The sequence below is a fragment of the Cervus elaphus genome, chromosome 23 (genome assembly GCF_910594005.1).
Source record: "Cervus elaphus chromosome 23, mCerEla1.1, whole genome shotgun sequence".
NCBI classification, from domain to species: Eukaryota; Metazoa; Chordata; class Mammalia; order Artiodactyla; family Cervidae; genus Cervus; species Cervus elaphus.
Genome location: NC_057837.1, coordinates 3,522,357 through 3,627,602, shown reverse-complemented (window position 1 = coordinate 3,627,602; position 105,246 = coordinate 3,522,357). Strand labels below are relative to the sequence as shown.

The 105,246-nt window shown below is 42.0% G+C and overlaps 1 protein-coding gene and 1 non-coding gene across 3 annotated transcripts; both read right to left on the bottom strand.

Moving 5' to 3' along the window:
• Positions 1–3,661: 3,661 nt before the first annotated feature.
• Positions 3,662–84,972, bottom strand: SNAP25 (synaptosome associated protein 25). 2 transcript variants are annotated; one of them, XM_043885161.1, is made up of 8 exons: positions 84,822–84,972; positions 35,581–35,715; positions 33,632–33,673; positions 26,629–26,677; positions 16,549–16,666; positions 12,530–12,655; positions 10,008–10,152; positions 3,662–4,947 (listed from the first exon to the last, which is right to left on the bottom strand). In XM_043885161.1, the coding sequence occupies exons 2-8, from the start codon at positions 35,650–35,652 to the stop codon at positions 4,879–4,881; spliced, it is 621 nt and encodes a 206-aa protein (XP_043741096.1). In that variant the 5' UTR covers positions 35,653–35,715; positions 84,822–84,972; the 3' UTR covers positions 3,662–4,878. The 2 variants fall into 2 exon arrangements, with proteins under 2 accessions (XP_043741096.1, XP_043741095.1); XM_043885160.1 differs by lacking the exon at positions 16,549–16,666 and adding an exon at positions 16,268–16,385.
• TRNAW-CCA lies at positions 74,677–74,748 on the bottom strand. Its single transcript has one exon. It is a non-coding gene; the product is annotated as a tRNA-Trp (tRNA).
• Positions 84,973–105,246: the final 20,274 nt, after the last annotated feature.

Below are 105,246 nucleotides of genomic sequence, written 5' to 3'. Positions count from 1 at the left end.
AATAGATGGGGAAAGAATGGAAACAGTGACAGACTATAATTTTTTGGGCTCCAAAATCATTGCAGATGGTGACTGCAGCCATGAAATTAAAAGATGCTTGCTCCTTGGAAGAAAAGTTATGACCAACCTAGACAGCATATTAAAAAGCAGAGGCATTACTTTGCCAATGAAGGTCCGTGTAGTCAAAGATATGGTTTCTCCAGTAGTCATGTATGGATGTGAGAGTTGGACTATAAAGAAAGCTGAGCACTGAAGAATTGATGCTTTTGAACTGTGGTGTTGGAGAAGACTCTTGAGAGTCCCTTGGACTGCAAGGAGATCCAACCAGTCCATCCTAAAGGAGATCAGTCCTGGGTGTTCATTGGAAGGACTGATGCTGAACCTCCAGTACTTTGGCCACCTGATATGAAGAGCTGACTCATTGCAAAAAGACCCTGATGGTGGGAAAGATTGAAGGCAGGAGGAGAAGGCGATGACAGAGGATGAGATGGTTGGATATCCTACTGACTCAATGGACATGAGTTTGAGTAAACTCTGGGAGTTGGTGATGGACAGGGAGGCCTGGTGTGCTGCAGTCCATAGGGTCGAAAAGAGTCGGACAGGACTGAGTGACTGAACTGAACTGTGTTTCTTGGGCTTATCTGATTTTGCCATGGGAGCCAATCCTGATTGATATGGAGAATGAGAGGCCACAGAGAGAAAAGGGGAGCAGCCTCAGCAGACAGCTGCCAATTCGCCCAGCTGACCTGCAGCTGACTATAGTTATGATAACTATAGTTATCATTTTTTTAAAAAATAGCATCTTCTCTCCCACCTCCTGCACTCTTTATCTCCTTCAGTGTTTTACACTTCTCTGGCACACTTACCATTGGATATACTTCATATTTAGCGGTTGACTTATCTGAGCAGATAAACCCTCCAGCTTGAATGTGTGTGTGTGTACTCAACCGCTTCAGTTGTGTCCCACTCTGTGTGACCCCAAGGACTGTAGCCCACCAGGCTCCTCTGTCCATGGGATTCTCCAGGCAAGAATACTGGAGTGGGCTGCCATACCCTCTTACAGGGGTTCTTCCCAACCCAGGGATCGAACCCACGTCTCCTATGTCTCTTGTATTGGTGGGTGGATTCTTTACCACTGAGCCACTTGGGAAGGATTATCTTCTAGGCCTGTCTACAGCTTTGGAGGCACACATCTGGCTAGAATCATACCTACATCACTTATTAGCTTTAACAAAGTAAATCTGGTTCAGGTAATGTATTAATTTCTTCTGTAAAATGGGGCTAACAGTGTCAAGGTTACAGAATTTTTAAGAGAGTTTAATGAGTCATCATAAACGAGGCACTTCACACAGCACCTAGCATGTATTAGCTGATCAGAAGTATGAATTTTCGTCCCTTTTTCTCAGTTTCTAGTGTGGCTGTCAACGGGCTGACAAATGAGTGCCACAAAGCCTGCAGTGAGGTGGTCAGAGCAGAGGCCTGTGTGGAAGGAGAACCAGGAGAAGAGAGAGGCAGGCAAGAGGAAAGGGCTCTGTTACTGGGACCAGGACCACCTTTATCCCTTCTAGTGTTTTTGTAGAGGATTTAGGTCTTGCGGTATTCTGCCTTGCCCCAATAATTGTATTTCTAGCGTACTTGCTGAGTTGGTGCATTACCCAGATCTGATTCATCCCTGGGGAATATGTCTTCCTTTAGCCAAAAGGAGCTGACTGCATTAGAGCTGAGGCTAGACAAGCTCAATTATCCAAGGAAATATGCTTCAGAATGAATTATGTGTTGGACCTTAAAGCAGGATGCCCATGTCCTACTCTTCATGTATCCCGTATGACATTTTAATTATTCAAACAATGTGGAAATGCACTCACTTCACTAAGAACAGATGGAGTTGGGAAAAGAATTTTCTAACACAGCCCATACATCAACCCCTTAGCTCCTTTGACATACATGGTATGTTTATTTTCTGCATCTTTGAGCATCCTCTCTACTACCTAATTTTAAGGCATAAATGTGTTGCTAGAGTTGGTCCTTAGAATAACTTCCCTGAGCATCTGGGTATCCCTAGAACCTGTTCTAAGACTTGGGGAGAAGCTAAAGAACTGCAAACATTTCCTGAGGATGATGAGTTTGTCATCACTGGTTTTACTTCTGAACTGCTCTCACTTAACCTCTGGAATTACTGGTGAAATGACCTGGCAGCCAACCAAGATGATCAGGACAAATTCACCGGCATCGTCTCTGCGGGGTAGGAGAGGGAAGCAGCGGAGGTGGCAGAAGTGAGGAGATGACGGTGCTGGTGACATCAGCGGAGGAGGAAGCAAGGGCAGCGGTGACTGGGGAGGGAGCGGTGGGAAGGGAGGTGCTAGCTAGGATGGTTCAGAGGCGGCAGAGGTAGCGTCGAGATCACGGTGCTGGTAGTCATAGCAGTGGTGGTGGCGGAGCTAGAAGGGTACAGGTTATGACGGAGGTGATGGTGGCAGAGACAGTAATGGGCGTAAAAGTGGTGACATCAAAAGAATTGAAAACACATGTTTGCGCAAAAACCTGAGCATGAATGTTCAGAGCCTCATACCTGATCAGAGTCCAAAAGTAAAAACAACGCAAATGTCCAGCAATGGATGAATGGATAAACAAAATGTTTTCCATACAATAGATATCATTTGGCCTTAAAAAGGAAAACTCTGATACATGCTACAGCATGGACGAAATCTTGAAAACATGATGCTGAATAAAAGAAGCCAGTCACAAAGGACCACATATTGTACCATTCCATTTATAGGAAATGTTCAGAATAGGCAAATCTATAGACAGAACTTAAATCAGGGGTTGCCTATGGCTGAGGGAAGTGAAACGGGAATGACTACTAATAGGTATGGAGTTTCTTTGGGGGATGATAAAAATTTTCTAAAATTAGATTGCACAACTGTGAATATACTAAACACTATTGGATTATACAAATATTGAATATATTGGCTTCCCTGATGGATCAGATGGTAAAGAATCTGTCTGCAATGTGGGAAACCCAAGTTTGATCCCTGGATTGGGGAGATCCCCTGGAGAAGGAAATGGCAAACTACTCCAGTATTCTTGTCTGGAGAATCCCATGGACAGAGGAGCCTGGCGGGCTACAGTCCATGGGGTGGCCAAGAGTCGGACACGACTGAGCAACTAACACTTTCACTTTCACACTAGATTATACGTTTTAAATGGGTGAATTTTATGACATACCAATAAAGCTGTTAAATAAAGTGGAGGCAGCAGTGGTGGTGGTCGTGGCGGGCTCAGTTTGGTGGGGTGATACTGGAGAGAAGGAAGATGAGAGTTGATTGACATCTAATATACCTCAATCCATGTACAGCCAAGTCTGAGTACTACAGATTTTTTCTATGGATTTTTTTTTCCTTTGTGCCTTCTGGTTGAATTACATTTCCCCCATGGCCAACACTGAATCTATGCATAAGAATTTGTGAAACAGATTATAAAAATCAAGCCATGTTTCAATTGCCATTGGATCATGTGTAGAAGGGACACTTTTGCTTTTCCCATACGGTGTCCTTAGCAGGCAAAACTGACTTCTTAGGAGTGATGGGACTGTAGCCAGACTTCTTCTTCTCATGTGAGTACAAACTCAGACAGGGTCCATGAAGAAATTAAAGCAGACATCTGGGGTCTATAAGTTTTAATAATTTTAAACTAGCTACAAAATGTCAATCACATCACAAACTGACAGAGGAGACAGAAGGAATTTAATATTACATGCCGTAATGATATTTATCTCATAGTTTATCTATATTTCATTCATTTACATTATTTTTTTTTAAAGGTTTCTTTATCAGCTACTAAATATCTCAGCAATTTGGTGTGCATAGCTCTAGATTAAGCAACAGAGAATTGTACTGATAACAAACCACAGGGGAAATAGTGATTAATAAGAGTCAGCCTTATAAAATTTACATCTCCACACTGTTTCACAGCAAGGTTGCTTTCTCCAAAACACAGTCTTCAAAAGCAGCAAACAAACTCTATATTACATCCATTGGACATAATTTCAGTCAAACGTGTGTTTTGCTGGAAATGATTAAATGGTGAGTATGTCAAACCCATCTTTTTTTAAAATTATTTTTTTTAAAAAAGGATGATCATGGTTGATAAGTTTAAATATTGACAGAAAGAAAGTGACACCACTGCAGTTTTGCTGGTATAACTTAATCTTGACAGTGCCTCAGTACTGAGCATGCTTTGTTGTTGTTTTCTGTTGTTGCTGTTGTGTGTGTGTTTTCTCATCAGTATGCTACTGTCATGGAAAGATTTTGTTTAAGTAGGAATCTAAAAATCTATTTAGTTCTCATGCATAAGTGCATAAATCACATCACTTTGAGTGCAATGCCTGTTATGTGATTCCACGTTGTCTAATCATGAAATCATAAAGACAGACACCAGCCATGAGGAGCAAAGACAGCGGGTTTTGAGTTTCAGAGCCTGATGCCCGAAGAAAGGACCGTGGCAGCAGCTCTGCGGAATGTCACAGTTTTACAAGAACAATACTGTGGATTGAAAGAATCAACAGCACATCGAGCATTCCTAAATTGTTGTCATTCAGCAAACACCACTGAAAAGAGAAAAGGTAAAATGAAACCCAAGACATCTTACATAAAGTGTTAGAGCCACCAAATGACCACTATATACAGCCTTTGGAAAGAAAGAGACCCAGGAAAAACAGAAGACACACAGTATCGTTGGGCTGATGGACGACACAAGACATTCACAATGGGGGCAGGGTGATGTGTGCACATGTGCAGACCTACTAGGTTATACCATGAGAAAAGCATGAAGGTGCTAATCTTGCCCAACAGCATTTGGAAGAAGACACAGATGGGCCATTTAACCACTCCCCAGCATCTTTGTTGCACGTTGGTTGGCCTCATCAATTCTGGTTTTGTTGGAATCAGCCTGGAAAAAGGGGAAAGAAAAACAACTCAGTTTACCCATTAAAATGCTATTGGACCCCTTCAGGGCCGAGTTCAAATGCCTCCTATTGGGTGAAGGCATCTTGAAACTTTCCTTCTCATCAGAATGACCCATCCCTTCTTCTGTGTTCCCAGAACCATTGGCTGGAGTTGAGCATGATCAGAGAAGTTTGATCTCATGACCTAGTTCTCATGACTGTTTCCCCTACCACAGACTGTTCTTTGGAGGACAGAGACATATCATTTATCTTTCTCTTCTGGAATGACACCCAATGACTTCTATGGCAGACACTCACATCTGTTAAACCGAGTTGAATTCCTGCTATTTGTACAGTTACTAGCGTCACTTTGGCCAGGTTACTTAACATTTTGGGGGCTCAGCTTTTTGCGCTGTAAGCTGGGGTCAGTAAAGAACACTGCTGGTGAGCACAGTTCCACTACTATGTTCCACTCATTCAACTTGGACAACATCAAGATAGATATCAACACTGAGGTATATACTGTTACTAGCTCCTTTTCCAAGTGAGGAAACTAAGCAGAGAGGATTTAGGCAATTTTGTCTAATGTCACAGCACTAATAAATGGGGAAACCAGGGTCAGAAGGCCTGGCGTCAGAGTCCACACTGTAATCACTGTTAGCATCTTACTACTTAGGTTTGCTATGAGGATGAAATGAGTTGCTGCACATAATGGTCTTGGAATAATGTTTTGCAAAAATGAAGTGATCAATATATCTTATCTTACAATTACAGCTGTTGGGTGAAAACGTGGTTTGCTTTTGCAATATTAAATATTTTTTAGTCCCATTTCTGAAGACTTACTCCTGTGAGCTTGATAACTGGCTTGTTTTAACAGAGACACACTTACTATCATTTTGTATTTTGACCGACTGCCTCACTGCGTGAGTTCTCTTTTGCTCTACATGCATCATGAAACCCAGGGCTGCTACCTGGATATACTTTTAACCTTCAGAAAATGAACTATTCCTAACATCACTGAGGAACATATGAGCCAGCAAGCAGAAGAAAAGACAAAAATTCCTTTCTGGCTGTTGTTTTTGCTCTACTGTGGTTGGCAGGGTTGTCTGTCTCTCTCCAGCCTGGGAAGAGGGGAAGGGAACTGAGAGGCAGTGTAGGGACACTGGGCTGTTTTTATATCAACCAGCACTTAGTCAGTGATTACTGATTTCACATCAACAACTATTCTTGGTGCTTTGTAATCTCCACCAAGTCGTGTCTTCTTTATCCAGTTTAGTTGTGAATTCCCAGGACACTAGAGTTATCGCTATTCAAATAGAAATTTGCCAAGTGAAAGAAAAATATTTCTAGACTGTTCATAACTTTGAATTATCTGGCAATAGCTCCTTACCATCTGTTTGGATAGTTAAGAGTTGACTTCAAAACAGATAAGGCAGAACAGTAATTTTCCTTGATGGCTTTGATCTATAGACTCATGGTTTTGACCTTTAGGTTTGTAATTTGGAAAATGGGTATTTCTCTCCAGTTTTCCCGAATGCTTTAGTATTCCCTCTTTAGCTACAAATCCTATCAGAAGTAATAACACTTTGATCTAAAGGAAAATTAGAAGCTCAGATCAATGTGAAATGTTCCTTAAGATTGGATTATGCTGATTATTTTTCCAGACTTAACTTTAAGAACTGCTCAAATAAGGAAAAAACATACATTTAAAAACAGACAGCATTTCTGAAGGCAAACATTCTAGGATTTCTTGCATTACGAAGGCACTGGTGAGTCTTCATGTGATGGTACAAGAGGATGTTTTGAAGTAGAGCATGAGGCTACTCTTTGGATACCCTCAAAGAATCTGGGAGGAGCTAGAACAGACGTATCTTCAATGAGCATCTGTGTTGTCCACCTCAATTCTTTCTGAAGTGTATCAAAATTCCAGTCCATACAATACCTGACACCAAAGGAGCCAAATCTTTATTATATTATATAACATATGTGCTTTTAGGAAAAAAATCCTGAGATAATCTTCTTTTAGTTGTCTTCCTGGTATTTGGAGAATGCATCTGTGTTTACTCTATTTATATCCTGTAGGACATATTTATGCAATATATCCCATCTCTGTTTTCACATTTCTATTTAGAGAATCCTAAACTCGCTAATACACTCAAGATACACTACATAACTTGCCTTTGTGAGGAAACCAGGATGCTGATGCAAAGAACCTGCGAAAGAGGTAGAAGGGCTGTTTAGGGGCTGTTCATGCTTCTGAACACTCTGAAATCTCAACTCCAGACCATGGCAAGTAAGCTCAGACTTCCAAAAGATGATATCTCTAACTTACATGACAGCCTGTTCTGATCCCAGATTTTAACTGTTCTCTTATTATTTTTCCCCTGGAAAAGGAAATAGCAATCCACTCCAGTATCAGATGAGGAACCAGGTCATGAAGCTGGTGGGCAGGAAAGCCTTGCTGGAACTCAAGATCTTAGTTTTCAAACACCATGCTTCCATACTGATGCGAGAATGTGAGCAATGCTCAATCTTCAGCTTTACTTTTAACCTATTTTAACATGTGCATCGCATCTTGCACTGACAATTTTAAATCCAAGTTTGAACATTATTGTTTCCTTAGCAACAGTTCCCATAAAGACATGACAGAAACTTGCCCCATTTTAATAGATTTCTAAAAGAATCATACAATTTCAACCTTAGAAGATTGCCTATTTATAAATACTCTAAATCAGAAAATAGGGTTTTTAAAGGGACAAAGTAATTTCTTGACAGTCCATAGGAATGTACTGAAGGCTGCATTATTTTGGATTCCCAAAACTTTACTACTAATTGAAGTGATGAGAAAGGATCATGATTGGTGGGGTTGGGTGAGGGTGGTTGTTTGGGTCATGAGAGAATATGGGAGAAATAGAAGATTCTCTTTAGTCCTACAGTATGATTTTAATCCTAGATATGCAGAAGATCTTTGCACACCATTTTCTATGATCAGAAGTAAGAACTTGCAAAAGAAGGTAGAAGTCTACTAATAATCATGTAACATGTATCATTTGGGGCAATGCTGAATTGAAATGGGCTTTATGTCAGTCATATCTGCATTGTTGTTTTGAGGAAAAAAAGGCTAGTTATTTGAAGGCAACTAGACCCTTGCCCTACTTCTTAAGCAATTCAGCATCCAAGGATGAGATAAACTGTAATGGCTATTTCCTATCCTCTTGCCTGACTTTTGATAAAACCCGATAGCTGCACAAGTCTTGGCTCTTGTAAACTAGGCCCAGAATGAAAACTTTTCCCCTAAAGAACAGACCTAGAAATGTGAAGTGGTAGATTAAGACATCACCTGCCTTTCCAGGAAAACTGCTTGCTTAAAGCCCAGCTCTGTCAATAAAGATTTGACCCCTCTTTCTTAGTAGAAGTTCTCTTTCTAGGACTCTAATTGAGTTAGAGATACATTATCTCCCTATATCTGTGAGTCAATTGGGTCCTTTGATAGAAAAATGGCTACTTTTCTTTTTTTTTCCCCCAAATCATTTTCCTATTGGAAGGTGGTTCAGCAATTATTTCTTAGTTCATTTTTCTGGGCCATAATGGGTTAGATCAATTTCTGTTGGCTCCAGTACTTTTGGAAAGTCTCAATATTGTTCTAAAAACCTATTGATCTACACAGCTTAAAAGCTTTAGCACATCAAAGGCTCTTATCAACAATAAGCATGTCATGACTTGTGAAGTAGGCAAAGCACAGGTATTTTGTCAACCACACTGACATATGTGTATCTCAATATTGATTAGGCAAAATATTATGCAGTCAAATATCTTTATAAAGTGCATAGAACACAATAGGGCAAAGCGTTCCCTTTATGTCTACTCATTCCTTTCTTAAGTCAGTGGAGGATGCTCAGATACCAAGAAACAGAGTATTTAGCCTTATGATTCAAGAGAGCACAAAAACCGTCCTTCTACCCCCAACCAAAGTGGAATGAGTTGTTGAAAAGAAACTCAGGGTTTCAGGCTCAAAATTTCAGTACCTTCCAAGGAATAAACTCACATCATATAAGATTAGCTAAGTAGAATTGATTATAGATGCACAATTACCATTAAACTCATAATTTGTCTATTTCTTCCTGTTGGTATTTGGATATCTTAAGAAATTATAAGTAATATTTAGGAGTCTATTGATTAGTGAGGGGATGGAATACAAAGACATAGAGACTGTATCAGATTTGCATAGTGTAGAATATCCGGTGTGGGTGCCCCAAATCTTGTTATAAAAGCTTTCCAGTGCTTCTTTCTGTTCCCTCCTAATCTGAAGCCCCCAACCCTACCTTTTACCACTTGATCGTCTCTCCTCTTTCTGACACTAGGCGGCTCAGTCTGAGTGTGACATCTGGTGTCCTTACATGAACTCAATTTCATTAGATTATGTTCCCTACTTTGAGATCTGGACGTGTGCACTCTTGAACTGAAAATGGAATCTGGGCCTTTTTAAACTATCATTTAAGCTTCCGCACTTATAAAATCAAAGCTTCTATTCATCTTACGGCTAACCTAAAATAACTGTCCTTCCCTCCATTTCCTGATTCTATCCCTACATCATCTCTGACAAACTCACCAACCTTCAAGACTCGATCCAATTTCAACTTTTTGGGTGAGATTTCCCCATCCCCTGACCCTTGAAATCTTTCCCCATCTAACCTGACTTAGCATTTGATGTGCAACTTTCTTGACAAATTATATTTTCATCTGGATTCTCACTGCCTCCCATAGGCTGTGAGTTTCTTGGAGTGGAGATGGTGTCTTTCTCATCTTAATATGTCTTTTGAGGCCTAGCACAATGCCTGTAGTAAAGGTGGCCCTGAGGAATATCTGCTAGAGTAAATTCTACCCTATTATTTACTTATCTGTTGCTGCATTTCTGACTCGGAAAATTAAGGGGAAGATGTCTATCTACCAGGACCTGAATCCAAAGTCACGGTTTGCGGGTCTTGTTGTGCCCTCCATGCTTCCTCGGTGGTTATTTCAGAGAAGGTGATGAGCAACAGAAACCTGCTGACTGCCCCGTGCTCACCTTCTCCATGATCCTGTCGATCTGGCGGTTCTGTGTATCAATCTCATTGCCCATATCCAGGGCCATATGACGGAGGTTTCCAATGATGCCGCTCACCTGCTCCAGGTTTTCATCCATTTCATTTTCTCGGGCATCATTTGTTACCCTGGGCATCAAAGAAGAGGATTTAGAAGATAAGAAAAACTCAAATGCCCAGGACCCAAAGCTTACTGAAAATCTATTGATCTCCAGGTATCAGTCTGATCCTTTTAAAATCTCTGTTCAATATGAGAACATTTTAGCTTTTGTAGATAGGAAAATAATTTGTAAATGCATTATTGAACACTTAAATTTCTACTTTTAAAGAAGGCACATTAAGCAGATTAATATATCTACTTCTCTCAATTCTACCAACACATCATTTCCTCCCTTTATGATTATCCCAATTTTCATGTTTTAAGGCTAAAATTATTTTAGTTGGGAGGATTCCAGGTCAGAGAATGAAGGTGGAACCAGTTAGAAACTGTATTTTTCTTTCTGAAATGTCAATGAAAATCTCCAAGACTCAAACTTATAAGAAAAGCTATTGCACTAAGTCAGAGAGTTTCTCCACTCATCTACTTCTCCGTTTGGGACCAACGTTAATGGGAAGAGTAATGAGAATAACAGTCTGCCCCTTAATCCTATTTGCTCCCAAAACCTCCAAAGGGAGCTACTTTTTCAAGATGACTTTTACTTGCTCAGGTTTCAATGCTATGTGGTTTTTAGTGACATTGTGAATAGGTGATTTCAAGGAAGAAACTGTGATAAAATATTGTTTCAGCCTAAGTAAGGAGGGAGGAATTGGCTCTCAAAATGCCTTACCCAAAGGGAGTTCCCATGTTTTTCATAACTCAGCTTAACAGTTAAGAAGGCACTTTTTTTTTCTTAAAAAAACTTTTTAATTGCAATTTAATTATATATCATATTTACTAATAGTTACTATATAGCCACAGTTCACCCCCTGCACTGTATGGATCCATGCACTGCTCAAACTGTCTTTAAGAAAGAACTCATTTTTTTAAAAAAGAAAGAAAGAACTCATCACCCAGTTGCAAGGAGTGTGGTCAGCTGACAGCTTCTCATTGTTCATTCCTTTAGGTCTGCCTTTGAGCTGAGGTCATGTTCTTCTCAAGGTGGCCCCAGCCAGTGACAAAGCAAGACTTTTTACAAAGACTTAGTCATTTCTACCTACCATGGAATTCCTCCAATGAGCAACTTTGCTGTGGAGCTCCCAATGAGTTGGTCGATTGTTTGCCAGCTCTGCTTGATGGTCTGACAGCTCTTCCCCAGTCTTACTTCCCCCCTTTCCCTTCCCAGTGTTACTCTCTAATAAACCTTTTGCATTCTCTCTCATTCTTGGCACCTGCTTTTGACCCAGCTGATGGACAAGGGCACATACAGCACTAACTCTTTATCGTAAATGGTAAATACTTATTTCAAAATGTCTGAGTTTTCCCCACCTCAGATGGCGACGGGCTAAAATTTGCTCACAGGGGTTAAAACCCATCCCTCATGGTAAATCCCAATGTAGACTGCTCCTGTAGGATTTTTAAAGCAATCTAGGCCAGACAAAGTTAAAGGAGAACTTCCCAGGTTTCATATGTAGAAAATAAATTTACATAAATGATTGTCAGCAGCTATGACTTACCTCTGGTTCCATAGTTCTCAGCCTTCTTTTCATATTAAAATTTGAGGGGCTCTAAAAACTACTGACACCTGGATCTCACTTCTAGAGATTCTGATTCTGATTCAGTTGGTATGGAGTAAGCCCAGGCATCTCAACCTCTGCCCACAGCCATAACTACTGTTGGGTTCTGGTGACAGTTCTCTCCTGTCCCTTTAGGATTCTTCCTGCCATTGCTAGTTCATAGATGTTTCACCATTCCTTATTATTGACCCTGCCCACATCTCTGTACATCTCATAAATTCTGTCCAATCAAAGTCATGGAGTGAAACATTTGTTGACTGCCACACTGGTGTTGGATATAGTCACGAGGCTGGCTTTGTCCAGTGAAATGTGGGCAAAGGCTTGATAAGTGCTTGCATATGGGAACCTGCCCCTTGGTGCTGCCAGCACCATGCAAGAACCATGGGCTTTCCTGGGGAGAGGTTGCATAGAAGAGAAGGGACGCCTCATACCCACGGCCCCAGCCAACCACCAGACAAGGAAGCACTGCTGTCTTAGATCATCTTGTGCCCACTGGCATGTAATGAGCGAGCCCAGGAGATGCTCAGAAGATCTGCTCGGACAACACAGAGATTCAGAAGTTAAAAAAAAAAAGAAATGGTGTTTTTTCTCTTTTTTTGGCGGCACCACTCGACTTGTGAGTTCTTAGTTCTCCGAGCAGGGATTGAACCCAGAGCATGATGGTGAAAGCACTGAGTCCTCACCATTGGCCTGCCAGGGAACTTCCCAGTGCTGTTTTAAGAACCACTCAGGTTGGAGGGGTTTGTCACTCAAAAGTAAGCAACTGCTACAGGGCCAGCTACACAAGGCTCACCTGCGGATGAAGCCACCACTGATGGCCATCTGCTCCCGTTCGTCAACCACCCGAGCAGGCTGGCTGGCCACAACTCCATCCTGATTATTGCCCCAGGCTTTTTTGTAAGCATCACTTGATTTAAGCCTATGCAAAAAAGAGGGTGAGTGACAAGCAAAAGGGGCGGCGCATCAAGCTCACAACAATCATTACCTCTTCAAGCTCAGAACCGAACCAAGCGAATGAGTTTTAATTCGAGGCATTAGAGAATACCGATATATCATAATCCAGACCCAAACAGTTGGCCACCACCAAGCCTCAGCTACTCAGGATTTCATTTTTGTTAGTTTAGTTGGATTTAAGACAAGGATTAACGTAGTTGGAGGACATTCAATTCTATTTCAATGACATGGTTATATTTTGAGACACAAAACACAGAAAAAAACATACTGGCAGACAGACACAAAACAAGACTGCCAAGTAGAGTGTGTATATCACACCACAGCAACACACTGTCATCAAGAAAAACATCCTGGACCAAGTTTTTACACACCATCATGCAAAGATTCCCGTTTTAATTGTTTTCCCCCAATGCATGTGCAGAACCAGGCATTCTCACTCTGCATGGAGAAAATATAGGATTGGTGGCTGGCCAAGGGTGATGGTCTTTGAGTTGCCTCTAGAGTGATTTGAATTAGATAATATATCGGTACTTCCAAACAGTCACCATACATCCAGAGTCGATGTACAAACCTTTGTCCACAGAGACAAAAAGTAAAAGAGGCATAGTGAAATGAATGCAGGAAAATAGAAGAGAGAACAAGCCATCTAGCACCAAAAAGGGAAACCCCTCTACATCTTCTTCATGCACCAGCTACAGGCATGAGTAGAAAGTGAAGCATTCTCATTTAAGCCAAACTACTCCAGAAGTTGACCATTCTCAAAAAAGGCACTAGCAGGACAGTAATAGCCTTCATGAGGATTTGAAACGCAGGTTCAATAGCTTCTTTGTTGGACTGAGGGGCAGGATGGGAGTGGTTACAGCCGCCTACTTCAAACTATCCTGGGATGTGGTAGGGGAAAGTGGTCTGGAACTGGTGTGGTCTCTGTGGGCCGTATTTCACTGAGCTGCCTTGGAGAGAGACTTAAAATCCAGGCATACCTACTGTGCCCAATAGACACGTATGCAGCATATTTTGGTGGGTGTGTTGTAACTGAGCAATCAAAGATGTTTTTATGTTCTTTGCATAGTAGAAACCACACGCTTTTTAGTCCAAGAACAGAACTTCTTTTGGTCCCCTTTTCACATTTTCTATTTTCTATTATATGACACCAGAATTTAACCTTTTTTTTTTCTTTCTTTCTTTTACTGGAGGACCATAGCCATCTATTAAAACTGGCACTAAGACTAATACTTGCAGATTAGGGACCAAGAAACCCTGGAGACAAATTGGAAAATTGTACAGATGGAATTTCAGCAACTCCCACATCTAATGTATAATGCCACAGCCTTCAAGCAGGCAGAATTCACTGCTCTAAAGAGCCAGGGCCACTTAGTGGGACAGGATCCAAAAATGAATTTAATAGAGTTGAGAGTATGGCTTTGTTTTTGTTATTTTCCAAATCCCCATCCCCTCCCTCCTCACATTAACAGAAGTTATATGGACCTTGTGATGCTTTCTGCTATGTAAAATGTCTGGTGTACCATCTTTGGCAGTCAAGGGAGTGGGAAAGTTTGCGTTTCTGAACGAAGGCGAATCACTGCACCCACAATGCTGCACATAGACTCACATAACTGCAGGACATCTACCATAGTCCCTTGAAACATGCCGAGACAGGGCGAAGCCCTCGGAGAGTGCAGGGCGCCACCAGCCACTGCGCTGTGACACATGGTTTTTAAAGCATTATTTACACACAATAGGGAACACTTCAGTCAAGCTTTGAAGCTCAGTTAGGGTCTCTTGTGTAATAAGGAATTAGCGCCAACTGGTAGGTGGAATTCCCAGGGGTCATGATTTTATCTGAGCATTAGAATCTGTCACAGGGAGGGAGGGGGCCTGCCTCCACCCTTTGTCCACACACAATTGGTGGACAGGAAAATATGTCTATGAAATTCATCACAAAATACGTAGACATGTCACCTGGGGGCAAGTGGCCACTGAAAATGATGAACAGTTAAATCCTGACTAACTGGAATGCTTAGGAATGCTATTTTGGTGAATTATAGGACTTTCTTAACACAGTGGGCCATGGAGGTAAATTTAGTTTCAAGAGTGATGGCTGACTATCTGTTAGATTCTTGAGCCACTTTCCTGCCTTAGAGTTTTAGGGCAGGGAACATGATCAAAGCATTCCTTGGTTTTGGTTTCTTTTGATATGTCTGATGGCCTTTCCCCTGCAGCTCAGCTTTCACTGCTTGGTCCACTTGGACGTGGAACTTACAGAACGAAGACAGTGAGAGAATGCAAACTGCCTAGACTGACCTTTAGAGAAAGGCTTTTAAGTCCTTGATGGGATTTTTCTCTTTGTTTATTTATCTCGTTTTGCTAAAAGTTGAAAGGAACAAAAATATACATATACTTGAAGGTTCCAGTTAGCTAGATTCCAGTTAGTCAGGTTTTACTGTAGATCATTCTTAAAAAAAAAAACCCCAAAAAAAACCACTTAAATTTATTTGCAAATTGAGCCCCTCCCCTCCTAAATAGGAAGTGGGATATTTTAAATCAGCCTCAAAGTTTAAAGGATGTGAATGGTCATATAATCAGCTAGAAATGACATTGATTTCTATTCTAAAAGCTAGGATCAGGAGAGCTTTTAGAAAAAGGCTTCTGTCCAAAGGGAAGTAGGAGGGGTGAGGGGGATTGGGTAATGGGTTTAATTTTTCAAATGCATGTTGGACAATCCGCTCATGCATTTTTTTTTTCCACTGCTAGTCAAATAAGACTACCTTCCAGAACACTTATTTTCAGGTTCCTTCTGTTGCAAACCTTTATAACCACATGTCACATTTCTGCTACATTCCAAAAAAGCGTTGCAGAACCTTAACAGTTGAATGTTTTGTGATGTCGTGCATGCAAAATCTACACATTTCAACATTTCGTCCAGTGTACGGGGGATCTTCCAAAAGGAAGAATTGGAGAGGGATGGGTCCAATTTGGCTAAGGCGTGAGAACTTCTTGCTGAAGGACTCATTGCCTCTGCGTTGGGTGCAGCTGCGGCATCTATGGTCTAACCGCTGACCAGATTTGGTAACTGGTGGGCAGTTGAAAGGGTGAATCTCTGTCTTACTCTCTAACTTATGGAATGCTTGTTTGGGCCAAATTACCTGTTACTTTTGCTTCTGAAAAATCAAACCTTGATACATATGTGTATCTCAACTTCCAAACTTACCCCCAGTCTTTTCTAAATCTGCAATTTTGGTTTTGGGGATTTAGAGAACATAAAATTCCCTGGGTGGTGCCTCTCTTTCTTGAGGTTAGTTTCTGTCTTGAGGTACACTTTCTGGAAAATGTTGAAACGTTCATCAATAAAAGTTGCTGACAGTGAAGCTTTCACTGTAGTATGCCTGATTTTTAATGCATCAACAGTTAACTCCCACTAATATCATCTATGCTATGAGATGAATGCATTAGATACGGTATTGATCTGTTCTGCATGCCACATACTCATCCTGCCTTTGCACCCAGCAGGAATGAGCTTGTCAAGGCTTGGAGATGGGCCTTGGGAAACCAAAGCTTCAGGCAGGCAGGCAGCACCTACTTGTTACAGGGACACACACAAAGCCCGCAGAATTTTCCTAGATCCGTCAAATTCTTTTCTGCTTCTTTCATGTCCTTATTGATTTGGTCCATCCCTTCCTCAATGCGTTCCAGTTGTTCTGATTAAACACAAGTATTTTATCCCCACAGAATGAAGCGGATGGAAAAGGACAAAGAAAAAAAAGACAAAACTTCAGACATTCACTTTGACATTAAAAAAAAAAAAAGAAAGAAAGAAAGAAAATTGGACGCCACAGATTAGAGCTGGTACCCAGTACCTACTTGTTACAAGGACATATGAAAAGGCCACAGCATTTCCCTAAATCTTTTAAATTTTTCTCAGCCTCCTTCATGTCTTGGTTGATATGGTTCATGCCTTCTTCGACACGATCGAGTTGTTCTGGTTAGGACAAAGGGATGACAGTGTGGAATGAATTTTTTGGGGGTTTTCAACAGAACATGAGAAATGAAACGGAATTTGAAAAAGAGGGAGAGCTATTACAATGCATTGTCTGAGGAGATGCATTGCTAGAATCGGCTGTCGATGCCCTATGCAGCCAGGGGTGGAAGGAAATGAACAAAAGTGATGCTCATATAGTTTATAGCTCAGACATGATTGGGATGGGGTAGGTAAGCCTGCTTGATTCTGAATGTCCAGGAAAACAGCACAGCATATTCACTTACTCAGACACCAGTGAAACCCAAGAGAAAGAAAATGGGGTGTTAGTTTATGTTTTAAGTGTTCAAACGCAATGGTACTAGAGAAAGTGTCTGCTTCAACTTTAAAACATCTCTCTCTTTTGGTTTTTAGCATCCTCAACCAGCTAAGGATAGAAAATAATCCACTTTCTCCTTTGGGAAAAATAACAACTATAGCGATAATTAGCAATAGGTACCATATCCTTTTTCCCCCTAGCAGTGGCTGTCTAGCCAAAGACAGGCCATAGGCAGTTTTCGGTTTTGAATACTCAATTCATAGAAGCTGTTAAGAAAAGCAATATCAGCATAGCAACATTACAGGTACTGGAACATTAAATTCCTGGAGAAAGGTGATGGATTGGAACATGAAACAGTACTAAGTCATCACTGCCAGGAAAGCTGACCTTAGACAGTATCTTAAGATATAGATTGATGGCCATAAAAAAAATCATACTTCTAACTTGCCAGGGTTAATTAATCAACTTGATTAATTTTTCAAAAGTGGTGTCATTAAATTGAGTAAACTATAAGTTCCATGAAGTGATTTTTAAAACAGCTTTTATGACAATTAGAGCTTTCCAGGTAGCTCAGTGGCAAAAAATCTGCCTGCCAATGCAGGAGATGAGGGTTCCATCTCTCGGTCGGGAAGATCCCATGGAGAAGGAAATGGCAACCCACTCCAGTATTCTTGCCTGAAAAATCCCATGGACAGAGGAGCCTGGTGGGCTACAGTCCATGGGGTCACAAAAAGTCAGACGCGGCATAGCGACTGAGCACATAAAACCATTAAGGCAGCAGTGGGATGTCTTGGCCGTCTATTTACAAAACCTAATTACATTTTTATTCCTCTTTTCAACTATATTTTCATACATGCATGCCTATGCCTCTGGGAAGAAAGGCATGATTAGAATAAAACTGGTAAATACTTTCCTGTATAAAAGGGCATAAATAGTTACTTAAAAACAATTTCACATTAAACTGTCATTCCAAACTGGAGAGACTGTCTGTCCATTTGTAAAATAAGAAGCTATTGTGTTGTCCTTTGTGGGGCTGAGGAACAGAATTCAGCTTATTAGGTAGGAATCTGCTGTCTCTGCTCTGCTTTTCAAGAGACAGGGGAAAACAAAATGTTTATCCAGTATCTGATAGCCACAGGAAATAACAGTGCAGTGCTGGCAAACCTTTGCTAAATAAATGTAGGTATAGTCATATTTTTCAGAAAATTTTTGAAGGGGCTTAAAAAAATGGATGACAACTCTTTACATTCCAGAGAATTTTGTACTTTTCCAAACACTTCATTCCAGTTTCCTTAAGGAATGCAATAAATTAGTCTGTAGATCAAAATAACTATCAAATGAGGGGTTGGTTTGGGGAAGAGAAGCCCAGTATCTTCAAAACACATTAAGAACAGACAGAATAGGGATGACAACGCCCAACTGAGGAACTGCTGGTCTGAGGTGGACTGAAGCACATATCTGCTTTCAGTTCAGTTCAGCCACTCAGTCGTGTCCGACTCTTTGCGACCCTATGGACTGCAGTACGCCAGACTTCCCTGTCCATCACCAACTTCCAGAGCTCACACAAACTCATGTCCATAGATGTGGTGATGCTATTCAACCATCTCATCCTCTGTTGTCCCCTTCTCCTCCTGCCTTCAATCTTTCCCAGCATCACGGTCTTTTCCACTGAGTCAGTTCTTCACATCAGGTGGCCAAAGTACTGGAGTTTCAGCTTCAGCATCAGTTCTTCCAATGAATATTCAGGACTGATTTTCTTTAGGAGCGACTGGTTGGATCTCCCTGCAGTCCAAGGGACTCTCAAGAGTCTTCTCCAACACCACAGTTCAAAAGCATCAATTCTTCAGTGCTCAGCTTTCTTTATAGTCCAACTCTCACATCCATACATGACTACTGGAAAAACCATAGTTTTGACTAGATGGACCTTTGTTGGCAAAGTAATGTTTCTGCTTTTTAATATGCTATCTAGGTTGGTCATAGCTTTTCTTCCAAGGAGCAAGCATCTTTTAATTTCATGACTGCAGTCACCATCTGCAGCCATTGTGGAGCCCCCCAAAATATAGTCTCTCACTGTTTCCACTGTTTCTATTTGGCATGAACTAATGGGACCAAATGCCGTATTCTTAGTTTTCTGAATGTTGAGTTTTAAGCCAAGTTTTTCACTCTCTTCTTTCACTTTCATCAAGAGGCTCTTTAGTTCTTCTTCGCTTTCTGCCATAAGGGTGGTGTCATCTGCATATCTGAGGTTACTGATATTTCTCCCGGCAATCTTGATTCTAGCTTGTGCTTCATTAAGTCCAACGTTTCTCATGATGTACTCTGCATATAAGTTAAATAAGCAGGGTGACAATATACAGCCTTGACATACTTTCCTGATTTGGAACCAGTCTGTTGTTCCATGTCCAGTTCTAACTGTTGCTTCTTGACCTGCATACAGGTTTCTCAAGAGGCAGGTCAGGTGGTCTGGTATTCTCATCTCTTGAAGAACTTTCCAGTTTGTTGTGATCCACACAGTCAAAGGCTTTGGCATAGTCAACAAAGCAGAAGTAGATGTTTTTCTGGTATTCTCTTGCTTTTTCCATGATCCAGCAGATGTTGGCAATTTGATCTCTGGTTCCTCTGCCTTTTCTAAATCCAGCTTGAACATCTGGAAGTTCACGGTTCATGTACTGTTGAAGCCTGGCTTGAAGAATTTTGAGCATTACTTTGCTAGAGTGTGAGATGAGTGCAATTGTGTGATAGTTTGAACATTCTATGGCATTGCCTTTCTTTGGGATTGGAATGAAAACTGACCTTTTTCAGTCCTGTGGCCACTGCCTAGTTTTCCAAATTTGCTGGCATATAGAGTGCAGCACTTTCACAGCATCATCTTTTAGTATTTAAAAGAGCTCAACTGGAATTCCATCACCTCCACTAGCTTTGTTTGTAGTAATGTTTCCTAAGGCCCACTTGACTTTGCATTCCAGGATGTCTGGCTCTATGTGAGTGATCACACCATTGTGGTTATCTGGGTCATGAAGATCATTTTTGTATAGTTCTGTGTATTCTTGTGCCCTCTTCTTAATATCTTCTGCTTCTATTAGGTCCATACCATTTCTGTCCTTTATTGTGCCCATCTTTGCATGAAATGTTCCCTTGGTATCTCTAATTTTCTTGAAGAACTCTCTAGTATTTCCCATTCTGTTGTTTTCCTCTATTTCTTTGCATTGATCACTGAGGAAGGCTTTCTTATTTCTCCTTGCTATTCTTTGGAACTCTGCATTCAAATGGGTGTATCTTTCCTTTTCTCCTTTGCCTTTTGCTTCTCTCCTTTTCTCAGCTATTTGCAAGGCCTCCTCAGACAGACATTTTGCCTTTTTGAATTTCTTTTCCTTGGGGATGGTCTTGATCACTACCTCCTGTACAATATCATGAACCTCTGTCCATAGTTCATCAGGCACTCTGTCTATCAGATCTAATCCCTTGAATCTATTTGTCGCTTCCACTGTATAATCGTAAGGGATTTGATTTAGGTCATACCTGAATGGTCTAGCGATTTTCCCTATTTTCTTCAATTTAAGTCTGAATTTGGCAATAAGGAGTTCATCATCTGAGCCACAGTCAGCTCCCAGTCTTCTTTTTGCTGACTGTATAGAGCTTCTCCATCTTTGGCTGCAAATCAATCTGATTTCAGTGTTGACCATTTGGTGATGTCCATGTGTAGAGTCTTCTCTTGTGTTGTTGGAAGAAGGTGTTTGCTATGACCAGTGCGTTCTCTTGGCAAAACTCTATTAGCCTTTGCCCTGCTTTGTTTTGTACTCCAAGGTCAAATTTGCCTGTTACTCCAGCTATCTCTTGACTCCCTACTTTTGCATTCCAGTCCCTTACAATGAAAAGGATATCTTTTTTGGGTGTTAGTTCTTGAAGGTCTTGTAGGTCTTCATAGTACCATTCAACTTCAGCTTCTTCAGCATTACTGGTCAGGGCTAGACTTGGATTACTGTGATACTGAATGGTTTGCCTTGGAAACTAACAGAGATCATTCTGTCATTTTTGAGATTGCATCCAAGTACTGCATTTTGGACTCTTTTGTTGACTATGATGGCTACTCCATTTCCTCTAAGGGATTCTTGCCCACAGTAGTAGATATAATGGTCATCTGAGTTAAATTCACCCATTCCAGTCTATTTTAGTTCACTGATTCCTAAAATGTCAATGTTCACACTGGCCATCTCCTGTTTGACCACTTTTAATTTCCCTTGCTTCATGGACCTAACATTCCAGGTTCCTATGCAATATTGCTCTTTACAGCACTGGAATTTACTTCCATCACCAGTCACATCCACAGTTGGGTATTGCTTTGGCTTTGGCTCCGTCTCTTCCTTCTTTCTGGAGTTATTTCTATACTGTAGCGTAATAGGCACCTACTGACCTGGGGAGTTCATCTTTCAGTGTCCTATCTTTTTGCCTTTTCATACTGTTCATGGGGTTCCCAAGGCAAGACTACTGGGGTGGTTTGCCACTCCCTTCTCCAGTGGGCCATGTTTTGTCAGAAGTCTTCATCATGACCCATCTGTTTTGGGTGGCCCTACATGGCATGGCTCATTATACATGCAGGTGTTTTGTGGAAGATGAAAGTGGTTTCTGTGGTGAGACTTCACCTCCTAGAATTATCAAAGTAAAGATTTCTCTTGATGTGTTCACTGTGGGTGGCATTAGCTGTAAAGAATGATTTGAAATACTGGTTTCTACATTGCTTCAAAAATCTGAAGTCTCTCAAGTTCACTTGAGTGATCTTGGCTGAATCTTAGTTGCTCTCATTGAACTTGTGAGAGACTAGCTGAGCATTCCTCCTCTGGGGGAGCTCCACTTCCACCAGCCTTCTGGGTTGCTCTGGAGCTCCACATTCTCCCCTTGTCCCTGAAAGTCTGCCCTCATCAGAGAGGAGCTGAAATGGTCCAGCAGAGTGCTTGAAACCAAGAGGACTGTGGGGAGGCAGGCCCACATTCCCGTATCTGGGTATAGAGGGCAAACATGCTGGGCTCAACTAATAAACTGACACATGCACAGGTTTTGGCATGCGACATACATTCAGGTGTTTGCCCTTCCTAAGGAATTTCTCAAGTTAATACTTTCAGCAAAATATTAACTTCCTGACATCTCAGGAGCCCCACTCACTGTGTCTCTAGGGATTAGAAAATAACATAAATAAAAGTAAATTGGTGCACAAGTGTTAGATTTCTGAGCCAGAGAATTCAAATTAAAATATACAAACAGGCACAGTCAAATCCCTATTTCTGAGAGTGGGCTTCTGCCATGGGTTCCAGCTTGGACAGCAAAGATCACAGCAAAGTGGAATTCTGGAGCTCTTTCAGAACAGCTGATTCTGAAAACCATTTTATATCTACCAATATTGGCTGAATGTATCATTATACACAATGTAAGTCAAATCCTGAAAAAACATCAAGGAACAATTTTGTCACAGATATTCTAATGATAACATTTTTTCCTTTTCTTGTCCCCTCTTAGATTGTGAATGCTATGAAGTCAGGGACTTTTGCCTGTTTTCTTCAGTGCCATGGCACATAGTGGGTACCCCAAATAATATCAATCTTTAGAGTGTGATTGAGTTATGTTTGTGAATATGTTTGGAGTATAGGGACTTAACAGCACTTCAATGATTTCTGTGAAGGTATTTCTCAGGAAATGCTTGAAAGCAATCAATATCCTCATTCCATTCTGACATGGACAACATTTCAGAGACTGATGCAATGCAGTATTCAGGCTTGACTGCTCCTTACCTCCTTAAACTTACTTTCTGACTGTTCTCTGTTTATTCTTGGAGACCGGGAGGGAAATAACATTTTGGATTGGGGAGGTGTTCCAGTACATCACACTATCTGTTGGGGCAAGAGATTGTTCTTTCCTGTTTCTGCCATGATATTTGGCGACTGGTTATTTGTGATGGATATACCAATGGCAGGATGCTTAGGGATCTAAGTTTAGATATCGTTTCTACTAATAGCTCAGTTGGTAATGAATCTGCCTGCAATGCAAGAGACCCCGGTTCAATTACTGGGTTGGGAAGACCTGCTGGAGAAGGGATAGGCTACCCATTCCAGTATTCTTGGGCTTTCCTTGTGGCTCAGGTGGTAAAGAATCCACCTGCAATGCAGAGACCTGGGTTCTATTCCTGGGTTGGGAAGATCCCCTGGAGAAGGGAAAGGCTACCCACTCCAATATTATGGCCTGGAGAATTCCATGGACTGTATAGTCCATGGGGTCGCAAAGAGTCACTCAGACACAACTGAGTGACTTTTGCTTTCTACTAATATTACTTATGTAAAGCAGCATGGGGCCATTAGAATCTTCAATCTAGTAAGAAAAAACCAACAAAGGGGACAAGAGATATGGAAGTGAAAGTTTAAGTCATCCCACATTAGAGGTAAGGGTATATCAGGGGGGTTTCTCTTGTAGAACAGAAAAATCCCAGGACGCAGTACATTTCCAGGGCCAGCTGTCATGCTCAGCGTTCCATGGCCTCCTGATACCTGAGTATAAAACAAGAATCCCATAAGGAATTTCTGAGTTCAAGCATTTAGCAGGGCAACCTGGAATGGCTCTTTAGGAGGATGACTGTTTCTTGAGACTTCTGTGCAGCTGAAGGGTAGAAGCAGTCAACACTTTTGGTGTTCAGGCAAAGATAAAATTAGTAGAGCATAAATTGGAGAGAAATTTTAAAGCAGTTATTGATCTACACAACTAAACACAGCATATACAGCATCCAAATACATGTACAATGGCAGAGAAGATAGTTGTTGACTCATTTAAAAAGCTCCTGACCTCTTCTTACAGTATAAATGGAACATATACCACTTAAGACCAGGCAGAAGCCACCTACTTTTGAAGGTTTACAGCTGTGTGTTTCTCATCAATATCAATTATCCATCATGCATCTGGTAAAACCCAGGTTATCCTAGGAAATATGTTCAACTGAGAACTTAGCTGTGTGGCCATAACTGAAATGTCTTAGCTGAGAACACTGACTGTCTTGCAGGGAATATCTGTACTTTTGCTTTGTTTCTCTGAGAATAATATAAAGATATTCTTGGGAATCATTTATGTTTAAGAATAATTTATTTTTGCATTTGTTTGGAGATTTTGGTAAATTTTGTCTCTAGATTTTCTTCATCAAAGTACAATGTAATTTGTAACTCAATATCTTACTTTTTTTTTTTTTTTACCTTCAGATTTATATGTATTATTTTTCATGTCTTTATGTCAAAGTTTTATAGTTAGGGGCAAAATGGCATTATCCTGAACCTTTTTCAAATCTTTCTTTCTATTGGAAGGCTTCTTTTCTACCCCCTTCATATGCAAATCATTAACTAAAGAGCATTAATAAGGTAGAACTCTATATTTCTTGAGTGTATATGTATCAATTTAGCACTGCAAATGAAGTACCACTCTTCTATATGGGCACATGTTGCCTAATTAAATACAATTTAAAAAAAAAAAGCAGTGATAGTGCAACCTGAGTTTCAAAGTCTGGGACATTGTTATACAGATCAAGTCAGCAAGTCTTAAAATGTATAGCAAATTCATTTGAGGAGTTCTGAAGACTGCTGTAGCTATTGTAATCCCTTCAAAATACAACTCTCCTAGACTTCATTATTTTTGTATTAATTTTGCAATTTATATCTTTTTAAATGGGGAGGGCAAGTGTTGGGATTGATGTTCATTGTTTTTTTAAAAAAACTTTTCTCTTGATTTTTAAAAACTGGTTAGTGTATGTGTATTTGAAAGTTTTAATACAAATCAATAGTATAGAGACAAATGTCTTTAATGACAGCCATGAGGGTATTACTGAGATCTCCTTCCAAGTGGGGCCCTTCAGTTAGCTGACACCTCCAGCTGTCTCTCTATGATCTCCCATATTTACATGGAGGCCACGCCCTCGCCGGGATGCTCCTAGCCAATGACTGGGCACGACTTACTAGCGAGGAGCAAATCTGCCCAGCATGGGGGTGCCTCGCTGGGTCGTCTTTGCTCCTGGGCTGCACATCAGTCTGGCTGAGACTTTCTCAGAGCAGCACTGCAGTATGAGATTCCTACCCAATCCTCCGTCCACCCCCTCCCCTCTCAAAAGTGTCAGGCTGACATCACAGAAGGCTCTCCCTGCCTGCTCCTGCTCTTCTCCTCTTCACCAATGTACTTCTAATTGATTCCTAGCAGTTGTTTCTCAGAGGACCCCTAAGAGTAGTTCAGTCCCTCCCAGCCTCTGCCCCAACCCCTCAGAGGTCAGTAAATAAAGATTTATATTATATATTGCAATGGTTGCAGACACTTTATGCAGAATTTCTTTCATGGCCATACCATAGTTGATGTGGTTGGCCAGACACTTAGGCTGTTTCCAGTTTTACACTATTATAGGTAAGGCATGTATATTTTTCTTCACAGATTCGTCAATGAATATCTGCAGCATCTAATTCTAGGAGTGAAATATCTTGGTCGAAAGATGGGTGCACATCAAAATGTGTGTATATTATCAAATTACTCTTAAACGTTTGTATCAATCAACAATGCCCACATGTAGGTTGAGGGTTTCTGTTTTCCTGACATATTCACAGTATTGATTATTATCAGTTGAAAAAAGTTGTGCCAATCAGCTAAACAGTGGCATCTTATTACTGTTGTTGGGTAAACCATCGTTTCATACGTCTACATGTAGGCTGATGATTTACATATTAAGGCAATTTTCCTCTCAATTTGAGGTTTATTCCTGGAGTTTGTTTATGATGTTCCATGTTTTAAATAAATGTTACCTTTTTATCTTTGACATTTAAAAATTTCTCATGATTGCTGAGAGTTTTCTAATGCCGACATTAACTACAAATAGAGAGAAAATATTTCGGCCAAATCTGTTTGTTATGATAAGAATTTAGAATGGAATCAGGTAACTAACTTCTAGCTAGAATTAAAGCATCACTGAATGACTAGACGAATAAGTCAAAGGGAAAAATGTTAGTACTCCCTTCTAGATTCCACTATAGACTATAAAGATGCTATACTAAAATGCTGGTACTCTGATTTTCACTGCCTCTATTTTTATAATTAAATGAAAAAGTTCAAATATTTTAAGTGGTTCAATTTTCCATTTTCCAATGATTCCCCTAGTTTATGTCCTGTTAAAAAAAGCTTCTAGTTATTTAAGGAACTCTCATAATGACTTATAAATCAAAACTGCCAGATGTTGAATTAGGATGGTCAAAATAAATGGGCAATGTGGTACACGATTCTCTCATTCTATCTAGGAATTATTAGAAGAACATCAAATTTATGGGAAAGATTGGGGCTAAGGGGGAGAATCCCTAAACTGTCCAAAATATTTAAAAAATCCAAACAAATGACTTTTGCCTTCAAAATTCTTTTACCCCAACACATATAACAGGGAGTGTAGTACCATTTATTCAACCATGAAGACATTTCTATACATATACCAATTTCTTTGAGAGAAAAAGGAACAAAAAAATAAGATGAAAACTAGAACTCTTACACTTATATATGTGCATAACACATGCAATGACCACCTGTGGATGCACAAATCATTTTTAAATGCATTTTATTCAGAGGAGGAATTGCTCTTACTGAAGAAATCTGAACTTACCTCCTTGTTCATCCAACATAACCAAAGTCCTGATACCAGCATCTTTACTCTACATTCCAATAATGGTAGCAAAGTGGAAAAAGAGTTAGAAAGAGAGAAAAGAGAGAAAGAGAAATCAGTAAGGGGACTATTGGCCCTAGAAATGGAAAACGAAGAAGGATCAAAGGGAAAAGAGGAAGGAAATATGGCGAAGAATATTAGGGGCTGGGGAGGGACTCAGAGGAGCGGGCCACTTATGGACTTGATCCATCAGTGATTCTCAGATAGAAGACGGGGATACAGCTCAGTCTCTAAGGGGCAGGACTGGGGCTGGGGCTTGACATGCACTTGGAATACACATGTATAATATCATACCGTGATTTTATGTCTGGAAAATAAAAAATGCCTATAGTTTTGGTAACACCAACCATAGAAAGAAAAGTCTTTCAAAATCTTTGAGACTAAAACTTCTCTGGCTTGATATATCAAAAAGTTTCCATCAGTGAACTGGGGAAGGGTGGTCCACTGGGAAGATGTGTGTGGGAGGTGGGGTGAGATTTTTCGGGTTATCAAAAAAGATGACTGCATCACAAAGGTTGAGAAATACAGCTCAAAAGGAAATTCAATCTTCCATTTATTTTTCTCTCTGGAGAGGTTTTCTACAAGATTTAGAAAAGGGATTGAAAGATGAGAGATAAGGGCTTTTTCTAATGAAATCTAAAATTCTGCACAACGTAGTGTGAGAAAATAATTCATCCACAAGTTTTACTGCAGTTTTTCGGGTCAGGGGAAGTCTATAAAAGGCACCCACACCTCACTCCTTATGATCTCAATATGTCCAACAGCCCTGAACTATTTGGTGGAGGGAAGTGTGAGCTGGTGGTGGGTGGGAAAAGGAGCAGAGATATTTGTATTGCTCATACTTAGGAATCATCACTTCCAGGAATTCTAACTAGTTAATAAAGACCTTCCATTTCACAGGGTGACTGTTGATAGGTATTAAATGGTACTGCTTACAGTTTGGATTAATTGGTTTTCCAAGGAACACTCATGACAGCCCTGAGAATAAATTCTAAAATAACACAACTCTCAGGGCTCCTTTTATTTTCTACTGGCTTACAGTAAACTAAGAGAGGGAGAGAGATGTTACTGGAGGTCAACAGAAGGTTTGGGTTGTTGTTGTTGTTTGAATAGTTCTTCAAAGATTCAATACCAAGAGTGCTTAAAAAAATTAAAACAATGAAAATTATTTCTGTGAGCTTTTATAAACTCACCATTTCAGCAAATGTGTGCAGTTAACTCTCCCAGACAGAAAAGTCTATTTTGCTTTTTTTTTAAAAAAAAAAAAAAATTGAATGAAAGATTCTTTAAAGTGCTATATAATTTTCACAAGGTTCACATACCTGATTTCATATATCTCATAATGGCCCCTTTTGCCCCCATCCTTATATGGCCCCTTCCCTTTTCTCACTGGCAACCACTAGTTTGTTCTCTGTATCTGTGAATCTGCTTCTTTTTTGTTCTAGTCACTAGCTTGTTGTGTTTTTTAGATTCCACATAAAAGTGATATCATACAGTATTTGTCTTTCTCTGTCTTATTTCACTCAGCATAATACTCTCCAAGTCCATTCATGTTGCTGCAAATGGCAAAATGTCATTCTTTTTTATGACGAATAGTATTCCATTATGTGTGTGTGTGTGTGTGTGTGTGTGTGTGTGTGTGTGTATATATATATATATATATATATATATATATATATATACCATAGCTTCTTTATCCATTTATCTGCTGATGGACACTTAGGTCATTTCCATACCTTGGCAACTGTAAATAATGCTGCTATGAACACTGGGGTGCATGCATCTTTCTGAATTAGTGTTTGAACACATTTTGATACACTTTAGCTGCAAATTCAGGCTATAGTTTTGACAGTGATATCTCAGCATGACTTCAAGAGTCATTGACAGCATAGATTCTGTAGCTAGACTCTGCCCTGGAGTCCTGGTGATTTTCTTTCCTCGCTACGAGTCCTTGGGCAAGGGTCTTAATTGTTCTGGGCCTCAGTTCTCTCATTTGTAATATAGTGATCATAATAGTTCATATCTTACTGAGTTGTTACTTGAATTCAATGAATTAATAGTCAGCACATGCTAGAACAGTGCCTGGCCTATAGTTAGCATTACAATCGGGTTACTAAAATAAACACCTTCACAAACTGCATCTATAGCAGGATATCTGGGCAAACTAAAATATCATCGTTACCAACTACTGTAAGAAACTTCTAGATCACTGCTTCTCAAACTCTGATGTGCATATGAATCCCCTGCATAGGAAACATCTTGTTAAAATACAGATCCTGATTCAGTAGGACTGGGCAAGAACATTTTGCATTTTGCATTTTGAATAAGCTCATTGATGCTGGCTGGTGCAAGTACGTACACCCTAGAAGATTCTAGACCCTAGAAGATACTTCAAAACCTTGTTCTTCAATGTGCTATAAATGGAAACTCATCTACACTAGCCTGAACTTTAACAGGGGTTTCCCTTGTAACTCAGTTGGTAAAGAATCTGCCTGCAGTGCAGGAGACCTGGGTTCAATTCCTGGGTTGGGAAGATCCCTTGTAGAAGGAAATGGCAACCCACTCCAGTACTCTTGCCCGGAGAATCTCATGGACAGAGGAGCCTGGTAGACTAATTTCTGTGCCCCTTTTCTGAAAATTTTAGCCATTGCTTATGAGAAGAAATTTTAAGAAAGAGAGACAGCTCATTCAGACATACAGATGTGATAATGCAAGTTCTGGTGAGGACAGGCTCATCGTAGGAAGCATCTTCTTTTGTGAGGACCCAACTCAAGGTCATATATGAGATCTCTGTTCCATTCTATTAGGAACAGAGGGTGGGCAACAGATGAGTGATTTCAGTTTAGTCAACCTAGCTCTCAGCTGCTGACCCTTTTTGCTCTACTCATTTATTTTATATGAAGCCCTGCAAGTATAATTTCCTCTTTGTTCAATTTGGTGCTCAATATTTCAGTGCTGGAATGATTCACTGAACAATCCAGATTTGCCCCAATTTGGGAGGACAGAAGTGGTGAGCACAGATCAGAAAGTCAAGAATGCTGGGCCGAGTTAGCTCAGCCGCCACCTGAGACTGGGGAACAGTCACTTGACCTTTCTAGACGCTTCCCCATGTTTTTCTTTAAAAAAGAAAATTAATTAACTTATTTTAATTGGAGGGTAATTACTTTACAATATTGTGGTGGTTTTTGCCATGCATCGACATGAGTCAGCCACGGCGCACATGTGTCCCCCGATCCTGAAGCCCCCTCCCACCTCCCACCCCACCCCATCCCTCTGGGTTGTCCCAGAGCATGGGCTTTGAGTGCCCTGCTTCATGCATGGAACTTGCACTGGTCTAGATGCTTCCCCATGTTTCAGACAAGGACAGAGATGCTAAATAAAACTGGGAAGTTCCTCGGTTGGTTCATTCACTCATTTGTTCATTTACTAAATGGTTATTAACCTTCTACTCTGCCCCTGGAACTAAGGTAAGGGCCAGACAAATACACGGCTGAGAAGACAAGTATTATGTTTTAATTCAAGGAGGGAGAAGAGGTGGTTCTCTATTTGTCTTAGTCCAATACTTGGTTCTTGTTTGAGATTCCTGGGAAACCTGTCTACCCAATAACAGGGGGAGTTGGAGATGTCAGGGACTTTTTTTTTCATTTCCTTTTATTTAACTTTAGTTTTGTCTTATTTTTTTCTTGCTGATGAACTAAGACAATGTTCATAGAACATTTTATAGTCTTTCTGTTGTCATCCTGAAGTGCTTTCTCCAAAGTCCAATATACCTGAGCTAAAACTAGGCCAGTCTGGGCATTCTCTCAACCACTAGAGTTCCAAAACACCCTCCCATCTGTCTACCTGAAAAGAATTGTGCAGCCTGATTTTCCCCCTTTGGTAGAAAGTATGGCATAATAAAGACATAGCTTTAGAATACTTACTTTCTTCTTGTGGCCAAAGTGTTTCAAAAGATAAGTTGGAATGAAAAGAAAAGATGCTAAAATACCCATCAACGTTTGGGAGCCCTCAGTAACCACCACTGCATGAAGCTCTGTGTGGGGCTTTAGGATCAGCCTGCCCTGTAGCAGCTTGGCTTTTCCTGGCTTAGTTTCATGGCCCAAGGCATCAACATGTAGACACCATTTCCTGCAGTTAGTATTATGACTGTCCCTCTAGAATTCACTGTCCTCTCCTTTGCGCTCCTAAGACAGGTGTAGTCTTGACTTTGGAGAACTATTTTCATAAGTTTTCCTGCATGATATCCATTTTTATCTTCTACCCCCAGAGTCAGGCATTCCGTAAATACTTGTTGAAATGCATCCATCAAAACAGCCAGTTCCCAACTCCAGCCTAAGAACCAAGTGCTATGTGATTTCCAATCTTTGTAAGTGTATACAGTATTCAGCTTTTCTGAACTTTCTCCACTGACCTCCATGTGACTTTACATTGTCCTAGATAGGCTCACGGTAGCTTCTATTAAAAAGTAAACCTCCATGCTTCCACTCTGTTACACCCTGAAGTCCACGAGGAATGGCACAAAGTCCTATATTCCACTGAAAGTGGAACTGCTTACCTTGGGGAGACTTCACAAGCTGTATAACCTTTCCTGTCTTTAAGATTGAATTTCAATAACCATTCAGCTCAGTTCAAATTATACGGCACTGATGTACTTTGGGATCATGGGCAAGATCCTGGTACTTCAATGCTCGAGTTTTCCTAATGATTTCTGCCCTTGATGAATATTTAATGATGATTCTCTTTAAGGAGAATTTCCTTCTTGATTGAAAAGCAGGGTATCATCTGACTAGCCAATGCCCTAGACATAAGGGGTGTCTGACCATCAATATAAAATAACCCAGGAGGATATAAGAGCAATCAATCTAGTCTCATTATGCCTTGCTCATAACTTCCTAAGGATCGAAAGTCTAATAGCCTCCTCTCTCTCATTAGAGGTAGGAGATAGCATCCATCTGCTTCATCCCCTGATCTAAGATGCAGCTTTATGCTTGATGCAGAGACACTTAGGAGAAACAAAAATGTATGATTTGAGAATCCTACTTCAATCAATAGAGCTTTTGAGATGTTTTCCTCCAGAATAAATTAGAGAATTAGAGCAGATGCTTCTTTTCCAAGACTGGCCAACACTGCCTGCAATTTAAGAAGACACACAAAAGAGAAGTGTGTGCAGCCCAAAGACTCAAGTTGGGGAGGGGCGGGGGGAAAGGTGTGTTGGATACATTTCTCTATCACTTGTCATGTTCTAGGCAGTGTTCCAACGTTGCACAGGTGGGCAAACTGGTGATAGTTTCTGTAGATTAGAAATTTGCTTCACACGTGCATACACACAAATGAAATGAAATATGAGCTTGGAGGCCACAGTTGAAGGTCATACAGATGTATCATTATACATCAAGCTAATGACATCAGCTGACTTCCAAGCTCCCTTCCTTCCAGTCACCGTGATAGCTCATGTGGGGATGTTACTCAGATTTATTCCTTTCACTTGTTCTCATGACAGGTTGAGGGGCAACACGTTTATTCAAGAAAGCCTTGCCAGCACTCTTAGTATATCTGCTTCCTTCTTGGTCCTCAAGTATTTCCACATGAGTGGTGTTCCCAGGATGGAGCAAAGAAAACATTTCTCTTCATTAAGAGAGCGAAGGTTGCCTCCTTGTGTGCCTGCCGGGGGCCCTTGGCTGGCCTGCCTTCCTGTGGGACCAATTTTTGTTACACTGCAGGCTCACACTATCATTTCTCATGACAGCAGACTTCGTTGGGCAGCCCGCCCCCACCCTCCCGGGGGTTGTCCGAGCTCTTGGTTGCTACCTTCTCCTTCCCCTTCCCGTGACAATTCACATTTAGCTTTATTTCATTCTTAGCTGAGAAGCTGAAACTGCAGAAATAAGGGAAAGGATGGCTTCTATAGTGTGAGAGATGGCTGCCCTTCCCTTTCGCCTTATGAAATTTATCTTTTCCTTCTTTCATGTCATTGCAGAAGCAATTAACAGCAGCAAGAGGCCAGTAGGCTCATTTAATCATTCTGCTAGAAAACCCCCAAGATCTCTGAAGATGATGACCACACATGAATTCATACGTTGATAAGCATTTTCAAAGCATAGCTGAAACAGCAACTCACTGAATAAAAACGATTAGACTTGTTTTATTCAGTTAAGATAAATATAGCTCATCCCATTCTTTTTCCACTTCGTCTCTCCCAGTGGACAAGTTCAATTAATCCATTTATTCTTCCTGGTTGACTGCTGCTCTCCCAAATTGGAATAAGTGGAGTTTATTGCAAATGCCCTTTTGATTCCATTATTGCTATCTGCCCTATTTTCCCCATTTAAAAATAGGCAAGGATTCATTAACCATGCCTTGCAAATGAATGTTCAGTCCAGAGTCAGGAATGAAAAAAGAGCTTCTATATTTACATGACTAGACTTAATGCTTCCTTTTATTAAGGAATTCTCCTATTATTTCATGAATTTTAGTGCCTGACTCTAAATCTAACAATTTTTGAAAATATGATGTCTCTATGGAGACATATTTTTAAAAGTCATACGTGTGGCTAAAGTCAGAACAGAAAACCAAGATTAGATGCAATTTAGAGGCATCAAAATCAGTACAAATGAAGATTTTTACGTGGATAATTCTTTTGTATATTAAAAAAATATCACTCTGATATGTTTTTGAGATTTCTTGGAAATCTCAAAATCTCAAAAATTTACTTGGAAATACTATTTTCCTCTGCTTTCCAGACTTAGCTTGGGCTGGAGGGAGAGGGAATACTTTGATGTCTACTTGGCAGCTTAAATACAGCATCTCCTTCATTATGTGGCTTTCTGGTACCTACGTTCACACTGAAATCAAAGGGACAGTGGCCAAGGGAAAGACAAAGGGCTTAGGCAAAGAATACGTCAGCCAAAGGGAATGTTCATCTTAAAATATGGTCACTCCTTACCTCTTCAACCAGTTGTAGCATACGACGGGTGCTTTCCAGAGACTAAGACAAAAAAAAAACATAAATATTATGAGTGCAGGATCCAGAGGTCAAGGAAAATCAGAAAACTTTCTTCACTTGGGAAACACATAGGGCCATTATCACATGTTCTTTGAAGTTTGTAACAGAAACACAGTTTCAATCTCTTTCGTATCAGGCCTTCTACATAATAAGATTCCTTAAAGCAATTACATTAAAGCTGATTGTCATAAAATCAGAACCATATGAAGCTGATCTTGATATCAAAGACAAAGTAATCTGGAAAAGATAATTCTGTATGTGGAGGAGTCATGAAAAATTATCTCAAACACTCAGAAGACTAATTTGGTTTCCCTGGATGAAGAATATTGAATTTTAAAGACATTGTTTTTCATGAATTAAGATGAATCTAACATCAAGTTTCTTATAAAGCTCCTAGAAACACAATTGGAAGTTCTTATCAGTACAAATTAAGTTGTTGCCCTAGGGTGGAAAAAAAATCAAGCGTGTTTGAAATGACTAGCCTACAGGAGACAGCTATAATTATCTCCGTCCTGAGATAAGAAAAAATGAATTCTGCACTGGTCCCTTGGGCATAGTGTGGTCACTTTTTTCTCAGTTCTTTTGAAATTATTAGAATTCAGCAACGAGTGTGATTTCTCAAAAGCTGTGCTTTTAAGTGACAAACTTATTTGGAAGAGTTTTCAGGAACATGAAGCATGTTCGTTTTCTGGGAAGAACTGTCAGCAGGCTGCTTTTTGAAATAGAAGAGCTGTAAGCAGTGGTGTGCTGGTAAATGCCTAACAGTAGGCTCACCAGAAAACAAAAAAAAGTGTGTTATTTTAATGATATAAAGGGTGGATATAAATGATATAAAGATGCTATTTATATAATAGCATAAAACTTACCACTAATAATAAAATACATAATACTCTTCATTGAAAATTCCATATAGCCAATGGATTTTCCCAGAAAGCTTTGTTTATTTTGCTGAACTCTTATGTCCATAGCTAAGCAGACAACAAGCACAGCTCTGGCATGAACACTGGTTGATATTTTCATTTACATTAATGAATAAAAGCAAAGTGAAGGAAGATGTATGTTGCAATTCTATTCATTTGTCAATGATGCAAGTGGCTTCTCTGCTGAAGACAATCATAGTTTTCAAATACTGGAAGATTTTCTCAGTTCTTTTGTGTGTGTGTGTGTGTGTGTGTATTTTACAGTGTAATGGCTGTGGATGTTCATACTTCAAAATTTAATCTGTTATTAATGTTTTTCCACTTTCTGAAGTCTAGAGGATCAGTAAAACAACAGGTCAAGTCCTGATTTGCAGTGTTTGCAGATTCCATGGTCTAAATATCTTTTCCCTCTCTGATTTCTAAGTTCCCCACGGTGTCGCTTGGGAAGCGACACTTGTGAACTTGGGAAGGTTCAACGATCACATGCGGGTAGACCATATCCGCAGACTACAGATACTGCACATGGCAGGAACTTTGAAAGCATAGATCATGGTAAAATCATTAGGATGCGATGAGATTTAAGTATTTATTAACTTTGATTTTAACAGAATCTATTTAATTTCAGTTTCTATAATTCAATTTTAATACAAGCTTGCAAAGTTCTGGACAATGTAACAACCAGCTTTCAGAAGTAAGCCATCTCCTGCACAACGCTGGCTGTAAGACATCCCCAGGCGTTGCTTTTCTCAGAGGATCTAAGATCCAAGTTGGGAGTTTGGGCTCAGTCACTGATCTGCATGTAAGTTTTATAACCAACCCACTCCTGTCTGCAGAGGCCTTAGGTATATAGGAAATCAACGTTTCTTCTTCTGAAACACGAGAAGCAGCTCTTTCCCCACCTCAGCCTCACTAAAACAGACTACGTGGCCGCCCATCTCTTGCTTGCTTCCCGGGGCTGGGTTCTGTCACCTCATCGGCCAGCTGGTCAGCTCTCCGCTGCATCTCCTCCAGCTCATTGCGCATGTCCGCGTCCTCAGCCATGGTAGCGGTGTGGGCTGGCGGGGCGCCTGGGTCGGGGCGTCAGGGACGGGTTGGCCACGGAACCTGCAAAGAAGCAGGTTTGACCATATGAGTGTTTGCACGTATACACGCTGTTGTGCCCAACTAGGGGAAGCTCTAAATGGTCCACACTCTGTCTCCACGCCTCAGCAATCTTCTGAGTTGGAAGCGGTACTCAGACAGGAGGGCAGAGAATTACGCTGCTTCTCCAAAAGCCACGTGAGAGCCTCGCTGCCTACTTACAGCGGAGCTAGATACTTGACTACCCATGAAGCATCCTGAAAGATACACACCACCCACGTTTGGAAGGGAGGGATGTGGCTCTGGGTTAGAATTCATTTAACCTTGCATTTGTTTATTTTTATTTTATTCTTATCAGTTCTATTGAGGCATAATTGGCATACAATAAATCCCACATCTTTGAAGTATACAATTTGAGACATCTTGATACATACTCCCAAGGAAACCATGATCGCAATTAAGAATATAAACATATCCATCACCCCCAGAAGTTTCCTCTCAGGCCTTTTGTAATCCTACCCACCCACTCACTCCATCACACTGTACCCCGCGTCCCCCCCTCCCTCCCGGTGCTAAGACAACGGCTTATCTGCCTTCTGTCACTATAAATTAGTTTGCATTTCCTAGAATTTTATATAAATGGAATGATACAGCATGGACTTTTATTTGAGTAGTATTCTATTGTATTTAGAAGCAAAAGGCAGAAAATCTTTAGTCTCTTTCAGTTATTATCACAGATTGTTGGGAGGGCTTATGTGGGGGGTGCATAGAAATTTTTCCGAAGAAGAATGGGTCCTTGGTGGTGAAACGTGACCTGTGCATTTTCCTGGCTATGCTCTTGAAATCCTGTATGGTGCAAATTACAGGAACCAGACTGCTCCCTCCAGCCAATCGGCCCCTTCTTTCCCCTTCCCACCACTTCCTCCCTGTTAGTCACCAGGGTAAGTTCTCATGATACCATGCAGAGTTGTAAATGCTTTGCGTTTTAGCATAAGTCACCATTTTAGAAATTAGGGATCTAGGAAACAGAAATCGGAAGCAATTTTTATACCAAACCACTCCTGAACCTTGAGATGAGCAGAAACAAAATTCCCATGATCCCCTGTGGCTGGGATCTGCTCTCCAGGATAAAGTGGTGACCTAGTGGCAACACCGAGTACATCGTAGGTTGTAGCTGTGATGTCGGAAAGGCCTAGGTGGACTGTTGGCTCTGGCACTCAGCTGCTGGGTAACTCTGGGCAAGTGTATCAATGTCTCTGAGCCCCAGCTTTCTCAACAGGGCACATAATACCAGTCTCCTTGGCTTCCGGGGAGGGGCATATATATTATAGAAAGTTCTGATCAACCTCATTTGTAAGGATGTGGGAGCTTAATAATCAGAAAGGCTTGCACCTTCAGGATAAACCTGCAGCCTTTGCCAAAAGTAGAACCAATCTAGTGTTTCTTAATTAGCTTTCCTTTACTGATAGGAGGCATGTTGCTGCAGTGCTGAGCACCCATGGAAGCCTGAAACCCGGGAACCAGCAGAGGGCCTGAGTCTCCAGTCTCCAAGCAGCACCTCTCAAAGGATTTCCATGTGGAGACAAACACGAGCGCCCTCACCCCTGCTCTCATCTTGGTATTTCTGCTACCTTGGTGGAACTTCTTCCAGCCTACGCAAGAAACCTACCTTTCCTTTGAATAGGCCAGTTTGTTAGAAGGCAGAGGTCTGTGTGCTTGCAGATCTGTAGCATTGCTGCTGTTTCCCACTCCTCTAATCTGCTTGCTTATGGATGAGCCCTGTCTCTCTCAGTTACACACACACACGTCTCATGTGTTTCCTTGGCAATCTCCTCTTAAAGCTGCTATTCTCAGCACTTGAAGAACAGCTGCAGGGACCACTATGCTCAAGCTCATGGTCACCTTTAGGGATACGGCGAATGGGCAGTTGGCACAGTGGCAGCAAAACCATGATAGACACCTTTTCTTTTTTTTTAAATCATTTTCACAATCCCCCCTCCCTAGGTGCTCCCAGCCCTTGTCTCACTCTAAAGAGTGTGGCTTTGTCTGTGATTGGGGGGTTGGGGCATCTGACAGACCTTGGATGCACAGTATTTCAAAGCTGAGATAGCAGTATCCACTCTCCTGGTAAGAATAGGGGGGACGAAAGCATGGCATGAACCTCCAGATCTTCTGTTGGGATGTTTATTGTTGGTATTTGATAAATTGCCCCCCCCTACACCCCAAACCCATGCATATTAGATTCTAAGAGATAGCACCAGAAGAAGCATAATGATACCGATCAGCAGTAATTTCAGTAGCTGAAAGAATGTTAATAGTGAAGTGGCATTTATTTTCCGGGTGACATACAACACTTCACTCAGATTAGCACATAACCTCCATCCTGGGTGTTGCCCGAGTTGGTAGTGTGGCCTCAGCCAGCAAAGCCTGTTTAGTAAGTGAGGAAATTAGAAGCAGAGCCTCTCAAATCTGTTCCCTGGGGCTCTGATATAAAGTCTCTCTCCATTAAAAGCCCAACAGTATCCTATTAATTAGCTCAAATCACTAGAGTTTATCAAAGGGTCTGGTCCCTCGTAGGTGTTCAATTCACGTTGAATGACTTGTTGAATGAATGAATGGACTGTTCTGACACCCCTAGGTGGCAATTGATGCTTTCAAGATAGCGATTTTCCAGATGTGGTCCAGGGCAGTACCTCTAAAACTTCAATGAACATCAGACTCACCACAAACCTTGTTGAAACAAATCGCTGGCTCTCACTCTCAGAGATTCTGAGTCAGATAGCCTGAGGTAGGGTCCCAGATTCTGCATTTCTAACAAGCGTCCTGGAGATGCTGGTGTTGTTGGTCCACAGAACGCACTTGGAGGCGCTCTGCTCCTCAGAACACTCCCCCGGAATGTTACTAAGTGTCCCCAGGTGGGGTGGGCAAGGCCCTGTGGTTGTTTAGAGCTGGAGAAACAGTGGGCTCAACCAGGGGCTTCCGGAAATCATGCTCAAATCCAGATCACTGCCTGCTTTTATTCTGGCTGAGTGAAGGGTGGTTTTTACATTTTAAGGTGGTTAAAAAAGACTCAAAGCAGAAAAATATTTTGTATATGTCAAGTGTCAGGGTCCATAAACAAAGCTTTGCTGGAGCGCTTCCACACTCATTTGCTTCCCTGTCCTCCATGGTCCTTTTAGGTCACTTTGACAGAGCTGAGTGGTTGCCAGAGACAACAGGGCCCTCAAAGGTGAAAATGTTTACTCTCTGGTCTTGTACAGAAAACAATTGCTAATCCCCAGGCTAAATAAAGTTAAACAGAAATCCTCAGATCAGTTCTTGTCCATGGGCACCATATATTTGCCATAGACGGATACCGGGTGTGTGTGTGTTTCTGTTTGTATTTATAGAATTCCCTCTACCTGGAGCTTCCTGTGATGGGGTTTGTGCCTCCGGGACCACATTTTAAAACAAGAAATGGTGCATGGAGTAAAATATTAATATGAAAGTGAATTTGCCTTTGATAGAGTTTTGGGACTGCAAGTCAGATACACGTGTGATTAATCTGGGATGGGCGCACAGCCCTCATAAAGACTCCTAGCTTTCATGACCAGCTGCAGACCAAGGTTCCTAGCCTCAGCTGCAGCACTGGTTTGCATCAGAGATGTCTTGAATATTTGCCGCTGTTGAGGTGCTCAGTAGAGAGTGGGCTGGCTGCAGTTACCCACTGACATCAAATGTAGTTTGAAACGCTCTCATTCTCCTGCATGCAAGTCTGTTTGAGACCCACGCTGGACATGGGACAGGTGGGCTTTGGAGAAAACCCTTCTCTGTCACGAAGGGGCTTACTCACTTACGTGAGTTAGGTTAAGACTGGACTCAAATATGGGGTTAGGACTCAAGAAGCGCGGGTGAGTATGGGTGTGTAGATGTGTGGCTTTGATGTACAAGGTTGACAGAGACATGGATGGCCATTATGCTGGGAACACCACCTATCAGTCCAAGCGCCAAAGGGCAGGAATGTCATGGAGAAAGTGTAAGGGAGTGTACCCTAAGCTAACATCTATTTCTCTTCATGTTTCACACTTCAATAAAAAGGAAAAAACCTACATACACCAGTATCCATTGGCTGAATTATTACCAAAAGCTGAATCCAACATCTTTGTGTCTCCTCACACTGCTAATCGTTTGAACGAAGCTTCTGTAGGACACATCTCTCTCCTTCTGCAGCTCCCGGCAGGCCAGAATACTGGCATGGGCAGCCTTTCCATTCTCCAGGGGATCTCCCCAACCCAGGGATCGAGCCCTGGTCTCCCGCACTGCAGGCGGATACTTTACCCGCTGAGCCACAGGGTGCCTGTTGTTTATCTATTTAATATGCAGCAGTGTGTATCTGTTAATCTCAAATTCGTGATTTATTCCTCTCCCCCTACCCCTTTGGTAACTATTAGCTTGTTTTCTATGTCTGTGAGTCTGTTTCTGTTTTTTAAAATAAGTTTCTTTGTATCATTTTCTTTTAGGTTCTACATATAAGTGATATCATACCATATTTGTCTTTGTCTGACTGACTTCACTTACTGTGATCATCTCTAAGTCCATCCATGTTGCTGCAAATGACATTATTTCACTCTTTTTTATGGCTTGAGTAATATTCCATATATGTGTGTGTGTATATATATATGAACATTATATACAGTGTATATATATATATATATATATATATATATATATATATTTATGAACATTGGAATGCAGTTAACTTTTCAAATTAAGAATTTTTTTCTTTTCTGAGTATATGCCCAGTGGTGGGATTGCTGGATCATATGGTAACTCTAGTTTTAGATTTTTAAGGAACCTGGGCTTCCCTTGTGGCTCAGCTGGTAAAGAATTCACCTGCAAAGCAGGAGACCTGGGTTTGATCCCTGGGTTGGGAAGATCCCCTGGAGAAGGGAAAGACTACCCACTCCAGTATTCTGGCCTGGAGAATTCCATGGACTGTATAGTCCATGAGGTTGCAAAGAGTCAGACATGACTGAGCAACTTTCACTCACTCACACTCACTGACAGGTATATCTCACATATATTCCAACTTTTGATATTATTTATCATCTCTATTTATGTTTTTAATCTTCAATTCTTTTTTCCCTTACCTTTATTCTTATTTTACTTCTTTTCTTCCTAAGATGTGTTACTGCACTGTTCCTTTTATATCTTCTTGATAAAAGACTCATTTTACATTTTTTCTTATTTTTGGTACAGTATACTGCTTATTGCTATAAATTGTCCTGTGTGTTATTGTGGCCCTTTCTTACATGTTTTGACATATAGAGTGGTCTTTGTTATTTATTTCTAAATAGTTTAAGATCTCAGTTTTAATTTCTTTTATAACTCAAGAGTTATTTGAAAATTTGATTTTAAAATTTAAATTAAATTATTTTTGGTAATTTCTAATTTTACTTTCATTATGATCAATGAAGATGATCCATACAATTCTTGCTTTTTGAAATCTGCTGAGATTTTCTTTGCACCCTAACATATGGTCAATTTCTGAGAAGGTTTAATCTGTGTTTGAAAAGAAGGTGTATTCCATATTTGACACTATCTAGCTACCTACTCCCAACAAATGGAATTGAAAAGGAAGGTGTGTTATTTGAACTCTCTGAAATCCTTAGTCAATTTGATCTATTGATTCCTGTGTATTCACATTCTCCATAGGAGCTATTGCTTTACTCTTTTCTTCTTATGTTTCAGCCCATTTTTGCTTTTTCTGTTTTGCAGCTGTGTTATCAGACATATAGACCTTGCCCAGTGGCTGCATTTTCATGGTGGATTGCAGCTCTTGTCAATGTGAAAGAATAGTATTGTACCTGTGTACCCCATTTCATTATGTTATTTATGTTGCACAACTTAGGTCAAACTCAAAGGAGGGAATATATATCTTAGCTTATCCGTTTCATCTTCAACAAACAATAAATAAACCCAAAGGGCTACAACAACAACAAGCCAGTATCACACATTCAAGTTGTGGCTCATGACTCAGAATCTACCAGTGGGGCGGCCCTCTGTCACTCTGGGCTTCCCTCCTCCCCTCCAGAAGGGGTCAGTACTTGGATGTGGTTGGAGGCAGGTCTCTCTTCCCAACTATATAAGAATGTGATCAAGGATGGGCCCAGCGCTATTATTTTCCCAGTTGAAATTTGTCCTTGATTTTAATGCAGCTATAAGATCTAAAGTGCTCATTCTAAGAGAATGGTGAGCACAGTTATTGCTGCTGAGACAAGTCTCTAAGATTCCTCAAGCACAGTGGGAGCATTATTTATTCTGAATTATCTGAATTAAGCCTAGGTTTGAAGCAGCATTTCTTGATTAAGATAAATCAGCTGCAATTATCCAACATTTTATGTCACATAACTCTTTTGTCAAAATATTAGATGTAATAATAGTCATTTATTTAGAATTTAATAAGTGATAGAAATCAGGCCAGGAACTTTACATTAAACTTTATATGGGGTTTATAATAGGGTCCCCCAAACCTTTGCTACTCCAAGTGTGGTCCCCAGACCAGCAGCATCAGCTTTGCCTGGGAGCTTGAAGATGCAGAATCTCAGGATCCACCCAGACCTAGAGAATCAGATCATCTGCCATAGAAGATCACTGAGCATGAAAAGTTTGAGACGTGCTATCCTAAACACACCATCTTCACATTAAGCATGAATGATGTGCCAGCTGATAACCAGCCAAGATCAGAGAACTGCAGTGGAGGAGACCGAGAGCCCCAGCTCTGGAGCCTGACCCTGCCTGTCCCTCCACGCAGACTGGATGCATTACTTCACTCTGCTCCGTCTATACAACCTGCATATACATCCAGCAGCATTTGCTTCCCAAGAAGCTTAAAGCTCCATGGGGCCATGGTTCTAAATGTCTCACAACAGAGTCCTGTCCTTGGAGGTGGACAAACTGGCTGATTTCAATGAGATTAAGTCATTCAGAAAGCCCAGAGAAGATGCTTATAAGAAAAAGCGCACTGGAGACTTTTCATCTTCCCCAAACAATAGAGTCTGTAAAGGCTAAGACTTATTGTTTAAGATCACTAGAACTCAAAAAAGAAAATGTTGGGGATTTTGAATATTGGAGACTCTATGGATGGTCCTGATAAATTCTTCCTCTTCTTCAGAAAATGATGATAATGCAAATGCATGTCTTAATGCTAAACTCAGGACCAGAGCAAAGAATAACGTCAGCAGATGACAGGCAACGAGATTCTGTTTGCAGTTCTATTGTTAAAAATGGCCATTTGTTAAATCTGCTGGGTCCATGGCTGTATAAGTTCTTCAAAGTGTGGACTACATTTGGCTCCCTGTTACTCTGTTTGGAACATTCTTGTGCATGAAATTTAACCTCTTTTCACTATTGGTTTTAATAAATGTCTTAGTTGAGTGAAAAGAGTACCTTTCAAACATAAAGAATAAGTGGCTCATGAATGAACTGACTTACTATCTTACGTCCATTTTATGTCTATTATGTGGTTCACAGATAAGTCACAAGTGACTTAGGGCTTCTCAGCAGCATAGTCTGAGTTCTCCTTGCATCTAAAACATTTTAGTTGCTTACTGAAATACAAATTCCCAGTCACACCAGCTATGGAACAGGATCTATGAAGGTGGGGCTGGCATATGCATTTTAAAATGTGTACCATTTTAAAAGTCTTTATTGAACTTGTTATAATATTGCTTCTATTTTACGTTTTGTTATTTTGCCCCTGAGCCATGTGGGGTTAGCTCCCTGACCCGGGATTGACTTGCACTCCCACTGGAAGGCAAGATATTAACCGCTGCCAGGTCTCAGAATCTGTATTTCTGACAAAACCACATGTCCTTCTTATGCATCCAGAATGGGAGGATCCATGTGCAGTATCATGTAAGACTGAAAGATCCTGCAAGTACTCAGCGGTCTGATAGTTCTATGATAAAACCATCTAGAAATGCAAGTATATGGCTGTCCAGCGTTTCAGAGGTCATCTTGATCTCAAACAGCAGTCTTCGCTTCTCCCCACCATGTTCTCAATATTTGATAGCATAGTATGTGCTGGGTTAGATACCATGAATACACTCCTTATAGGAGAATTTGACTTAAGAACCATCTCAAGTGACAAATATTTCAACCAGCTTGCAGAAGTGTCATTGTGTCCCTTAGTGTTTCTGAAGGACGGAACTGACTACCATTAGAGCCCAGTTCTTTTTAAGCTTGGTTTATTTATCTTCCAAACCGTTGCATCCCACACTATTCCTAAATGTGACTCTATATTTGTACGTCTGGTTATATGAATACAGTCCTGATCTGGTTTCCTTTGATAAGGGAAGTCTAACTTCCCAAATGAGCCCCTTCCTGGCCTATTCTGGAATTAATGACATCAAGGCTGACAGGCGGATTTGGCTTGGTTTTTGTTTTTTTAGGGACCGGGGTCAGGGGTGGCCTGGCATTTCAATGCAGCCAGCTTTGGCATCTCTTAATTGCAACAAGGCAGCCAGCCACAACCAACACTGATTATGCCTAAATTTCCCCTTTTCAAAAATGCCAATGTTTCCTTTCTCTGTTTTGCAAATGTGGTCAGATGGGTATTTAGCAATGAGGTTTGTATTATGCAACAGTTTCTGACTGTTTACGTGGGAGCCACACTGGGAGGAATCACTGACCAGGAGAGAGGGAAAGGCAGAACTGAATCTCATCTCATTCACCCTGATCATGGTCAGAGCAAACCCCAGGAACTGGTTGGTCCATTTAACCAGTATTTGCCGAGTGCTCAGATTAGTGCAGCCACACCCAGCCTGCAGCTGGAGAGGAATGGCTTCCTCTAAAGGGTGGCTGTAGGAGTTTGAGCTGGAAGTCTTTGCTTTCAGGTCTCCTCCTCCATCTTGCCTTCAGAAGGAACTGATGAAAATGTATTACAAGGTATCCGGCTTGGTTTCCAAGGGAAGGATAATATCCATGTAAGACTAATACTTGGCCACATGAAAAACAAAATGTCCTAAACAAAACGATCTCACTCAGGAGCACATGAACAAATAGAAGCCAGGACCAGGCAGAAACACCTTCATTCTCATTGGAACAAAGTCTTCTTGTGTCCACATGACTAATCAGCAGTCAGAAGGAAGCCACGGTATGTTCTGTCTCCTGACACCTTGCCTTCAGTTGCAGATGCTTTTGGGGCTCTGCTTGCCCCCCTGTGACTTCCAGCCGTTGTTTCCGTGTGGTCACCCCTATTTCTGTCTGTTTCACTCCTGACTCATGCATGTGACCCTCTTCACAAAGCCGCCCTAATGTGGCTTCACCTGATCCGCTCGATCACCTGCAAGTCCCCAGGTCCCTCCGGGCAGACCCACAGCTGGCAACCTGCTGGCACAGGAGTACAGAAGCCCAGCTTTTTCTTTTTTTGTCCTAAAGCGAGAGACATCCTGAACTCAGTGGACGCTCCAGAAGTTTGCTCAGGGTCGCACCTGGAGACCTTGCCTGCCGTTGTCCCACTGCCAGGCTTCCTTTCCCTGGAATCAAGGAGCCCAAAACCAAGTGATATCTGTCAAAATTCACACTCATCACTTTGGGGTTAACTTGAAGTTGGGAGGAGTACAAGGGGGTCAAGAGCTTTGAAATCATATTATACTAAGGATGAAGGAAGGCGTGAGGGTGTTTAGCTGGGAGAGAAGAAAGCAGAACAAACGTGATGGTTACAAGGAAGAAATGTGATGATGCTCTTGGTGAACCCCAGAGGCCCACCTTCCTGAAACAGCTCTTTCAAGTGCTTCAGTACTCTTCATCTGGGATCTACTGGGAGGCTTGCTAATTAACATACTGGATATTAGGGATGCTTTTTCATTGGTGAATAAGTGTTCAATATATGAGAACTGGCCAGAAATACAGGCACTAATATCCCACATAATATAAAGTGTGTGTGTATATGCATGCATACTTGCACACATACATACTCACTCAGTCCAGACCTGTGCCATTGGCCTAAGGTTGGAATTTGGTCTTTGATTCTGTTATGGTTAGGTAATTCCCTTGCCCACAGACTCTCACCTGAAGAGCTTGCAAAAACAGCTTGTTGAGGTAGTAAGTAACTCTGGAATAGGATCTGATAATTTGTATTTGTAAGAGACTCCCAGGTGATACTGCTACTGACAGTTCAGGGAACACACTTTGAGAATCACTGATATGGTCTGATTACAAGGTCACGTGAATCCTTCCACTAGAATGTTTGGCAACCTCCTGGATTAAGCTTTCCAGGCAAGGTACTTACTGGAGTGTCCAGAAGAACAGAAAGTTGGGATATGCACTGGTAGAACAGGCTGTCCATCTAGGGTTGTGTCTTTTTTCTGATATTTGTATGATGAGAACACTTCATCCTGAATCTTGTTTTCTTTCTAACATAATATCTAGTTTCAAAGTCATGTCAGAAGAGACCCACAGGCTCTAACTATTGGAGGCTGTGACTATCTACGAAATAATTGTCAGAAGACAATGAGCAATGGACTCCAAGGAACAAAACCACCAGCACTGGGGGGAAGTCATAGGAAAAGAGAGTTTGGCTCAATAAAGAACCTTGGAGCCTAAGGTCTGAGTTTGACATCTGGGATGGATTGAATTCCTTTTCTTGGAAATACTCAGGGAAAAGGTGGTGGCCTATGGTGGATGGATTCAATCAAGGGAGAGGACACTGGATTAGGCGATGTGTAAAATTTCTTTTCAAATCTGCATTCTTTGACTCTATAAGGGAATTTATGGTAGTGATGCTGCAAGGCCAGGTCCTTCTCCAGAGTGGGGTCTTTGTGGCCACGGCAACTGGGAGTCACTGATCAGCAACACCATCTGCTTCTCTGTGTTGAAGGATACGGGGTGGGTAGAAACCAGGAAAATATTTCCTAAGTGCTCGAGCTTCCAGGAAGGAGCTGTTTCATTAGCAAAGTCCAATTTATGGAGGTGAGAGAACCCAAAATTCCTACCTAATGGTTATTTCTTGGTTTTGTTGATAATCTCCTATCAAACAATATAGGCATTTTCTCCTGGACTATATAATTTTCACCTCTGATAGATAATATATTTTTTTGTTGGCCTTATATAAGAGCTCTGTCCCTTCTTGAAGCAGCCAGTATCTTCAAACTCAAGCCCACTCCAAGCACACCCATCACGGACCAACCTACTAGGCAATTAAACTAAGAAACTCATGGAAAATTACTTGTTCTAGAAATGAATTCACTTCAGGGTTTCTCTAAATAGCAAAGCTCCTGGCTTACAGTCTAGCATTTTCCAGATCATTAAGTACTTGACAGAGAGAGTGTGAACAAAAAATAAAAAAGTCTGGCCAGAGCATCAGGGACCTCAGCTAAATGCAGAAGGACTCCAAGAGATGGTAAAGTGTCTCTGATGTGATTGTGTAAGTCTTTGGTTCCCAAAGACTGATTTGTAGTGTGAGATTTACTCAAATCTCCAGGTGCTTAGAACAAGTCACTAGAGCATAAATCTGGTTTCTTCAATGACTTGATTTGGCATTCCCTAACATTAATATGGACTTCCCAGCTGACTCAGTGGTAAAGAATACACCTACAATGCAGGAGATGCAGGTTCGATCCCTGGGTCAGGAAGATCCCCTGCAGTAGGTCATGGCAACCCACTCCAGTATTCTTGCCTGGGAAATCCCATGGACAGAGGAGCCTGGTGGACTACAGTCCATGGGATTGTAAAAGGGTCAGACATGACTTAGTGACTAAACAACACAACACAACAACAACATTAATATGGAGTGGGTGTAAAAAGCACTTTGGATTAAACCTTGTGGGTAGAGGTCCTGGGAGTTTTTTTGCACATACTGAGAACATCAGAGAGAAAGAAGCTTCCTGTGCCCAAGTACTAAGATATTCATGCTGGATTAAGTCCCCACTCAATGCATTTCCAATGTTCGCTTCTATCATTGAATCTGTGTCTGATCATGGATAAATCCAATGCAAAATTCCAGGAAGTTAAAAACACAACTCTCATGAAAATATAGAGTAAAAATATGCTAAATATTTATTTAGGGACTTCCCTGGAGGTCCAGTGGTTAAGATTTTGTACTTCTAATGCAGGAGGTGTGGGTTTGATCCCTGGTCAGGGAACTAAGATTCCACAAGTTGTATAGTATGGACATAAATAAATAAATAAATATCATAGCTTAATAAGCAATTTTCTAAAAATCCATTTGCTTTCAGGTTTAAAAAACAGATTTACTTAATTCATTAGTGAGGGAACAACTAGATGAAAAAGCTTGTTCACAGATAATTCATATATAATGAGGCTGGATTGAGATTGCTAAATTAGATACAAGCTAGTTTATATCTTATAGGGCAGTAAAACCATAACTTTTATACTAAACAGAAATCATTTAAATCTTTAGCACACAAAAATCTCCAAGCTGATCTTCACAGGGTCTGGAGCCTGATCAGAAGTTAATAGAAAGTCATACAAAGAGAAGTAAGTAATCGTTGGGTGAGTCCCTTAGACTTGTATCCAATTTCTTGTCTCATTTCCAAGTTTTGGATGATTTTTCTTATTGAATAGGTGACTTATGCCATGGGCACCATGCCATGAAATCTGTAGCTGCCACCAGATGAATTTCTTTTGCCTTGGAAGGTAGAGTGTTTTCTCCCGGTGTACTTAGTGAAAAGGAGTGATTTTTTTTGTTTCTCAGATCTGAGGTGGGTGGGGAGGCACATTTGTCTCCTATAGAACTTTAAAAAAAATCCAGATGTCTGTCTCATCGGAGCAATCCGATGAGAATCTCTGAGAATGGATCTAGATAGGAAGATATATTAACTCTGTCTGGGTGATTCTAACTGCAGGAAGTTTGAGAGCCACTGAACCACCTAGAATCGACATATCTGTGTGTATGTCTATAAATAAGTTTACCTTTCAGTTAGAGTATAATGATATATATCATCCTGTTTTTTCTTTTATTAATTATAGTTTGAAAACTTTCAGTAATCATTAAATGTTTCTCAGATATCATTTAAAAAGACTATATACTGTGCTTCATCATATAAATATGCTATGATTCCTTGGATTTACCCCTAGACATTTAATGCTCTTTACTTGTTTTCTTTTCCTGTTATAAGTTAGACTGTCATGAACATATTTACATAGAAACTTTATCTATTTCTTGGATTATTTCCTGATAATGAATTTCTGGGAGTGGGTTTACAGGTCAAAATAAATAAATAAATGTTTCACAGACACTTGAGACTTATTACCAAAATTGCTTCCTATAAAGTCTTATCAATGTATACTCTTAAACTGATGATCTCTTCAATTTTTTATTTATAAGCTATTTAAATATTCTAATAACAGTCAAATATTCATTTTCTTTCAGTCTTTCTCAGTGGTTATTTTTAACTTTTTAATCCAGCTTAAATTTATGTTAGAGTGTATACAGAAACAGTTAAAACTATAATTTCATATGTTTTCCAAACAATCCCTTTTCTCAACATTCTTTGTGGAATAATTCATTCTTTCTCTATTAATTTATATAAAATAAAATATGTAGGTTAGTTAACTGCTTTGTAATGAGTGATAGACTCACAGATATTCATGAAGGTTTAAACTACTAACAAACTATTTTGACTGTATTCTTGTCTCAATTCTAACCATCACTATTTCTTAGAGATACTGAGTTCTGGTTTTAACGCTCACTCAGAGAACTCTTAGGTATTGAAAAGCAACTCAAATCTCATCCTTCCTAAGATGGCTTTAATCTGTCTGCAAGCAGCTTGTAGCTTTGCCAATAACAGGCCTGCCTAAATCCATCTGTTCTACTTTAAATATTCTCCCTCTGTAATGTTGGTTATACTCTTACATTACCTATGAAGAAAGGTTTTTCTATGTAATGTCTCCAATTGACTTATTACCAATTCTGAATTTAGTGGGATCCCTTTTCATATATTTTTGTTTACATATATTTATTTTTAATATTATTTCTATAGTAATTATAGCCTTGTTGTTCTGTGCATAATAGCCTTACTTAAAATAATTAAATGAAGACCAAATCTATCAAAGTCATATCACATAAAAGAAAAGGAGCCCAGAATTTTTAATTATGCTCAAGAAAACAGAAACATTTCTGATGACTGCAGGACATGAATTTCTCCTTCCTATTCCTTAAAATTCCTCTATTAAATCATAAGAAAGGTAGACTTCCCTACTCAGTCTTTTTCTTTATTTTTACTTTTTATTTTGTATTGGAGTATAGCCGGTTAACAATGTTATAATAGTTTCAGGTGAATAGTGAAAGGATTCAGCCATACCTATACAGGTATCCATTTCCCCAAACTCCCCTCCCATCCAGGTTGCCACATGACATTTCCTACTCAATTTTTTAATGAGCTGCACTTCATTAGCATTATCACCCTTTGTTAGCTTTATTGAGTTTGAGACACCTTCACTATGCATCTCCTATTTCCAGATATTGTACAGACCCCTAGTGACTGTGTGTTATAAAGAGGAAGAGCTGACCTCAGCGTACTTCCATTACCTTGAGAAGGCAGAGGAAATTGTGTGTGTGTGTGTGTGTGTGTGTGTGAATCATATGATACTGTTTCAGAAACTGAGACTAGCTTACCCTAACTCATCGACCCTCCCCACGCAGCCTCTATCCTGATCAAGGAGTTACTCGCTCCTCTGAAAGATACACGAAAGACAGTTGCTGAGATTAAAGGTATCATCTGTGGCCAGGGGAACAAGTATCACTTAGAGGTGCTTCCCAGCACCAAAAATTCCTGGTGAGACCATAGGTGGTGCTCATGGTCATTGCATTAACCTGAGGGCCCCTGGAGATGTGTGATCTGGCAAACTCAACCCAGCAAACTTCCAGGTCTTTCCCTTGCCGTAGGACGCGGGCTTCCCTGAGGTCACTTCAGGGACCCTTATTGGCAGATGGCTGGGCTGAGGAGTCCCACCACGTCTCAGCCATCCCCTCACTTCAAATGAAGAAACAGTAGGAAGCCCAGACCCCCTGCTGTCGCTGAGTTCAAGGAGGAAGCTGAACAAACTGTGCCGAGATCAGTGAGGCTCAGAGCAGCCTGTTTGGGGAGAAGCTCCTGAGGCTCTGGGCCTCCCCGTGCATGAGAAAAACCCCCCAGCAATGCAGCTCTGAGCAGAAGGCATCTTGCCTTAAGGACACGTCGTCTGTCCCCTGGAGGGTTCTCAGTGCTGCGCTCTTCACCCACTGCGACCCCAAGCCTCCCACCCTGCTTCTCCTCCTGCACCCAAGGGTTAGTCACGCAATCGTGCCCGACTCTGTGCAATCCCATGGACTGCAGCCCACCAGGCTCCTCTGTTCATGGGATTCTCCAGGCAAGAGTACTGGAGTAGGTTGCCATGCCCTCCTCCAGGGGATCTTCCCGACCCAGGGATTGAACCTGCGTCTCCTGCGTTGCAGGCAGATTCTTTACCACTGAGCCTCCAGGGAAGCCTCGCTTATAAAACCAGTCACTCAGGGTGGGGCCAGTTGCTCAAAACAAGCCCTGACTTTGTAGGAACTTCAAAGTTGGACTGCACATGTACACACTGCTACATTTAAAATGGATAACCAGGGAATTCCCTGGTGATCCAGTGGCTAAGACTCTGCGCTCCTGATACAGGGGGGCTGGGTTCGATCCCTGGTCAGGGAACTAGATCCCACATGCCACAACTAAGACTCTATGCAGCCAAATGAATAAAAATAAATGTTTAAAAAAAATAAATAAAATGGATAACCAACAGGGACCTACTGTGTAGCACAGGGAACTCTGCACAAAGTTAAGTGGCAGCCTGGATGGGAGGGGAGTTTGGGGGAGAATGGATACATGTGTATGCATGGCCGAGTCCCTTTGCTGTTGACCTGAAACTATCACAACACTGTTCACTGGCTATATTCCAGTGTAAAACAGAAAATAAAAGCTGGACTCTCCTCCATAGGGGCCCCACAAGTTCTGGGCAGAAAGACACTTCTATACTGGTGACAAAGGGAGAACGAAGGTGGTCCTGGGCTGACTCCTCCCAGGAGCCAACCCTGAGCCAAGAATCTGTGTACAAGACTCTCCTGGGGAAGAGTCTCAGCAGAGACCTGGGAGAGAACAGAGGGAAGTAGACTGAAGAAGGGGAAGACGTCACCCAACACAGGCTCATCCCGCAGGGAGCCCTGAAGTGTAAAACCAGCCTGAGATTATGTGCTGCCTCGAGGCCAGGGAGCTGGGCTTTCGGACTCCCACCCCAGTTAGTCATGGGCAAAAGCCTCTGCTTGGACAAGGGGCGCGAAGACTCCGCAGGCATTTCTGAGACTCTGTCTGACTGAGGCGAGCTTCGCAGGGCTGTACGCGGGCAGCTCTTTGTATGGCAGGAGGCGGGGGCTGCCTGAGGCAGCAGAAGCTGCGGACACTGGGTGAGGAGCTGGTGAAAAGGACCCAGGATCTCATGGCGGGCCCGCAGCGCCTGGGGGAGGAGCCTCTGGGGATGCATCTTCCAGCAGGCTTGGGCAAAGAAGTACCCCAGAACCAGGGAGAAGTCATCTGGCCAAAAGCAGGTGGGACGCCATCTGTGGGCTCTGTGGGAGCACAAGGCGCCTCCTGTTTAGGGATCCCAGCCAGTCAGCGGGGGGAAAGCCTGGCCAGCTCCCCCTGAGCCTGCCTGCCTGGGCCCTCTGCAGTGTCCACACCTTTCCTCCAGCGCCGGGCTGTGCATGATCACCAGAACTTTAGTGTCATTAGACTGTATGTGCAGCCATCAATCTGCGTTAGTAACACAAACACACCTTTGTAGCTGTTACTGAATGACAGCCCAAAGGGAAATGGTTCTGCATATAAAAATGTCTTCAATCCTCATCCCTCTGAGAAGGGCAACAATGCTCATCAGTTCTGTTAATACAGCCAGGACCCTTGGCTGCTCAGCCATTCATTCCAAGGCCCTAATAATGAGGCAAGGGCCACTGAGCACCGAGCATCTGCCCAGCAGTGCTGAGATGCAGGGTAATAACCAACTCTGTGAGGAGGGTGCTTTTATTGCCTGCATTTTACTGATAGGGAACCAAGGAACAGAAGGGTTGAGTGAATGGCCCAGGGTTCCATAGCTGGAAAGCAGCAGAGTTGAGATTTGAAGCCAGAGAGTCTGAAATCCAGAGCCTTTCCCCTTGACCACTGAGTTACAGCCTTGGGGACCAATAGTTCTAAGAGCTGCGGCGAGTAGCTCCAGGATGAGAAGAAGCCAGACTTCCATCAGGATTTGGCCCAAGGCCTGGTAAGTGAGTTCTACTTTAAGAGTTAAATCCAGCTTGGGCGCTCATCTATTCTTCTCCCAGTCCACAGGTGAGGAGTGAGACGTAATAGGGTGAAGGGAGGTGACGCAGTTCTTTACTCTTGGTGCCTCATTCTTGGTCCGTGTTCTTTCTATCCACCTCATTATATTATCTCATTCAGGCTCCTCAGCTATACTGGAGTGGGGTGCCATTTCCTTCTCCAGGGGATCTTCCTGACCCAGGCATCAAACCCTGGTCTCCTGCATTGCAGGCAGATTCTTTACTGATCGAGTCAGGGAAGCCCTTTCTTCCTCAGAAACAGTAACTAAAAACAGTGAACACTGACTAGGTCCTCAGTATAATACATACCAGGTGTTTTGCTAGGCATTCCACATGCATTATTTCCTTCAATCCTAGTTATATAGGAGGCTATTTTTAATCTTCATTTTTTTTTCCAGATAGAAGGCCTGGGCTTTAGGAAGGTTTAAATATTTTGGCCAGGGTCACACAACTGGCAAGTGACCAAAACCTAAACCTCTTTTATTCTAGAATCAGTTGTTTTAATTGGTGTCAATAAAAATTATCCAAAATTTGGAAATAAAGGAGAATGATCACATCCTTTTCTATCAGACTGGAGAACTGTCTAACGTTATAGAGGAATGTTTCTTTGTTTGGCTTACTATTTTTCCTCTTTCTCTTTTAACAGCTTTATTGAGGCATAATTGATATAAAATATATGTACATATTTAAACTGTACTGTCACATGTCCATTGCCCATGAAACCAGCACCATGATCAAGGTAATAACTATATTCATCACCCCCCAAATTTTTACTATTTCCTCTTAATTAGAGAACAGACTATCAAGTTAAATGGCACTTTATAGACAACTGAGCAAATGAGTTTTTGTCCAATAGAGATACAAATGGTTTCTCTTTAGTAGAAAAGATAATCCCAAGTATTACAGTTTTATTGCCCTATAACACATTAATCAGTTTCATACTTAACTGAAAGCATTTATTCTAACATCCCTTTCCTGACTGTTTATATAAATCTTTGTTCCTCAAATGCTCTGTGAATGTGTTTTCCCAGCCTACCAGTTCTCACTAATGACATAAATGAACCTTTAGAATATACTTACTATGGGCTGAGAGGACAGTCACGCTTTAACTCTTTGGACACTACTGAGTTTGCACGTGTGATTTGAGAATGTGTTGATGTATCCCTGTGTCTCCAGACAGTAAGTAAAGGCACCCGTTTTCTTATCCACTTAAGTATGGTAGAACTCCAGATGGTTCTAGAAGGTCATGGAAGCCATGGCAGAAACAAGGCTTACATTGGTATTTGGCATGTGCTGGTGGAATAACCTGGCAGACACGAGAGTACTGAGAATGCGTGCCTTGAGCCTCCAGGTTCCTCTTCCTTTCGTTCCTCCAGGTTTGAGATTTCTTTTTCTGGTAGCTGCACAAATACCTAAAATTTCCATAAATTCACTTTCTAGGAGGCAGGGATTACAGGCAAATGGGCTTTTCTGGGCCCACTGTTCAATTCACTAGAACCTCAAAGGGATGTGATGGGAAATGAAAGATTTCATGAATAACAAAACGGAAACAGAAAAGCCACCCAGGAAAAGGTTGGCCTGCTTTAATCACAAGCGCAAACATAGATCCTTTCAAATCGACTTATGTGTACCTTTTTGGAGGTGGCGGCAGGTTTGTTTAACATTTTCCAAAGAATCTGTCTCATACTTATTAATCATTGCTCCCTCGGGAGCAAGCTTGATGAAAATGCTTACTTACTTTTACTGTAATCCTCCAAATCCCTGTGATTTCGCTTGCCACAGTATCAACTCTAGACTCTGCCCTGCCTTCTTTATTGGGTCAGCTTCTGCCCGGCCTTCAGAATTCAGCACAAGTGGTATCTCCAGGAGGAGGCTGGTAGCCTGGGCCAAGGCCCCCTCTGACTCCTGTGTGCCCTTAGATGTCCTGTCCTAGTATTTCTCACTTCATGTTACACTGGCCTCTCTATGTCACCGACATCTCCACTACCCTCTCATGGGTCCTCAAAAGCCACCCTTTGAGGGAAGCTAGCACAGAGAAAACATCAAGTGCCTGATTTTGAGGACCAGGGCCAGAGCTCAGCCTTCCTTGGAACAGTCTTGTTGACTGACGCTGGGCTCGCACCCTCGAGCAGGCACTCACATACATGTTGCTTGTTTCCTGCGGCTTTTGGGCACCAGTCTTCCTTTGGCCATTGAAGGCAATATGTCCTTAATTAATCTGAGTATGTTAATATTTATTGGAGAATCCAATGAGCAAGTTAAGAAATCACACACACACATTATCTGACCTCTGTCATAGACGGTGGAGGGACTGTGAGAGACACAGAGACCACTCTTGGCCATCAGGTGTCACTTTCGTAGGGCCTGACTAATGTGCCCAGAAAAGGGAGCACAGCCATATTTGCCAGGGACTCTGGTTCTAATGAAACCAGTTGGAAGGCCATCAAAGTTCCCAGAACATGAAATTATGACTGTCTGCCTTGCACCCTTCTACTCACTTAGACTCAGCCAGCTCTTTCAGAAATGCCTCTGGGCACCAGAACTAGCTCTATTTCAAAACAGTTTTTGTAGTCATTGTTCAGTTGCTCTGTTGTATCTGATTCTTTGCAACCCCATGGAATGTAGCACACCAGGCTTCCCTGTCCTTCATTATCTCCCAGAGTTTGCTCAAACTCATATCCTTTGAGTTGATGATGCCACCGACTTTGGTTAAAAATTAAGTTTTAAAAATAAGTGGTTTTCTGAAGAAAGTGAGTTCCCAAATGAAGAAAATTTCCTTTTAAAATGTAACTATAGAATCAGAGAACTCAAAAAGTTCTTGAAAGTTGAGGTCAGTTTTTTTTTTTTTTTTTTTGGAGAAGGGTGTTGGCTAAAGCAGTGCTAGTTGGGGTGTGATCTAGGGCTGGCAGCATCGCAGCTCTAGGGAACTCTCTGGGAATACAAATTCACGAGCCACACCCCAGGCCAACTGAACTGGAGTCTCTAAGCACGCAGCCCCCAAAATTATGTTTTCATAAGCTCTCCAGGTGATCTTGAGGGTCACTAGATTAGCAAACTCAAAACTCTCCACAGGATCAATGGTCTTCCTTGGGGAGCAAATCAATCCATTCTACAGAGCTCTCAGAACACCAGAGCTTCTAAAAATGTAGCTGAGTGAAAATCACCAGAAGAGCTTGTTAAACAGAGATTCCTGGGCTTCAACCACAGAGATTCTAGTCCAGTGGGTTTGGGGTGCGGCTTATGAACTTGCCTTTCTGTCAGGCTGCCCAGTGGTTCTGCCGGTCCCTGGACCACACTTTGAGTAGCAAGGGCAGACATCCAGAAAGCCATGAGCTGGTCATACATGGCTACAAAAGCCACACTCCACGCAGTCAGCACATAATGATGCCCTGGCGACCACCAGGAGGGTTTTGATTTTTCCCTTGTAAGAAATCCAGTGAAACAAAAAACAGCATAGAAGGTTTTGGAGCAGGTTCTTTCTGTAGCTTCAAAAGGCAAAACCTTTGTGCAATTTTTTTCTTTCACCTCTTTTGATGAGGACAGTCCCTTAAATATCAGTAACCAGAGGCTGCTGGGAGTGGGGCTCATAAACTGCACATCTCAGGGCTTCCCAGCTGAGCCCCTCCCCAAGGAAAGGAATAAATAAATGAATGAATGAATAACTACAGAAATCACACGTATATACACACACACACTATGTAATACTATATAACTAATAATGAATAACAACCTCCACATCTCACAGTAATACCTGGTTATCAGAGAGCCTGCATATACATAATACATAATTATTCATAATTATTGCTTCTGGACTGTGAGATCATTGTTGACTTTCTTTTTTATACTTTTCTTTACATACTTTTTCTGCAATTAAAATTAATTGTTTTTATAACCAGAAGAAACACTATAAAAAAATGATATGCATTAAAGGAGTGAAAGTGTTAACAACTGAACTGGATGAGGTGCTGGGTTGGCTGTGGAGTATTATATGGGTCCTCATGGGTCTCCTTATCCTTAGAGCCAAGCATATATCTTATTGGCTTATTGTATACACATGTGTGAGTTTGCTCATTCCTATGCAGTCTATCAGGAAGAAAAACATCTTAGGCTTCATTACCCATGCGCATGGGCGCCAGATGATTGATTAGATTGGGGTGACTTCTATACCTCCTTGTATCCACGCAACCATTAGATGAACAAACCCAGGCTGGCCTAGTGGATTATAAGATAGACCATGTGAAACAGAGATAAGTCATCTCGGCTAAGACTACTCTAGACCAACTAGCTGACCTAGAACTGACCATAGAGTGAGCCCAACCAAGGGCAGAAAAACTGCCCAACTGAACTCAACCCAAACTACTGACTTAGAATCATGAGCTAAATAAATGGTGTTGAAGCCACTAAGTTTGAGGGGGCTATTTGTTACCCAGCAAAAGCTAACTGATACACTGGGTATACCTCGAGTTTACTATAGTGCCATCATCCTATCTCCATACCCAGAAATCATTTTTTTAAACTCTTCTATGTTAGGAGTTTTACAGATAGTGGTGCTATCAGGATGAGTAAGCAGCAGGCAGCAAGTAGAGCAGAAATAAAGTGTGCTCGGAAGGCATGTCAGTAATGGAAGGTGCTGTCTTCACATCCTTAATAAAAGAAAATAGGCCAAGAGGAGAAAAAGAAGCCTGACTTAATATAAATTTTTCATATGGCATTTCAGGAACAACCAGCCATTCTATTCTTAACCTTTTCCTCTATTGAAGCTGAAATGTATTTCCAGTTAAACATTTAGCTTGGTCTGAAAGGCAATACTGAAGTTGTGGGCCAGGACAGGAAGAATGGAGTTGGGAAGATAAAATGTGATAATCTCCATAGCAACTCCGTTATCATTTCCCTATCTCATAAGTGAAGAAAATGAGGAACAGGAAGATTAAATAACTCCCCCCAGATCTGAGGCTGGAACACCCGCCATTTAACCCTTACACTAGATGGCAGCCACATGCCAGGACAGTGCCTAGGATGTGGCAGATGGTCAACAAATACTGTGTGGGACTGATCATGTGAGCCCTAATAGGATGTTGCACTTGGGCCTGGTGAGCAGCTTCTGGAGAATGAATATTCGTGATGAGTACTGATCGACTTGCCTCTTTTATCCCCACCTTTCTCTTTATAGGGACACTTTTAGCATATCTATTCTTTATGGATTTCAACAAGCCCATGAATTTCTTTATGGTTTAAAAAGTGGTGATTTGGTAGGAAGTTCAGAAGACTTGTCTGGAAAGTGAGTTTTCCTTGCACACATACTTTTCACTCAAGTTCAGTGAGTGCTGTGGATGACAGCTGGGGGACTGGTGGAGATTCTGGGCATGGTGGGTAGGAAAAGCATCCCCCTAGACATACCTGCCATTGTCAAGGTGGTTTGCCTCTTTCCTCTCGTCTCTATGGTTCAGCCAAACATTAAAATTTCTTGGGTCCAGCTGACCATCCAATCTCCACTAAAAACCTTGCAAGCACGAACTGTTTTCCCTCTCAATAAACTGGTCCGTCCTTCCACCTCCTGTGCCCACCCCACAAACACGGACAGATGTGCACAGAGCAGACATCACATGCCCACCACCCATTTTTTTTTTTGCTCTCAATCAGGAAAATTCAAGTAAGACTCTATCTGTGAAATATAACTGCTCAGAATCAGTTCAGAATCAACATGCCCCTAGTGAAAGCCCTAGAATTCTGCATTTTCCCAGCAGGCTTCAGACGGAAGTGGAATCAGCACAGTCAAGTGCAAGATGAATTCCAATGAGCTCCACTAAATAAAGCCAAACCTCGAGGATACTCATTACCTGGGCTGAAGGGCATGAAGCTTTGAAGTCTCAGATGTAGGTAAAGGCATGTTTAAAATTTCAGTCATGATGTGGATTAATATACTTCTATTCCTTGCCAAATTTGGAAGCAGAAAGATGATTTTAGATGGGGACAAGAAAGGACAAGAGAAAAGACAGCTTATGGTTTACATGTGCTTCTGCGGCTTCAAATAGGCTGCAGTGGTAAGTAAGCAAATAGACTTATTCATGAGTCTATTTAATTATAAATTCATTTTAAAAAAAGTACCAAGCACCAGCTGTGTGGGAATTGTCAGTGTTGTGTGTGCGAATAATAAACAGGATAGCATTCCTGTCACCAAGAAGCCTGTAGCAGAGTCCAGATGCAAGAACGTGGATCTGGAGACATAACTCAGGGTGAGGGCCTGGCAGTACTCAGAAACCCACCCATCTAGGAAATAATACTTTCTTTAGACTCGCAAATTTAAGAGAATATTCATTCTCCTGAAACATAGCTAATCTAAGTTTTCACAATCAGAAACTTCCTTTGTGTAACCAAACTCTTGACATAAAAATGACAGCCAGAAAAAAAAAAAAAAAAATGAAAGCCAGATTCACTTTCTTAAGTGAGCAAGACGGAGCACAAGGATGTGTTTTGAATGGTCCAGATTCTTTCATTCTGACCACCAGTTTGAGTTATTGAAAGCAGTATCCTCCCCGCTCCTATCTCCCCAACATTGAATACCTGCTGAATTTTCCCAAGTGCATACTCAAGAATTGAGAAAGCAAGTCAACAAGTGAGAAAATAAGAAGGAGACTTCCTGTGAAAAGGATACTTAATGTCAAATGGCCTTAGAGAGAACCAAACCTTACCATACATCTCTGCTCTCCTTCCCCTATCTCACTCCCAACTCACTTTCCTGGTATAAGTTTACCCAAGATTTCACAGGTACACTCCCTGATCGGGTCCCCTTTCCCAACCAGGCCATGCCCCATTTTAAACAGTCTCATAACACTCCATACATTTGATAGTACCATTTCAAATACTGTAGTGGTTTTAAGTATAGACTCCAAAATCAGCCCTCCTCAGTTCAAATCCTGGCTCTGTCACTTTCTGGCTGTGTCCTTTTAGGCGAGGTGTTTAACCTCACTGTGCCTCAGTTTTTCTTATCTGTAAAATGGGGTTAAGAGTAGTTCCTACTTCGCCGGCTTTTTTTGAAGACCAAATGAGTTAATATTTATGAAAATGATTAATTAGAACAGTGCCTGGCAGGTGGTAAATACGAAATAAGTGTTCATTTAATACATAAACATAATGGAATGAATTGTTTAATATATTCCTTTCAAATATAAGTTCCAACTTACTGTTTTTCATCACTGAGGTGAATTACCGTGGTACTAGATATCCAATGCACATGGATAGAGTAAGGAAGGCATTACTACTTCTATTGTTACTACTAGTGTTGATACCTAACATTTATGGAATATTTGCTCTGTATCTGGCAGTGTAGTCAAAACTTTATAGGCATTATCTGATGTAATCTTTACAATAAATCTTAGGATAGATATTAATACTCATTTTTCAGATGAGGAAACTGAGGCTCAGAGGTTACTAAACAATTTGCCCAAGGCAACATAGCCAGGAAGTGCTGATTCAGTCCCAGGGGGTCTGAGGAGTATGCCAAGTCCTGGCTCATTTGAGAAGTTTGCATGATAGTGACTGGGAACTAAGGCAAAGAGATGAGGGCAGTAAGTATGGTGGGCATGGAAGTGTGCCCCTCAGGTTCCTGCTGTGAGTGGGGTCTGGGTACCACACACACACACACACACATACACACACCCCTTAAGGATGAGCTAGATTCAGTGATGTGTTTCTACAGTGAGCATACAGAAAGGAAAAACCGTGACTCTACAGGGAGAGACTTGCCAAGCACTGCCTTGGGCAAGTGGGCTTAGCAGTAAAGAATCCACCTGCAAAGCGGGAGGCACAGGAGATGAGGGTTCAATTCCTGTGTCGGAAAGATCCCTTGGAGGAGGGCATGGCAAGCCGCTCCAGTACTCTTGCCTGGAGATCCCATGGACTGAGGAGCCTGGTGGGCTGCAGTCCAGGGGGCCGCACAGAGTCAGAGACGACTGACACGACCGAGCGCGCATGCGCGGGCCCTGGGCAAATTCTGCAGTAGACCTCACCAGTGATACTAGTGGATTTACCATCCCTCCTGTCAGGAGGGGATGAGCAGGACACTTCACTTCTGCCATGTTCTTTCCAAAAACCCACAACTCAAGTCTAATGCTAAGAGCAACAGCAGACAAACCCAGATTGGGGGACATTCTACCAGGTACATGGCAATGCTCCTCAAGACTACCAACGTTTATAAAAATCAAAGAAAGATGGAGGAACTGCCATAGATAGGAGGACATGGGGGAGACGTAACACCTAAGTGCAGTGTGGTACTGGCTTAGATCCTGAACCAGGAAAAGAGCGTTAATGAAAAAGCTGGTAGGATCCAAATAAAATCCGGACTTCCATAAATAGTAACGTCAGTTTCTTAGTTGTGACAAATGTACCATGTGTCAAATGTAAAATGTGAAAATGTAAGGTGTTAACAGTGCAAGAAATTGGATGGGCAGTGTAATATCCTTGCGATGTGTCTGTAGACCTAAAATTATTCCTAAATAAAACGTTTATTTTAAAATGCTTCCAGAAATTGTGACTTGATTGCTCTAAGATATGGCCTGAGCTTTGGAATTTTTATAAGAGCCACGGGAATTCTGATGTGCAGACAAGTTTTAGACACCACTGATCCACACTTTTAGGAGTTGAGCAGTAAAGCTACTTCCTTTTAGGTAAAGTCAAAGGGGCAGCTGTCTTAAGGTGACTCTACACCTGAGCTACTGCTTCCTCCTCTGGGATCTCAGTTCAGTCGTTCAGTCGTGTCCGACCCCATGGACTGCAGCACGCCAGGCTTCCCTGTCCATCACCAACTCCCAGAGTTTACTCAAACTCATGTCCATTGAGTTGGTGATGTCATCCAACCATCTCATCCTCTGTCGTCCCCTTCTCCTACCACCTCTAATCTTTCCCAGCATCAGGTTCTTTTCAAATGAGTCAGTTCTTGGAGTTTCAGCTTCAGCATCAGTCCTTCCAATGAATATTCAGGACTGATTTCCTTTAGGAGGGACTGGTTGGATCTCCTTTCAGTCCAAGGGACTCTCAAGAGTCTTCTCAAACACCACAGCTCAAAAGCATCAATTCTTTGGTGCTCAGCTTTCTTTATGGTCCAACTCTCTCATCCACACATGACTACTGGAAAGACCAAAGTGATATCTCTGTTTTTTAATATGATGTCTAGATGGGTCATAACTTTTCTTCCAAGGAGGAAGAGTCTTTTAATTTCATGGCTGCAATCACCATCTGCAGTGAGTTTGGAGCCCCACAAAATAAAGTCTGTCACTGTTCCCCTTGTTTCCCCATCTGTTTCCCATGAAGTGATGGGACCAGAAGCCATCATCTTAGTTTTCTGAATGTTGAGCTTTAAGCTAACTTTTTCACTCTCCTCTTTCACTTTCATCAAGAGGCTCTTTAGTTCTTCTTCACTTTCTGCCATAAGGGTGGTGTCATCTGCATATCTGAGGTTATTGATATTTCTCCTGGAAATTTTGATTCCAGCTTGTGCTTCCTCCAGCCCAGCATTTCTCATGATGTACTCTGCATATAAGTTAAATAAGCAGGGTGACAATATACAGCATTGATGTACTCCTTTCCCCTATTTGGAACCAGTCTGTTGTTCCATGTCCAGTTCTAACCGTCGTTTCCTGACCTGCTTACAGATGTCTCAAGAGGCAGGTCAGGTGGTCTGGTATTCCCATCTCTTTAAGAATTTTCCAGTTTATAGTGATCCACACAGTCAAAGACTCAGTGCCGTGGTTCTTTCTGAAATAACACTCCTTGAAAATGTACTCTCATATTTATTCTCAGAAACAGAATCATAACTCTTTGATGGGAGATTCTAATGTACTGGTTAGGTGGACCTAATCCTAATTATGCTGGCTAAATGGGTATTCAGACCTCCCTTTGTAGAACCAAACTGAAATGGAGTTGCTATTATCAGGGACGAAATCAAGATGGTCAAAACAGGCATGCAAAGGAAACGTAACAGCCTTACAGGACTTTACAGCTCTTCTCAGAAATCAGCAGAGGACACCAGCCAATCCCCAAACTCTAGTTCTGTTCCCGTAAGCTCTAGATTTCCTTGTGATCCTGACTCAGCTGCCCTGATCCAAATAAGAACAATCACTGGGCAATCGATCAGCTGAAAAAGCCAAATAACTTCTGTATCGATCCCATAAATCCCTCAGTCTGTGAGCAACTTAGAATTCTTTGCTCCTGGAGTCTTAAGCTTCCCAGTTCACAGGTCAAAAGCCTTGCAATAAACTCATCCTTCTGCTTTGTTTTACTCAGAGGGTACAGCTTGTGTTATGACACCATCCAGCATGCCAGAAATTTATTCCTGAGGAGCTGAGTGAATGGAACATCCGGGAATCAATTAAGTGCCTAGTGAGAGTTGACCATTTAAAGGCTTTTTTAAAGAGAACCCGTTGACAATGAGAAGTTCCTCCTGTAACAGACCTCCTGTATTAGCTCACTTAATTTATTTATATTTGGTTCAGACAGCAGGGCACTTTATGGCCTAGTCACCTCACTCCCTCACTCAGGTGAGTCGTGGCTACCCTAAAGGATGCTGGAGGCTCCCTGCCTAGATCCCAGTTATTCTGTACTGGAAGGTGTGCCAGTCCTCAGAGGCTAAGCTTGCTGTGCTTACAGGTTACACCTTGACTTCTCCTGAGCCCTGCCCCTGGCTCAGGGGCCACCCCACCCTGAGATACCTGGGAGTCCTGCCCTGCACTCCAGGCTGCCCAGTGACTGGCTGATACAAGCTACCTCCTTGCCTCAAGGCAAGATGAACTGTGATGCCATGTGCCCTCCGGAGCTCAGAACCAGGCTGAGGCTAGTCCCCAGCTGAGATGGCATCCTTGCTCAGCTCTTTCCCCTTCCCCATCTTGCTCTCCTCACACGCTTGCAGGCTGACCTGAGAATCCCTCCTCTTCAGATCACTTGCACTTGAGTTCTGTTACAACCAGGGAACCAGACTTATATCTGCCCGCTCCCACTCCAAGTGGTGACTGCGGGCAGCAGTTAGGGTCCTCCCACCCCGATGATGCTCACCAGCCATGGTCCGCGTCTCCCTGGGAACCCCTAGTATGGCTCTCACTGGATCTCAATTTCTGCATTCACAGCCACACTCAGGAGACGCAGCTGTCTCCTATTGGGTTCGCTATTTCCACTCTTGTTTCACCTCAATCCACAGTGATGCTGGAAAAAGATAAAGCCCCTCTGCGGAACCCTCCAGAGGCTTCCAGTGCTCTTCCACCAAAAGCCGGACCCTCCTCGAGGCTCCGCGGCCCTGGCTGACCTGGCACTTCCCAGCTCCCGGCCTCACCCCACAGCCCTTTCTTCTCCACCAGCTTTGACCCCTTGCTGCTGAAAACATGGCCCCTGGCTCCTGCCACCAGGGCTGGTGCCTCCGCCTCTGGGGCCGGACTGCCATCCGCTCTCAGAGAGGCCCGCGCTGACCCCTCTCTCATTTCCACTTCACCCTCTCTGAATCTCCTGCTTAGCCCCTGTGCCAGTGGATACCGTTTTTGGTCTGCCTGCTTGTTGGATGCCTGCCTCTTCCTGCTAAAGCGTTATCCCCCTGCCGATCTTGCCTGACTCTTCGCCCTGTTCGCCTAGAGCAGCGCTAGGCACCTAACATGCTCAGAAGTGCGCGGAAGGAGGGAAGCTGAGTCCACGGAGCTTGGTGCTCCAACATCGCGTCGAGGGGATCTAAGCCCACCGACGAACACTGAGGCCCAGGAGGCGTTACCACACAGCCTATAAATCACAGAAAGAGAGGCCACCCTTGCGCGGCGACGGCTCTCCTCTGCCAGACTGCCCGCTCGAGGTCTGTTCCAGTCCCCATCTCTCTGGCCACGTCCTCACTGCTCTTCCTGGCTCGGGGCGCCCCAGCTTTGGTGGGACTCATGTACCGAGGGCCCACAGCCCACACAGCCCACCCCTCTCGAGCAGGGTGGGCAGCCCCAGATCTCTTGCTCAGCTTCAGGGAGGCTTAGCGAGGCCGCGGGGCGTCCTCCCCACCCCCAACAACTGCTTCGCAGAGGCGTCTCCACAGCTCTCGCCAGGGACCCCAGCGCCTGCCGTGAATGCTGGCTCCACACCGTGACTGAAGCCTTTGCATCAGTCCCCAGGGCTGCTAATGGCGAACACGGAAAAGCATTCCTCCAGAGCCCCCCGCCTGCTCTTCCAGGGCTCCGCAGGCCTTGCCTCTTTTGGAACAACGACTCTGGACTGAGGCAATCAAGGTCAGAAAAGTGCATGCGGGCCCCAACTCAGGCTGGCAGGCAGGCTGCAAAGAACCAAATTACCCAGTTCAGAGCGAGAGCGAGCTGCTGAGAAAGGGTTGTTTGGGAGGCTGCTGATGGACGTGGGTCTGGGTGTCCTCAGGAGAGGAGCCTGTGGACAGTTGAAGGGCTGCAGGAGATGGAACTGGCCTTTCCCCAGTGTGGGGGCAGGATTCTAAGACAACACTTCCCTGGTGGCACATTCTAAGACTTCACCTTACAATGCAGGGGGTACGGATCTGATCGCTGGCTGGGGAGCTAAGATTCCACATGCCTTATTGCCAAAAAGCCAAAACATAAACCAGAAGTGATATTGTAACAAATTCATTAAAAACTTTAAAAATGGTCCACATCAGGGGGGAAAAAAAGACAGTGCTGAAGATTCCACCATAAGCTGTGTGTAATCACCTCCCACTGGGCACTGAGTGTGGGCATTTGTGAATGTGATAGGATAACACATAACCCGGTGATTAGGTTATGTCAAAGGAAAAGGTAAAGGGATTCTGCAGAGGTAATTGAGGTCCTTAACTAGTCGATTTTGAGATCACCTGGGGGTGGGCCTGACCTAATCAGGTGAAAGTCCTTAACCCAGGGAGTTGGTTGGCCCTTCCTGAAGAAATTCTCCCACTGGCCTTGAAGAAGTAAACTGCAGCTTTCTTAAAGGGCCTGTGAGGGGGCTTGCAAGGAACTGAGAATGGCTCCTGGTGGCCGGCCAGCCAGGGAACGGGGCCTCAGTCCTTCAGCCCTAGGAACTGAATCCTGCCAACCACACAAACACGCCTGGAAGAGGCCCTCAGGAGGGTGTGGCCAGTTGACCCTGGACAGCAGCCAGTGAGGCTCCAGGCAGAGAGCCCAGCTACCCAGCGTCCAGACCCAGGACCCATGGGAACATGAGATGCTCTATGCCACCCAGCGCCCAGACCCAGGATCCATGGAACTGTGAGATGCTCTATGCCACCCAGCACCCAGACCCAGGACCCACGGGACCGTGAGATGCTCTATGCCACCCAGTGCCCAGACCCAGGACCCACAGGACCTGTGAGACGTTCTATGCCACTAAGTTTGCAGTAATAACGTTACACAGCAATAGATAAGGGCTACACCTGGGTTTCAGAGAGGCTGTTGTGGGTTTGCAGGCTGCCTCCCCCAGACCAGAGGGCTTCTGCTCCCTCATCTCCCTCAACACCTCTACTTAGGGAGGGCTCACGGGTACTGCAGTGTAGCATGGAGGCTCTACTCATAACAAAAGTCCCAAACTGTCCTTACTTGTGAGTGAGGGGGTTGAATTGAAGGCTTCTCAACATTTTCTCCAGCTCAACATTCCATGATTCTACGATGGAACCCCACCCTTGGGGGCACCACGTTGAGTGGTTCAGAAGCAACTAGATGGGATTCAAACTAGGCCTGAATGACCCAAGGTGCCCTAGCTTGCATCTCCATATCTCCATTAAAGCACTTTAGAGTATGTCATTTAAATGGGTTCCGTGAACCCATGGCATGAAATTTACATTCATTGATCTATACCAGGACATTTTTCCATCAGAGACCCTCCCTCCCCCCAGTTTGGGTTCTTTCAGGTCCAACTTTATCTTGTTTTTGTCCGGTGAGGGGTGGAGAGTTTTAGCCATTCACCAATACTGGCTTCAGAGCAGCACTGATGCGCTATCAATAATGTTTTCCAAAATGACAGTAAGGCCCCCATGAAGTCAGATATGCGGGTTCTAAAATGGAGTTGTGCACCATCATTATGCACCCCACATGCTCCCCTTCCTATTTTTTTTTGCCACCTGGAGGCTGACGTTCTGTGCTGATTGCTGCAGCATCCTTCCTGGGACTGCGAGAGCTGCCACCTCCCTCCCACTCCCCGGCTGGCAGGCTGGAATGAGTTATTCCCTCTCTTGGTCCTCACCCCATGCCATTTTATTTTTTAAATGTTAACAACGATAAAGTGGGACTTACATTTTGGTTTGATGCTTAAAAACAAACCGTTTGATTCTATCTGCTTGGGGCCCATGGGTGCAATCAGCCTTAAGATCACAAGATGCCACAGAGAGATGGTCCTCTGACTCCTTCAGTAGCAAACCGGAAGCAGCAGGACCAGACAAAGCACCTAACAGATGCTGGGTGGGGGGCACAGATCACGGGTGGGTGTGGGCTGGAGAAGGTTTAAGGACCCAGGGATTCAAAGATGTAATGAGCTTAGAGAGAGTCGTCACAGGGCCCAGGGTAGGGGGGCCTGGGAGATGATAGGCACAGCCCACTGCCCTGAGAGAGAGGTTACCTGGATGAGAATGTTAGTTCTGCCATTTTCAAGTCAAGAGACTAAGGTAATTTACTTACCTTAAATTACTTAGTGAACCTCAGTTTTCTCAACTGTTAAATGAGACTAATAATACCTTGTAGTTTATCACGGGAATCAAATGAGATGATGTATGCAAAGAGCTTAGTGACTAGCACAGAGATGCTGAATAATGGTACCCGGTTGGAATGCAGTGAATACATGTTGGATAAATGAAGGGTTGTAGTATCTATGTGCCAAAGCTGGAGACAGCTGTGACGCTTGGGGTGTCTGGGGATGCCAGTTTGCAGAATTGTAGCAGTCATTCTTGATGCTCTGCCTACATCACCTTGGTACTCTCCTCTCCCTTATATTCTAAGAGCCTCTATGACAAGCACTGATGTGCCTTAGGGGATTTCTGCATTCTCAGGAGTAAGCTTGGCATCTCGCAGGGCTGTGGTGCAAGTGTCACTTAGCCACTTAAGGACGGGAGTTGGCATAAATACCCCCAGGTTCCATATGCCCTTCAGGTGGGGCAATTCAGGCATATTGTAGGCTCCCTCTGAGAGAGGTCCTGCCAGGACTGAACCCTTGCAGGTGGTACTCTGCTCTCTGATGCCCCTGGTATTGGCTTCCTTCCCATTTGAGCTAGCCTCCCCACACACCACCCTGCTTCCTAGGATCACCTCCCAAATAGAGAACTACATCCTTCTCTCGGGCTCTGCTTCTAGGAGGACACTACCTAAGAAAGCATTCCAATTAAAACAGAGAGCATTCCGATTAAAACATTTAGAAGCCTGTGCATTTTCCTTTTTCTTTCTTTTTTTCCCCTTTGGGGGTTCAGTAAACTAAAGCTGCTGCAAGACTGAACAAGTGGACAGCTCTTCTGCCTGGGGTCTTATCCTCAGGAGCCTGCCGTCTGCCATCTGAAGTAGTTTGAGAAAATGAACAGCGAGGTTTCAGAATACTCTTGGGAAGTGCCTGACCAGAAAGTGGGGTGAGCCAGACGTCCCCTGCTAATCTGCAGAAGAGCTAAGATGAAGTTTCTGGTGCGGCTGCTGCGAGATCCCGATGCAGGTATCTGGCTTGTTTTCCGTGACGCAGCAGCACCGCTGAAAAGCCTTCAGGGTTTTTTCCACTGCCTCCTCCCTCAGGTTCCCTCATTGGATAGTGGGTTGGCTGAGGGTTGCTTCTACCGTTATGGGGAGCTTTTGCAATTAGACAAAGCAGGGTTTTTCTCATACAGAGGAGACTTCTGGAAGGACAAAGAAAAAACTTCAAATACAAATTCACCGAAACAAGCCTGAGTGAAATTTCAGATAAAGGAACATCATCACAAAACAGTAAGAAACTGATGTTTTTCTCCAGTTGGGCCACAGAAATGCTTACTCATCCTCAATGTTCAGAGCAGAAAATTTTCCCTTTGCCTCCTGAATTGACTAGACATCTGGGTCTGTGACTTCTTGGCCACCTTGGAGAGATGCAGTAAAAGGTTACAAGTGCCTTCTTGACCCAAGGATATCCAAGCTTAGGCCAAGGGCTCCGACTCTGGCTGAAGAAGGGACTGAGGCCTACAGGGTGGCAGGGTCATAATCACGCATTCCCAAGTTCCCTGCTTTATGGAAATGAGTGGAAGCCCCTAGATGGACAGGCAGAGCCTAGAGCCCAGCCTGTGGTGATGGAGGGGTTTCTGTGACTTATGCTCCCAAGATTGGTGGGGGCTGTGGTTGATAATTTTATAAAAATGGCTGAAATAATTCCCCTTTTGTATCTACAATCTTGGGTGGGCCCTCCCCCACTCACTGTATGTTTGGCCACGTGACTTACTTTGGCCAGTGGGATGATAGTGAGTGTGGCCTCATGAACTTGAGAAATGAGAAACATGGCGGCCTGCCCTCTCATGATGGCTTTGGATGATATGTGGTCCAGTCACTCTTATTGCCCCAGCCAAGAGCCAGGACCCACCACCATTCACAGAAGTGAAGGCATCATGGACCAACAGGACTCCAGCCAATCTACTAGCTGAATAAAAAACCACTCAGGTCACCCACAGACCCATAAGCAATCAGAAATGGTTGCTGTTTCAAACTACTAAGTTTTAAGGTAAATTGTTTCATAACAAAGACTAACTGCTTCAGGGTCTCCCGGCTGTCACGGGTGCCTAGATGGCATGTAGACCCCCCCTTGCTCCCTCCATCAGCCTTCTCCCACCCCATCAAACCCTGATGAGCCACCAGAAGAAATCTTAGGACGTTTTCATATTACTTTAAAGCTGTTGAAAATATCTCAGAATATTATATTCTCAGTATCACTTTGAAATTATGGTAGTTTTTGGACCAAACATTGTTACTTAATACTTAAAAGATTATATATTGCTATCCCACAATTTAAATATTTTGATAGCTATACTTTAGTTGATTTCCTATGAAATCCTAAGTATTTCATTTTATACATTAAAATGTGTCACCCTGCAAAGGGATCCAAAGACTTCCTTAGATTGCCAGGAGGGTCAGTGGGAAAAAAAAAAAAAAGCTAACTCTATTCAGATTAAAATCAAAAACAAAAAAACTTGGTTGGCCTATTTAATACAAGCAATCTAGTCTCCAAATACTGACATCACTTATGAAGCCTAGGAAAAGATAACCCAGGAAGCTTCTAGCTATATCTGATTCCGACAGGATCATAGAACCACCAAGAAAGCCACAACTTTTAGGTAGTAGAAACAAACTCAAATGCCCTTACGGGCGGGGAAGAAAATAGATGTGAGAAATTGAAGCAGGTTTATAAAGACATTTAGTGCTAGGCTCTGTGGCAAATTCAAACAGAAATACTCTGTGTTAAGGCACTCAGATTTAAAGTGTTTGCAAACTCAGCATTGGCCCAATAAAGCAAGTCTGTGGACAGTATTAAGCCTAGGGGTCATTAGCTTGTTAACCATGGATTAAAAGCAAAACCAGCCATCTGATCAGTCCTTTTCCTTGAGCTGGCACTGTTATCAACTTAAGTAAGTAGCTGATGTTTCCCAGGGCGGTCAAATTTCTGATGCCTCAGTTTGCATAGCCACAAAATGGTTACTTTTTAAATAAATCACTTTCCTTTCGAGAGCAGTCATGAAGTTAAAAAATTATGTCATATCATGGGAAGCAATTTGTAAAAAAAAAAAAAAAAGTCTTCAAATATTGGTCTTGGTTTGGTTTGGTTTAGCCACTAAGTTGTGTCTGACTGTTGCGACCCCAGGGACTGTAGCTTGCTAGGCTTCTCTGTCCCTGGGATTCTCCAGGTTTGGTAAGTGACCTGATAAAAATTAAGTCTGTGCACATAGGACACACTGTGGCTTATCATACCAACCCTGAACCTGGTTCTCCCTTCAAATGAATTGTGTGGTTCCAGCACATAAAACATAATTTTGCATGATGTTCACACCCACAATCAATTGATAGAAGCTGGGCACCTGGTCCAAGCTGCACCAGCCAGAGCTGTTCTGAGATCTTTTAACATGGGGTATAGACAATAGAAGGCAGTCCATTTTCAATAGCGGATGTGCAGGGAGCACAAACTAGGCATCCATGTTTCTGCTATACGGAGGGAGGACTTGACTTCTTAAGGAGAGAAAGTGCAGTCAGTGTACAGAAGGAAGCACAGACAAGAGGCAGCAGGGGAGCCTTGGAGGTGCTTAAACACTAGGTTTGCGTTGTTCCAGAATTCCAACAACCTCTCTGTCCTTCTCATGGTTTGACTGTTCAACATTTACTCAGATTCTTTGAGCAACCATTCATCTCCATTTTTGCCTAAATAACTTATATTTGGGCTTTTCTGTCGTGTGCAAAACCCAAATAGACACAAATAATATAGCCAATCATTTTAGGATGCTCTACCTGGCAGCTCAGAATCCAAGTGTTCCTCAAATGCTTTTATAAATGTTGGGTCACCATTCGAAGCCTGAGATCTCTGAGGGGAACAGCAGACTGAGACATCTCCTGAGTGGAGGGGAAATTTGGAAGAGCTGAGGTAGGAGCGGCAAGGAAGAACAGGGCAGGAGAGGAGCACTGAACTGTGAGTCAGGGGTCCTGCGTAATGCTCACCCTGTGGCTTGGTAAATAATTTAGCTCTGGGCCTGGTCATTTGTCATTTTTTTTTAATGCCATTTGTACGTTCTGCCCTAGCTCAAACCTATGGTTCTATGTGAGCTGAGGACAGAAATCACACAGATCCTGATGTGAGCCGTCAGGATCCTTTCCCTAAGGACAGTTGGTGCTCTGATCCAGTGCAGAAAACAAAACATTGCAGGATGAGTGGGAAAGGTCGGGTCCCCTTCTTGCACCTGCGGCAGTTTATTGAGGCGCCCAAAGCAAAGGCATGGAGGAGTGCTTCATTCTTTGCACAGTGGGTACTGTTTCCTCTCTGGTATCCTTCAGAGGCTGCAGGCTGGAACTACTAGTTCCAGGGGCTAGTAGGAAAGAGAAAGAAGGGGCTACTCCGTCATTTGGTGAGATGTTAAATTTTTCTAAGTTTGGGGAGGGAGAATCTGAGAGCCAGAGATTGTTGCAGGGGGAAAAAGATAACAAAAGAGCCCTACGTTCCCCACCCATGACCCCTGTCTTCATTCTGTCGACATTGGTCTTCCTCATCCTTCAAACTCATTCTGATGGGCAATAGCATCCATATATTACTAACTTGGTCAGAAGAGTGAGTGGAGACTTCTAACCAGGGGCCCAGGATAGGACTTCTCTCTCTAAATACCTAGTCACAGCTTTTGTGTGGCAGAGAACAGGGGAAATGCCTCATCCTCATCAGATCCAGTTCAAGATCAGTGTGAAAACTTGAAGGACCTACTAAAGGCTATTGGTTCTCAAACTGCAGCATGTATCAGAATCACCTGAAGGTGAAGAAACAAGACTCTTGCCCCATCCCTAAAGTTTCAGACTTAGTGGGACGGGATGGGGCCTGAGAACTGCATTTCTAACAAACTCGGGGGACGCTGATGTTGCTGGTACAGAGATGACAGTTTGAGAGCCAATGTCCCAGAGTAAAAAGCCATTGACTGCGGAGGGTCAGCAGTATTGCGCTCGGGATCTGAAAACTCGTTTCCTCTCTTATTAGCTGTGTGGAAGGAGGATGCATTCTCTGCCTCTCAGACTCGTTAATTCCTCCCTTGTCCCTTAAAATGGGAACCTTCACTCTTTGGGAAGATAGTTTCCACTACATTCCCTCCACGTCTTCCTTTATGTGCTCGTCCAACATCCAACTTACATGCTTTGTAAGATGGGAAACAGGCAGTGAGCAAGTAGAGCTCAGTCCTCCATTTGGCTTTTCATTTTCTTATCCATAGAGAGGTTACACTTTGTGCTCCTCCAAGCTCCAAATCTTCTGAGGCATGTTCTGCATCTTGGGAGGGATGGGGGGGAAGGCAGGACCAAGGTACTCTTGCTGTGCCTGACTACACTTATCTCTGAAGCCCTTCCTCCTTTTGTGGGTCTCAATTTGCAAGAATTCCCCCAAAATGTAAGGTCGCAGCTGCATAGAGAATTGCTTTGGGAGCATTTTCCAACTTTGGAGGGAAATCATTCTGTGAATGTAGGCTGGAGCATACATTTTGCAGTTCACATGACTTGTTTTATTATATATTTGATTTTATATTTATTGGTTTTCATGAATAAAGGTAAAAAAGGTTTTGATGAGGTGACACATGTAGGAATCTTGTATCTGGAGCTGGCTGCAAGAGAGTCTGTGTTTGAACCTCTCTGCCTATATATTATGTGCACATACAAAAACACACATGCTCACATACAATATTTAATAAGGAGCCCAATGGTCCCCAACAAAAAACATTAACACTCAATACAAAATGAAGCCAACAGACGTAGCTTCAGCAACAGTTCCTAACTTACAGCAAATTTTTTTTTTCTTAAGCTAAAGCAGAGCAGGGAATCTTACATATCATCTCTTTCTAACTCCTCAAGGGTCTTAACACCCAAGGCCTTAAGCAAGAGGGGACCAGTGCTTTGATAAAGCATAGCCCAAGTTTCTTCATTTCCAAAAGCTATCCTGAGACTCACAAAGCCATTCCCAAAGTGGAGGTGCTATTCAAAAGCATTTGAAAATTCCTTCCACAAATAGGAAAACCAAAGATTGTTGGCACGTTTTCCCATTTTACCGTGCAAGCTGCTGAAGCTAAAAGAATAATGTGGTGGTGTGTCCTGTTGTTTCCGTAAGCAACCCAGCACTACAAAGAGGAACAGAAGCACACGGCCTTTATGTGGCCTTTAGTGAAGAACCCTGCACATCTGGCACCGCAAATGGTGGTCAGTGGAACATGATGACGGCAGTTCCTTCTTTCCCTGGGGGAGGGAACAATACTTCACAAGCCCAGCGTCACATAGCATCACAAGACGCATGCATGGTAGCCACTGCTTTCTTCATACAGATGTGAAAACTGAGGCTCCGTCCAAGCTGGGTAAGTTGGTCAGGGTGATATAGCTGAAGTGGCAGAGATGGGCTAGGTATGCAGCCCTCTGACACTTGATTCAGCGCTTATTGAGTTTCTCCAGGTACCGTGCATCACCATATCCCACCTGAACTTTTTCGTCCAGAGGACAGAATTCTTTGGGTTTTGCTGCCTCATGTTCTGTACATCAGAGCACATTTTCTAAAAGAAGATCTCAATGTATTGTGTGTGACTCATGAGAAAATTCATGAGGTGGTAGGGAAAAACATGGGCTTTGCAATCAGAGAGACAAAAATTCCAAAGGCTTTTAAGGTTGCCATGGAAATTAAATGAGATAACGTATGCCAAGGACTAGTACAGTGTACTGTGGGCATTCAACAAGTTAGTTACTTTTTTCTTGTGGTCAGTAAGTGGTATGTTCACTCTCAGCTGGAGAAAGTAGGGTACAGAGTAACTGACCAGTGGTTTTAGACTTGTTTCAAGAGAAGGACTGGCAGGGGTGGGGTAAGAAAGAAGAATGTGAAGTCGCCACATTATTCTTTTAGTGTCCGACTCTTTGCGACCCTGTGGACTGTAGCCTACCAGGCTCCTCCATCCATGGGATCCTCCAGGCAAGAATACTGGAGTGGGTTACCATTTCCTTCTCAAGGGGATCTTCCCAGCCCAGGGATCGAACCCGGGTCTCCTGCATTGGAGGCAGACACTTTAACCTCTGAGCCACCAGGGAAGCCTGGGCGGGGTAGGGGGATGCAAAACTCAGTGGTCGGTTGATAATGGCTTTTTCTTAATGATTGTTGCTGCTTAGTTGCTAAGTCGTGTCCACTGTCTTGCAACCCCATGGACAATAGCCTGACAGGTTTCTCAGTCCATGGGATTCTCCAGGCAAGAATACTGCAGTGTGTGGCCATTTCCTTCTCCAGGGGATCTTCCCCACTTAGAGATCAAACCTGAGTCCCACACTTGCAAGTGGATTGTTTGCCACTGAGCCACCAGGGAAGCCCTTTCTTAATGATAAATGGGACTAATTTACCACATCATGTCTCAGTTTATTTTTCTCTCCTAGGCAAGAGGATACTGGATATTTGAAAGGACAAGTTAGAAATTACTGTTTGGAGGACACTTTCTCGGAAGTTAACTCAAAATGGACAGTTCGTATACATCAGGCCACCACTCCATCACAGGAGCGAGCAAATACATGGCCTCAAAGGCAAGAGTGGGCTGAAGCCACCAATCTGTCTCCACTGACTATATGTCTCAGTAAACATGCAGAGAGAGGCAGCAAAAATATCCTTTCTATCCTAACGAAAAGTAAAGAATTTTAACAGCTCATATATGTTAAACAGCTTGGCTATATATGTGAAATTGGCCTAAATCACTCATAGGCAATATTCTTCATGTTCTTCAGTGGTTCTTCATATCTGAATATAAACCTGCTTTCAGTAATGTTTTTCTTGAGACTCTTCTAACTCTTCACTAGCATTTTAACCCTTGACTCACAGGTGATAAAACAGCAGGTCAGAAAAATTAATTATTTGCCAAACTTTGGCAGCTAGTTGGGACGAACAAACGTAATTCTCTAGGACATAATTTTATTCCAACATTTAGGGGGAATCTGCATTTCCAAGTTGTTCTGATCATAATATCTGATCAATGAAAGAAGAATTACTTACAGTGGTAGTGTTCTCTGCAAAGGGGTAGCTGGCATCCTCATTCACTCATTCTTTTCCTGTATGCCTGGTGTGTGACAGGAGCTGTTACAAGTGCTGAGGATTCAAAGATGGTGAAGACATTGCCCTTGCTCCCAAAGACCTTTATAGTCCGTTAAGGTAGAGAAATGCACAAGCACAGAATTAGAAAGCAATGTGATGAATCTTATAAAGAAGATGGGAGCATTGCTTATTGGTAAGGAGAGGTAGACTCTGAAAAGTAAGAGCTGGGAGATCACTACATTCTTCTGTTTGTTCCTGAATCGCTGAAACTTGTTTAATGACAGGGGGTTTTCAGAGGGGAATGGATTGGCTTGGGAGGTACTGTCACCTTAAAGATGTTGTTTTTCTCAGTCACTCTTTTCTGGCATTGTGCCATGAATTTTATAGTTGGGACTAGGTTTTCTGGCCTAGGAAATACTGTGTTTCTTGAAGGCTGACCTATTCTCCCCATGAGTGGTGGGGAATGGTCTATATAGGGAGAGATTGGGGTACTGTAATATAACAGGAATATAAAGGAAATTTAGTGATACCTTAATTTGTTGCCACACAAACAGAGACACATTTGCACACAGGCATATCTTAGATATTTACTAAGTTCCTAGATGGCTGAGGATGGTTCTTAATTTACATTCTGCTTATGATGGCAACTTTTCCACAGACACTGATCACTGCGTAGAAACTTTCAATCAGGTGCATGTTTTGGACAGAGCCAAATGCTTTTCTAAGTTGGGTTAATGTCCTTGAGTCTAAAAGGGAGTCTATGTGAAATGTGTCTTCTAAAAGAAAAATACATCAAGAAGGGATGCCCAGCAAAAATACACTGAAGGCAGAATCATATATGTTTTACTCACTGCTCTATCTTCACTAACCAGTACTGTTTTCCTGGGACATGACAGATGTTCAATAATATTTGTTGAATTAATTAGTGAAGAGTGCTATAATGACAACTGATTTATGTTTGAGGAATACAGGGATAGTCACTCTGAAATTGGAAAAAGCTCATATATTCAGCAACTTCTCAAGCATAAATCAGGAACACTATCTTGCTTTCTAGTATTATAATGAAGTTATAATGGACTTACTTTCCTTTGAAAATGAAAAAATTCACTTGATAGAACTATTGCATATTGACATCTTTTGCCAGTGTTCTTCCCAGCAGACTTACTGGCATTTATTTCCCTCTACTTTCTGTTTATGCTGCAGTGTGATTTGCCTCTAACTAGCTGTCAGACCAACCTCAGCAAAATTTAAGAAATATACTGCTTCACAATTTGTCAGTCACTACTCTTTGAAACTGTACAGAACATGAATAAAAGAGACCAGCAACTTGGTTTGAGATTCTCCATGGAAAGGGAATTCTGCTCAACTTGCAGGACTCTCTAAGCTGCACTGAGAGACTTCTCTAGAATAGAGATGAGGCAGGAGCACAGGGAAACTCTGGTCTCTGGGGGCAGCTAAGAGGCTTTTGTTTTCTTTCATGTTATCAGTAAAGGACAGAAACCACTCACTCAAGCCTGTAGGCATAAAAAATCATCTCCCAAGTTAAAAATCTATAATTAGGGTCATTTGGATATAGAAAATGATGGGGAAACTGGGACAAGATAGGCATTTTGTCGCATCTAGAACCATTCCAGAAGGAAAACAACCTTTTCTTCAAGTATGAAATGGACCATTTTGGAAAATGAGGTGAGCGAACAGAAAGTGCAGTCTCAATTTTAGATATGAGAATTAGCCATCTCTGGGTAATATAACACAATAGTTGCTCAGTTGTGTCTGACTCTTGCTAACCCATGGACTATAGCCCATCAGACTCCTCTGTCCGTGGAATTCTCCAGGCAACAATACTGGAGTGGGTGGCCATTCCCTTCTCCAGGGAATCTCCCCAACCTAGGGATCAAACCTGGGTCTCCCACATCGCAGGCAGGTTTTTACCATCTGAGCCTCCAGGGAAGCCCCTTTCGGTAACAGGAACCAAATAAAATCAGTAACAAAAACCCAACAATAGAATAAAAGGTAAGTAAGTTGTTTTAATTTTCCCTTCACAGGGATTATACTTCAGCTTCTTTTACTAACTAAGAGGATCAAATTTATTTTTCAAAACCACAGAAAGCAATTCATAAACCTAGTGCAGCTGTCATTCAGCACCAATCCAGTCTGAGCATTGTTAATTCACTTTGAGTTCCTCCAGAATGGTTGTTAAGCATTTAAAAGGAAGCACTAACACTTAAATAGGATTTTTCCCCATCTCTGTTTGGGGATACAGATTTGTTCTTCTCATTAGTGAATCGCTGCTGAAACTAACCTCTGTGAGTCAGTAGTAAGAAAATCAGTTAGCATCTCCTCTTGTAATATCATGCTTTACTTTGAAGGAAAGATGCTGAAGTCTGCAGTAAGAATGAGGTTATAGCAACAAGGGGGAACAAGGCTTTCTGGAATTTGTGAATTTAATCCACACGTGACTATGAATTTAATTAACATATATTGTACCACCAGCTGTAACCTCTGAACTTTACATCTCATAGCCTTTAAAGGTTCCTTCTCTCCCAGTCCCTCATCCTTGAAACTTTTTTGTAATGTTATTTCACCACCTTCTCCCCATCCTCCAAATTTTATTAGTTTTTGAGCTAGCTACTTAAATCATGTAATTCAGTTCATATGAAAATGTTGCTTTTTAAGTACTTATGATCTCACAGACTCTATAAAAAGCTTCTGTCTTCCCTTTTCTAAGAGGCAGGAGAGAAAGAAGAATGAGGATATAACAGCTAATAAATTGCTTTAAATCAGACAGAAGACATGATCAAAAGGGAAGAAAGAAAACTTTAAAAACAGTTAGTTGGGTTGAAAGAAGAATTATAAAAGGTTTAGGCAGGTTGAAGAAAACAGTCTGTGCCAGACAGCAATAAATCTGATTGAGAAGGAGGGGAGATCCCCCAAAGCAGTGATGACTCGGATTAGGGCTTTGAGAAAAAAGTCAGGATTTCTTAAGTCTGACCACAAAGTCCTCAGAAAGATGCTGTCAAAGAAATTATTGAGGGGAAAAAAAGAGAGAGAAACACTGAGGAGCAGAGGGGCGGTGGATATAATTAATCTTACGCTGAGAGAGGCAGTCAGGTCAGTTACTGCAGCAGTATGAAGCAGTAACCTGTGAGGCCACCAGGTAAACCATCTCAGACTCACCACCTGGACTTCTCACCACTGATTTCATTAACTTCATTAATATGGTAAGGATATTGGAAAACATTCATTCAATTCTGTCATTCAGCAGATGAAGAAACTGAGTTCCAAGTGGAACTCAGTCCCACCATTCAGTAGAGGTTGAATGATTCATTTAAAGAAAATAAAAAGCAATTGCTTTGGGGCTAAATCCAGGTCTCCTGGCTCCTGACCAGCAAGCATCCTTGCCATCATGCTCTGCCATCAAACTGAAAGGGGAAAGATACTGCAAACAAACAAAAAATCGTGTGTATTCTGTGCCCTATTTGGCCAACATGAAAAATGGAGATGATGCAAGAGGTCGCAGAGTGTGTAGCTTAGACTGAAATCACACGGACTGCATTTAAACCCTGGCTCTGCTCTGTCATGTTAGCCAAGTTATTCAGCCTTTCTTTGCCTCAGTTTCCTCTTCTGTAAAACGGAAACAATAATGGCACCCTGGTTACAGGACTGTTATGAGGATTCAGTGAGCTAGCACATGTAAAAGCTTTTAGAATTAGAGGTTCACTCTTCTCCCCCACAGACCTATTCTGGTTAATCACAGCATTGGATATCTCTAGTCTCAGATTTATGGCTTACTAAATGTTATTTAATATCATATATGAACTGACTATGGTTTGCATCATTTATTTAGACATTAGAAACTGCTTGGAGTTTTATATTGGGCGAAGTGCTTTGAGATGCTTGTGAAGAAAATTATGTAGAAACAAGTAGCTATTATTACAGCAATGACAGTAATTCTGGAGAGTTCAAAGTGCAGACAGCATTCTCTGGAAATTTCTCTGAAGTGTCTTTCCTCTTGTAAGATTACTTTTTAAAAAACTCTCCCTCACCATGTTCTGCTTCCCCAGTGCTCTGTCCTATCTCTTCCCTTCTACTTAATAACTTGGAAGGCCCTCTGCACTCAGTTTAATAACCATCAGTCTGACCTTCTAAAGCATCAAACGTCACTATCTGCAATTTTGCCCCAGGGAGTCAACTTGGAAATCAACATGTTATCCTAAGGATGTCTCTCCTGCCAGTGTTTTGGTGAAGAACAGATGAGGATAGTCCCTTGACACTTCCGAGTGAGAATTGAAATAGCAACAAGATCTATGTCTGCAACTGCCATTTATTCCTCCACATGAAGCCAGGGACTATTTTGGGTTCAGCAGTTCCTTCAGAATTTCGAATCGTGAAGCTCTGCTGTGAGAGTAGCAAGCACAAGATTAAAAACAAAATGGGTATAGCTCAGACCTCAAGCCAGCCCTGGAGTGAGAGTAATCAGCAAAATTCAGCTAGGATGCTAGGATGGTAGGGAAAGAAATATGATATACTGCCCACCTTACCTCAGTTTTCCAAACTTTTATCATAGCACCTTTTATTCCTTCCTTTCTTTTTTCTCCAGTTTTAGCCACTGGGAACTGGTTCTATGTGTCAAGCTGCCTGAAACATGAATAGAAAACCTGGCCTCTTTCCCCATCTATCCAGTTAGTGTATTTGACAATGCAGAATACTCAGAGAGTCCATAAGACTGTTCCACATGTTTATTATTCAGTGTACCTTCTGGATACCTCTCATCCCCAGATTTCTGACCCGATTCTCAACCATCTTGGTAGACACTCATCTTGAATAATTTGTTCCAGTCAGTAATTAAAATTTGAAACTTATCGTTAACTTCTGGATAGGACTTAGAAGCCCATGCCTATACTGTAGGATGATCTTTCTTAAAATTTATTATTTTTTGAGATATCTGGTTTCCTTTATTTTTTTATTGGAGGAAAACTGCTTTACAATATTATGTTGGTTTCTGCTGTACAACAGTGCAAATCAGCCATCATTACACATATTTCCCCTTCCTCTTGATCCTCCCTCCCCTCCCGTCATCCCACCACTCCAGGCCATCACAGAGCACCAGGTGGCTCCCCGCGTTACACAGCCACTTCCCGGCTATCCAGTTTACACACGGTATTGTGTATATGTCGGTGCTCCTCTCTCCCCTTCTCCTGCAAGTCCATTCTCTATATCTGAGTCTGCATTCCCTCCATGCAGGGTGATCTTAACAGATGACTAAATGAGGACTGGCTATTATTTTTTAAATTTATCATCCTTTACGATGACACTTTGCTACTGTCTATTTCTGAGAGAATGCAAATTTAATTCCATTCAGTCAACAGCAATTCCAAAGTGCTAAAAAAAGACATGGCTACTTGGTACATCAGCTTCTGCTCAGAAATCATCTTCAAAGGATAAAGCATTAACTCCTCAGTGTAGCATTCAAGGCCCTTCACAGATGGCTCCAACTCACTGTTCTAGCATATTCCCCTTTACAAGCTTCCCACTCCACCCAAATAGATGGGCGTTTTTAGGGTTTGCTGACCATAACTTGAGCTTGTTTAACTTGTAGTTCTACCTATGCTGTAACTTTTACTTGGCAGACTTCCCCCCACCTCTCTCCAACCTCCAAAAGCCAGCTCAGGTTCTGTTTCTTCTCTCAGACCATTCTAGTCCACTGAAATATTGTCCTAAGAATTTTCATTCCTTACTTTTGGTCACATTGACTTAGCAAATAATTACATACTCCCTCATGATTTTCCTTCTACTGTTTTATTTTTTCTTTCTGGTATTATTTACAAATGTTTGTTGTTTATTGTTTTCACTAAGAGTACAAGATGTTAAACTTATTGAGATAAAAAACCATATAAGCATGAGATTTCATATCTTCAGTGGGGTTCATTTATGTATCTGGTGCTCACTGATTGATCAATATCTTTCAATCAGGTTTGTCTCTGCTGACAAGGGATGACATTGCAGAAATGTACCTAGCACTGAGGCTGAAAACACCAATTTTCTTCCCTTTTAGAGCTGTAAATTAGTTCCATGATGTGAGAAAAATAGTTTATTCATAGTGCATCATATAAAAAGCAGATTCATCTAGTTTTAATCCTTCATGTCTTCTTTCTCAACTTCTCTCTCATTTCTCCTAATTGCCAACACCTACATGATCTGCTGAAGGCTGCCTGCTACAAGAAGAGGTGCTACTGGCAGACACCTCAGTCTTCTGGTTGATGGTCAATACTTAAGACGTTAGAAGTGTCTGTATATAATCTAATTCAGGAGCAGTTTGTGCTGTGTTTGTGCATGTGTGGTCATGAATGTTTAACAAAGTGAAAATAAAATAGTGAATTCTTGGGAGATTTTACCATGGAGGGGTTAATAAGATTACAAATTGCTTCATGTTCTGAATGCCAAGGTGGTAAAGCAGAAAATTCCAGCAAGCAAACAGGCAGGTACCATCGGAAGGTCTGTGTTAATATTTCCTGGCAAGTCTTTACATCCATCTGCTTCTGTCTCTTCTCACTGTATTGCCCTGGATTTTTTAAATTTAAAACTTAAGACAGGAAATATCTTGATTTTTTTTCCCTTGAAGCTTGTCAATAATGTAAATGTTAAAATTCATGTTTCAATTATGTTTCTGTTTAACTTCTCAGTAAGCCATTAGCTCCATAACTGTGCACATCAACACTTCCTGCCAGATCTGTGCCCTTTGCCAGCTTCACTGCAGTCCTCTACCTCTGCCCCGCTGTCCCAGTCTTCCACTAGCAAACAAACCCAGCAGTAATTACTAATGACCAAGCACGTAATTCCGGAAGCGTTGAGCTTTTTCATTTGTCGCAACGACGCAGAGAGCTGTCTGGACATGCAGCATGAAGTCAAAGCATTTTTAAAGATTCCTAGCCATCTTGTCTCCCCTCCTCCCATCACTAAAACACAGTTGTTTATTTCATCTGTAGACTGCAGAGTTATAAAATTCATCTATGCAGTTACATACACTTAAATAATAATTTTACATTTGTATCCAACAGCAGTTGAATATATACTTACATGGAACCACATAGTTATTCATAAAAAAATGTGAAACAGTAGGAAATAAATAGCCAGGAATGAAAGTACTTTCTCTATGTGGATAGGGCATTTGAGCACCTCTAGCATATAAATGATTGGACTTAATGACTAATTAGCTCCAATATAAGATCTTATTTTAAGGCTTTTCAAGGGATCATGCTAACATTTATTTAATGTATGGTATCTACATTCTTACATATGATGCTGTTACTCTTATTTAACAACTACTCAGTGAGCACAATTTTGTTCCTGGTCATTTTATATTGATTTTTGTCTATACCAAATGGCTGGAAGTATCCCTGTAACAATTTTTGTTCACTCAGAGGCTCAAAATGTCAGAATAGAAAATAGTTAAAGTACTTATCACTGCCTCAGCAAAATCCCGCAGTGCTGTAAAGGAAACCGCAGTAGATCTTTAGGTCAGAGTCCAGTTTCAGTCTAACACCATAGTCCTTCCATCTGCATTACACTGAAGGACGCAGTTGGATTCTTTTGAGGAAAACCAGTCTTAATGTTGTCAAAATCAGGAAATTATCCTGAGATAACCAATGTCCATAGGAAACACTCCCTCTCATTCTGAAACCACGGCCAAAGAGGTCAAATCTATACCCTACAAGACCCATAATATTTCTTAGAGATGTATTTTTATGGGTATGTGCTTGTGTTCATGCTTAAATTACAAAGATGAAGGAGAGGAAGAGGGATTCACTATTGAAGTTGATTCTGCTCAGTTCAACTACCCCCATATTTTTTTATCAAATAGATACATGTCAAAATATATAATACTCCTATAAACAGATCGTGTTGGCATCTTCATATATACCCTATCCATGACCACCTAGGATCTGTAGACAGATCTAGTCTGTGTAATAAATAAGTAAATAAAACCCCTGATTTCCTACTGGAAGATAAGTACAGATCTTAAAAAATGTGTTTGTTTTCTACCTTAAAAAGGCGGGGGTAAGGAGTGGGAGAGGGTAACACAGAAAATTTTGACAAATGGACTTTTCTGAAGCTATGCAGGAGCTAAGGATGGGAACTGGTAATTGCCCGCAGAGGGGTCCGGTAGGCAGGATTTATTTTTTCCTTTTAACCTACTATGCCTGCTCTATTAGGGATATCCGAGAGACCGGAGTCTCAGAGAAGCGGTTTGGCCTGCAGCGCTGAAACCTCTAGCCCTGGCCAGGCGTCTCTGCCCCAGGTAGATGCGGCGCTGGGGCCGGACCGCTATCCGCGGTGCTGAAAGGTCGCGGGCGCCAACGCAGTCCCCTGGTGTTGCTGTCCAGGGTGCTGAGCGCCGGCCGCCGCAGTCCCGGAGGCGAGCCCGAGCCCGAGCCCCCGCCCCCGCCAGTCTTCCGCAGAGCCCTCCCACCCAGCACTACCCGCCCGCCTTCCGCCAGCCTGCTGTTGACGTGGAGCAGGCGGCATAAATCAAGTCTGTGGGGCATGGAGGCTGCTGTGGCGGCTGCAGCTCAGCTTGCCCGGGGCGGGAACTCCCCTTTCTTTCGCCTCCCAGCGCCCACACCCTGCCTTCTACCTAATTCTTCCCTGGATAATAGCACCCTAACGACAGCAGTCATGATAATAAGGTCAGAACGACAGGGTTGGTTTGTTTTGATCTACAGAAGGAAAAAAAAACAAAAAACAAACAGCAGCCTAAACATCTCTGAAAACTGCATCGCAAAATGGAAGAGACAGAGGGTCCCACTACTGTTTCAAAAGAGTAAGTTATTCCGTACGTATTCTTGCGCTTCCACCCCATCGCTCCATCTGCACTATCCCCATTCACCCCTTCCCCAAGCAGCTCACCTCGAAAATACTTTATAAAGCCCTAGGCGGGAGTCTAGCCGGACGCGCACACACGGAATACCGCACCCTGGGTGCACAAATTATTGTATTTGCCCACGCTCACTTGCTCTGCCCAGCTGTGGTCCCTTCTGGGTATGCAGCCAGCCAGTGCCAGAACCACGACCTGGGGAGGGGGTCTCCTTACCTTGTCTTCTCCAGAGGGTGGTGTTCGCCCGGCCCCTGCAGGTTCCAAGTGTGGAGGAGCCGCGGAGCAGGGAGGGAAGGAAAGACAGCGCCTGACCTCCCCGAGGTTTTGTCTTCAATGCAACGTGAGCTCTGCCCTCATCAAAGATGGCCGTCCCTTTTGACGTCAGCAGCTTTTAATAGCCATCTCCTGGAGGGGCGGGGAGGAAGTGTGTTGCGGGGAGGGCGGGGGGAGGACGCGGGCGGGGGTGGGAGGGGAGGAGCCGCGAGGTACTGAGCGCTTGACTCAGCTCCCAGCTCGCTTTCCTGCAAAGCTTTGTATTTTAGTCTTTTATAGACACCCGAACGGGACTATTCTTATGATTCCACTTTAACACCCGGGAACGGGCAAATTCATTTATCTCGCGCGACTGGTCTTCTGATATTGTTTTGTTTGTATAGGTGTGTGTCTGTATGTATATGTGTTATATACATGGAATATATGCGATTATATGTATACAAAAATTTTCCCCTGCTGAGCTGAGTCTTTGGTTGAGTCATGAAACGGAAGGGGAAGGCAGAGGAGGAGTAAGGGGGTGGGGGATTTCAGCTGCAACTTGCTTTTTCTAAAAAAGCTGGTCCGAAGGGGCATCCCTGTCAACCCCCACCAGCTCCATATATGGTCAGGCTACGTGGGTTGCTATTTTTATGAGTGATTTCTTCATTTTATCAAAGTAGCATCGAGGTCTTGGAGTTCACGTTCATGTGGTCAGTTGCGGAGAGAGACTAGTACACGTTATTTTAAAGTACGTCAGAGCAATCACCACTGAGAGATTTCAAAGGAGTTGGGGGAAAGGGTAGGGAATGGTAGGTAGTTAACCCAACCAGCGTGGGTTTGCTGAGTTCAAGGCTTGGAGCTGAGAGTTGTTTGAGGAGGGCAAAATAGATGACGCTGTTTGGGTTTGAATTTGCAATCGGAGCCTAGGGTTTTATGTTGAACTTCTTAGGAATAGTCCACAGAGGCGCCGTATATGCCTTATAGGATCGACTAGGCTTCTGGGGAGCGGGTAGTATGTGGACAGCTACAGGTTCAAGGACTGCTGGGACGCTGCAAAATTCTGCTGGTTCATTCAGTGCGCAAACCCTGGGTACCAGACGAGGCTGGCTTTCCGATGCTCAAAACAGGACGTGGGCGAGAGAAGCTAGTAGTGCTGGTCATAGGGGAGATTAAAAAGAATAATCATAAAGCAATCATCTTGGCCTTTGTTGTGTGCTTTAGGCGCCAAGAAGGGGAGGAGCGGTGGAGGGCGCTTATGCAAATAGTCCCGCGGTGGCAGCCTCTCGGATGATTCATAGGTGTTGGGGAGGCTGTCTCGGGGCTCTCCGCGGGGAGGGCAAGCTGGGGAGCGCGTGGGAGGGGGACCTCGGCTGAGGAACTGTTTGTACTTTTCCGGGAAGGATGAGATTAGAAGTCGTGCCTCGCAGTGTTAAAATTTGATGGCCTCTTTTAGGCGATGGAAAATCCTTGTCTGGGGGTTGGGTGGGGGACAACGTATAACTTCCACCCCCCAGACCCCGCAACACACAACCCCGCTCTGAGGCATGAGAGTCAGCTTAGGTTTTTAATGCACAGGGAGAGAGAGAGACAGAATGAATCCCAGGAAACAAAGGAGAGAAGCAGAGTTGTGAAGGGAACATTTATACCGAATAGAACTGTAAGAATTTAATAAACAATACCTTTAATTGAAATGTGAATGTTATTGTCTCTTTAAAGACTTCTTGACCAAAGGGTATTTTGAAATATTAATGTTTTCAACAATAATTAACAAATAGTGTTTGGGTTTTTATTAAAGCTGGATTCTGAAAACAAGACGTGTTGCAGAAATGTGTTTGCTTCATTAAACATTTAAGATTCTTATACAGTTAAGAAGAAAATCTGCCTGGTCCTCAGATACTTGGCCATGAAACTCTTAGTTACAACTGTCACCTTCATTGTAGAGCAAGCTGGTATGGGCTGGGAGGAGTGAAGTGAATGCACTGATGTCACAGCAAAACCCTTTATGATCAGGATTTTTTTCCTCTAAGTGTGACTTTTTTTTAGCCCATAAAAGTTGAGGGGTTGGGGAGCCTGCAGTGGGAAGAAACGAAATATGTGTATGGCCCTCAGTCTGAAAGTCATTCAGGCAGAAAATTTTGTGCAGGAATGGAGGAGGTGGGGGATTTTCCAGATTAAAAAAATAGTGAGACTGGAAAAGTACCCACGTCAGTGATGAAGGCTCACCCTGCAGCCGACAGCTCTGTGGCAGTCACAGGGGAGGACTGGCTTGGTATTCTGAATTTTCAACTGCAGATGCCCCACATTGACATCTTTAAGAATTACACACTGAGGAGGGAGTCAGGCTGATTCAAAGCATCACAGAAAACACCTCAAGCTCTCCAGGGTTATGCTGGGTGGAGGCAGCACTTCCCATTCTCTTGTGCTTCTGTTAAAAATGATGCTGCTTGAGATGTTCTTCATTTTGTTCTGAGAAAAGAATAAATCTAGAAAACGTAAACATTGGATAAATATAAATCTATTCAGGAAGAACAGGCCTCTCTAAATGCATTTTAATATGATAATGAGATTTCCCCCCTAGGGTTTTCTCCTTGCTTGGTTAAAAAAAAAAAATCCATAGTCATCCTTGCCAGTAGGGAACCAGCATATTTATGTTATTCAGGATCCATAAAGGCCTAAGCCATACTGAGAAGGAAAGTGATGGGAAATTTGCTCTGAAATGATTCAGCTGCCTGTGAGTTATTTCTACAAAGATCCAACATGTAGAGTAACGAATGCTTAGGAACTCATTTGATGAGTAATGAGAAAATTACCTGCTCTGCTGGATGGATATTTACACTATGCTAATTTAGTCTCTGAAGCTTTTTCTGGTACACCATGTGCCAAAGTATCCTGGTTTGCAGTAACTCCAGATGTAAGATATTTAGTTTATATCTCCCAGGTAAGGTACAAGATACAAACTTCCCTGGTGGCTCAGATGGTAAGCCATCTGCCTGCAATGCAGGAGACCTGGGTTTGATCGCTGGGTCAGGAAGATCCCCTGGAGAAGGCAGTGGCACCCCACTCCAGTACTCTTGCTTGGAAAATTCCATGGACGGAGGAGCCTGGTGGGCTACAGTCCATGGAGTCGCAAAGACTCAGACACGACTGGGTGACTTCACTCTCACTGTCTCTCACAAAGAATAATTATAAAAAAGTTTTCATAACATGTTATAAGGTCTTTCCAAAGTCAGTTTGCAAGTAGTTTAGAACTAGCCCAGCTCAGAACCCTCTTCTCCAAGATCATACCTATGAACAATATTTCAAAATATTGTGAGTGCACAAGAATACACAATTTGACAGATCAACCATTTTAATTCCTTGGTTTTTTTTCCATGTGGCTTACTTGTTGTTTTCTCTTTATACATTTTTCCAGCTCTGACCCCAACCCCTGCCCCATTTATAGACAATTACTTAATAGTACCTGGGGAAAACGTAAATGCTCTAAATCTAAACTCATTGTTCCCTGAAACCTCTGAGGCAGAGACATGTCTTGTAAGAGGTAGAAGGAGGACTAAGGATATTGGTTTCTGTTTCTGGCTTGCTGTGTTGGAAAAAAAATAAGACTGCACCTCAAAATTTCAGATAACACCTCATTCCTCACTAAGAACAACATTGTAGGATGGAAGAAGAAGTACTTAGCAGCCAGATGTTGAGTGCTTCCAAACTCCTAGTCCTTAATGCATCAAAATTGTAGGGTCTGTTTTGTACATGAATGCATCCTAGGACGCTCTCCAATACTGAGATATGAAGGTGGTCAAGCAGGGAGGAAGGACCCTGTGACAGGGACAAAAGGAAGGAGAAAATAGTAGCTGAAATTAGCAAATTTTCAAAGGGCTATTTGAAAGTGATCACAATATTCCTTTAGTAAGTCTTTCAAGAATTTTATTAGGTATTTTATAAATTTATTAGGTAGTAATAATTTTATTATTGATATATTATAAAAATAAATTTATTATTTAGGTATTAAGTAAATTTTATAAACTTATTATTTATAAAAATTATTCAATTTTAATAAATTTATTTATAAATTTATTTATTTATTTTATAAAAATTTATAAATTTATTATTTATAAAAAATAAATTTTATTTATAAATTATTTTATCTGTAACCTCTCTGTACCTTGGTCCTCTCAAGGGTTAAATGGGGACAATAATTATAACCAACTCACAAGGAAATTGTGAAGTAATGATTCAGTAAATCTCTCAATTTGATGAGACTTTTAACTCTTCCTCTAAGTAGTGACATAACTCTGCTTTAATATGAAGGGTTGATTTTTTTCATTAGCTGCTAATGAAATATGTATCAATTAATGACTCTGGTTTCTTCACCTGCATTGGTTCATTCATTTACTCAACATTTACCTGCCATATGCTTGACACTGGACTATACTGGGATTTTAGTAAAACAGAGCGGGGAATTGAGGATTAGAGAGGTTAAGTAATCTAACCATAGCTAATAAATGATACAGCTGGAATTTGTGCTTTGGTATAGACTGGAATCACTGTGGTTTAGTACAGACTCTGCCAGACTCATTGAACTTACTCCATCTGTATCTCTCCAGAGAAACAGAACCAATAGATAATGGATATATATAGAGAGAGACATACATTCTCTTTCCCCCATACTACCCTCCTCCTTCTTGCTCTCTAATATGTATGTGTGTGTATATGTATCTGTACTCTGTACATATATGTATGTATGTGTGTATATATATATATGCAAAGACATTTACTGTAAGGAATTGGCCCACATGATGATGGAGTCTGACAAGTCTCAAGACTTGCAGGGTGAGTCAACAAGCTGGAGATCAAAGACACCAAGCCAATGATGGTGTAGTTTTAGACCAAAAGCCAGCAGGCTCAAGATTCATGGAGAACCATTGTTTCAGTTTGAATCTGAAGACAAGGAAAAGCCAGTGTCCCAGTTTAAAGGAAGCCAGGCAAGAGGAATTCTGTTACTTGGGGGAGAATCAGCCTTTTTGTTCTACTCAGGGCTTTAGCTGATTGGATGAGGACCACCACGTTAGGGAGGGCAATCTACTTCATCAGTCTATTGATTTAAATGTTAATTTCATCCAAAGACACTCTCAGAGAAATGTTTGACCAGATATCTGGGTACCCTGTGGCTCAGTCAAGTTGACATAAAAAATTAGCCCCCATACCCTCCCTTTTCAGGTAACATCAACATATTATGGTTTCTGTATGACTAATTTCTTTAGCAGCTTTAAGGTTCCATCTGCTAATGGGCTTACCAGGTGCACTGGTGGTGAAGAAGCCATGTGCCAATGCAAGAGGCCTAAGAGATACCAGTTAGACCCCTAGGTTTTGGAAGATCCCCTGGAGGAGGGCATGGCAGCCCACTCCAGTATTCTTGCCTGGAGAATCCCATGGACATAGGAGCCTAGCGGATTACAGTCCATAGTGTCGCAAAGAGTTGGACATGACTGAAGCGACTTTGCATGCATGCATGCTGCTAATGGGATGAGTCTATGGATCACTGACCATAGGTTTGGTTGGGATGAATTTCAAGACAAGATCTAGGCTGGAAAGATGGTTACTTGGAATAAGCAGAAGAAATGCAGTCCAAATAAAAGAATGCCAAGTACAATCAAGGAGGGAATTCAGAGATCAATACCTAATAAGGAGCGTAAATAAGAATTGGGTCAGAAGAAACACTCAAAATATACTTGAGAGAGTCAGCCAGAAGTCAGAACAGAATGTCAATATCAATGTCAGCTACTGTTTTTGAGGGATGATATGAGATCTTCAATAAGAATTGATTCCAAGAGCCAGGAACTCTGGCAGTGAAAATCAGGTTGGGATGGGTTGGTTTGAATAATTCAGGATATGGCTGGGATGGAGCAAGGCTCTCTGGGGTCATTCTGTTAGTGTTGGCCATGAGAGCAGTGCAGTTCTGCCAGCTAACAGGTACCAGGCTGGGCAAGGCACTCTAATATCTCAGCAGATAGCGTCAATGATCTATTGCTCATATCCAACGGACTTTCCATCTTTTTTAACCTCTGACTTCACTTGACGATTTGTACAACTCATTCCATGTCCTAAAGTGCTCTCTCAATGTGCTCTCATCTGTTTCTACCTTCTCTGTTGACTGCTCATTTTCTGCAGCATTTGGGGTGAAGAGTAAAATTGTGGTGTCCCGCATGTTAAGCTGGACATTTCCCCGAGCCCTGCACATATACCCATGGAACATGTTCTGACTCTACATCATGAAAAGTTTAATACTCTAAGCCAAAGAGAAGAATATTGAACAGTTGACATTTGTACAAACTGTAAAGCACTGTCACACATGTAATCTCTTTTTATTCTCACAATTCTCTGAGGTATGGGCTTCCCTGATTGCTCGGGTGATAAAGGATCCACCTGCAATGCAGGAGACTCTGTTTCGATTCCTGGGTTGGGAAGATCACCTGGAGTAGGAGATGGCAACGAATTCCAGTATTCTTGCTTGGAGAATTCCATGACCAGAGGAGCCTGGTGAGCTACAGTTCATGGGGTCACAAAGAGTCAGACACAGCTAACTCTTTCACTTTATATTCCAAGTCCCACCTTCTTTCATGATCTTCAGAAACATATTCCTAGCTTCTTACTGAATACTCTGTCATCTGAAGAGTCAAAGGCATTTTGAACTGAACATATTTATGCATCAATTGATTGTTCCCACCCTCTTCCTCTTAAATCTTTTTTTATAAAATTCTTTTCTTTAAAGAGGATAATATGAGCTATTTATCTGGTCTAGTCTTACATCTGATGCATATTCTTATTCAGTTCAGTTCAGTTCAGTCGCTCAGTCATGTCCGACTCTTTGCAACCCCATGAATCACAGCACGCCAGGCCTCCCTGTCCATCACCAACTCCCGGAGTCTACTCAAACTCATGCCCATCAAGTCAGTGATGCCATCCAACCATCTCATCCTCTGTTGTCCCCTTCTCCTTCTGCCCTCAATCTTTCCACCTCAGGGTCTTTTCAAATGAGTCAGCTCTTTGCATCAGGTGGCCAAAGTACTGGAGTTTCAGCTTCAGCATCAGACCTTCCAGTGAACATCCAGGACTGATATCCTCTAGGATGGACTGGTTGGATCTCCTTGCAGTCCAAGGGACTCTCAAGAGTCTTCTCCAACACCACAGTTCAAAAGCATCAATTTTTTGGCACTCAGCATTCTTCACAGTCCAACTCTCACATCCATACATGACCACTGGAAAAACCATAGCCTTGACTAGATGAACCTTTGTTGACAAAGTAATGTCTCTGCTTTTTAATATGCTATCTAGGTTGGCCATAACTTTCCTTTCCAAGGAGTAAGCATCTTTTAATTTCATGGCAAAAATCACCATCTGCAGTGAATTTGGATCCCCCCAAAAATAAAGCCTGACACTGTTTCCACTGTTTCCCCATCTATTTGCCATGAAGTGATGGGACCAGATGCCATGATCTTCGTTTTCTGAATGTTGAGCTTTAAGCCAACTTTTTCACTTTCCTCTTTCACTCTCATCAAGAGGCTTTTCAGTTCCTCTTCACTTTCTGCCATAAGGGTGGTGTCATCTGCATATCTGAGGTTATTGATATTTTTTCCGGCAATCTTGATTCCAGCTTGTGCTTCTTCCAGCCCAGCGTTTCTCATGATATACTCTGCATATAAGTTAAATAAGCAGGCTGACAATATACAGCCTTGACGTACCCCTTTTCCTATCTGGAACCAGTCTCTTGTTCCATGTCCAGTTCTAACTGTTGCTTCCTGACCTGCATATAGTTTTCTCAAGAGGCTGGTCAGGTGGTCTAGTAATCCCATATCTTTCAGAATTTTCCACAGTTTATTGTGATCCACACAGTCAAAGGCTTTGGCATAGTCAATAAAACAGAAATAGATGTTTTTCTGGAACTCTCTTGCTTTTTCGATGATCCATTGGATGTTGGCAATTTGATCTCTGGTTCCTCTGCCTTTTCTAAAACCAGCTTGAACATTTGGAAGTTCATGGTTCACGTATTGCTGAAGCCTGGCTTGGAGAATTTTGAGCATTACGTTACTAGCATGTGAGATGAGTGCAATTGTGCAGTAATTTGAGCATTCTTTGGCATTGCCTTTCTTTGAGATTGGAATGAAAACTGACCTTTTCCAGTCCTGTGGCCACTGCTGAGTTTTCCAAATTTGCTGGCATATTGAGTGTAGCACTTTCACAGCATCATCTTTCAGGATTTGAAATAGCTCAAGCGGAATTCCATCACCTCTACTAGCTTTGTTCGTAGTGATCCTTTCTAAGGCCCACTTGACTTCACTTTCCAGGATGTCTGGCTCTTGGTGAGTGATCACACCATCGTGATGATCTGGGTCGTGAAGATCTTTTTTGTACAGTTCGTCTGTGTATTCTTGCCACCTCTTCTTAATATCTTCTGCTTCTGTTAGGTCCATACCATTTCTGTCCTTTATCAAACCCATCTTTGCATGAAATGTTCCCCTGGTATTTCTAATTTTCTTGAAGAGATTGCTCGTCTTTCACATTCTGTTGTTTTCCTCTATTTCTTTGCATTGATTGCTGAGGAAGGCTTTCTTATCTCTCCTTGCTATTCTTTGGAACTCTGAATTCAGATGGGAATATCTTTCCTTTTCTCCTTAGCTTTTCTCTTCTCTTCTTTTCACAACTATTTGTAAGGCCTCCTTAGGTAACCATTTGGCCTTTTTGCATTTCTTTTCCATGGGGATGGTCTTGATCCTTGTCTCCTGTACAATGTCACGAACCTCCGTCCATAGTTCATCAGGCTCTCTGTCTATCAGATCTAGTCCCTTAAATCTATTCCTCACTTCCACTGTATAGTCATAAGGGATTTGATTTAGGTCATACCTGAATGGTCTAGTGGTTTTCCCTACTTCCTTCAATTTAAGTCTGAATTTGGCAATAAGAAGTTCATGATCTGAGAGCCACAGTCAGCCCCCATCTTGTTTTTGCTGACTGTATAGAGCTTCTCTATCTTTGGCTGCAAAGGATATAATCAATCTGATTTTGGTGTTGACCATCTGGTGATGTCCCTGTGTAGAGTCTTCTCTTCTGTTGTTGGAAGAGGGTGTTTGCTATGACCAGAGTGTTCTCTTGACAAAACTCTATTAGCCTTTGCCCTGCTTCATTCTGTACTCCAAGGCCAAATTTGCCTGTTACTCCAGGTGTTTCTTGACTTCCTACTTTTGCATTCCAGTACCCTATAATGAAAAGGACATCTTTTTTGGGTGCTAGTTCTAAAAGGTCTTGTAGGTCTTCATAGAACCATTCAACCTCAGCTTCTTCAGCGTTACTGGTTGGGGCATAGACTTGGATTATCGTGATATTGAATGGTTTGCCTTGGAAACAAACAGAGATCATTCTGTCATTTTTGAGATTGATTTACAATTATTGAGTACTCGCTATTAGGCATCGTGATGTGTGCTTTACATGTATGATAGCTTAAGGTGAACAGTGTTGGATTTGTGATTCCTGAAGAAGATTTAGCTTCGGGACCAGGGACCAGGCTTGATCACTCTAGAGCTTTTGTGTAGCAGAGCTTTATTAAAGTATGAAAGGGGATAGAGAAAGCTTCTTACACAGACATCAGAAGGGGTAGGGAGAGTGCCCCCCTCCCTAGTCTAAGCAAGAGAGTTCTATACTTTTTAAATTAGTTATTAAATAAATCAAAAGAATGTCTCAAGGTTGTCAAGATCTGTAGAGACCCACTGTCATAATTTACATTTTAAGATAACAGGATTAGCCAGAATGTTTTCAGAAAGGAGAAACTGTCCTTAACGCAGGATATACTGTTGTTATATAATCCTTAGTACAGAGTTTAAACTGAATTGTTTGTTGTGTAATCATCAGTTACAGGCTTAAAGAAAGGAACGTTTTATATGACTAAGACTAAGGAATGTAGAGACAGAGAGAGAAAAAAATTGTTTGTCATTTCCTCCTCCTTGAGAATTCCAGACCCCTTTCTCCTTCTTGAGGGCTCTGGACCCCTTTCTTCTCCTTGGGGACCCCAGGCTTCTTATCAATCTGCCTAGGAATTGACTCTCTCATTCCCCCTTTTCTTTTAGGAGAATTATGTTGCCAAGAGAATGGGGCATCATTTTCATTCCATAACTACTTCCTGGTGTTGAGAGGTGTCATCCCTAAATTGTTAAGGCAGCATATTTTCCTAACCCTCATGTCGAGGGTCTCTAATCCAGGAGCCCCAAGTAATAGTTGGAGGAGGTTGTGGCACTTCTAGGAGCCTGGACAACCGTTTGTAACTTAAAAGCCTTCAGACAGTTAGAAACAAACCCCATTGTACAGTTACAGATGTAAGGCAAAATAATCATTAAGCCATGTTAAAACATAATCAAAATTAAAAGTCACATTATGTCCATAGTTACATCAGTCCATCTTAGGATTGTTAGATGTCATCAGATCAAGAAGAGGCATCACATATGATTGTTGTTGGTGAAGGTATTCTCAGAGTTGAAGAAAGTCCTTTTCTTGAAGTGGAGAAACCCACCATGGGAAGCCTTCAGTTGATGAGGAGGTTGAAAAGCTGAAAGCTGAGTCACATAGTTAATTCTAAGGCTTCAGGATCTGTGACAATATCTGTGCACAAAAACTATCTGCCATAGAAATAGTCCCTTCTTAGGGGCAGTTCGAGCCCTCATTAAAGCCATGGGTGAAACTTTAAACTAATTGTCTTGTGTTTCCAGAGTTAGCTTGTGCAGATGCCTCTTAATAATGTCATTAGCCTTTTTAACTTTTTCTGAAGATTGGGGTCCCCAGGAACAGTGTGATATTCTATTCCTCAAGCTTTTGACACCCCTTGAGTTATAGCAGCTTTAAAGGTGGAGTATTGTTGCTCTGAATTTTAGAGTTTAAGATCCCACTTACATCATGAGACGTCAGTACAGTAAGATTTTGCCCATTCATTAACCTCGGGCTTTAGTGGATACTGCTTTTGCTATGAAAATAGGTGAGGGTTATTGAGCTTAATAATAACAGGAACAGCATTTTGTGCTCGACCCATAGTTTTTCCATCAGCCCATACTCTAGGATTTACATTTTGTTCAATTAATGGGAGAGAAAGAGCAGACTCCATGTTCATGAAAACAGAGGCCTAGACCTTTTTCAGTATATCTCTTCCCAGAAGGGGTGAGGGAGACTCCGGCACGAATAGAAACTCATGAGAAAATTAGTACAGAGTCCCAGTTGCAGCTTAAAGGATGACTGAAATAATAACACTTGCTTATACAGAGAGTCCCATTACAGCAGTGTGTCAGGAGGAAAGTGGGCCAGGGGCTTCAGTGAGGACAGAGGAAGTTGCCCCCAGTGTCCAAAAGGAAATCAACCTGATTGGCCCCCCACCGTTATTAACACCTGGGTTTCCTCAGATGTTATTAGAACAGGGGCTTGTGGGGGGACCCTTGTGCACCTTCAGTCCTGATTATTCTCAGAGTCTGACCCCTGGGGCCTAGGCCTCAGAGGGCTGTCTCTTCTCCGGGGTGGTCCTTTACAGACTGGACATGGAGCCGGGAGCTGCTTCAATGCCTGAGGGCAATCTCGCTTGAGGTGCCCCTCCTTTCCACGGGAATAACAGGTCTGTCCCTTTTCCCCTTGGCCCCTCTGGGCATTTTTCTCTTCAGGCTGATTCTTAGAAGTTTTCACAGCCATCACTAGAGAATGGGCCTTGTCTTTGGTTCTTTTCTATTGTCATTTATCCTCCTCATATTCTCTACTGTAATATATTGTCTGAGCCAGATTAACAGTTTTTCTAAAGACTGATTTAGTCCGAATGCCTGTTTTAGTAACTTACGGCAGATATTCGGTGCTGACTGAGTGAGAAATTCGGAATCAATGTCAGTAAACTTGTGGAGAGCCTCCCATAGTATATCTAAGAATTTACCAGGAGTTTCCTTCTCTCCCTGTTCTATGTCAGTCAACTTAGCATAGTTTAAAGTCTTAGTGTGTGCTTGCTTAAGTCCTTTAAGAATACATCCAGCAAAGCCGTTCTGTTATTGGAACCACTTGGCTCCCAGTAGGAAGGAGGTCTATTTCCCCTTGTCTCATGTTCAAGCCATTCATCTCCAAAAGTAGCAGCTTCCCCCAAAATCAAGTTTTTGAGTTGGGAATCAGTGTCTGTCCCAAGACATGTGTTCCGCCTCTCCAAGTAGCATCATAAAGTAAAGTTAGTCCTATAAAGCCTTCTATGTACCCTTTGGATCCTCTAAATAGTCTCAACCACAATTGGGACTTTGAATTTCTACCTAGACTGAGGCAACCCCTCCTGGAAGGGTGCCCTGCTTCTCATCCTGTTCAGTTGGGAACCCCAGATATAGGGGCAAAGTAAGAGGACAGGAGGGAGCTGAAGGTTTCACACCCAAATCTGCACCCTTAGGACATAAGTCTGGCATGTCTCACAGAGACATAGAGCAACACATATGGCACTTCTGCTCATTTCCCTTGTTTTCTACAGAACCGATCTAATTGTGAAACAGTATTATTATTGAGACCCTTCAACAGCAGGTTAGTGTTCCCGATCTTCCAAAGGATACTGTGGCAATTCAGCATCACAGAAGAAGATCAGGAGTGTCTTTTTTAAATTCTGGGGATTAAACTTATCCCAGTTTTCAAAAAAACATTTTAAAGGGGTGGTTACAGAACTGTTAGCTCCCATCTGTAAGAGAGAAAAAAGCGGCATCCCCAGCTGTGGCTTCTTTTCACCAGAGGCATCCCTCCCTGCTCTAGATGGGGGTGTAGACAGGCTCTCCACTGAAGGTTTCCTTCCCTGGTCGGACTTGGTCTGTCCCTTACTGACGCAGGTGCCTTACTCCTCCCTCCTGGTTCTACCACCCGGTTCTGGTGGAGATGCACCAGGGGTAGAGCTGATGGCGTCCCAGATTGATATCCATTAAGACATCATTAAGAACTTTGTCTGGTTTTTGCCCCTTTTCCTCTGATGCCACCCAGGGTGGAGCAGAGTAGCCTTGTGGAATGTTTCCCAAGCTGGGACTCCTAGGGACAGCATCCGTGTTCCACGAGCCTATGCACTCTCCTGAGTACAGTCCTGATTGCAGTAGAAGCGGTGAGTCAGAGCCACATCAATGTATGTGATGGTGAAAGGGTTGGCCAGCGAGGGAAAAGTGATTTTTGTCCTCAAGCTACTAGGACCAATCCTTCCAGTTCATTTCCATGGATTCCACAGAAAGAATATTTAGGGAGTTGAGACCGAAGTCATCAGAGAGCCTCCTCTGGTCTGCTAAGAGCTAGCACTACCAAAGGAAGAAGCCCATTTCGCTTCCAATCTGACCAAGTCCTGCAATTCAGGATCTGGGTCCTCAAAAGCCTCATAGTCACCAGCAGTGCTTTTATCCACATAGGTAGGAGGCACAGCCATGACAAAGGCTCACTTTCAGGTCACTGGCCCCTGAGGCAGGCAACCACGAGAGTGACCTCCAGCCTGAGAGACGTTCCTGGAGCTAGAGCTCTGCCTAGATCCCACACGTGCTGCTGGAGCTGGAGCTCCACCTCGCCCCAAATGTACTCCTAATGACTTCCTAGCCAAGCTTGCCTATCTAGCGAGGCTAAGCACTTCCATCCATGGGGTCTAAGTAGAAGAACACAATAACAGCATGGATCACAAGTCTATGATTCAACAGATTATGTTAGTAGTTCTAATTCCCCATGCAATCATGAAATGGTCAAAGAGACCAGGAAAAGGTGACCGAGAAAGGAAGGTTCGTTCTACATGCTTTGCCCATCTCTGGCTGCTCCACTTGCAGGAATGTTGGGGGTCTCTTGGCATTGGCAGGTCAATATAAACCCCCAACAAGGTTCCCCTTTCTGGGGCTACCTTCAGTCATTACTCGGCACTGCAAAACTGCAGAGCAGGGCTCATCACTTGCTTTGCACAGGGCGTGTCATTCATTCACACAAGAAGCAGAAAACGTGCATACTGAGAAAGCAGAGAGGCTAGAGCTCTTAGTGTTCTCATCTTCTCCTGAAGATCCCAGACAGCTCCCAAGATGATAGTTTATGGTGAATGGTGTCAGATTCATGATCTCCGAAGAAGATGATTTAGCTTCAGAAACAGGGACCAGGCTTGATCACTCAAGAGCTTTTGTATAGCAGAGTTTTATTAAAGTGACAGAGAAAACTTCTGACATAGACATCAGAAGGGGGACGGAGAATGCCCTCCTCACCAGTCTAAGCAAGGGAGTTCTATACTTTTTTAATTAGTTATTACATAAATCAAAAGAGTGTCTCAAGGTTGTAAAGATCTTAGGAGACCCACTCCCATAATTTACATTTTAAGATAACAGGATTAGCCAGAATGTTTTCAGAAAGGAGAAACTGTCCTCAAGCATTGTTGTTGTATAATCCTTAGTCCAGAGTTTAAACTGAATTGGTTATTGTGTAATCATCAGTTCAGGTCTTAAGGAAAAAAAATGTTTTATGTGACTAAGACTAAAGAATGGAGAGAGAGAGAGAGATGCTTGTCCTTTCCTCCTCCTTGAGAATTCCAGGCCCCTATCTCTGCTTTGAGAGCCCCAGACCCCTTTCTCTTCCTTGGGGACCCCAGACTTCTTATTAACCTGCGTAGGAATTGACTCTCTCATGTATAAGCACGTTAAATCCTCACAGCAACCCCCTGGGAATACAGTTATTGGCCCATTTCAGATGTAGAAACTGAACTGAGACAAATAAGCGACATGGCTAGAAATTGGCTGAGCTGAGATTTGCCCTGTCTGACAATATAGCCATGCTTCTCACCCCTGCATTATAACTCTGCTTCATAAAGATCCTGTGCTAGAGTGCTTCTTAAGCTTTGACAGTCAGTGGTCTTGAGGAGGAGCTTGAAATTCTATCAAGCCCCCAAGTAGTGTCATTGCTGCTGATCCATGGATAACACTTCAAATAGCAAGACTCTGATTAGTTTGGCCAAGTGGTAGTCCAGCTTGGACTTGAACACCTGCAGTTGTACGGGACTCACTGCTATTTCAGAAAGGCAAGTCTTTTCATACACAGATGGCTCTCATCACTGTGAGACTTCCCCTTTTTGCATTTTATTGCTCAGAGTGGCCCAAATCCGGCTTTCTTGAGGCAGCACAGTAGAGACTCACAAACAAGATGGCCTGTGCTTATACCCTGGCTCTGCTCTCAACTGAGTGACTTTGGACAAGTTATTCAGCTGTTTTTTCTCAGCTTCCTCATTTTAAAAATTAAAGTATCATTGACCCACACTACTATGTTAGTTCTAAGCACACAACATAATGATTCAGTATTTCTATACATTAAGCAATGATCATCATGACAAGTCTAGTTACCATCTGTCACCAAAGTTATTACAATATTATTGACTGTATTCCTCATGCTATACATTTATTTTGTACTATAATCCCCATGACTCATTTATTTTGAAACTGGAACTTTGTACCTCTTAATCGCCTTCACCCACCTCCCTCTGACAACCACCTGTTTGTTGTCTGTATCTATGAATTTGTTTCTGTTTTATTATGTTTGTTCATTTCTTTTGTTTTTAGATCCCACATATAAGTGAAATTATACAGTATTTGTCTTTCTATAATTTATTTCACTTGGCAAAATGCCCTCCAGGTCTAGCCATGTTGGTACAAATGATAAGATTTTATTTTTTAATGGCTGAGTAATGTTCCATTGTATATATGTATAAAATATTAATATATATGTGTATCATACCTTCTTCATTCATTTATCCATCAATGGACACACTTTGGTTGCTTCCATGTCTTGGCTGTTGTAAATAATGCTACTATGAACATAAGGATGCATATATCTTTTCAAATTATTGTTTTTATTTTATTCAGGAAAATATCCAGCAGTGGAATTGATGGGTTGTATGGTAGTTTTATTTTTAATTTTTTGAGGAGACTCCATAGTGTTTTCCATAGTTGCTTTACCAATTTGCATTTTCATCAACAGAAAAATAGAGTTCCCTTTTTTCCATATCTTTGCCAATATTGCTATTTATTGTCTTTTTTATAATAACCATTCTAACAGGTGTGAGATGATATCTCTGTGGTTTTGATTTGCTTTTCCCTGATGATTAGTGATGTTGAACATTTTTTCATGTGCCTGTTGGCCACCTCTATGTCTTCTTTAGAAACATGTTTATTCAAGTCCTCTTTCCACTCTTAGTTGCATTGTTTGTTTTTTGATGTTGAGTTGTATGAGTTTTTAAAAATATATTTTGGATATTTGCCCCTTATCAGATATGTCATATACAAATATCTTCTCCCCTTCAGTAGACTGCCATTTTGTTTTGTTGATGGTTTCCTTTGCTATGCAAAAGTAGTTTAGTTTGATGTAGTTCCATTTGTTTATTTTGCTTTTGTTGCCCTTGCACAAGGAGACATACCTCCAAAAATATTGCTGAGACCAAAGAGCATACTTAGGTGCTTAATTAACAATATCACAAGATGTCTTGTTTACTAAAGTAATACCCAGATGCATCTTAGTATTCTCCTTTTCTGGCTTTTCTTCATCTTCTCAACTCTCTGGGCTCAGGTCAAGACCTTTCCTCCTCTCTATACACTCATTTCTTGGTGATTTTATCTGATTCTTCACAGGTGGCGCTAGTGGTAAAGAACCTCCCTGGCAATGCAGGACACTTAAGAGACACAGATTTGACCCCTGGGTCGGGAAGAGCCCTTGCAGAAGGAAATGACAACCCACTCCAGTATTCTTGTCTGGAGAATCCCATGGACAGAGGACACTGGCGGTCTACAGTCCATAGGATCGCACAGAGTCAGACACGACTGAAGTGGCTTAGCACAGAGCACACATAGCACATAGAACCTAAAGTAGCATTTATCTATTAATGCTCTCATATTTACATGTTTAGTCCTGTTTATCTCTTGAACCCCAGCTTGTACTCCACACATGCACTTAAATAAAAAGTAAATGTGGATTTATAACCTAGCATGAAGAATTTGTGATTTTTAACTCCAAAATGATTCCTCTCCCTTTGTTCCCTATGTTATAAATGGCAACTACATTCACCTACTTTCTCAGGAAGAAGATGAAAAATCTTATTTCACTCATCTCTTTCACATGTACATCTAACCCGTAAGCAAATGCTCTATTGTCAATACATTTTAAAAATTCAGTGACTTCTCAGCTTCCCATAGATCCTATCTTAGTTTAAGCCAACATCATTTCTCAGTGAATTATTAAAAGTAAATTCCTAATTTGTCTCCTAGTCCCTACTTCTCCACATAGCTGCCACAATGACACTTTTCAAAGGCAAGTCTTTCTCAAAAATGTTTGATGGTTCCTATCACACTTAGAGCTCTTCTCTTGACCTGTAAGATCACATTGCTGGCCAGCTCTCTAAATTTCTTTCCCAGGGCTCTCTCTCCACTTCTCTTCATTGCAGTCGTACTGGCCTTATTGTTCACTGTACAATCAAACTCACTCCCACCTCAGGACCTTTGCCTTTGCTATTAACTTTACCCAAAACACTACCCGAAACACTTGTTCCCACTCATGTCTCATTTTCTCAACTGCTACTTTTTCAAAGGAAACTTCTCTGAAAATCCAAAGTAGCTGAGCTTGGTTAATCTCCAATTCACTATCATTCTTTATTTTTTCACTCTGAATTATTTTTCTTTATAACACTTTTCTGCTCTTAACTTTTTCTATTGGTTTATTTATCTACATCTTATTTTGAAAAGGCAACAATTGTCAATGACATTAGCTTTTCCTTTGGGTAAATTTTTTTGTTTCTAAATAATATGAAGACATTTTTAACTCTTTTTTTAATTTTTAATTTTGGCTGCACTGGGTATTTAGTGCTGCACACAGGTTTTCTCTAGTTGCATTATGTGGGCTTACTTGCAACCCCACCCCCAATGTGGGATCTTAGCTCCCCAAACAGTGTTCAAACACACATCCCTTGAGCAGGAAGGCGGATTCTTAACTGCTAAGGAAAGGCTCTAACAATGTTACTTCTTGATTTATAAAATAGAATATCATTTGACTTCCTGTTATGATCAATGATAGTCAAGCTCTCTTAGATTTTCCTTTCCCTATTCTTTCAATATCCTGAGTTTTCTTTATACAATCACTTAGCCATTAATATGACTAGGTAAGTATTTTTCACTGACAAGTTAACACCACACAATGAATATTCTGTTTCTTTTTAATAATTTTCCACTTTCCTTGGGGAAGATTTTAAGAGCTTCTGTAGAGGAGAAAAGGATGTTTGCTTACAAAGAAATATGAATCACATCAACATCAGGCTTCTCATCAGTGAATCCAGAAGGTAGGGTCAATGGGATAAGTCTTCAAATGTTGCAAGAAAGATAAAATTTAGTCTGTAAGTCTACACCAAGCCAAAGTGTTCATGAAGAATAAAAGACAAAATAAAGACCTTTCCAGATATACACAAAATCAGGACGTTTACTTGTGTACTGTCTGTGAAAAACAATTTCACAGCATTGTATCCTAATAAAATATATTCACAAAGGAATCCACAAAATGCAGGTAGACTAAAGATTTAAGAAATATTAGAGCTAATGTAGAATTTCTTTCCTAGTATTAAAGCTAGGAAGCAAGTATAGAAGTAAATCATTGCAAATTGTATCATCTAACAAATAGTATAATTTAAAAGATGGTTGATTATGGTATTGGTCTGACAATGGCATTGAAGTTGTTGTTCAGTCATTAAGTCATGTCCAACTCTTTGAGATCCCATGGACTGCAGCACACCAGGCTCCCCTGTCCTTCACCATCTCCCAAAGTTTGCTCAAACTCATGTCCATTGATTTGGTGATGCCAACCAACCATCTCATTCTCTGCTGCCCTCTTCTCTTCATGCCGTCTATCTTTCCCAGCATCAGGGTCTTTTCCAGTGAGTCAACTCTGCACCAGATGGCCAAAGAAAGTATTGGAGCTTCAGCTTCAGCATCTAGTCCTTCCAATGAATATTCAGGGTTGATTTCCTTTAGGATTGACTAGTTTGATTTCCTTACAGTCCAAAGACTCTCAAGAGTCGTCTCTGGCATCACAGTTCAAAAGCATCAGTTCTTTGGTGGTCAGCCTTCTTTATGGTCCAAGTCTCACATCTGTACATGATTACTGGAAAAACCATAGCTTTGACTAGATGGACCTTTGTTGGCAAAATAATGTCTGTTTTTGAATACACTGTCTAGGTTTGTCATAGTTTTTCTTCCATGGAGCAAGTGTCTTTTAATTTCATGGCAGCAGTCACTGTCCATAGTGATTTTGGAGCTCAAGAAAATAAAATCTGTCACTGTTTCTATTTTTTCCCCATCTATTTGCCATGAAGTGATAGGACTGCATGTCATGATTTTAGTTTTTTAATGTTGAGTTTTGAGCAAGCTTTTTCACTCTCCTTTTCACCCTCATCAAGAGGCTCTTCAGTTCCTCTTCACTTTCTGCCATTAACGTGATATCATCTGCATATCTGAGGTTGTTGATATTTCTCCTGGCAATCTTGATTCCAGCTTGTGAGTCTTCCAGCCCAGCATTTCACATGATATTCTCCACATATGAGTTAAATAAGCAGGAGGACAATATACAGCCTTGTTGGACTCCTTTCCCAATTTTGAACCAGTTGTTCCATGTCTGTTTCTAACTCTTGCTCCTTGACCTGCATACAAGTTTCTCAGGAGACACATAAGTTGGTCTAGTATTCCCATCTCTTTAAGAATTTTCCACAGCTTTCTTCTAAGAGCAGTAAAAATAAAAAGCCCCTATTTTAAAATACCAGGAAAAGCAAAACTGCAACTTAGATTTTTGGTTCAAATAGGAAACAATTCTGAGAAATTTTTGATGGAGCTTAAGGAAATATTTTCCATATGTTCTTTCTCTTTATTTTCTTGTTATTATGGTGAAGATTTGGTGCCATAGGAATATTTTAAAACATACTATTTTACCTGGTTTTGTAATGGATAATAATTATATAATCATAATGTTTAAGTGCTATTTATTAATTTTCAAAGTTTGCAATCAAGTTGTATATCAAGCACATAAGATATAATTATTTATCTAACAGAATCTAAATATTATACAAAAGTGATGGTAGAACTTTCAGAATGTGACTGTTAAAGGAGGTGCTTTAACAGGAAGAGACAAGGTGGAGAGATTTTATTTAATGTACAAGATCCAATTCATCCAATTTTATTTGGTAAAGGGTTAAGAGAATAAAGCTGATAGAAGAAAACAATAAAATTTAGGGGCAAAACCGAGATGACAGTGAGGGAAGACAGGGAGTTCATGTCTCCCCACACCTAGGATGCTCAGGAGGTGCGGATAGGGTACCTGTAGTGGACAGGCTGATGGAAGGAGC

Bases quoted from the DNA above. Each gene is read 5' to 3' on its own strand.
- SNAP25 (XM_043885161.1), bottom strand. From the start codon at position 35,652: ATGGCTGAGGACGCGGACATGCGCAATGAGCTGGAGGAGATGCAGCGG. The intron at 33,674-35,580 runs GTGACAGAACCC...TTTTTGTCTTAG, and splicing joins CTGACCAGCTGGCCGATGAG to TCTCTGGAAAGCACCCGTCG. The intron at 26,678-33,631 runs GTAAGGAGTGAC...ATTGGAATGTAG, and splicing joins TGCTACAACTGGTTGAAGAG to AGTAAAGATGCTGGTATCAG.